The 107469-nt window shown below is 39.2% G+C and overlaps 5 protein-coding genes and 1 long non-coding RNA gene across 37 annotated transcripts in view; 3 read left to right on the forward strand and 3 right to left on the reverse strand.

The window, feature by feature from the left end:
* Window positions 1-9719, forward strand: part of tnfaip2b (tumor necrosis factor, alpha-induced protein 2b) — an 11053-nt gene extending 1334 nt beyond the window's left edge. Inside the window, exons 3-12 of the mRNA XM_028000892.1 lie at window positions 1-165; window positions 1864-1975; window positions 3042-3164; window positions 4958-5052; window positions 5134-5217; window positions 5303-5429; window positions 5517-5639; window positions 5737-5892; window positions 7673-7794; window positions 8463-9719. The exon at window positions 1-165 is cut by the window's left edge and continues 490 nt beyond it. Of these exons, the coding sequence (XP_027856693.1) occupies window positions 1-165; window positions 1864-1975; window positions 3042-3164; window positions 4958-5052; window positions 5134-5217; window positions 5303-5429; window positions 5517-5639; window positions 5737-5892; window positions 7673-7794; window positions 8463-8613 (1258 nt within the window). The 3' untranslated portion in view covers window positions 8614-9719. The remainder of the gene's footprint in view (window positions 166-1863; window positions 1976-3041; window positions 3165-4957; window positions 5053-5133; window positions 5218-5302; window positions 5430-5516; window positions 5640-5736; window positions 5893-7672; window positions 7795-8462) is intronic.
* A 4193-nt stretch (window positions 9720-13912) lies between these two features.
* Window positions 13913-24572, reverse strand: LOC114134210 (uncharacterized). The gene is made up of 11 exons (XM_028000630.1): window positions 24376-24572; window positions 21744-22059; window positions 20219-20303; window positions 19522-19623; window positions 18488-18585; window positions 18208-18318; window positions 17069-17192; window positions 16819-16962; window positions 16500-16655; window positions 16296-16417; window positions 13913-15048 (listed from the first exon to the last, which is right to left on the reverse strand). Exons 1-11 carry the CDS (start codon window positions 24461-24463, stop codon window positions 14901-14903), a joined length of 1494 nt encoding a protein of 497 aa, XP_027856431.1. The 5' UTR covers window positions 24464-24572; the 3' UTR covers window positions 13913-14900.
* Window positions 24573-28579: 4007 nt separating this feature from the next.
* On the reverse strand, window positions 28580-36760 carry vps29 (VPS29 retromer complex component). Of its 2 annotated transcripts, XM_028000631.1 has the most exons (5): window positions 36634-36749; window positions 33793-33804; window positions 32015-32206; window positions 30982-31217; window positions 28580-29092 (listed from the first exon to the last, which is right to left on the reverse strand). In XM_028000631.1, the coding sequence occupies exons 1-5, from the start codon at window positions 36634-36636 to the stop codon at window positions 28975-28977; spliced, it is 561 nt and encodes a 186-aa protein (XP_027856432.1). In that variant the 5' UTR covers window positions 36637-36749; the 3' UTR covers window positions 28580-28974. The 2 variants fall into 2 exon arrangements, with proteins under 2 accessions (XP_027856432.1, XP_027856433.1); XM_028000632.1 differs by lacking the exon at window positions 33793-33804 and having other exon boundaries at window positions 36634-36760.
* A 2637-nt stretch (window positions 36761-39397) lies between these two features.
* Window positions 39398-49110, forward strand: eif5 (eukaryotic translation initiation factor 5). 2 transcript variants are annotated; one of them, XM_028000677.1, is made up of 12 exons: window positions 39398-39519; window positions 40073-40278; window positions 42178-42457; window positions 42551-42632; window positions 43967-44139; window positions 44336-44447; window positions 44556-44686; window positions 45496-45657; window positions 45927-46088; window positions 47255-47419; window positions 47588-47731; window positions 48657-49110. In XM_028000677.1, the coding sequence occupies exons 3-12, from the start codon at window positions 42386-42388 to the stop codon at window positions 48753-48755; spliced, it is 1302 nt and encodes a 433-aa protein (XP_027856478.1). In that variant the 5' UTR covers window positions 39398-39519; window positions 40073-40278; window positions 42178-42385; the 3' UTR covers window positions 48756-49110. The 2 variants fall into 2 exon arrangements, with proteins under 2 accessions (XP_027856478.1, XP_027856479.1); XM_028000678.1 differs by lacking the exon at window positions 39398-39519 and adding an exon at window positions 39549-39771.
* A 2763-nt stretch (window positions 49111-51873) lies between these two features.
* Window positions 51874-102829, forward strand: LOC114134834 (MAP/microtubule affinity-regulating kinase 3-like). 30 transcript variants are annotated; one of them, XM_028001681.1, is made up of 21 exons: window positions 51874-52539; window positions 59436-59618; window positions 60622-60675; window positions 71240-71288; window positions 72805-72870; window positions 74988-75058; window positions 75784-75840; window positions 77693-77929; window positions 79526-79666; window positions 81183-81282; window positions 84616-84728; window positions 84825-84972; window positions 85162-85370; window positions 86532-86635; window positions 86895-87077; window positions 89862-90131; window positions 92131-92157; window positions 94966-95045; window positions 95252-95299; window positions 98227-98271; window positions 101960-102061. In XM_028001681.1, the coding sequence occupies exons 1-19, from the start codon at window positions 52486-52488 to the stop codon at window positions 95296-95298; spliced, it is 2193 nt and encodes a 730-aa protein (XP_027857482.1). In that variant the 5' UTR covers window positions 51874-52485; the 3' UTR covers window position 95299; window positions 98227-98271; window positions 101960-102061. The 30 variants fall into 30 exon arrangements, 28 of the variants coding, with proteins under 28 accessions (XP_027857482.1, XP_027857483.1, XP_027857486.1 ...); XM_028001682.1 differs by lacking the exon at window positions 101960-102061 and adding an exon at window positions 100447-100491; XM_028001669.1 differs by lacking the exon at window positions 95252-95299 and adding an exon at window positions 100447-100491 and having other exon boundaries at window positions 51875-52539; window positions 101960-102200.
* Window positions 59936-72171, reverse strand: LOC114134836 (uncharacterized). The gene is made up of 2 exons (XR_003593482.1): window positions 72102-72171; window positions 59936-59981 (listed from the first exon to the last, which is right to left on the reverse strand). It is a non-coding gene; the product is annotated as an uncharacterized LOC114134836 (long non-coding RNA).
* Window positions 102830-107469: the final 4640 nt, after the last annotated feature.

Below are 107469 nucleotides of genomic sequence, written 5' to 3' on the forward strand. Positions count from 1 at the left end.
CAACGTGCTGAAGAGCTGCTACCCACCGGAGGCAAACATCTGTCAGTTTTACGCGAGGCTGTATCACCAAAGCCTGAGCGCCAGACTCAGGAAGATTGTGGACTTTGTTCTGGATGATAAGGACTGTACTTTCATCCTGCGCTGGATCAATGAGTTTTACCCAGGGTAAGGCATCATCTCCATTTCCCTTTAAAACAGTTATTCTGCACATATACGCTGTTGCAACACTTCTTTGGGAATAGTTTAGGAGTATTTGGGCTTGAAAGCAGACCTACATTTCTAGTCAGTACTGTTGGATGACATTTCACTCTGGATAATTCTGGATCATTCAGTGACCCCTTCTGTCAGGCTTCAGTGCTGCTGTACCACCATCAGTGTGTGAATGTGTGCATGAATGACTGAATGTAGTGGGAGGCGTTTGGGGACTAGACAACTTCAGACCCTTTCGTGAAAAGTTCATTGATATCAGTGACTTTGTTCGTATGAAACACATTCCTGTTTACTGTTCAGGATCTCCACTAGCAACTCTGCCTTCATTAAAAACACACATCATGCAATAGAACTCATTCAAATATATGACAGACTTTAACAGTTCAAAATGTTGATACATGTGTAAAATATGCTATAATTAACAATTCCAGTTATACGTTCTTTGATCCTTAAAAGCTTCTTTTTAAAAACTGACTTCTGCTCAACTTTTATAAGAGTTAATGGTAGACAGATTCACTCTTTCATCTTACAGTCTAACTGCACACACCAAAGTTTTCAAGCCATTATTTCAGTTAGTTATGATGATTTCTTTCTTTCTTTTTGCTTAAAGCAAATGAAAACATGACATTTAAAAATTAATTTAGACAGCCAAAAATATGCATATTTTAATATATGAATGCAGGCTTAGCAAAAAGTATGTTTAACACCTGCTTAAAAGTTATTATTTTCTAAAGGTACTTATGATCAAACAAATGAGGCTTATTGAAATGCATGTTCCAAATGATTAAATGTAAATCATAGCTGAGTAAGTCATGTGTCAAAGGTAGGTTAAAAATAATTTTTTGTTAAATGCTGTTTTTAACTCATAATATTCCACAAAGGACTCTGTCAGACAACTGCTGAAGTTTAACATTAGGATGATTTACTGTCTTACAAAAAGAAAATCAATAATCTAAGACAAATACAAGAACACAAGGGACGTTAAACTAAGAAGACAAACACAAGGAACATAAAACCACAAACCAGACAAAAAAATGAACAGCAAACACAAATAGCATTAGTAAAAGTAATGAGGATGGATGATAATAATAAGGAACCAAAACACTGATGACAGGAATAATCCAAAGGGAAAATACAAAAATCTGTCCAAAAGAAGAAACTATGAAACTAGACTTGTACAAGGAGTAAAAGAAACTGACAGAATATGGAAAGATTTTGACTAAAATAAGACCAAAAAAAAGGGAATAAACTAACAAACCAACAGAAACAATCCAGAGAAACTATTCAGGAAGGGAACACCAGATTAAATTATAAAAAACTAAAGTGCCAATAATACCAGAAAAACTATGACACATAATGCCCAGCCCTGTTGTGTAGAGATTTGCACATCAATTCTTTGTTTACCATGCAAGTTCAACACACACACCCTGCAGTTGTTTCAGAGAGTGTGTGCAACATGGCAGTTGGCATAATCATGCAGAACTGCAGCACTGTGTGGCTGAACCAGCTCATGTCAGCTATAGTACCTGTTTGTTCTTGTTTCTGAAGGTGGGGTTGACACGGAATAAAAAAAATAGAAGTCGGACTTAATTTGATCAAAAAGTCTCGTATCCCTTTCAGTAAATTTCCCGGTGTGTTTCGTCATTGTTTCAGAATCCTTAAGAAGCCAGAGCTGGCCAGTGAAATTGATTCAGCAGCACTGGGGCAACTGCTGCCTGGAGATTTACTGGGCAGCCTGGAGGAGCAGTACCTGACCACACAGGAGGTAACGTAGTCACACAAGTAATAATAATAAAAGTAATAATAAACTGTAATGGATAGTGTACATCTGTATTCTTATTATAATTACAGATAATAGTAACAATTATCTGTAATTAATATTACAGATAATCATCTGTAGCAGATTATAGCACAAGTTAATTGCAGTTTATTGACAAGTTATAAAAATTAATAATAAGTCAAATAAATAAATTTTCTAAAAAAAAAAAAGTTTTTTAAATTAACCAGGCTGTTTGAGAATCTGTTAAATTATCATTACTTCATTTGTTGGAGCCAATTAAAGCTGCAGTATGTACGAATATTTCAGTTAATTTTATTAGTTAAGCCCTTTTCTAAAACTAGAAAAGGTCTTAAATAAAACTAGAAAAGGTCTTAAATAAAACTAGAAAAGGTCTTAAATAAAACTAGAAAAGGGCTTAAATAAAACTAGAAAAGGTCTTAAATAAAACTAGAAAAGGGCTTAAATAAAACTAGAAAAGGGCTTAAATAAAACTAGAAAAGGTCTTAAATAAAACTAGAAAAGGTCTTAAATAAAACTAGAAAAGGTCTTAAATAAAACTAGAAAAGGGCTTAAATAAAACTAGAAAAGGGCTTAAATAAAACTAGAAAAGGTCTTAAATAAAACTAGAAAAGGTCTTAAATAAAACTAGAAAAGGTCTTAAATAAAACTAGAAAAGGGCTTAAATAAAACTAGAAAAGGTCTTAAATAAAACTAGAAAAGGTCTTAAATAAAACTAGAAAAGGTCTTAAATAAAACTAGAAAAGGTCTTAAATAAAACTAGAAAAGGTCTCTTAGCGAGTGCTTTTTATTTTATTGCGTCAAAATCCTCCTCCTCAGATTTTGATATTGCTTCTTTTTTTTTTTTCTAATTTGCTAATTGTGATGCAACTGTAGTCGTGACATCATTGGTTGCCATCACTGATTCATTACCAAGTTTCAACTGTTTAATTAAAGGTTTAACACGTCACTTTTTTTGCATGTGTAACAAAAATGTCAGCTCTATGTGGAAAGCTACACATGCTAACCGTGTAACCTGCTTGTGTTTGTTCAGACTGAGCTGTCAGTTTACATGAACAACGCTCTGGAGGAAGAAAGGAAGAAATTGAGAAAAGGAGAGCAACCGCCGACAGAGGACGGCTGCTTCACCAGCCCTCTGGCCCACGACATCATTCCGGTAGCTATAGCTACTATAGTATAGTAGTTACTAAGGAAAACATTAACCAACAAGGACGTTTCACTTATTAACAGATCTAACACTAATAATTCCTTCCTCCAAATGAGACACTGACATGTAAACAATATTTTTAGATTATGATAACACCAATAAAACATTGTTCAGAGTAAATAGTAGCCAAAAGGTAGCCATGTAGCCGTTTGGTTTGTGTCATGTCAAGATGTTGCATCTGTCTTCATTGAATCGGCTGCTTTATGCTCCTCACTCCTGGTTCCATCAGGGTCAGAGTTCAGTGCCAGAAAGCTGGGCTAAAAACGGGGAAAATGAAAATCTGAATGATCTTCTGTGAAGTGCCATTGAAATGCCAAAGGACATCATCATGTGGGCAAACATCAGAGTGTTTGTTCAGCAAATAATCCAGAATAATACAGAGAAATTCTACATTCAGCTAATACAAACAGTGACGCTGGATTACTGCTGAGGTCTGGGGCCTGGAAACTGTTGCAACATTTCTTATATTTGTAGATCTGCAGCTTCAAAACTGAGTAAAGCACAAATTATTTCTGTCATTGTGGTGGTAGATGGTATATGACCAAAATGTAGTTGGAGCTTTAATGAAAAAATGAAAAGCAAAAATTTACAAAATACAGAGATACATGGAGTATAATGAGAAAAAATAACAAGAGGAACCAGCAGGGAGCGAGTGAAGGACAGCTAGTTAAATATTGGGAGAGTGAATGCTGGAACAATAGACCAGGGCTGATTGGCTGACATGCTGCAGGTGTGAGGGGAGAGAGAGAGAATGGCACAGGGGGCGAGGGAGAGTAAACAAACAGGGTAACTAGGAAAGCTAATGTAACAAAGAATAACTAAACACAATGAATTAATAATGGACATAATCCAACTAACAGCAGATTGAACTAAGTCAAACAGAATAAGGTCAATCTAATCAAAGCAAGAAATGAAGGAACACAGAACAAATGAGCACAACTACAAACCCAAAACAACCAAAGAGCCTGAGAGTTTCTGAGTTTTTACTGCTTGATTGCCCCTTAAGATGGCTGCTTGGTCACTGTCACTCTCACTAACTGTGTTTCTATTAACCATACTGTGCAACACATCAGTTTCAAAGACATTCTAATTGTTTGATAAGTTTTGCTGTTAGCATGAGGAGTTTATTCGGCCGATATATATATTTCGCTAAACTGCAACAGATACACGTTGTTTGCGTCACACGAGTCACATGATCAACAACCGGATGTTACTACTGGCAAAAACGACAAGGATGACAGGAAGTCATTTGAGGATAATGGCGCAGCCGCTTTTTTTAATGAGTATCATCACATGAATGAACTTATGCATGTGTGATTGTACTTTAAATTGCTTTTTTCCCAATGTTAGCGGAAAACTAACAAAGTTTTGCTATTTGCAGCTACTGTGAGAAGCAGCATTGAGCTTCTATGCATCACAAATCTGGAGCAAACTACAAGAAAACTGCAAAACAGATGAAACACTGAGTTCCTTTACGTCAAAGCTAAAGTCACACCGGTTTAGAGTTGCCTTTGATTAGTAGTAACTGGAACATTGACCAATATATCTGATGTGTTTTGATGATTTTGATTATGGCGTTTGACAAAAATGTAATGTTTATCGCTCGTTTCACAATAGGTGACTGTATGTTTTTGTGATAGAAAGAATTTTAAGCGTTCTTGTTGCTGAAATGTTTTCTACAAATAAACTTGACTTGACTTGACATGTGCTGATCAATGTGTTCCATCTGTTCCTGTTTTCAGATCATTAATGGCATGGTAACAGTGACAGAAACAGTCACAGGGAGCCAGCAGAAAGCCCAGAGGATAACACGCCAACTAACCGATATGCTGCAGAGGTAACGCAACGCTTTCTCTACTCCCCCCCAGCTGAAACGTTAACAATGCCAACAAAAACTCATCCGAACCGACTCCTGCAGGTTTAAAGCTTTCCAAGACGACGTCATCAAACAGAACAGCCAGCCACACGTCAAAGCTACCCTGGGCTGTGTGGAACAGTTCAGGTGTGTTTTCTGGTCCACCTGATCCTCTGAATTATCATTCAGAGCTTCATCACTCAGCTGCGGGTTTGTTTCTGTCTCTCTACAGGGACGTCCTCCAGAGGAAAAGCCATTTGTTCCCAGATGATGTGCAGGAAAACTGTTTGACTATCCTGTCCGACATGAGGCAATCCGCCCGTACCTGCTTATTAAGCTCCGTGCACAAGTCCCTCAAGGTGAGGGCTGTTTTAACAAAGACTGAAACGGCGTTTTCATTTTGTCTGCGTCACTCTATTTAAAGTCGTCTGTTTAAACCCAACCAGCCACAGTACCGGAAGCTGGGGACCGGAGACTGGCTGAAGAAGAAGAGTGTGTTTGAGAATCTGCTGAGCAGCTTGGAAAACAGCATCCAGGGCCTGGAGGGCTTGGCTCCGTCCTCTCACCAGGTAACACCCTCCTGATTCCAGCACATAGTTCATACTTGTCCATTTGTTTTTGCTTTTTGGCAATAGGAGGACCGAAATGCTCTTTTATCGTTTTTAGGGGGTGATTGGTAATCTTCACCAGGAAGTGGTACAAGAATATGTGAAGAGGCTCCTGAGAGGAGAAGTCAAGCTGAAGGACAGAGAGCATCAGCAGACGGCCTTCGACACCGTGATGGACAACGCTGAGAGTTTACACAAGCTTTTCACCAGCATGGTAAGATGCGGTCAACATCTCACACACGCACACCCACGCCCACACACCCCCCACAGTTAAGGTTGTAGCCTAAGGCTTGTACATTTTCTGAATCCTTAGAGTCTGTTGAGTATTTCGGTTGTTAGCTCTTGTGCCCCTGATGTCCCTGGGTGCCATTTGGACAAAATAAATGTATCTAGTTTAGGTGAAAAGCGTGGGAAAATGTGTGTTGGTTTTGGTTTAATGAGCTCTAGTGACCTGTGTTTGGACTCAAAACTTAGTGAAAGCCACGAGGCTCCTCTTTAAGATGATACAAAACTCTATATTGTAGACCTTTGACAAATGTCCATAGCATGAGCCTAGACTGGACATACACCTGTCTCAAAAATCAAGATTTGTCCAAAAGGGTTATTAACTTGGTCATAGCTGATGACTATGACTAAGCTAACACTATGGAAGGGCTATCATACCAACATATTGTCTGGAGATAATAATAATAATCTCTTCAAAAATTACGGTTCAGCTTTCGCATTCTGAGATGGACCAAAATGTGACATTTTGGCCTCTGACCCATAGACCAGAACATTAACATTTTCCATTGAAGAATGCCGATGAGTCAGAGCATCAAAGGAGAGGAAAGCCTGGAATGAAAAGGGTTTTTTTTGTACTGCATTTATATAATTTCAAATGAATATCACCTTAATATATAGATCTTTTTTAAAAGTTAATTTCTGCGCTACTAAAAAACATGGATGTTCTCTATGATTTCTTTTAAAAGATAGAACACACACTTCTTCTGAGTTACACACAGAGAGATCAGACAGGCAGGAAGCAGGAAGTATAAAATATTTTCCAGAGAAAAACAGGAGAGGAAAGAGTAAAGTCAGGAAAGGCAGCTGCTTACTCAGTTCTCGGAAAAACAGAGGCGAGACGTTTAACTGAACTGATATTAGCAGAGTGAGTGTAGCACGCTAGGACTTTAGCTTAAAAACACGGATTAATTATTAAATATAAGCTACCGCCAACCTTTTGACACTTATAAACTTTTTATCAATATTTTACAATGAACAGTAAGGACATATTTAGCATTACTACATTGAAATCTCAGGCCTGTGACGATGCCAAGTTCACCTTCAAAAACTTCTGATGAACTAACTGCAACAAACCTCAAAAACCGTAATGCTGAATATTCTGACTCTGAGGTCAAACTGAACGATGAACAAGGCAGGCTGCATAACTTACTGTTGCTGCGTTTGAGTTTTATAAAATCTTGTAAAACGAACAAAAACGAAGAAAAAAAACAAAGTTGTACTTATAATTAGAGCAAATACGGTGTAAATATAATCTCGCAAATTTCCCTTACTGATATCACTTTAATTATCCTGGCAATTAGGCATTTTGTCAACATAGAGGATTCAATGTAATTATCTTTATCTCATAGCAGGCTTGAGCCAATGAAGATGGTTTATCGACATGGCTCAGAATCATCTCATGTTGTTTTTGTTTTTGGAAGACATTCTGTTTCCAGAACTTATCTTGGAAAACTCATGGTTGAGTATTAAAATTATTTAAAAATTATTAAAATCATACCATAAAACTGATTGTTTTCAGACTGCTTGCTTAGGAGCATCATGTGAATGGAAAATAATAAAACCAGTGTGAAACCTGCCACTTAACTTGGAAGTATACATCAAAAAAACCAAGTAGTGTGATAAATATGCAATTTCTCACATGAATGCAGTGTAAACATGAAAGACATCACCCACAACCTCCAAATAACTTCATCTTGGTGTCTTTCCAGGGATCCCAGGAGGAATGGCTGAAGGAAATCCTGACCAACATGGCAGAAGTGCTGAAACTCCAAGACGTCCCCGCCCTGCAAATGCAAATAGTGTCACTGGGACACACTTACCCTGACCTGAGGTAAAATTCACACAAAATTCACTAATCAGAAAGGTCTATATTTAATACTCATTATTTATAAGAACATGCTCTATATTTGCTAGGTAGCTACTGTGATGTGCATACTCCACACATTGGTATAGCTCTCAAGCACTTTAAATATACAGCAGCTGGATCAACATCCAGAAAGTGGAAACCAAAACTTGAAGCACATTGATATGCTCTCCATATTTAAATTAAGGGCAATATTTTACAAATAGGATAAATATTTAAAAACCTCAAGTATTTAGTTTATTTATTTTTTTTCAGTGGGTCTGGCCTAAGAGATAAAGAAAACTATGTTGTAAACAACAGTAGAATATTGCTCATGTCAAACCACTTTTATGGGGGATAAATCTATTCTGAGAAGGACAGGAAGCGAGCTCTGGCAGACATCTCCGTATCTCAGATGTTTCCTGAGAGCAGCAGCTACGTTTGGACCCCAGAGGATGCTCGGCGCTTTTAGGCAGAATGTTAGAATAGGAAAGCATTTCTCATGCTAGCTACTATGTAGCGTGACAGCAAGTAGTCAGTTTGTCTGGAGGATTGCGGGGTCTCTGCAAGCTAAAATTTCTGGACATATACCGCTCTGATAAGTAGTCCGCCATTAAAAAAAAAATAATTAATTCCCTTCCTTTTTTCATCCGCAGTTTGAAACACGTCTCGGCTTTGCTCAAACTCAAGTCAAACCTCTCCAAGGAGGACAGGCACAAGGTCAAGGCGACCCTTTCAGACACCCGCGAAGAATCCAACGAAGGCGCCGAGTTTCGTCCTTTTTTCTCCAAAGTAGTAATCAAATAAGCTGCCCTCCTTCCTTCTGCTAGTTATTTAAGTGTTGGTGGAGAACTGTGACATACAGCATCTTTAATTTAATTAGCAATAAACTCAGTAGGAACGTTACTTTTGTGCTAGGGTCACACAGGAGGATGATAGGCATATAGGTTTAACAACTCCAAGTTTATTTTTCTTTCCCCACAAAAAAACAATAATCTAGGTAACACTAATTAGCTGAATAAAATTAAGAATAAAACTTAAATTGTCCACCCTTATAAAAAATCTAATTAATTTTAAAAAAAATAAGGGTAGGTTTTCTAAACTGTAGCTTTAAAGCTCATTTCAACAAAGAAATTACATATTCCAGTTAGTCCTTCAATATAACAATTCAGGCAGTCAGTTCAATGTGTACATAAGTTGTCAGTTTTGAAAATGTTCATGAACAAATAGTTTGTGGAATAAAAAAATTAGAAGATTGGGGGGCCATTCTTTTCCCCTTGTTGAATAAGCTTATCTGTTGTCCAAGTAAAATACCCAGCTCCAGCAGCACCAGGCCCTCCGTCTTTCCAGGTCACAAAGATGGCGGCGGGACCCTCCTGCTGCTGGAACTCCACTGGCTCGTTCAGATATCGGCCGTACAAAAAAACCAACCGGAGAAATCCCAGAACAGAATGTACATTATCCAGTCAGTTCAAAATAAACAGATTTATTTCATATTACAGCAGCTCTTGTGAGTAGTAGCTTCTCTACTTCTGCTGAAACGTGCTTAGTTTACGTAGTCCGCCATTTTTTCTTCTCCCCGCTCCTTACTCTTCTTCTCCTACCGACACAGGCGAAATGTGGGTGTAGTGCCCTCTACAGGACATCCTAAGAATTAACAAAACAAACACTTTAAACAGACAGATTAGCATAGTTTATGGGGGTTACAGTAGGTTTTGTGAAAGCTCTTTTCAGTAAGCTAGTGTGGGAGTACGTCACAAATTGGTCAGGTTGTACTCTGAAACTAAACCACTGCCAGTGTATGACTTGCTTCTTCTCTGAGTGACGTCATGAGTTTCTGAGGACAGCAAAAAATGTGTGTGTGGGCGTGTGCTTGTTTTTGTAAATAAATAAAGCAATAGTTTTATATCAAATTTGTGTTAAACATGTTTCTTCTTTTCTTTTTCAATTCAAAAACACTTTCTTTGTCCAAAAGGGAAATAAAATTTTGCTGTAAGTTATATCATCAAAGTATCTTCACAGGGTCGTCTTGGATGGTGGCGCAGTAGGCTGGAAGGATCTGCTGTAGCAGTCAGTCTTGCAATAAATCTAAAGAAGCCTCTGACTGATGACTGATGCTGTTTGACGGTGTTGTGACTGTCACCACATGCTAATGGCTAAATATCCACCCAGCACAGACGATGCTTCACAGTAACATGTCCGAGATGAAACCATCGGTTGTTAGAAAGCTCTGCTGATCCACATCATTTGATCTTGCTGCTCCTCTTTAAAGCTCTGTCCGGTTAGAAAGCCGTGCAGAGAGACGCTGGAGTAGGGGATTTGATCCATGTCCATAATGATTAATGAAAGATGGTTAGAACTTTCCAGTTCCTGCTCTGCGTCCGTGAAGATTCCCATTAAACTTCTCTGGGATTTGGGGGTCACAGTTCAGGTATTATTCGAGCTTTTGAGATGCTAATTGGCTGCGCCCAGTTGTAAAAACACACCTTGTTGCCATGGCTACACATCATAATTATCCAAAAGTAAAAAGAATGAGAGAGAGCAAAAATCCTCCCAGCCGCATAGCCTCCAAAACCATATGGAACGGTTCAAAAATGCAACGACGCAACTAACTAAATTATGAACAAAAGTTTACAAAATGAAAACAAAACAAAGATCCTTCACCATGCTCCGCCACGAGCGGCTCACCTCTAGAATCCGATGATGAGATGACCTGCTTTCATACGGTGAAAGATGTTTAACGTTGTGTCGTGGTCATAAATAAAACCATACAAAACGAAAACCAAAAAAAATTGTTTCTGCTCATTTACTCACCCTATAAAAAAGAGTATCAAAATTATCCAACCAGGGGCGCAATTTGAATCTGCCGCCCCCCCCCCCACACATATCATAACCTCGCAGTCACACATACATATCCCCCACCCCCACACAGCCATATTGTTCTGCATTTTGCACTGTCACATCATCTATCCAAATAGATGCTTGAGACACACCAGTCAGACATGCAGCCGTTGCCATCAACACCACAAACACAACTTTCATCACAAAAAAGGAAACTATGACCAAAGGCCAACACAACACCGCCGTTAGGAGGAAATGGAAAAAATAAGTCAATGACTAAGTAATAACAAGTGCAAAAACCTTTAATCATAAATGCCACATGTAAATAATGCCTCACTCACAAACATTGTTGTCAAAAACTCTATAAACCAATTCTTCAGCTAGCTGAAAACTCATGCATGCACATGCTAACCCAGGCATTTACAACATTTTCTTCTTTCAAAGCCCTCCGCTTAAAGCTGCATTGTGTAACTTTTATTAAACATTGAGCAAAATGCAAAATTCCTCATTTACTCAAACGAATTACAGCACATATGGAGTGGTGTAAAGATTTGGCCCTGCCTTTCTCAAGTGAACGATGGGAATGCAATCACAAACATCTGTGTCTGGAAAGTTTCCACACAGCATCACATGGGAGAGTCGCATTCTGTTGACTTTCTAACATCAAACAGATTGGTCATAAACCTGAGAACTGGAAGAAAAAATGGCCGCCTGCAGCGTTACTATTTGGCTGTGGGTGTACAGATAAAAAAACAAAACAAATATGTTGTATATTGTTTAAGGAGTAGCATATGGGGTAACAAATGAGGGTTATTCTGAGACCTAAGTGTGTGACACAAGCCGTACCTTTGCATTAAAGGATCTAAAACTGTTTATTACAGAAATGATATTGTCTATAACGACAAAGAAAATAACATGGACGCAATGATTATTTTGGAGAAAGATCAGATATGGCGCTGTTAAGAAAATGTTTAATTTAAGTATAAACGTGTTGAAGGTATGCTTCTCTGATTGAAGTACAATTTTGGTGGGCGTCCCTTATTTTGATTTCTGAAAGGTGGAAACATTATTTTCGCCAGCAGTGACATCCAGCCGTGGATCATGTGAGTCGTATGATGTGAACAAAGTGCTTCCGTTGCAGTTTCGAGAAATAAATCTAGTTTGATACGACTGAAAAACCACCTCATCCTAGTGCAAAAACCTTTTATCCAAAAAGTATGAGTTTCTTCAAAATTGCCTTGTTTTCATTGAGTGAATTCATTTTCACAATTTCAGTTTGTGCAATTATATGGCTTCTCATATTTATAAATTATGAGTAAGAAAATACATTTTTGAAAAAACTCACGTTTTTGTCAATAAAAGCACAAGGCTGATGTGTTTTTTCAGTCGTACCGAAATAGATGTATTATAGTTACATCCGTTGTTGCCATCATTTTTAATGACAGCATGTGAACAAGCTTACACACTGATTTAAATTTAATTTCTTATTTAATAAAAACGCAGCAGTAGCAATTGTGGGGTTTTTTTTTCTACATTTGCAGAGTAAAGACAAAGATTTGCACACATTTGTAACAAAAACACGTCTTGTCGAGCCAACATTAAGGACTTCTCTGCTGATCAAAGCAGCAGAACAATCAAACAGCAAAATCAAGAGTTAAATTGCAAGCTGCTAGCTCATCAAACAACAATAACGCATCAGACTTCCAGGTTTCCCATGAAAGTGTTGGACAAAAGAAGGTGAAATCGGCTAAACTATTCAGGGAAGTCATTGATTCTTTGTAATGGGGATTTCAGCGACCACTCACCTCACTGAGGTGTTTCAAGCCAAGAATAATCAACGCCTGCGGGCCGTTCCAGAGGATCTGGGAAGGATATGAGTGTAGAGAGGGTATTGCAGGAGATTACTGTCAACATGTCGCACTGTCTGTCACCTTCTTGATGTGGGAGGAAGTGCTCAGGAAGAGAGGGGGGGGGAGTTACATACACAAGAACAAGCTTTTCATGAAGGGAAAGCAGGAGGGAAGGATAAGCTCGTTAAGCAGCTAAAGGAAACTCCCTTTTGCCAGTAAGTTGATTCATTGGTTTAATCACACTGGAAACTCAACAGGCTTTACTGGGCCCACATGGAAGGCCTTCTCGCTGTCTGAATAAAGGCTGAGCTTTCAAGCTTTGTCTTTCATAAGACTTACCAGAGCATCCAGGTTGTGTCAGCAGCACACACATCCCTTACCTACTGCAAGGCAGTGGAGGGATAATGATTTGTGGTTTTGCTGCTCAATTATCTCAATACATTGTAAAGCTTGAGCTCACCAAGTGTTCAAGAGTCAAACATATATGTTCAGGATAATATGTTCAGCAGCTGAAGCTGGGCCCAAATTGGTCCGTACAACAGGACAACTCCATAACAGAACTGCTACAAAAAAAAAATAAAAAAATCAATCAGGTTGTTGCAAATGCCCAGTCAAAGTCCAGAACTCACTTTGATTGAAATGCCACGGTGGGACATCAGAGCAAGTTAAATCAACACTATGCCGAGTATATTTGGTCCTTATCAGAATTGGTGTTAATTTAAATCTTTTCAGAGTTATTTCAACAAGAAATCGAGTAATTTTAACACGTTATAACTACTAATAACTACTAAAGCCAATTCTGAACGGGACCAAATAGCCTCAACACTAAACCAAATAGTGTTGATTTAACTCTGCAGAATTTGTTGTGGGTGTGCAGAAACAAACAATCACGAACCTTAAACTGAAGCATTCATGTAGAAAATGACTTCACATTCCCCAAGCTGCCCAACATAGTTTCTTAAATTAAAGTAGCAAATTAACTAAAATGTTCAATCCTTACAATCTTGTTCAGGATATTTTTATTATCTTAGCATGCACTTTTCACTGGCTGAATGTATTTAAGTTCAGATGTATTTGACTGATCAACGCTTCCTCGATGTTATCCATGTGAGGCATTAAACTAGTGAAGCTAAAAGAAAGAAAACACACACACAACGCATGAGTTTCAAAGTGATTAATATATTGAGCAACTATGAAGTCGTACAGAGAGAAGTTTCTTGTTATGGAGGCATATTAGTGACATGAATCTTCTTAGGGATTTTAACATCTGTTGCAACGCTGCTTTCAGGAAGTGATGTAGTTTTTACTTGTCTCAGAACATTTCCCAAAGGAAAACAGTCATGGAGCAGGTCTCCTGTAGGGGCAGAGCGCCCTCTGGCGGTCTTTCTGATAGCACAACGAATACGCGACACGGATCATTTTGAATTCATTTTATTGACATTTGGTCAGTACAAGAAAAATTCCTCCCTGATACTCTGCAAACATGATAAGAGAAACAACATCCTTTAAAACAGTACCTTACTTTATTGACACTGAGGCAAAGAAAATGAGAAATGCAAAATAAGAACATTTACAATTCAATACAGTACAAATCTGTCCATGTTTTTATTTAGCACCTGGAAATTACGGCTGATTTATTCCCTGTCTTGTTTTGCAGGAGCCTCATTACAGAAATTTACAAGTAAATTCAGGAAATTCAAGAACCACGCAGAATAAAAGATTGTTAAAAAAAATATCTTTCATAAATAAAATTATAAAAATATTACTATACAAATATGGTATATAAAAGCTATCTAAAACAGTAAAAGAAAAAAAAAGATGTGATCAGTAAGGGAAAGAGTTTGCCTGTACTTTATTGTTGTTAAACTCTTCTGAATTTTGTAGAAATTCCTTGGTACCTCAGTTCATATGAATCATCAGAGACAAAATGTAACGCGTAACGAAACCAGGGCAATTTAACAGTACACTACTTACATTAAAAGGCTTGTTGCCGTTTCTGAAACCCTTTCTGAAGCAGAACATGTAAAGACAAGCACAAAACAAAGCGGGCGGGAAAAACTCACTGCAACAAAAGAGACAACAAAACAAAGAATGCCGATACCTGAAGGAAGAACCTGCAGATCAGACAGAGTCCACACACACAAGTTGAAGAACACTGAGTCAGACAAAAACAAAAACACAACCTGAGAATGCATGGCTCAGTTATGATAAAGGTGCAGGAAGCAGTCCCTTGAAAGTTTGCATTTTTACAAAGTGGACTTTTTTTTTTCTTCTTTTTTTTCTGAAAAATTTACACCTGAATGAAGGAGATTTACAGTAGACATGGCTTGGTCTTAATGGAATGTGTTTTATCAATACATTTACGAACTTTACATATGTCAGGCTTGTGCGGTTGCTTGCAGTTCAGGAGCAGCAGCAGCAGCGACACAAAAATAAGGGTTTAGACTTGGTTTTGGGTAGACTGCCTGGTAAAGCATCCAGAACTTCTCCGACATGCCGTTTCGAGAGACCCTTCCACTGCAGCAGTTTGGGTATGAGCTCCAGGTCCTCACTGTGGACAGTAAAAGTAAATCCAGGTCATCAGTGACATAGAAGCTGCTTTTCCATTACAAATGTGCTCAAAACGTTGTCGATATTCCGCCAGTGTCGACAAAAACTATTGAGGCGTTTCCACTGAACTAAGATCACACGTGAATAAGTTTGTTCATGAGAAAGATCATTAAAAAAAAATAGGCAGAGCTGTGATTCTCCTGTCGTCTTCTTCCTTTTGCTTTACCTCAGTGGCAACATCCAGTTGTTGATCATGTGACCCGTGTGATGCGAAAGTAGTGTTCATGAAAAAGTTTTTATCAGTTTTTCCAAACTGGTGCGTTTCTAATAAACAAATGTATTTCCGAAATGTCAAGTTGCACAATTATACGGTCAATGGGAACGCAGCTAGAGACACCGTCTTTAAAGCTCAAGTGATCATCAGTCATGATTTCCAAGTTTCTGTCTATCTTTGATTGAGCATGAGAGAGGGATTCAGTTTTCTAATTTTTTTTAATTTTATTTATTTATTTATTTATTTTGTACCCCTCCAGGAGGTCTTTTGTGGGCTCTAGTGTCCCTTATATGATAGTAGGCTGACAGGAAACGAGGAAGGAGAGGGGGGAAGACATGCGGCAAATGTCGTCGGGTCCGGGAGTTGAACCCGCGACAGCCGCATCGAGGACTCAAGGCCTCCAAATATGGGCCGCGCTAACCACTACGCCACCACGGCACGCCCGGGATTCAGTTTTAATGCAGATATTATATTGTACAGTACAGTAGGAATGGCTGGAAAGACAAGCAGTTCAGCTGTAGAGATTTAGTTGGAGGTGAGATGAGCTTTCACTCAAGTCGATATGTCAAAGAGCGAGTCAGAGGTTTAACTGTAGGTCGGACTAGTAAAAAATAATGAATTTTTGCCTTATAATGAATGGGGGGGTTGTTTGTGCTTGGGCTGTTTATAGAGCCAGTAATGAAATCCAAAGGGCAGTACAATATTTTGCAAAAAGTCAATTTACCACAGTATGTCTCTTTAAAGACGGATGAATGAAGGACTGGTACTGAAAAGGTTTCAGACTGAGATGAACTCTATTGCATAACAATCACCCAGTGTTTCTGAACTGGGAACCAGAGCTCCCGTAAACTCCAAGATTATTAGCATTTCATTTTTTTCCTACTGTTTACATATATTGAAAATAAAGGGGGAAAAAAAAAGAACAACTAATCGAATATTGAACGCTAGACTAGCGCAGTCAGAAACCGGTTTACCTCTGCTTCTCAATGTCTTCCTGTTTCAATGCGATGGTGAGCTTGAGTGAGTCGAGGTCTCTGGAGTCCGACACCTCTTGGCTCACCAGTAGCAGGCGATTCCACTGCTGGACGCCAGGAGCCTGGCACGAATTGTACATGTCAGTAATGTATGATCAGACTGAGACTGTCTGCAGTGGCTGGTCCTGAAATGTGTGGACTCACCAGATCTGAGATGGTGTCGTGAAGCTCCTCGGCATCCTCCTTGACTGCTTTACCAACATCAGAACTCCACTGCTTTTTCAGTTTTCGCTGACTTTTTTGGAGGAGATGTTTGAGGTAAGAGTGAGCAACGACCTTATAAACCTCATTCATCACAATCTGGGGGGCAGACAGGGAGAAACAGTGAGATCTTTTACCAAACATCCAGACACAAATCTATTGAAAACTGATTATTTTCTTAGTCTAAATGACATCAACAATAAGCAAGTAGCAATAATATACTTTTTTCGTCAGGAGGAACTTGACAAAAAAGATGGCTTACCGTTTGTTCATCCGAAGCGTAAGGCAGCTTGGGAAAACGTTTCCGCAAAGAGTCAAACAGCTCACAGTGTCTTTCACCACGTTGGCGGAGTGAAAAGCTCCCACATGGCCTGCTGGCCGGTCTGAAATAATCCATCAGGCAGCTCTACAGGGCAGAAAAATGTGTTTTAAATGTAAAATACTTACAGAATGTTTTCCGTGCTCCCATTTCGTTTTTGTGTAGAATAAATGTGGTCAGTGCAAACAGGTACCTCAGCAAGTTCAGCTGCAATTTCCTTTATCAGCTCCAGAGTTAGAGCCTCCAACTTTTCAAGGGTTTTCTTCGTTTCGTCAACAGAGCCTGCTTTAGCGCTTCCTTCAGCCTGGATGTGCTGCCTGGAACCAAGCAAAATAAATCATGTCAAAATCAGGGCATCCCCCTTTTCTTACACAGACCAGTGCACTTCGGCCAATTCATTCATTTTTTAATTTTTTCACTCTCTAACATTAAAATCGCATCAAGCTCGTCATTTTATTAGCCTCAGTTAGAATAACTAAACTCATTTGTAATTGCTGAATACCAGAACAATTGGGGGAGGAAAAAAGTCTTAAAGATTTTTTTTTTCCACACTTTCCAAGTGTGAAATTCTGTTAGAATTGAGATCTGGGCTTTTCCAATTGTCCTTTATCCACTTTGCCACTAATATAGCAGTATGCTGAGGGTCAGTGTTCATTTGGAAGACAGATTTGTGCCTGAGCTTTAACTTTTCCTCTCTTATGTCTTGCGATGATTTTGTCCAGTGCATCAGAAATTCGTGCACTTTTTAGTTTTGCTTGAGGAATATTCTTATGAAAGTATCTCTATTCTCACTGGAGTAAAGTGTCTGGTTACACTAACCACTGTGGGCAACTTCTCTAAAAGAAGAACCCACATGTTTCAACCAAAAGTGCAGCAGACACACAGCTACTGTTTATGTTCAAATGAGAAGTCTTGTTTGAGTAACAAGTTTTCTTATTCTGATGTTAGTTTCTATCTGCTAAAGCTGCTGAGACGTTTGCAGGTCAAACACAGCAACAAAAAGAAACAGGAATTCTTATATTTTGTCACTGTGAGAACTTTACCCTGCCCCACCATGTATATGTACTAGCTACTGTATTTAATAAGCTTTATATTGAATAAAACCTATTGGAGTACAAGTTTTGAGTACAAATGGGCCTTCATTCAACTTAAATATTGTGAATTAACCTTACGAAGCTTGTGAAGCCGTAACCTCGTTCCAAATTGTTTAGAGGCAGAGTGTTATTTTTGGAATTTTATAAATGGAAATACATTTCAGTAATCTTGGCTGTCATACAACAGGAGAAAAAAAAAAGTTTAGTTTGAAAAAAAAACAAGTCCTGAAACACCCACCTTAGCTCTTTACACGTTTTCAGAGTCTTCAGGAAAACCCAGATGGTTTCTGGGTTTTCCCTCCGTGCTTCAGCTTTTTTACGCAGTACCTCGTCTTGCTCCGAGACGTACCTACAACAAAGAAAATTATGCAGCATTGACAATTCACTCGCTTTTCAAATGATAATAACGCCATTCTGATTTCAGTGTAAACTCAGAGCATATGGTTTCTGAGGCAAACTGTTTTATTTCTAGAAGCCATTAAATTAACAATCTGTTTTAGAATTCAAAACTGTCTCACCTTTCCACAAAACTCTGCAGCTCTTGAAAGCAAACCTTCTTCACCTCGGTACTCAGTAATTGCTTCTCCTGTACTAGTTTGGGCATTGCATTAACACACTGAAAGAGAGAGAGAAGAAAAAGAAAGCCCCATTATTTGAAAGATAAATGTCACATAAATGATAAATTTCATTTACTTAGTACCTCGAAAAAGTATTCACTAGGGTTTATCGCAATGACTTCTAGGACAATTTATTGTACAGCAAGATTTATCGTGACAGGGCTTGAATTCACACCCTCCAATCATTTGTTATGGTGCAATCATAGAATCTATCTACCTACCTACCAACCAACCAACCAACCAACCAACCAACCATACATCCGTCCAGTATCTTCCTCTTAACTGAGATTGGGTCGCCAGGGCAACATCTCCAGACATCTCTCTCTCTAGTGACACCCTCCAGCTCATTTTGGGGGATCACAGACTGCTCCCAGGAGTATGAAGGAAGCTCATTTTGACTGTTTGCAACTATATCATCCTATCATTAACTATTTGTCATGAGTCAGGATGGAAAGCTGTTGATTTGACCAGCAAGTCAACAGCCTTCCTTAAAACCTAAAGACTTAGAAACTGCTCTACTTGAGACAGAGGCCAGCTCCCTCCTCAGAGGTTCCTAAATCCTCTCCGCAACCAGGCTTTGAGATCTGGTCCATGAACACCACAAACAGGATCGTGATGAGGGACAGCGCTGGGAACAAACCCCCCACTTTGTCCTGAAAAAGCACAGCTCTTTCATTTGGCATACAAAAATGAGAAAGTCCTTAAAAGCAGCCCAGACACATCATATCTTCACAATACGAAACCGTCATAAGCCTTATAAATTCATGAATCACAAAACTGGCCTGTAGAATAAAATTAAGGTTTGTGGTAATAATGTAAGATAAATTGGAAAAAGTCAATTGGAGCATGAATAGTTTTAGAAGGTACAGTAATCATGCTACCGAAAGACAAGCATTGCGACAGTTATGTCACATAAATACACAGGCTTGTCTTACCTGAATAACGTCCACATAAAGTTGAGCGTAGGTCTCTTCACTGTAATCCATTTGTGTTCGATCAGCATCCAGGATTTTTCCCAGGGAATCTCTGACTTCCACCTGCAGACGTACACAATCATGAAACTAAGTGACTAATAGAAGCTGGTGATTATGAGGTTTTGATACAGTGTAAGGACCATTTTGTGCGTGTGAACCAGTTTTCCTGTCCTTGTTGGGACCTATTTCTGTCTACATCACAGGTGTCAAACTCCAGTCCTCAAGGGCCGGTGTCCTGCAACTTTTAGTTGTGCCTTTGCTGCACCACACCTGAATGGAATAATTAGGTCATTAGCAAGGCTCTGGAGAACTGATCTACACAAGGAGGAGGTCATTTAGCCATTTCATTCCAGTGTTTTGTACCTGTGGCACTTATAAAAACTGCAGGACACCGGCCCTTGAGGACTGGAGTTTGACACCCCTGGTCTACATTGTGGGGTTGTGGGGACCACTGCTTCTTGTGGAGACAAATCGTGGTCCCCATGATGAGAAAGGCTGCTTTGGGGTTAGAGGTTAGGTATGTGATGGTTAGGGGTAGGGTAAGGGTTAGGCTGTAGAAAATGAATGGCAGTCAACACAAAGTCCCCACAAGACACAAAAACACGACTGTGTGTATGCGTGTGTGTGTGCAAGTAACATTTCGCTGATTGATTCCTACCTTTACTATTTCCAGCAGTTTGTCCTCTGCTTTTGATTCCCATTCATCCAGCAGACCAAGGTCGGAGTGATCCAGTTGATCCTTCCTACGAAAGAACCAAAACAACTGGGCTGCAACATGTGTATATCTAAAAAAAGCTTCGGAAATACATTTACATAAAAATACAACAGTGATTCACAAATCATTTATTGAAAGTGTCTATATGTTCACATAATCCTTGCTATACTGAGTGATTTCACAACTATCAGGTCAGGATCTCGTGCGGGCGTGTAAACCCGAGCCGAGTCGACACACCTTTTTGCATTCGCATGCAGCCTTTGAAGTCCTGCGCGATAAACCCGCGATTTGATCTGGGCGGAACCAGGAAAGACAAAGGTAGAAAGGAAGCCTTACAGTTACTTCTGCAAATAGTTTTGTTAACGCGCAGGTTTACATAACCAGCATGATCAAATAAACAAGATACGGTGTGTTAGTTCCTAATGACGTAGCATTTGTTGTCAGATTCAATTTGTTTGTCTATCTTTCCCATTCGCCTGATAGCGAACAAATGCTCCAGGGTGTGTGCTAGAAACAGTAGTACAGATTTGAAAAACCCCTTTAGCCATGGATTTATTTTTACTGTGGAAAATTTCCTAGTTCTATAGAAAAACTATAGTATGAAGATGGACGCCCAGCTGGTAAAGTCACAGTGAACGTTTGAATTAAGCCCCAGTCTGTTATTTCTAAAGAACAACATTGATCTTTAGATCGGACCTTTGTTTTATTAACATACAGATGAATATGAATCTCCATGAAGTCATTGTAACTGTGAAATATTGCCTTTTTCTGCACAAACGTTGTGGTCACATTTTGTTTAAGTTCTGTTTTTGAGCAAGTAAAAGATGACGGGACAGTCAGCTATGTGAGCCATGCTAGGTCACTTATTAGTGTTCAAAAGAGTCCTGGGACAAAAAAAAAAAAAGAACATAAGAAATGGTTCAAATTGTTGTCAAAACAAAAAGTGGAGAAAAAAAATCAACACAATATAAGAAGTTGAAAATATTTTTAGAAAGTATTTTTTCTCAACAACAGGTAGATTTGTTAATTTTTGGAAATTGTTTCCTGATTTTTTATTTATTTTTTTTTTACTTGAAACCATTGTCAACGCATAAATTGAAGCACAAGGTTTTATATTAAAGATGGTTTTAAACAAAGACTCTTTGTGCTGGGTGACATATATTTTGCCTGAGGAGAAAAGGGTGCGTCAGAATCCAGTGTTGTTTGAGTTTTCGGTATTTGCATTTTGATCATTTGTTTGTGTTCTGCCTTTGTCACGCTTTGTTTCCTGTTTCTGCCTCCTTTGCTCTGTTGCTGCCGTTTATCTACTTGTGTTATATGTCACCGGGTTAGTTGGTTCTTTTGTATTTAGGTTCTTCTTTATCACTGCTAGATTTGTTTACTCCCTTCCCCGCTCATCTTGAGGCACAAGTTGTTTGACACAGTTATTTTTTACAGTGTAACGGTGCATGAGCGCACGGATACGTACCTCTGTGAGACCCAGTTCGTCAGGATTGCCCAGCTCTTGGTGGTGCTGATGTCCCGGAGCAGAGCGTCAACGTGATCACGTATCTGACAGAGGAAGTCGGCTCCGGTTGTGGCGTGATTATTTTGGACTATTTCATCTACAGCTTCCAGATGCTGATCCAGATGTTTTCCCAGGTCTGCCGGAGGTTCTGGGAAGCTCAGACGCTCGGATCTCTGTGTACACCGATCACCGCTCCTCTCAGCGTGACTGTCTGAGGCGTCATCAGAGCACACTGAACGAAGCTCCTGTGAGAGCAGTCCTATCTCAGGTTCAGGACCTGAAAGTTCAGAAAAGATTCTTAAGAATGGACAATTATTGTCAGCACTACATCTCTCTCTCTCTCTCTCTCTTTCTGTGTCTTTTTGAAGTTGCCTCAGTTAAAACATCTGAAAATAATCACAACTATTAACTTTCACCCATGCCATGTTACAGTAACACAGTTCTGTGTTTTATAGCTGCGTTTTTTGCCGTTCTGTCTGAAAAACAGCGTCTTCAGTCAGAGGCTTCGTCAAATGTGCCGTAACACAGAGAGCTCATCCTAACAAAGGAGATCATTCTTGCCCACAGCCGTCGCCATCTATGATGGCTCCTTGAAGAATTTTGTATTAATATGAGTTACAGCAAAATGCAATATTCCCTTTGGATCAGTAAAGTATTTTTGAATTTGAATTTGAAAATTCCAGTGGAAAACATCAACTTTTGTGGCTGTAATGTGATGGAAAGTAAAAAAAATAACAAAAAACAACAATCCTACAGGATCTTTGAACCCAAAAACTTTAGATGATCAGATGTAACAGGAGAAACCTGTCGAAAGTTTGACAGCAATTTTAGGGAGTGTTTACATGAAGCCAGTAATCTTCTGTTTCGGGAGATCGCCGTGTCAATTCCTGTTGGAAACTAGAAACTAACGTTTTGGTTGAGTAAGACGTATTTTAAAACTAAACCTACCAGGGACATGAATACCTTTAGACTTAATTATAGTATTATAAACAACATTCTCCGTGGAATGGTTCCAAATATACCGCAGTCACTCAAGCCTAGCAGGTTTTAAAACACTTTTTTCAATGTTTACTTATCACTTCAGTCAGAGAAAGCAGAATTATTGTTGATCATGCAATAGGAATTTCATCACCACTCAGCATGAATAATAAATCCTTTATCTCCTCCAGTTTGCACATTTCACAGTGGATCTCAAGCGTTTACTCTATTTAATAGAATGTTACGGGTTTTTTTTTGTTTTTTTTCAAAAGTCATTTCAAAACCTTTTCATCACAACATGTAACATTTATCCTTCTTACTTTCACCTTTTAGCATACCACTTTTGTTCATTAATCAGGGTTTTAAATGTGTGTGTGTTGTTTTTTTAAAATATGCCAACAGTGGAACTGAGATTCAGCTAAAGAGGAAACAAATCGTTTCGAGGACAAAAAGTTGTGCCTTACACTCTGTGGGCTTGTTAAAACACGCCCGCTCTTTCTGCCAAGTTCTTCAGCTCTCTCAGACGATAAGAGAGGGGAATATTTTATTTACTGTTTGGGTGCACCGAAACCCTTCTGGCCGATCTGACTGATCTTTTGATCTGTCGACGCCGATTTTGGCCGATACCAAGTGTTTTGTCTGAAATGTTGCTCAATATAGCAAGACAGTTGTTGAGTTGGTCAACAGTGGGGTCACTGTTGTTAATTGTATATGTGCAGACATAAATCTGTCAGTGAACCCTTTCTCACCAGAGAGTAAAGGAGGACAGTGGTAGATTCTTACACATTTACCGAGCTAGATGAGACCCTTTGGATAAGATCAGCTTCATATGTAAACATCGGTCGATCACAGATCTCCCAAAATTAAGGAAATTGGCACCGATAAATCGGTGCACCCCTAATTTATTACTATTCATTTATTTCGAACATGATGGAAGTATAAAATCGACAAGGAATGCAAAAGACACATATATTTGTACCACAATAATCTTCATATATATATATGTCTACATTTGCGCAATAAGATCATTTTGATCCAAGTTATTGCCAAAGGATTCAAGAAAGTCATAAAATATCTAATCAGATTCTAATCAGATTCTCTAAATTAGCTGTTAATTTAAAATTATGCGGATTGTTGCAACTCAAGCACCTTATATCACCATGTCTCTTTACAGAATATAGATGAAACACATACATGTAGTTTTGAACAGATTTGGCAACGTCTCCTTTTACATCACAATATGCTAAGCAGTATGGTGTGTGGATAAAGATATGATATATTTTTGCCTTTTCAAGTCACTTCAATTCAGTTTATTTACGTAGCGCCAAATCACAACAAATGCCTCAGTTCAGTCACGCATACGTCACAATTGACTTTAAAACTCTAATATATGAGATATATTCAATCTGACAAATGAACACTTAAAGTTGAAGCCTGTGTGTCTCTTGCTGTTCTTCTTAAATACATTTTAGAGTACGTAACAAGTACACTTAACAAGTACACTTCTTAAGTCTACTTCCAATCAAACCCTAAAGGAGCCTAACTTGACAATCAACAATAGCTTTGACTGTGTGCAGCGTTGTTATGAACGATAATGATAATAATTCTCACTCACCGTCATAGTCGTTGTTGTTCTCCATCAACGGCTTGGTGCTGTCCATCCTTTGCACCTTTTTCGACATCTTGTCCCAAAGCTTTTTCATTTTTATTTTATTTTATTTATTTATTTTTTTTTAGGTTTAAATGGTTTCCCAGTCTCAGTCCCAGGATGACTTCCTGTGAGCTCGTGCGCCGGGTTGCTGTGAGGCGGCTCCTCTGTCAGCCTCTATAAACTCCCAGAGTGGGCGGGGATTTTTCCACTGCGGATCCCAACAGCAACCGTGTTACTTTCGCTTTCTACTCCTTTGAAGCTGTTACAGAGTGGAATAAGATCCCGGGACTGCTGTTGGTAAAGTGCCCACGAAGATTATTTCCCACTTTCCCTACTTTGTGTTTGGCGTTTCATCAGCATGCCATGACTCTACGGTATGAGACAGAGAGCACTGGGTTGCAAAAATGAATATTTTTTTTGGAATTTATCTATGTTGTTTTTTTTTTTTTAAATGAATCCACTGAATCCAAAAATGACATCAATTTTTTTCCCAATCAGGTCAGGTTCTTATTCTAATTTGATTTGGAGGAATCTGATCTTCTGACTAAATTGATAACATTTCTGTGACATTATCGGTTCATTTCCGTTCATATTTCCCATCCAAAAAAGGTTTTAGGAGGAAAAAAAAAAAAGTTTTCTAACAGAGTGTATTAATAAAACGTTACAAACTTGGATTTCTATAAATTGAATAATAAACACTAATAAGGGTAAATTCATGTGTCAGAACATTTTGTTTTCGTTGTATAAAATTCTCCGTCTCTTTTTCGTCCTGGTGGACATTGTCAGTTGTTCAGTTGTTTGCCTTAAGACATGAAAACAATATCTCCACAAATTATACCCACACACACACACACACAGCCCATAAGTAAACCCAATCTGCTCTAATCAGGCTCAAAGTGTTCACACCCTCCTCAAACCCAATCAGATTTGGTCACGGTCTCTCTGAGTCAATCATTAATTTCAGGTGTTTTCCCAAAGATAAGCTCCAGCTTACTCCATGCACCTCCTTTTACGTTAGCTCATTAAAATGGAAAGATCAGCATTTTTTACCTGATTGCGTAATAAACTTTCCCCGTGGAATAAAATAGCACGTTGTTCATCCGTTGTTTGTTTTTTTGAAAACCTCTCCCTGGGGTCAGGGCAAGCTTGTGCGGGTGAATCAAAGATTACATGCAACATTTATGATCTCTTTGGATCAAAAACACCCTGCTGGGTGAGATTGTAAGAGTAAAATTAACGAGGGATATTCCGGCCCTGCTTGTGGGAGGGAGGAATAGTCCCTTCAATTTCACCAGAACAGAAATACTTGTGTTGAGGCGGTAACCTGTTTTACAACTCGACTGCTTGAGGTAAACGTTGGTGAAGCATGAATGCTATGTGGTGGGCTTCATTTATATTCATCATTATATATTTGCAGTTTAATCATAGACAGTTTCGTGTAAGCAGAGTCTCCCAGCTACTGCTAGAAAAAAAAATCAGGAAATAGACCTGGAAAAAAATAAGAGCTCTAGAAAAACATCTTCTTCAAGGTTTATTCTTTCGACTGTTTCATTTTGAAGTTTCATTTCAGAGACAGAAGGCAACCATAACCCTGATGAAGTCACCTGATTTTTGACCAATCAGACGTTTTCTATTAAGTAGCAGTTTTGGTATCTTCAGCTCATGTTTAATAAATCATCAAAACAGATCAATGATATTACCAATAAGTTAATGCTTTATTTTAATTTGTTCCAATATACTCATTTAAGTTCAAATAAGGCATCAATATTGTGATTCTCTAAATAAAAATGTTTTAATAAGACAAACTGAGAAGATAGATCTCCATAAAAGGAAAAGAATTTGCCCTTCAGGTATTTAATAGATATAACACTAACAACTTCTATTAGAGAGACAGCGTGCTCAAATCGTGGCAGCCGCTGGCAGCTGCTATACAGCTCAGTTGTGGCAGCCGTGGATCTTAGTGGCAGGTGTAAGCGACGCTGTGTCAGCTGCCACAAAAGCCAAAACCTGACTCTGCTAAGCTGTGTCTGCTTCTGGCAGCTGCCACCAGTTCTAATCCTGGCCTGCAGCTCATATGTTCTCCCTATGGCTCTCTGCAGTTACTCAGGCTTCCTCTAACTATCCAAAAACATAGTAAGAAAACGTTATTATGAAGTTCATTGGTCTCTCTAAATAGCCCTTGTGTGTGTGGGTGTGTGTGTTTGTTTGTAATACCTTGTGGGAACCGTTTTCCTGACATATACTACGTTGTGGGGACTCACCGCCCCTTTTGGAAACCGAAGCCTGGTACCCAAAGGGGAAACACTGTTTTTTTGGGTCAGATTTAGGACTAAGGCGTAAAATGAGTTTTGGTTAGGATAAGGGTAAGGTTTAGGTTGTAGAAATTAATGGAAGTCAATGTAAAGTCCCCACAAAGATAGCCACGCAAACATGTGTGTGTGTATGTGTATGTGAGATTGTTGGTACTTTCCCTCTTTATGCTGCCCTTTGGAGTGGTGACCTGTCCACAGTCTACCTCTTGTCCAATCATTGCATGAAACACCAGGCCCCCAAAACCTTTCAAGGCTGAGCAGGTATAAAAACAGTGCAGAAGCATAATTTAATTGTCTTTATCAATTGCAACAAATATAATTAAGTGGATTGCAAAATTCTTATGAAAAATATTTAAACTCAACAGTTTAGTATGTATTGCTAACCATGGTTGAAGTAGCTCACACTTTCAATAGACCAGGTGACCTCTGGTGCAGACCCGCCTCTGTATGCTAAGCCTCATAGCACAGAGTGTAGCGGTTTAAATAACTAACAATTAAATAGCAATAAACGGCATTTGTAGCTGTTTGGAAATCCCTTCAACTCCAAATACAACTAGATTTTTTTAATAAATGCCTAAATCATAACAGTAAATTCCATTTATTGTCACAATTTTGGTAAATGCATACATGTGTTGAGCTTGCAGATTCAATATTGATCATATATGAATTTTTGAAACACACACAATAAATTCAAAACATGTGTATACTGTGAATATACGTATGTACATATGTGTGTACATATCAGCATGTTGTGTTGTACAAGTATCACAATGTATTGTAAAATGTTAGTGTAGTTTACATCGCATAGCACATAATATATTGTATATCTTACATGGTATGTAACTGATTTTTGAGACATAATGTAGGAAAAAGTCACTATTTACAAAATCTCAATTTGCAGTTGCAGCAAAGCCTGTCACAATAAGCAATTAATTGCATAAATAAAATAAAATAAGCTTGGGGCGTGCCATGGTGGTGTAGCGGTTAGCGCGACCCGTATTTGGAGGCCTTGAGTCCTCGTCGCGGGTTCGACTCCCGGACCCGACGACATTTGCCGCATGTCTTCCCCCCTCTGTTTCCTGTCAGCCTGCTGTCACATAAGGGACACTAGAGCCCACAGAAGACCCCCTGGAGGGATAAAATAAAATAAGATCAATTATCATTCTGATTAATATTTTTTTGAAGGCCAATTTAATTTACAGAGACTTCACAATCCATTGTATTTATAATTTTGGTTGTGTGTGGTTTTCTGTTGCTATTTCATTTATTGTTTGTTGGTTGGTGTGTTTTATTTTTGGAGTGTTGTGTACTTAAAGTTTATTAGTCTTTGATGGAACAAACTTGTAGTATCATGTAATTATGTTAATTGAAAATCTCCTCAAAATGACAATATTTTCTGTGACAATTCATCGTCTAGTAAAATTTGTCATTGTGAGACCTTGTGTGTGAACATGGAGTGAGAGTAAATTAGTTTCGTCTTCTTCCCGCTACTTTTATTGCTAAATGTGTTTGTTTTTGTATAGTGTTACATAAAAATGAACTGGATGACTTAAGAGAAGTTTTGTTCATTCTGTTAGCTTGTTTATTGTGTTTATTCAGTGTCTGTATGTTTTCTATGCTAGTGTTTTTTTTCCTTGCTAGGGGTAAGACCTGCATTTTATACTTTTTATATGTCTCCAAAGAAATAAAGCAATACACCAATTAACCCTAATCTAACATTTAAAAATCCTTGCGTGTTAAATCATTCAATCCCAGAAAAGAAAGCTTCAAACAAACCCTTAGAAGTCCAGAAATAATGTTTTTCATCCCCATGATAAACACAAGATTTGACGACAAATTACAAACAAAAGCACTGCTTGGGAAACACATGGAGGGAAATCCCATCTTTATTGTGGAAGTGAATGAATAAGGCAGATCACAGAAAGCTAAAGGTGTGTTGGTCACATGGACAGGATTTAATAAGGGTGAAAATAAAAATCACAAAAAAAAAGTCACCAAATTCATTTTTCATAACAAAACATGTGACATTAATGTATCCTCTAATGAAAGCTCGCTTACAAGTTAATGCGGATGACTTATAAAAAATATTATACACAAGAATTTTAGAGTTAAGTTCATGAGCAGTTTTGCTACAGCATTAACACTGCGGTGAACTGAGGGAGCTGCTGCCCCCTGGTGGACAGGAATGAAACATGACGCTGAGCCTCATTAACCTAACTCTTCTGCCATTCCTCCTTCTCCCATACGCCCTTTAGGACTTCTTATACTCAATTCTCTCCACCTTAACGTCATCTCCAATCAGCTGATAGACATACGTCACCACTGTAGACGCTTGGATGTCCATTAGTACAAAGGAGGGGATAATGTTTCTGGAACAAAGAGCACAAAATATAGAATGTTACAAGAGAATAAAGGATTAACTGAAGAACTGAAGAAAAAAAAAGGTATACGGGGTTTCCTATTGTTTTCCATTCAAAAGTTCTGGGCTTTTCCAGAATCAAATTTTCCAATACCACAATTTTCTAGATCTAAATATTTAAAGGGGCAGTTTAATGTGTTTTTCAGGCACAGAGTGCAATTTTATAGCACAATTGGGTAACTATGTTATCTTCAGTTGTTTAAAAAAAAAAGCCACATATATTTTATTATTTTGTAATTTAACGCCTTGAAATTGAGAGCCTGTCTCTTTAAAAACTCTTGCTCTATCTTAAACTCCACTTTCAGCTCCTCTATTAACCCTTTAACAGGGTTTTTACCAGCGTTGCTCTGAGAAGAAGCTCCTATAATGAACTCAGCTCAGTTCCACAAGGTGTTTGCTAAATGCTGCTGGCTAGTCTGAAGGAAGGAAGCTGCAGCTCCGAGGAGGAGCTGAACCTTGAAGGCGGGGCTACGTCCACTCAGGCATTTTCCACAGCTGAGTGGTTGCCACAGGAGATTAAAGGATTCCTCAAACATGCATGAAAGACCCAAGGCAACACTCCGGGCATGTTTTTGATGAGGGAATAACATTATAACATGAAGTAAAGCTCAAAAAAGTTGATTTTACATACTTTACATTTAAATATCAATCAATCAATCAATCAAATTTTATTTGTATAGCACATTTCAGCAGTAAGGCATTTCAAAGTGCTTTACATCATTACAAACACAGAAACACAAAGCAATATAGAATCAACAATCAAAACACGACATTAAGTCAAGTTCCATCAATAAATTTGTGATTAATTACATTTGAAATACAATTTTAAACAGGTGGGTTTTTAGTTGAGATTTAAAAGAAGTCAGTGTTTCAGCTGTTTTACAGTTTTCTGGAAGTTTGTTCCAAATTTGTGGTGCATAGATGCTAAATATAAAGTCACCTTTGAAGTCAAAGTCATAATCTGAAATATTTTTGACTTGGTTTCCTTTTTATAGTAATAAGGATAAGAATAAGTATTTTCTAAACCAGAGATTTTCATAGTATGGGCTGAAAACTTTCCACACCAAGTCAATCAAGATCCAATCCACTCCTTATTGTTACAGCACGCTTAGCGAGGGCTCACCTGACCTAGACAGCGCAACTAAAGGTGAATAATAACGACACTTGTTTTATGAAGGAAGACAATAACTCTTCCTGTAAATTCTATCCCCACGTGCTTAACTGAAACAGCACAGAAACCATGTTACAAGCCAAACTATTAAGTTATATCAAAGGAGAGAGAAAGCATGCTAAAGCTAGCCTAGCGCCTCTAAGATGTGCATTTACACAACTCTTTGTTGCTGTATGTGAACTCTTCTAGAATGGTACCCGCACTAACAGAGTTGTTGCTCTGTCTTCAGTGGACATGTTTGTCCAGGAGGAGTGAATGTTGCAAGTTTCCTTCAATAGAAAACTTTTTTTTTTTTTTTTACCAATTTTAATAATAAACTGAGCTTGACTGCCTTGTTTAAAAACTAGGATCAATATGGAATGGATGTAATTGGCCTGTAAACTTTCTGTATGATTGGACTCTTTGTAAAGTTTCTTGATATGACATGTTATGATGAAATATATTACGAATCCTTTTTACCAATAGAGTGCCTAATGACACCTCCAATGTACAATTGGGGGAAAAAATACATTTCCTAAATACTGCTAATTGAATATAGTCTCTTAATGCTACACAGGAAGTTAAGCTCAAACACGCCTACTGTGTTCTGTGCTGCAGTAAATCGGACTTTCAGTCTTTACTTCGATATTTCCTGCTTTAAAACGGACACAGGTTCTCGTCACAGCTACCTTTCCAGTGCGTTGTAGGCCCCGGTAGCAGAGCCGGGGTTGATGTAAAACTTGTTTTCGTTCTCGAAAGCCTCGAACTTGTGCGTGTGTCCCGAGATGAGGATGTCGACATCCAGCTGCCTCTGGAGCAGCGCCAGGCTGGCCATGTCGCCCCAGGGGATGACCTGGTGGCCGTGGATGAGGCCGATCTTGAACTGGCCCACTGTCACCACCTTCTGCTCGGGGTAGTTCAGGTTCTGAGAGGAGGGCAGAAAGAGTTTCGGCTTTAGTGAACACATTAGCTGGAGTGATCTGCTTTCACCAGAGAGAAAACCCTGAATGTAGAGTGAAGAGCTCCTGGTGTTTAGTGGATTGGTACACTGCCTTGCAAAAAAAATCCCTACCCTTTTTTAACTTTTCTACTCTTTAACAACAAATCTCACTATGTTTTATTGTAATGTTGTAAGACAGACTAACACTAAGTGGCACATAATGTAGAGGGGAAAGAAGTTTTTTTTCTATAAATTAATAAAAACATTACTCTGGTATGTAATGTTTCTGGTACACCTAAATTAGGGATCATCTTAATAGCAAATAGTATTTATTTGGGTGCAATTCAATTTCAGTATAAATTCTGTCTTGCTGTTAAAGCATCAGAGGTTTGAGGGGGAAACATCACATAAAGAGAAGAGTTTAAATGACCCTAAACTCAACATCCTCAGTGAGACATGGTGGTGGCAGCATAATGCTGTGGGGATTCTCTTGTAGTGCAGGGACAGAGACGTTTGTCGGATGCAAACTAAAGAAGACAGATTTTGAACCAAGTGTAGTGATTGCTTAGAATTTCCCAGACCCAAATAAATTGATAACTTCTGGTGTGTCAGTAAGTTGTAAGGTCCCACCAAAACTTAGACCAAACCTACACCCTTGGCTAGCGGTGACCGCCACTGGAAATATTGTTCCTCTTTCTCTAAATGCCATTTATTTTTCAACTTAAATACTTTTCCACTGAATGGTGTAATGATTACGGTGGATCTTAATAAGGAGCACAGACCTCGTCAAAGTCTCCCCGCACAATGTGGACATCCCCAGCGAGAGTTTTCAGGTAGTCGTAGCTCTCCTTGGTGCAAAGGTTGCCTGTGCAGAGAATGTGCTGGATCTTCCCCGGGACCAGCAGCTTCTTGAACTTGGCTGGCAACGTGTTGCACCGGTGGGGGATGTGCAGGTCACCTAACACCAAAACCAACTAATGTCGCACAAACACACACAAAAACCAGTTAGTCACCCACGGATGAAGGAAGGTGTCCGAGGACAGAGCCCTGCAGGGTGCCGTAGGTTAACCTGTAGCAGAAAACAATGGATATAAACGCCACAATAACCCTTCTCTATACCCTTATTAGTTGTTAAGATTTTTTTTTACAATAGAATTAGGCAACCTTTTTTTTGTTTCTTGTACTGAAACACCCAGTAATCTATTACAGCTGATTAACACCTCCCTCAAGCCAATCAAACCAGCAACGTTTGTAAGTACAGTTCTGAACATAAAATGTGTCTGAATTCAAACTGGCTTCTAAATGTCATTTCATGAAGAGTTTTTAAAAAGCCAAAAGTTCAAAAAGACCAACAACAACAACAAAAAAGTGAACTGATTACACACAGCTGGACTTCAGACACTCAGCGACAGACTGGAGAGAAGTCTACTGTTACGAAACACAGGAAGTGACACACAAGCATACATGACCAAACTGCATTATGAAGGGATAGTTCAGGATTTTCTCTACGTGAGGTTTGGTTAAAAAGCTTAAAAATGTAAATCTTACCTGCATTAACAGCTCTTGAGATTTTCATTGAGCATAAATCCCTATTTGTTCGTTTTAGAGGTTTGACCAAAGAGGATGTCTCCATCTACCAAGAATTGTTCAATGTCGAAGAAGATGTCAAGTATTTATGATGCTTCTCTGTGCATAACTATCCAATATGAGCATGACAGTTTGAAGCTTCATGAAATATCAAACGCAGAAAAAAATTACAAGACGTTTTTTGATAGTGGGAGTCCACTTTGACCCTGGCTCCTCTAGCCGCTGCCTTCCAGGACCAATTATCTGGCAAAGACCTCAAGAGAGTTACCTAGTACAGGTAAGGTTTTAACTGGGCGACACGTAAACAATCCTAAAATATCCCTCAATACTAACAAAATCCCTACATCCCACTGTAACTGCAACACTGCAGTGGGTAAAAATGTCTCTTCTTAGTTTAGAGCTCATGTGAGTTAAAAAAAAAAAAAAAGTGTACTTATCTACATTAAAAATCTGTTTATTTGGTTAACAGAAAATAAAATCCAGAAATGTGTCACAGGGATGAGTCGTACCATTTAACAGAAGGCTAAAAGGAAAATTTTGGAATGCACCAACAAACTCAATTTTCTAGAATCACTATTTTCTAGAAAACAAAACACACACACACAGTTGAGGATTTTTCTATGGAACTTAACTTCAAATTATTCAAATTTGTGTGAAGGTTAACTAAACGTGAGTCCTTGTCCATCAAGAAATGGATCTGAGTCATCTATACTTATATGGTCTTTCAAACACCTTCACCAGGAGTGGCAACTAATTTGTCCACATCCTTATACTTGGGATAACAACACAGATCAAGCGAATGGCAGCATAAGTTCAATTCATAGCAGCTCTTGAAATAACAGCAGCTCTGCTAAAAAGGGAAAGAAAAAAAAAACGGCAGACCTGCGTAAATTTGCAATCCCATTTTCTTGTTAGTGCCAGGCAGAAGGGTGAGCAGAAAAACAAGGATGCAGCATAAAGCGAGAACACTTACCCGGTGACCAGCCTGGTTGGTGGGAGACAGACAGGTATAAAGAGGTGAAGGGGAGGAAGAGGAGGAGGAGGAGGAGGAGGTGGAGGAGGAAGAGGTGCATGTGTACATGACACAGGATGTGTTCAGAGATTGGGGTGAAAAAAAAATACAAACAGAAAGAAGTTGGGACAAATTAAAAAGTGAATGGATTAAGTTGATTAATTAATGAATCATTCAAAAACAAATAAAGAAAATTACAACAACAACAACAAAAAAAGACAAAGTGGGCAAGACATTTGTTAATGGTTAGTGATCATGCTAATCTGAAAACAACAACGCAGGAACCCGAGTGTCAGCCAGTGCAAAATCAGGTGCCAAAGCAAATCTGACCGCTTCACTGTAATTTAGCACCAACAACAATACAGAGACATTTCAACTGATATCCTAAACCCAGAGCCGGCCCAACGCATAAGAGATTCAAGCTGTTGATGAGGGAACCGAAGCCCAAAATGGACAATGTAAAGCTCCAATTTGTAGTGACGTTTTACAACTTTTACAAATTGCTTTGAAGATGTATAAATAGTAAACCTAAAAGGACTTTTAATTCTTTTACGTGTATAATTTTTATGCAACACATAAACCCTGTTAGAGGTGGTAGTTTTGAATACATCAGCAAATTAAGGAATTACATGATTATCTCTCAGATTTATCTGATTGTTGTTAAACTCAAGAGACCATTAAAGTGCACGCTGGCGTTTGATGCACTTAGAAAAAGTTGAGATTTCTTCCTTTAAAATCAAGTCATAAACAAATTCTATACTTTTATTGATGTATATATTTTTATTGATTCCTGCTTACTATGTCATGCACCACATATTATTATTTATTAATGAATAAAGTCAACGTAATCTGAGCATGTTCCGTAAAATCCATAACACTGAACGCACAATAAGCAGAGCCACAAATCAAGTTTTGCTTAGAGTTCCATACAATCTTGGGCCAGATTTATATAGACTGACAACTACAGGGGTTGGACAATGAAACTGAAACACCTGGTTTTAGACCACAATAACTTATTAGTATGGTGTAGGGCTTCCTTTTGCGGCCAATACAGCGTCAATTCGTCTTGGGAATGACATATACAAGTCCTGCACAGTGGTCAGAGGGATTTTAAGCCATTCTTCTTGCAGGATAGTGGCCAGGTCACGACGTGATGCTGGTGGAGGAAAATGTTTCCTGACTCGCTCCTCCAAAACACCCCAAAGTGGCTCAATAATATTTAGATCTGGTGACTGTGCCGGCCATGGGAGATGTTCAACTTCACTTTCATGTTCATCAAACCAATCTTTCACCAGTCTTGCTGTGTGTATTGGTGCATTGTCATCCTGATACAATGTTTGAACCATTGGATGCACATGGTCCTCCAGAATGGTTCGGTAGTCCTTGGCCGTGACACGCCCATCTAGCACAAGTATGGGGCCAAGGGAATGCCATGATATGGCAGCCCAAACCATCACTGATCCACCCCCATGCTTCACTCTGGGCATGCAACAGTCTGGGTGGTACGCTTCTTTGGGGCTTCTCCACACTGTAACTCTCCCGGATGTGGGGAAAACAGTAAAGGTGGACTCATCAGAGAACAATACATGTTTCACATTGTCCACACCCCAAGATTTGCGCTCCTTGCACCATTGAAACCGACGTTTGGCATTGGCACGAGTGACCAAAGGTTTGGCTATAGCAGCCCGGCGTGTATATTGACCCTGTGGAGCTCCTGATGGACAGTTTTGGTGGAAAAAGGAGAGTTGAGGTGCACATTTAATTCTGCCGTGATTTGGGCAGCCGTGGTTTTATGTGTTTTGGATACAATCCGGGTTAGCACCCGAACATCCCTTTCAGACAGCTTCCTCTTGCGTCCACAGTTAATCCGGTTGGATGTGGTTCATCCTTCTTGGTGGTATGCTGACATTACCCTGGATACCGTGGCTCTTGATACATCACAAAGACTTGCTGTCTTGGTCACAGATGCACCTGCAAGAGGTGCACCAACAATTTGTCCTCTTTTGAACTCTGGTATGTCACCCATAATGTTGTGTGCATTGCAATATTTTGAGCAAAACTTGGCTGTTACCCTGCTAATTGGACCTTCACACTCTGCTCTTATTGGTTCAATATGCAGTTAATGAAGATTGGCCACCAGGCTGGTCTAATTTAGCCATGAAACCTCCCACACTAAAATGAGAGGTGTTTCAGTTTCATTGTCCAACCCCTGTATATCAACCTGAAAAATGATAAGAGACAAATGAATGAATGAATGGGATGAATAAATAACATAATGACAGCAGCTTCCCTTGGAAATGGATCTACTTTGCCAGTCTTAAAAAGAACTAATAAGCAAAGTGTAGCATGAGATGGTATCCAGGAAGCATATTTCATCAGTGCAGTACAAGAAAATGTTTTACAAGATGAAGCTGCCTTTAGCTGGCTAGCCACTGTGGCGCTAATTTGATTGGTAAGTATACAATATATTTTTTAAAAACGTGCTGTCATAACAAAATACTCCAAGAACAAGAATGGCAAACTAAGAAAGAACCGTGCAAAAAAAAAAAAAAAAAAACCCTGTTGCACAGAGGTGAGTGAAACTGTCAAGAGTGTTTTTCTTAAAAACTCAAGGATGTCATGTGATCGTCGATCCATCTTTTGGTCGAGCTAAAGTAGAAGTAACCCACGACTAAACCCTACTACGAGGCTGGGACGCAACGTCGCTTTCTTTATGTCGACAGCTACTTTGCTAATAAGCCAATCGTAGTTAAGGCTCACTACATGCAGGAAATGGTTCTCCTTTCGACATTTCAGACTCACCATCTTGTCTGTTGCTGTTTGCTGCTAGCCCAGTTGAGGAAGCGCCTGCGAACGTAACGGAAGCTAATAGGGTAGACGGAACAAGAGCGTCCAGGAAGGCGATGTGTCGGCCATATTGTGGGTGGCATCAGCACCATTAAAAAAATATATATTTTTTTTAATTTAAAAATTTTAATTTCCACTTAAATAATCTGACGTTTTCAAATTAATCACTGAAATTTTCTATTAAATAAAAAAAAACGTGGAAATGTCTGAGCTGGAAATGTCGAAACTTTTCTGGGAAAAAAAAAAAGAAAATTTTCTACTTCAACCTTTATTTCTAGAAAATTTCTTAGATTAATTTTAAAAATCCTTAGTTTTTCCAGCAATTTTTTAACATCTTAAATTTCAGAGTTTTTTCTTGCAAATGTTTGACTTCTCAAACTCAGAAATTTTCACTTTTTTTCTAGAAACTTTATTAGATATATCTCAAACTTTCTGAGTTCTTGGCAGAAATGGCGGTGATACACCGTCATATTTCGTTAAAATACAAAAAACAGGTTTTCAGGACATTATTTGAAGCGGGTCAAGCAACCCTGTGGTGTGTGAAGTCCCACTGTTAATCCAATGATATTGAGCCACGTCTACCCATACATTTTTTATTTAAATATTTAACGAGTTACGGAGACCCTAGAAGACACATTTAATTTGCAAATACAAATATTTGACTAAATTATCACCGTTATTGGTTGGAAATAGTATTTGTGCGAACCTGCCACTCATAAAATGACAGTGATACTGACGTAGCGCCTGCGAAAGTCACAGATATAACCATGTAGAAGTCGCCTTGATGGGTGCCATTCATTGGAATATAATCTGCCCACGCAGCCGCCATCTTTGTACGGGAGGCCCTCCATGTAGAACCTCAGACAATCGTAACAAAAACTCTCTATAAGAACAATCACACGCTTTCAAACGATTTTAAGTAGCTTTTTAAAATTATTATTATTTTACACACAATGCAAAAAAAAAGCAGAATAGTAAAAAACAAAAGAGCTAATCTAAAAAATAATAATGCAGCCAGTTTTTCCAATTTGAAATTAACTTGAGTATAGTATTTTCTTACATAAATAAAAAAATGCTAACAAATGCTAAGTCTTTCTAAGTAATGCAGTCCACTATATTCTCAAATATGTGTAAGTATGCATCATATTTAGTACATTCTGATTAACAATTTATATATATATATACTGTAGATAGATAGATAGATAGATAGATGTGTGTGTGTGGGGGGGGGGGGTGTATGTAAAAATATGTAATATGTATTTATTTTGGAATGTTTTTCCCCATCCTGTTGGGTCAGTACGTCTACGTTTGACGGTATTTCTCTGCTAGAAGAGCAGTTAGTTTTTTTGTACTGTACTGGTAGTCTTTTGTTGCTCCCGTTAACCCTGTATTCTTTGTTTCCTTCACATGGAAACACTCAGTCTGTAGCAGTAGATGGTTGTCCATCTTGAACCTGGTTGTGGTTTTGTTGGCACATGGTCATACAGACGCATAAAGAGCAGATAAGCTAAACTGTACCTGCACTTCAAAATAGATGGAAATTTGTTGTTACTGACAAGTGCATCTCAATAATACAAGACAAAAATGGAGATGTGAAGTCTGACATTCCTTTCAAATGAGAAACATGTATTACACTGATTCACAATCATCACATTTCTGTTAATTTTTTAAGATTATGGCTTACAGCTGGTAAAAACACAAAATCTGTTTTCTTAGTGTATTTGAATATTACCTTGACCAATAAAAAAAAACAATGCAAAAATGTCATACTAAGACCATTGTATGGCTGGCAATCATTGTAAAAACTTGGCAAAATCATCACTGACATCCTTCAAAGGAAAGCAGGCCACAAACTGTAACTGAAAAAGAAGCTGGCTGCTCGTAGGGTCTTAAAAGCATGTTCTTGACCCCTTGTAGCAACTAATTTATGGAGGAATTTGTTTTTGTAATATTGCAATATTTCTGGTTTGAATGTGTGGTGTTGTTTTAATAAAACCATTTATCATAAGCACTTTTGCACCCAGCTTTCATTTTTATAACAGATGGTAAACCAGATTGAATACTCTAACATTGATGGCCTTCTTTATGTTATTTCATGAGGGAGTAATTACTGTCTGTGACTATTTGACGAATAAAAAGGGACAATCTCGTATTATACGTTTGAGATTACTTTCGTAAGCATTTACCACCTTCTAACCTGCCATGTCTCTTAACATTTAACAATTGTGTTTTAAAAATGACAGAAACAATCCATTTCACCAGTAAAATGTTCAGAATTTATTTGCTTTTTATTTGATTTTGTGCTAATACCTATAAGCAACACATTCAGCAACGAGTTTATGGAGCTGTCACCGTTTTAGCTCCATACAAATTCTGCATCTTTCCTATGTGTCGTCCTTTTCACACTGGTCAGGATCGCAGGGAGGAGCGCTCCCTCAACACAAGATGGCGACGGCAATGACGTATGCTTTGGGTTTCAGGCGACATCTATTTCTACATGTACATATTCTAAGAAAAGAACGTCATCAAGCTAGACAATGCGTCGTTTTATCCTTTCAAAATAAAACCCATGCAAATCTAATTTGTGCAGTTCAGATTGCTAAAAGCCTCAAGTAACAAATTTCTTTATTACATTATTAACCTAGAACATGACTCTCGTTGTTTAGCAATTTTCTAACTGTCAATTTCTTTGGTGCTATCAATAAAGTACTAAATTCACCCAGTACATATTTGAGAAGACTTTTAATGTTAGACAACAGAGAGACCGGATGTTGCTAAATTTATTCAACTTTAAAGAAAAAAATCGACACGAAAAGCTGCATTTCGCAGAACATTCGAGAGGTAGGTAATAAATAACTGCATCACGGCCCTTTCTATTCGTCTTTTTTATTTTTCTACGGTGGACATAACACAGTAGAAAAACTGAAGTTAGCTACACGGTGTTGTGAACGTTGCTTAATTATAATATCGGAATGGCGTCGACTGCGTTTGGCTAACCATGTTAGCTTTAGCTGCGTGGCGTCAGTTGGCCTTACGTTTGGGAACGGGGCTTTTTTTTTCTGTAAACGTCAGCACTCTCGGACATAATTAACGGTAAAACTGTAGTTTTGTTAGCTTGTTATTAGACACATAATTTATATATTTGTGTGTTTAATTGACCATTTGTCATTAAAAACTTCGTTACCAGAACGCATAGTCATTAGCCAATCAGGTTACCCGTCTACTTTTCTCCCCTGCTCTATTAGAGGTAATTAGTACAGCGTTTTAATGAATAATGACAATGACGTGACCACAGTGTTAAAACGAACTGAACACTATCGCCTGTCGCACCTGCTGATGCTGGCATTTCAGTCCGCCGTTAATGGCTCCTTTTTTTCCCCCCTCCACTAAAAAGGTTCCCGGACATCGAGGACGATCCAGAAAGCTCTCCTCTGTCTGAACCTGGCACCGACACCATTTGGACGCCTCAGGGTGTTAAGCTTTGAGAAAACGTTTTAGACACCCTGCTGCCGCAATCGATACACCACCAGCTATCGACCACCGTTCACTGCGGCATTTGGACGATCAGCGTTGTGTTTATGTCTTTGTTTTGCAGAAACGGTAAGTTGTGGGAGCCGAATTTCAATATACATTATGTTTTGTTTTTCTTGTTAGCTACGTGTTACTTAGCTGGCTTATTCTCATGTATGCTTTGCCATTACTCTGCAGTATTCAGCAGCGCTCCCCGTCTTCTCAGCCACTGTTCAAAATGGCTTCTCCCAGTCTCATCACTCGTGTGCAGTGGCTGTATGACGCACTCTGCACCAAGCCGCTAGCTGGGCTAGTTTGTTAGCCTCCACCCGAGTAGTTCCCCCCCTCTGGTTTTCCAAAAAGGATTTTCGTGTTAGACCAACCACTTATCGTTCATTTTGTGACATTTACCGTAATAGTGACTTTGTCAGGTTATAAGCAGGTGTGATTTGTACGGATTCCATCAGTCGGACTACAGCTGACAGGCCTCATGTTTGTGACCTATTAAAAAGAGCAGGCCTTATATGTCAAAAAGCCAGAGGCCCCCCCAGCATAAGACAAAAGGCTTATACAAATCCATTATTGTGGCCACAAAGAGGGGTTTAAGCTGAATGTTAAGAGGCTTGGTTTCCTTTTTCATTTAAAATCCATGCTGGCTGTCTGGAATGCAAAATTACTTCTTTTTTTCATATTCAATGCATATGCAATGCTAGTTTGATAATTTAGAATAAAAAAAAATTCTAGCTAAATTTCTGAATACATTGGCTATTAGCTAAAAAATGTTGTACGGAGCTTCTTTGTAAAAAACTAGTCGGCATCCAATTTCTCTTTATTTTTGAAATATATATTTTATTTTGAATTTTTTTTTGTGTGCTTTTGTTACCTTTTAAAGAGATAATTTCATATATTTGTAATGAGTTTCTGAATGGTATCCATGCCTGCATTAGATAAATATCTTATTGCAGTGAATCTGTAGAGAAAGTAGATCCTCAGAACAGGGGGGATGCTATCGGCTAATCAGAAGGATTTATCGGTTTTAGCTGAGTTTGATAATTTTTTAACACTTGCATTCATTGGATTGAATGATATATTAGCAGATACTAATATTCTGTAGTTTTATAATGGAATGTGAAGGTTACTTGTTTTCAAACAGTACCTATATTATGTGTAAAAATGATATCGCTTGATGCTGAATCAGTCTGCTTTGACAGCTGTGGCTCGTCAGCCTCTGAAGATTGAGTGAAGCTGTTGAAGAGCTGAGGTGGAATTATTCAGCTTCTGCTAATGGGATGATAGCATAGTGACATGGACTTTCTGATGATTCAGATAACTGACAAACTCAACTGTGTTCTCTAAAGATTGTGAAGGGCCAGTGATCTGTAGCTCAGTTTAAAAATACTCCAATAATCCCAAACTGAGCTAACTGAAACCGTCAGCTGTAAAGCTGCTTGAGGCTCTTCAGGACCCTCCACTTTACAGTCGTCATTAATTAAAAACGATCAACGACTGAACGATGTTCAAGTAAACATCCAAATTCTCATTTTATTAATTTTTTGGTTGCATTCAATTAATATCTGCACATAATTTCCACAATAGTGACACACAAATGGTGCATTGGATTATTTTTTTAAAACCCTTTTCTCATCATTAGGTTTCTAACTACATGCCTTTTCCATAAATATGAAAGTTGAGATTTTTTTTTGATTTTCTTTAGAAAATTAAACTGAAAAATGACTGATTCTTTTTGATAAATCCATAAAATGTCAGAGTATTTTCCTAAAACTTGATTACTTTTTTATTTTTCTTAAAAGTCTAGGTCAATAGGTATAAGTTGCACGTTGCATTGTGACAGATGTAGAACACAGCCGTTTGCCTTTTCCACAGCTGCTGCTTCCTCTATGCTGTTCATCCAGAGGGGTTAGCTAGAGCAGGGGAGCGCTCGTCTTTGTTTCTGAAATATTGATGGCTATCCCTCTCCTCCTCTTTCAGAGCTGTTGCGCAGCCGTTGGAACCTGTGTGGTGGAAACCTAGCCTTCAAGCAAGGAGCTTGCGGCCACAGCGGCACGACGTTTTTCATGTCAGAGACCGAGCACGCTTGCAGTCGTTTATGTCATCCCCTCTTTTCCAGACAGAAGATCCCGAAAAATCCCCAACCAAGATCCTTTTATCTTACTGATAGTGCTAACATCCAGCCAAAATGTCTGTCAACGTCAACCGCAGCGTGTCAGACCAGTTCTATCGCTACAAAATGCCCCGTCTGATTGCCAAGGTAACCCTGGCAGGTTGAAGTTTATCCCAGCCGTTTAAAAAAAAAAAAAATCTACTACTCTGGGATTTATGGTCTTTTTTATTTTCTGTTTAGGTTGAAGGCAAAGGGAATGGAATCAAGACGGTCATTGTCAACATGGTTGATGTTGCAAAGGCTTTGAACAGGCCTCCAACATGTGAGTAAACTTTACCGTTTTACCTCAGCTTATCTAGGATGAACAATGTAAAAAGAAAAGGTTGAGACCTGCCATTTTTGTTGCTATGGAATTTTGATGCTGCCTTCAGTAATAAGTGACAAAAAAATCTCAATCTCATGCTAGCAGAAAAAAAGTGAAAAATAAAAGTTTGTTTTTCTTTTAAATTAACTTTTAGTAGCAGCATTGAACAGTGTTGACTTACTATTTCTGAGGAACATTCAATTCCACAATCTGATAGTTTAGTACAGCTTAAAAGAAATATGGAGATTTTAGAAGATTTAACATTATACTCCCAATGTGGTAGAGTTAAGTTGATATTTTATTTAGTCACTTCAATATAAAAATAAGTGGTCTACTTCTCTAGATCAAAAATTTTATAGAGCACTTTTATAATTTAGGTTTAATAGCAGTTTTATAAAGTGTGGAAAACTATTCAGTTCAATCCTTTTTCAAGTTTAGATAAGTATGAGAAATAAAACACATGTCAACACTCAACATTTCCCATATTGTAAGTGGCTTAGATGTGAATCCAGAACTGGTCTGTTTATCCAGATACCAGTGTGGAGCTTTTACCACAACGTCAAACCAGGAGCTAGCTTTAGCATTGCATTTTATAATATATGGAGCACACAGATAACTGAAGATGGTTAAATGTTATCAAATGCACAGAATAGCAGAAAAAAAATTATTAATTTGAGGTGGAAATTCTGTGGATATCTTGGAACAAAAAGTAATGAAAACTGATAAAAACCAAATTTTACAGCAACTTTCTAATGCACAAATGTACCTTCACATTAGCACAGATTTAACATCGAACATTTCAGTCCAGATTGAATCATTTTTAGAGACAATGTGTTGACTCTGAGTTTCTAAAGAACTGCCTAGTTCCATTATTTTGTAGGCTGGAATCTCAAATTCAGTGCATTCAGATTCTGTAGTGTTTTTCTCTACTTAGATGAACTATCATGTCATGTTTGTATTAATAGATGTGACATCTATTAATAAAGATGTCACATCTAACATCAGAAAGATGTAATGGGAACGTAATGACTATAGCGGAGAGCGTTGAGGGAAATGCGGGTCAAGCCTGATCAGTATCGTCTCAATACAGAATAATATTGCAAAATGTGTTTCTATAATCATGCAACTGTTATAATTATAAAAGCACAATCAGATTATAAACGCAGTGAAACCAAGCTGAAAACTAAAATTAGAATTTTATGAACATGCTTAACATAAGACATAGATATCTTAATTGTGCTATTTTTATAATTAGAGTAGTTCTAACTGTTGGCCTCGTCTCTTCTCTGCAGACCCGACCAAGTTTTTTGGTTGTGAACTCGGTGCTCAGACCCAGTTTGATACCAAAAACGATCGTTACATCGTCAACGGATCCCATGAGGCGAACAAGTTGCAGGATATGCTTGATGGGTTCATCAGAAAATTTGTGCTGTGTCCCGAGTGTGACAACCCTGAAACTGACCTGGTAAACAGTCTTCTGCTTCCTTAAAGATATTTAGCCAAGCCGTCCAATGGGAAACAGAACTCTTTATGAATTGTTTTGAAGAAACAAGAATGGCATAGTTTGTCTTGTTTGTCTTGAGAAGTTGAGCTTAAGGATCATACTTTGCGTAAAGAGGACAGAATAGTAGTATTATGTTCATTTCTGTCTTCCTCTACAGCATGTCAATCCTAAGAAACAAACAATCGGCAATTCCTGTAAGGCCTGTGGATACCGCGGCATGCTAGACACCAGACACAAACTTTGCACGTTCATTCTCAAAAACCCACCTGGTAAGAAGTGAGGGGTCACTGGCTCAACCATAAAAATGAACTTCTTCTCTTAAATTCATTCATAACATTTTTTTTATTTTTGCTTTGCTTGTTTCCTCCTGTCAACAGAGAGCAATGATAGCAGTTCTGCATCTGTCAAGAAAGAGAAGGAAAAGAAGAACCGCAAGAAGGACAAGGAAAACGGCTCTGGCAGTGGCGAGACTGGAAATCAGGACAACATTGATGCCCCTGAGGCTGTGGTGTGTTTGCTGTCATTCACATGATGGTTCAGTTTAGGAATGATCCCCACATGTAGATGGAGTCAGCTGTCATTATCAGTCAAGTTTAAGGGGGCAGTGTTCATGTAAAATGGACTTTTTCAGCTTCACGTCATGTTATAATGTTATTCCATAATCAAAAACAAACCTGGAGTGCCATGCATGTTTGAAATCCTTTACTCTCATGACAAATATTGAGCTGTGCAGAACACCTTGGGGGATCTAGCTCTGCCTTCGAGGACAAAGCTCCTCCTCAGTTGCCGTTTCTAAGTTTCTGCTTTGCAGAGCTGCTCTCCCCCTCTCAGCTCCTTCAGACTAGCCAGCACCAATTGGCAAACGTTATACGAGCTACTTCTCAGCAGCTCAGGTAAAAACGTTCTTAAAGGGTTAACAGAGGAGCCCTGTTGCGATGACTTACTGAAGGTGGAGTTTCAGAAAGAGCAGGAGTTTTTAAAGAGGCAGAGACCCAGTTTCAAAGCAATAAATTAGAAAATCAGATGTCTTAAGTCGTTTTTACAACAACTAAAGGTAACATAGTTACTTGATTGTACTATAAAATGGCACTAAAACACATAAAACTGCTTCTTTAAAATTAAAACACAATTGCAAAAATGGTTAATCACATTAATTAAACAAACCTCCAACTATCTGTACCAAAAATATCTGCTCCAGCCCTGTCGGTTCGGAAACGAAATGCATGTGCTGTTTTATCCCTAAATGTTTGTTCAAGTTTTATGATTATTTATAGAACCAGGTGCTTAATGCAGTTTCTTCTTCCTTCCCGTTCCCAGGATAGAGACGATGACGACGAGGACTGGGCAGAGGAGACGACGGAGGAGGCACAGCGGCGCCGGATGGAAGAGATCAGCAACCACGCCAAGAATCTGACCCTGAGCGAGGACCTAGAGAAACCTCTGGAGGAGAGGGTCAACCTCTTTTACAGCTTTGTGAAAGTAAGACCGCTGAGACTGAGTACGCTTCATCAAAAGATGCTGTCTGATTGGCTGACGGGGCGAAGTCAGTGTACAACTCCCAACAGGAACAGAATCAGACAAAAAATAAAACGTCGAAAGTTCATCCTTGTTTGTGTCGCTTACAGTACTATATTAAAGGAAAACCACCCAAACAGTGTCGAGTTGAGCAGTCGAGGGACCAGTTATTAGATTTAACAAGAACAAATCTTTCCCCGCAGTTGTTCACCTCTTTGTTTGTTCTTAAACAGCAAAAGAAGGAGAGCGGAACCATCGATGGCGCAGATAAGGAGATCCTGGCAGAGGCAGAGCGTCTGGACGTGAAGGCCATGGGTCCGCTCATCCTCAGCGAGCTCCTCTTCAACGAGAACATCCGGGACCAGATCAAGAAGTACAAACGCCACTTCCTGAGAGTACGTCTCTGTTATAACAGTCTGAAAATCATCAACAACAACAACTTCATTTAGAAAGAGCTTTAACACCACCCACAGCCTTTTTGTAATTTAGAAATGGATTGATGTCAGCATGCCAATTAAATCAACCTGATGTTTGCTTATTAATGGTGAACATTTGCCTTTAAAAACAAAAACAGGCATATGTTTGGGCAGCACAGTGATGTTACACATCCTGTTGTCTTTCACACAGCTACAGTGAAAAGCCTGTGAGCTCATTTAACAAACAGTAAAAACAGCGAGATTCATTATTAACCATTTATTTCCATCTTTTTAAATGAGAGTATCTAAGAACACTTCCAGAATATTAAAATTGTCTGGAAAGAGTATCAGATATTGTTTTGGACTGAGTGAGAGGATCTCTAAAGATGAGGAAATGAAAAACGGCATCAGCAGTCATTGGTATCCCTGATTAAATAACAAGAATTACTGAAGGAAAAAGAAACCCAGCTCATGAGTGCTCAGGTTTCATGTTAACACTCCAAACGTTCAGTTACAGGAATGAAAAAAAACAAACAGGTAAAATAAACAGTGGCCACATTGAACTTTAAGCATTGCCTATGTAAAAACCCTGATCTCCCGTCATCAGAATTATTTTGTACATTAAACTGAGAATGATGACAAGATGATGGAAAACTTTGTTACATTAAATATTTAGAGCAAGACATGTAATCTGAGAGTCTCATGACTTAATACTCAATTTCTAAAATATAAAATGAAGACAAATTGATAAAATACACAGCTTGAGGCTGCTTGTTTTATTGTCTTTTTCATTTATACATAAGCGGTTTTATTTCTCAGTGCAGAAGTTCTTGACTCAGTCCATCAGTAGACATGATGGCCAGGTTCAGTAACTTTATCTGAAAGCTCTGGCAATCCTGATCAATTATTGATATTACATTTGAACATAAATGCATTTCTGTGAGGACCCATGTTTATAGTTTTTAATTGTTTGAATGTATATGAAACCAGCACTTATTGCAGTTGAAGGTTCTTCCATGCACACTACTTAGAAAACATAACTTTTTCTTTTTTTCTTTTTCTGTCCCTAATGTTCAATAAAACAATTTTTCTGCTGGAAGTGACTGTAACGTATCTGCCGTATGTTATTCACATTCGTATCCCAGTTCTGTCACAACAACAAGAAAGCCCAGAAGTATCTGCTGGGAGGCTTCGAGTGCGTGGTGAAGCTCCACCAGGTGCAGCTGCTGCAGCGCGTCGCCATCATCCTCAAAGACCTGTACGACGCCGACCTGCTGGAGGAGGACGTCATCTTCGCCTGGGCTGAGAGGGTCAGTGAGCTGGCAGCCGCCGTCGGTTCAGTTCTCAGTGTCTCCAAAAAACATGAGCAAAGGCTCAAAAGTATCCCAATCGTAGCACTTTGATGTTAGTAGTTTCACGTCTTGTTTTTCTTGTATCCAATGTTTCCCCCGTCTGCTCTCGTTTCCTGTTTTCCTCAGGTTTCTAAGAAGTACGTCTCCAAGGAACTTGCCAAAGAGATCCATGCCAAGGCCGCTCCTTTTGTCAAATGGCTGAAGGAGGCGGAGGAAGAGAGCGAGGGCAGCGAGGAGGAGGAGGAGGAGGAAGACGACGAAAACGTCGAGGTACGGCTTTCCTCTTTCTTTCTCGTTTGGACAAAAGGTTCCTGGAAATGTCCTCAATGCTCCAAACTGGCAGTTGATTCTTTTGCAGTGTCATTTTTAAAGTGATAGTTCCTCTGAGAATTCATAGACACCTGTTTGGAAAATAAAATTCATGCAATTAATAAGAGAATAAAATAAAACACAACATTTTATTTACTTTAGGATTTTTGAAGGTGATCTATTGTCTTTTGTAAAAAGAAAATTCAACAAAATTGTTAAAACAAAGACAACAAAATTAAAGTCAAAGCATCCCACTTTTATCTAGCGATGAACTGATCAACGTTTTTCATTTCTGATACAGATATCTGAGATATCTGATTCTATATAGAAAATCAATCCTGAATGAACTTAAAATGTTTTTTTTTTTGTTAATACGGACACAAAAAAATAGGTTGACTACCCTGGTCAAAAATATAAAAATAAACTTCAACAAACCTTCATTGAAATGGTTCAGAAAGAGCAATTACAGATTCTAAATATGATGTCAAATGGATAATAAAGCATGATGTCGCTCATAGTTCCACTTTAAATATTAGACTGATACAGACATCTGTTTTCTATCGTTGCCGTTTTAGCCAAAAGAAATCGGTTATCGGTGGCTCAAAGATTGATCTGAATCTCGGTGGAAAATATTTCAGAAAATGCACAATTATAAGATCTGAGTATTTAACCCCATATTTAGACATTACCGGCCTTGACATGAAAATGAACTGATTATACCAGTATGTTCTGGAGGAAATGGCAGCACACGGGTTCAGACATCAGGAGGGAATGGACGCAGAAAACAGTTGCTTACAAGCGACCCTTGAACTCTGCGTTATAAACATGCTGCTTACAGGAGCCTTCTGACAGTGGGCTAAAAGTTTTTGTGCTTTTCTTCCCACAGGTTGTGTACTCGTCCTCTGCCCGCGAGCTCAAAGTGGAGACCGTGAAACCAGACACACCAGAGAAAGAAGAGGACGATATCGACATCGACGCCATCTGAGAGATTCTGGACGCTGCTGCTGCTTTTCTCCTGTGTTGTGGCTTCAACTCAGCCGGCCCTGTATGACCGATACGGCTCCGCTTTTCCCTTCTTGATTCCCCCCTCTCCTCTCCCCTCCTCTCCTACTACCCTCTATACGGCCCTCCGGCTTTACAGCATGAAAATAGTATTATAGCGCTTCACCTGCTACAAAATAACTGTATAATTCTGCTATGAGTTTATTAAATGAAGTTGATTTGTGGGATTTTAATCAAGGGTGTTATGGGATCTTTTTCACTGCACTTTTTCTTTCTTTCCTCTTGCTTTGAGGTCCCTGTATTTTTCCAGTCAATAAAGAATGTTTTGCTATCCATCATGCCTGACTGTTTGTTTTGGTTAAAGTGTTGGAAATTATAAAGACATTTACAATAATGGGCATTCTTTTGTTCGCCTAAAATTTACTGTTATATGTGCCAGCCAGAAAGGTAAATAGTTTCAGCTTCTTTTGTGATAGTATTTTTCTCTTGCTTAAACATAAAATTGCATCTCCTCATAATAGTCACTGTAGTGGAGCACGAGTTATAACATGGCCATATAATGCAGCTTTTTATGTTAATCTGTCGCTGATTGTAAAGTCAAGGTTAAAATGCTTACATTTAGCCTATGTATTTGGAATACTGGTTGCACTAGAGTTGAATGGTGTCGTGAGTGAACAAACACCTTTAAGGGAGGAATTTAACTTCAAAACATGCAACAAAAAAGGGAAGGAAAGGAAATATTGAAATATTTAAACGAACTCTGATCATTGTATGTAATAAAAGGCATACATATATCATCGAAAGCTTGTTTTTGGCTTGCTTTAATACTAGCTGAAACGGAGTTAAATGAACAGAACAGAAGTGGTCTGTGACTTTAAGAACTCTCAGAAATCCGTGCATCTAGTCGAGTCAAGAGCACGCGTTCATCTGCTGCTCTAAATGTTTAATAACTAAATTGAATAATTCAATACATTTATACATAAAAAAAAAAAATCCAACACTAAAATGTTCATCTAAAATAATTGACGACCTTGTTATTTTGTGTCTCTGCCTTCCTAACGCTGGAGAGCGAAGAGCAGCAGGACATTCTTCTTTGACGCGAACAACGCAACCATTTCCTCCGGACCGGTGACGGTCCTCGCAGTACTTTGTAGTCCGGTGGGACCGGGGTCAGTCGGTTTCCGCCCGTTCAGCTAAACATGCTTGTGAGGCTTTCAGGTCCTGTCGGACACAAAAGTGAGTGAAACAAACCTCATAAAAACAGAAGCCATTGTATGTGGGATTTAACGCTCCTTTTTAACAGCATACAACAAAACGGATCAGTTATTCTTTTGCATCTGCATATGAAAAATAACTTAAAGGGGCAGTATAAGGTAAAAAAAAATCTTTAGTTTTATATCATGTTATGTTATTCCCTCATCAAAAACGTACTGAGAGTGTTTTGATCCTTTCATGCATGTTTTAGAAATCCTTGAATCTCCCATGGCAACCATTTAAATGGGTGTAAAACACTTCCGTGCTGCAGTCCAGCCCCTTCAGACTAGCGGCAGCAGCAATTAGCAAACACCTGGCAGAACTGAGATTCTACAGAGCTCAGACAAACTATTTCTCAGCTCAGTGTTCTGACGAAAGTTTGTAAACGGCTTAATGGAGGGAGGTTGTGATGTCATGCTGAAGGTGGAGTGTCGGAAAGAGCAGAAGCTTCTTAAAGAGGCAGAGGCCCAATTTCAAGCCGTCAAATTTCTTTAAGCTCATATATGCACACGTTGGGGCCACAATGTCATGGGATAAATTAAATCTGGTTTAAGGATTAAGAATAATCCATGTGAACAGTTTCCACTGAAGAGACAGAGAACAATTTTGAGTTAATACCCACAAGAAAATGTATATTGTGATTTTACACCTCAGATTTGCATTTTACAAATAATTTGCCCAATATTTTCCACATTTCATACATCCTTTTCATCTCTAAATAGTTTAACCAGGTATTTAAAGAAAATATAAGAAGGTAATATTCCAAGGTACACTTAGTACATTTACAAAAAGAATTAAAGAAATAGTTTGTTTTTTTTTTTGCTGAAAGATATTTTAGAGACAGTAAAACTCAAACACTTAATTTTAAAAAATGTACAGATAAATATTCAATATTTACTGTAAAAGAGACGGACTAGTAGAACAAATGAGAATAGTGTCCACACTATGGCAGTTTTTAAAACTCGTTTAAATGTGACGGCCATTCCCATCTTGACAAACATTGTAAGCTACTGTAGATACAGTAGCTTTTGCTTGCTTATGAAAAACGAGTTGAAATCAGAACAATTACTCTCATTCTTTTAATTACAGGTTTGTTTGCTAAACGGTTTAATATTGTCAATGCTAGTAATTCGAAAGCAAAACAACGTAAATTATTGTGACCCATGAAATTACAAAATTCCTCCTTCCCTTAAATATCCAAAGGGGTTAAAAATCGTTTATATCTGCAACTTTCTATATTTTCTATATTTTATGCTCTTTCTTTGTTTTTGTTTGATTCTTTCTTGCTTTCTTTCTCTTTCTCTCTCTCTTCCTTCCTTCTTTCTCTCCTTCCTTCCTTTTTTCTTTCTCTAACATAACAAATGGAAAAGACCCAACATTTGTTGTTGTACTGATATAAAATGTCTGGAGGTTATTAAAGTGCCTCTTATAAGGCAGGACTTTTTTCCATCTTCATTTACATGTTTTTAATCACCTTCTCCTATCATCGGTGTTTGCTTTTATTCTGTACGGATGCAGAAAATTCAGTGAAATGTGAGAACACTGCAAGTCTTTCAGAAATATTCAGCTCATTGTTTTTATTCCTCGTGTGCTGTCATCTACCCAAATAATAACAGAACTTTTCTTCAGTGAACTTTTCTGTGAAACTTAACAGCAGAAGTACATATTCCACTGGTCAGATGTGGGTTTTTTTTTTTAAATAATTCATTTATTCATTCATTTTCCTATCAGTGCGTATAATTTTTGTAACAACAATACAGCCACAATCAATTTTAAAAATGATTAAATCTAAGATTCGCTGATATCCGGGCAAGCGAGGAGTCCGTGAATGCACCTTAATCCAGCCCAGCCGCTGAGTAGCCATTTTGGTCCCACCTAAAACAGACAGACCCGCTTCACTTCGGGCCGCTGGAGATGGGAGAAACCGAGTCTATGGCGAGCGTTTCAGTCACCCGGACCTTTTAAAACCGTCTGCCAAACACCCACCTTTACCACCGGAGGTCATGTTGTTTTTTTGAAGCGAGTCATTTTGGGGGGGGGGGGAAGAAAGAGGACTGTGGTGATTTTTGGAAGTGACGACCGACAACATCGCCTTCTCGTTAGTTTAGTTAGCTTCACTGACTGAAAGCCGAGCGGACAAACGGACTCCGGCTACCCTGACGAGTCGAACAAAGGTTACAGCAGGAGCATGTTATCTCCGCAGCTTAAACACTAAATACAAGTTGATTGTAATTTTTTTTTTTATTTTAGTATTTTTTTGTTACGCTCCGGAATTTCTCAGGTGCTTGGCTCTAACACGTCCGGTCTGGGCTGAAAATTGTCACGATACATGCTGAGCCTATTTTTCCACAGAGACCTGCAAAGCAAAGCAATAATAACCAGATTTCTTGGCTGGTGGATTTAAAACGGAGGATTATTTTTTCAGCTCAAACGGCTCCTGGTTAGGGAAGACCTAAGAAATGATGTCAACAAAAACTCCTTTGCCGACGGTCAACGAGAAGGTGACGGAAAGTGTAAGTAGAAGAGCTTGTTTATCGCATGTTTCTTTGGATTTCACTGATTTGTTTTTTTTATCGTTTGTGTGCATGATAACCCAATTGGTCCTCGGTGCGAGTTCTACTTTGATTGGAAATCGCAAACAAGTTCAACTTCTGCGTCAAATCGCGTCCAGTTCATCCTTGATGTGGATGCATCTATTTATTCTAAGCTTAATGCTTTACTTGACGCCAAATTTGTATTCTTACAGATAATAAGGTGCAGCCGGGATGTTTAGGCCTAACCACGAACAAAACTACAGTACTTTGCCTGCTGATTCTGGCAGGCAACTGTAAGTTTCTGTCTCGGCTTCCTATTGGCTGCGGCAGCTGTCACCAATGGGTTTCATCCAGTCAGCTCCCAGACTGGAGCTGCTTTGGTCTCGCCCCTTCGTGGCAGCTTGACTCCCCTCTGTGAGAAACAAAAAATTGTCAAGCCGGTAGTGATGCAACCATCTGTGCTTCCGGCCTGAAATTTTTAAAAAAATAAAGGGCCTCGGTCGGAATCATTTCAAACCGACTACTTTTAATCCTTTACGTGAACTGAAAATCATCACCAAAAAGAATAATATATGTAACATCCATATACTCTACGCTGAATCACTTTGCTTAAATAAGAATGTTAAACTAAATGTATGTTTTGTGCGGTTTTGCTAATAAAATATATAAAGCTGTGCACTCCACAAATCTGACATGATATATTGCAAGTAGAAAACTATAAGAAATTAATTTACATTTTGCAAAAAAAAAAAAAAAAAAAAAAAAAAAAGGTTAAATGTGATGAGTGCAAAATTGAACTTTTTGGTCAATATGCAAAGTTCCTTTAACTATAAGTGACAATCTGACCCACGGTCAGCATGGCGGCGGCAGCAGCATCATGCTGTGTGAATACCTGTCTTCAGGATGGATGGAGCTGGGCAGAGGTGAGAATTTCCCTTTCCAACACAACATCCACTCTGAAGATGCAGCTGGAGCTAATGAGTTCCACCAAAGCATTTTTATGTCTCACAATGGCCCGTTGTAAGAGAATCTGGGTCAAGACTTTAGAGCCGATGACCACAAATGTTCTCCATCCAGTCTGACGGAGCTGGAGCTGCTCTGGAAGGGAAGAAAGAGATGGCAAACATTTCAGTCTTTAGGTGCGCGGGGCTGGCAGACTGACACCAGAACACTTGATTTCATTGCAGATACAACAGAATGTGGTGGTTTTGTTGCCTCCAACTGTAAAAGTAACACTTTTCAGATATTTTCTGTGTAAATATGCTGGGAAAGCATGAGGATTTTCTTCTGTTTGTCAAATTCTGTTCAATTTTGCATAGAATCCCATTAAAACACGTAGAATACTGTGGTCGTAGCTTGAAATCTGTAAAAGTTTACACTGCTCTCTCTCGCCCTGCTGTGAGAGAGGACGTTACTGATGGAGCTCACATCTACACGTCCCCACTGTTGCCAACTTATGGACTTTGCCGCTTAGCAACTTTTCAGGGTAAAAGAAATTTAGTATTGGTCAGAATCGACCGGTCACAGTGATCGCCCAGAAAACTGCAATCAGTGCACCGCTAATAGAAGGTTCTGCTGCTTTTCCCACAACTAAATGAAGACAGAGGCGGCTTGCTGGTTTTTGTAACCCAGGTCATGTCGACGCGTGTGCCGTTAATAGTCCATTACAAATACGTACAAAGCTTTGTCAATATTTTGCACGTGTCGAAAAAAACAAAATTTTTCAACTGGAGTGTTTCCGTTAAATAAGAAACGCAGTAACAATCACACGTTTGTTCACACAGTAAGTCATTAAAACACACGAGCCTCAACTTCCTGCTGGCTATAATTATTTTTCATATTTTATTTCGATACGTCAGATAACCGGTTTATATTTTTTCAGATTGGTTTTATAATCTTCTTCCTTAACTACAATAATAACAAAAAAATGTTTTCTTTTTAGAAATTTTTTTTCTGTCCACTTTATCAAACCTATCGTTTTTAAAACAAGTCGCTTGTTCCCTAATGGAACGAATGTGAAAATTAGTTCAGAAAATGAAAGAAAATATGATATTTTGGGGGAATTCTCAAATGTCAGGTTTTTTTGTTGTTTTTGTTTTACTCTGCGTTTATTTTCTTATTGAAAAACACAGCTAACCACTAAAAGAGTTCCCTAGTGTCGGCCTCTTTTATTTCTTCCTCCATTCCTGCGGCTGCAAGCCCCGAACACCTGTGCGTGACCTCCTCCGTCTCATGACTCGTCACGGTGGCGACACGCACTCAGCTGGAGATGACGCGGAGCACAAACAGCTCAGAACTATTGATGAACTGCTCTGCCTCCGTTCTGTGTCAACAAGCCAACCAATAAGGAGTTTCAGATGGCACTTTTAGCTGATGTTGACACGGATAAGAAATGTAGGACTCCATGTTCCCAACGCGAGCGAAGGCGGCCTTTATTTTGAAGGCGTGTGGGGCCGGGTTCAGGTTTGGGCGTGTCGGCATTCCGCTTGACTAAACGGGAGCTTTCTCCTCCTGTGTGGTCACTGGGGCTCCGGAGTCGGGGCGAACCGGCATTGTTGGAGCGTATCAGCGGGCTGAGACATGACAGGGTCCCAGGCAGCCAGGAGACACCGCAGCCTTGTGAGTAACTTCTCCGAAAGAAACGAAGGACTTTCATCAAGGAATGTTTTTGGGGTTTTTTTCAGTCTCCCAACAGGAAGTCAGGAGCTGGAAAATGAAACAAAATGTTAGGATTAGATGTTGTTTTTTCCACAACTAGGTTCTAATATTGAGTTATTTTATTCCGCCTGCAGTCACCTTATCCTAGTTTATGATATTTTTATCTGCAGTGCTGTTTCCAGTCAGAAGCCCAAAAATATTCCTGTAGAGAATGAAAATCTGTCTGGCTGAGTTCAGGGTTAAACTGACCTTATTATGGTCTACTGATGCTTTTCACGTCTACTTCCTTCAAGCTTTGACGTTTCCAGGGTCGAGTGACTCGGACTGGAACTGCAGCCCCTCCACTGAGTTTTGTTTGATTTAATGTTGTTTTGCTTTTCATATTTGGCCCCTGTGTAAAAAGGTTGATCTGTGTGGACATTTCAACTGTAAAAGTTAAATTTCCCACTTTATGACAGACCCTGAACATCCAGCGGGGGGAGGGGGGGACCTGATCACACCCAGGTAGCGCTATAGACAGGTGGGAATGGACTCGAAAGATTTTGAGGATATTTTCTCTGCACTTTGAGACGGCCTGAGATGGTTTATCTGGCAGTCTGAGCGCAGTCTGTCCAGAGACACACTGAGATTTTGAAAATCTCCCAGTTGGAGAGAAATCAATTCTATAAAAAGAATGAAAAATTATTAAACTGATATCTTAAGAGACTAAAAAAGTTCTGTCCTTTCAATCTTGGTTTCTGTATGACATGCTGTGGATGATGTCCGGTAGTGTGAAGTCTGTCCCGATCAGTATTGAAACTTTTTGTACTCTACATTTTCTAAAATGCCGTCCTTCAGTCACGCAACTAAAGGTTTCAGTGAGGTATTAAAAAGTTGTAAATGTAGGCATCCTAACTTTGGGCTTTAAATATTCATGAATATTTGCAGATTTCCTCTCACTGATCTCAAACATTAAGGTATCTAGTAAATCTGTGCACTCTTTGCTTCTCCCATAAAAGCTTTGGTGCCGACTTTTTGTTTTTGAGAAATGCAATGGACGAAAGTCAAGACGTTTATTAGATTTTCTATCACAAGTCTAACATTTTTGTTTGTCTTAAATTTGTACATCCTTTCCTTTGTAAATGTTTCTATATTTTTATTCTATCAGTAGTGTATTTTTATTATTCCAGTTTTTCTTTAAGAACCACAATTAACAGATTTGAGAAACATTCTTCATAGCTTTTCTGCTGCCCACAGTAACTTTTAGTTTTTGCAGTATGTATTGTCTACAGTAAAACAACGTGGTTATGTGACTCCAGTAAGTAGTCCCTACCAACTGGAGCTGACTCGGTTATTGTGATTTGATCTAGAGTCATCAATAATCTGTCACGTTTCATAAGTCGGTCAGACCGAACGTGGAGCAGAGCAGAAATAATAGGATGTGAAACAGTTTTTATGCAGTTCCATAAAATAACATGGGTCAAAACTAGAACATGGCTTAAGCACTGAAATGGTTTTAAAGGTACAAAAGGAAGAGACGAAGTGACTGCAGGAAAGAATCTAAACTGAGGGTTTGGCAATTAAGAAAAAAAAACAAAACAACAACTTAAATTTCAAGAGCCAAATGAAAACTGTCAACATGCAGTACCTCCATGGTAGCACATACATGTGAGACTAAAGTGTTGAAAAGTCATTTTACCTTAAATTGGGAAGTATGTTGAGAAAAAGTAAAATAAGTTATTTCTGACATTGAAGTAGGTCTTAAATTTAAATCTTTGTCTGACAGAAATGTTCTCTCTTCACTGCATTGTCTGCTCAGTAACGGTAGGAACGCACCGTTCCACTTTTCTCACTTCCGATTCAGATGTGAGGTTTATCATCGGTCGAAACCGGTCAGAAAAACAGTGCTAACTTTACTTTGAACATTTTGTTTAAGCAGATTGAAGTCTGCTGAATTCCAAATTTATTTGCCAACTCTGCACCAGCACAGCACGCTTTTCTCTACACCTTCTTCAGAGGTAACGGCATTAGTTTGTTGGTAGTTAAGAGGAAGGGGAGGTAGAGACTCCCTGCTAATCAATACCGGACCACAGTATCTGTCTGCTCAGTTCGTTTCCTCCAGTCGTCTGGAGACAAAGGGACAAAAAAGGCTTTTCTGTGACGACACAACTTTTAAACTGCGACTGTTCTTAATTTTAGGCTGCACCATAACAAAGCTTATCGACCATCATTGCATTTCCTTTTTGTTTTTTAGCTTGACTGCATAACATAAATAGTGTGAGCGATTACATTTTTTTCTGTTCCATTTCCAGAGAAGTTTTTGTCGCAGATTTAATCAAAGTGGGACAAAAAACTGAGACTGACGCCAGAGCAGCCAGTCAGAACTTATGAAGACAACCAACAATGTTGACTAGCATTGTTAGCATATTAATTATTAGAGCCATGATGTAATGTTTTCATCTGAGGTGTGTCGGTTCTGGTTGTTGTTTAGCAAGAGTTATGCGTTAGCAGCTTGTTTACCCAGACTGATTAATTGATTGACCCTTTAGCTTTAATTCAGACACGCATGCCTTTCCGTTAAGAGAGGTTTAACTAAACGCGCCTCAGGTGCTTTTCCATAACATTTAGCAGTGTCAGTTTTACAAGTGACGTAAACATTTAACGTTTCCCCCACTCCCCATTTAGGAAACTTCAGCAAAAATTTGAAAATGAACTCGGATTATTTCATTTATTTATTTTTAATCTGCTGACAAAAAGTGGATGTAAACCAACAGATGGATTTATCCTGGATCTCTTAAACGCCGAATGATCTAATTTCAATAACTTTACCCAAACGTGATGTGTGCTAATTAAAAGAATCCTGAGCGTTCTGTCTGCGACTAAAGAAGAGATGCTGTCAGCTGCGACTTCAGGGTCGCAACAACCAACAAACTGTGTCTGTTTTAACTGTTTTGTGAGAAACGGCACATTCTATTAGTGGTGCTCCAATTGCTCTTTTCTGGCCAATCACCAATTTATTATTATTTAAATTTATAAAAATAAAAAAAAGCCTGACCTTCCAATCTTGACCAATACCAATTTTCTTTCCTTTTTTTTCCTGAAAAGTCGCTTAATATATTGACTAAGTTGGCAACAGTGGGGTGACGATTGTTGGACACTATACATTAAGGAAACTGGTGTGATTTATTGATGCACCCGTACATTTGATCTAAGACGAAAAGCTTCCACGTGTAACACAAAAGTTCTGTGAACTCAAAAGGCTTTGTGTGGTCATATATGATGTGACATGATGCATGATAACACTAGCATTAATTTCAATTAACCTTTTGAGTGCAATACTTTATGTGAAGCATGTCCAAGGACAGTCAAAAGCTGAAGCAGTTTGTAAGGATTCTGTAGTAAAGTCCTGCTTCTGGTGTCCATTCTGCAGTAAAGAGGCTGAGATGTGGAGCTTTCAGGATGAGTCAGACTCTGATACCGAAAACAGAAATCTGTTTAGATAAAAAGATAACGATAGTCATATTTCTATGGTTGTGCTGATTACTGAAGAAATGACTGATATTTCGAGCAGAACCAGTCATAATCGTGGTTTATTTCCAATCTCAAGTTGTGTTTGAAACTAATTCTTCAGTTTTCCTGCTGTAAGCAGTGACTCATTGTTTACACCTTGTGTGTAAAACAAGATTTTGCTCATTTAAAATTTAACATCACAATTTCGTTTTCTGTTTGAAGTTGTCTTTAGCATTAGCATTTGGCGTGACAAGCGTTGTTTCTCTTTGAGACACAATGCTCAATGGTAAGCCGGCTGTTAGCATTTCTCTGAGCCTTTCAGAAGGCTGCCAACATTTCATATTCAGCATGTTCCATAACAAGTTGAAACTTTGAAAGAACAGGACAGACTGTGTTAGCTGCACTTCATTCAGTCTTCCTGTTATCTGCTGAAAGCTGTCTCCTGCAGCCGGAGTAAAACAGACAAGTACCAAGTCACACCTGGTGTGTGCAAACAGAGGTGACTTACTGAATCGCTGTGGTTTAGATTGATTTAAGTCACAGCCTTGATTAAATCAGGCTTTCCGACAAAAAAAAAAAAATCAAAAATTGGTAACGGACAGAACCAGAATCGGCAGATCAGCCTTTTTAATCGGCGATCAACCAGAAAAGTGGATTTCTTTTAATCGACAGTTTACTGGTACTTGAAGCGCTGCAGCAGTTCTCTAACGTTGTTGTCCTGTCTGCAGCACACATCTCACAGCAACGGGCGCCAGGAGCTCAGCACACGCTCAGGTCGGACCGGCATGCGATCCCGCAGCTCGGACGAGTCGCAGCAACCCCATGTGGGCAACTATCGGCTGCTCAAGACCATCGGCAAAGGCAACTTCGCCAAAGTTAAACTTGCCCGGCACATCCTCACCGGCAGAGAGGTAAGCTGCGGAGATCGCTGTCTTTTACTTTCAAAAGTAAGTTCTCTAAAGTCGGCTCCTTCAGGCTAGCCAGGAGCAATTAGCAAACACCTGTTGGGACAGCACAACTGCTGAGCTCATTATAGGAGCTACTTCTCTGAGCAACGCTGGTAAAATGTTGATAAATGTCAATAGAGGAGCCATGTTGTGCTGCCTTTCTGAAGGTGGAGTTTCAGAAATAGAAGGAGCTTCTTAAAGAGGCAGAGGCCCAATTTCAAGGCGTTAAGTTACACTCAAATTTCTTATATTTGAGTTATATACAGCATTTTTATAACTACTGAAGGTAACAGTTACTTTAGTGTGATATAAAATGGCACGATGCGCCTTGAAAACACTTGATACTGCCCCTCTAAGTTACAGCTGTAGAAATGAGAAATTTAGTTATATGAAGTAATTTAAAATCAGATTAGAAGTAAGGGAATGTAATCAGAAACAAAATAAGAATTTTGCAAAATTCAGAAATAAAAATAGAATTCCACATTTAAAAATTAAAGTAGTCTTTGTTTTGATTTTAAATGTAAAGATAGCTTGTAGCAAAATATAGAAATTGGAAAAACAGACTTGAAGTTTGAAATATAAAAAATAAATAAATTACAAATGCACAAACTAAAGTAATAACATGTGAAAAGTAAATATTGTAGATTTAACTGTATAATTATAGATTGAATTTAAATTGTACGGGATCTAATTTTTGAAATGAAGACTTGAAATCGGGTTGCTGAATCTGTTGTTCAGCCAGGCTGCTGCTGCTGCTGCTGCTGAGCGTTTGATTTCAGGAATGATTGACATTCCTCTCCGTTGTGCTTTCAGACGGCCTCTAAACTCTGTGAATGGTAGCACTACAGTCACTTTGGTTTATAGAGCTCCAATTCGTGTGTTGTTTTCAATTACACAGGTGTTGGCTCCATCTTTTTTCACACTTTTCCACCTCTGGCTAAGTTATCATTTTTTTCCCTCTCCACAGGTGGCAATTAAGATAATAGACAAGACACAGCTGAACCCAAACAGCCTTCAGAAGGTAATTTGCTCTCTCCAGACTCTTCTGTATAAATTATACCTAGCAAGCAGCTTCTGCTGGGTTAGTATAGAGATGTGACTGTAACCTTGTGGCTTTTCTGGCTCGTGAAGTTGAGATGACTCGGCGTTATCATGACCTTTGCATTCGATTTGAATCTAAAAAAACATCTGATCATTCTCACTACACATAGAAGAGGTTTTTTTTTTCTCCCCAGTTTCTCCAGCGTCTTAACCTCCACGATGAATGAATGTAATTGTCGTCTTCCTGGCTGGTGGTCGTAGCTGGGTTGGTTTTCATTTGTTCTTGGCAAAAGTCTTTGTATCGCTTGAACCTTTTTTTCACATTCTGTCCTGTTCCAACCACAAACCTCAGTGTGCTCTGGTGTGTTTTTGTGCCGCGTGCCCACACAGTCACACTGTGAAGTGGAAGGAAAATCAAACTTGTCTTTGTTTTCTTTCACAAAAGTCTGAAAGGTGTGGCGTGCATTTATATTTAGACCACCTCCATTCAGTGTTGTCTTCTTTTTTTTTTTTTTTTTACAAAATATCTTCAGCTCATTCAGACTGAATAGAGACTGTCGGTTCAGGTGAATTATCAAGGCTTACCAAGGATGCTTTCCATCTGGACTTTGACTGGACCACTAGAACACATTCACACAGCAGGCAAATGTGACCCAAACCTACTTTGTTTTTGTTTTTTTCCCCAAACGTGACCTATGTGATAATATTTTTACGTTATTATTTTATTTTATTTTTCTGGGCAGTCTGGCCCCAATTCCAAACTTTTCGCCCCCCAGAAATATCTAAACTGTCTCACTAAACTAAATCAGATATGATTTTAAAGTGTCTGCAGTTTGAAGGGTCATTCTGTAAACGGAGCTCTGCATTCTTCTTCTGCAGCTTTGGGGTTATAAACTGCTCACACAGAAGTCTGTTTGTGGTTGCATGTCATTAGTAGCATTAATGACCAGACAAATAAAAATGGGATTACAGCAAAAAAAAACAAAACAGTATTTATTTCCTGTTGCCTAATTTATTCAAGGCTAGGTGCATTCTGTGAAAAAAGACAATTTTTTTTAACCTTGGCATTATAGGACTTTTTGATTCTTAATAACAAAGCAGGAGTATCTCCTAAACATTCCTACATTTATAGTTTTTTTTCTGTCTTAAATTTAATTCAAGATGGGATTAAAAAGGTCTTTAAAAAAAGTAATTTGTAATTTCTCCAACTAAAAAAATATTTTTTTTCAGTAGCAGTTTTGAGTCATGTGTAGACATCTTTATGTCCTTCTGTGACTGGAGGTTTTTGAGGCTGCCGCTAACTAGCTGCTAACATTAAACTTTTCTGTGTATCATGGGTAAGTGCAAATGTAGCTTTGAGGTTTGGTTTTCCTTCTGGCTCACTTCTGTTACCAACCCATAAATTCTTTTTGTCTTTAATTCAAGGTGCAATTTTAAAAAAGGTCTTAAAAAGTCTTAAATTTGACTTTCTGAAGCCTGCAGGAACTTTGTTTTCTGCTCTTAGATGATCAGTCTGCGAGTTAAACCTGAGCTCTGTTTCCCGTGTCTTTGACGGGGGACTTGTCCTCACTAATGAGGCAGACGAGTGTTTTGTCCCATCATGCCTCTGTGACTCCCGGCCCTGAAGTTTTCGGGGAAATGAGAGCAGCATCGACTCGTTCTTTTGAAACCGTCACACAGATGAGAGCGGCGAACGGCCGCTGCTGATGCCGGCCCCGCCTCCCGGCTCTCCTCTCTGCCCCTGGTCTCCCTCTGTGCTCGGCCAGTGGTTTTCCATCAGTTTTTCCAAAGCTCCATTGATTGTTGCCTTTGAAGCTCAGGGGCCCGGGCCCTTTGGCGTTTGCTGTGACACAAAGACACTGAGTCATGACGCCGCCGTTCACAGAAACGCAAGGCGTGAAGCCTTTGTGTCGGTTCTTGTTGTTTTTAGGTTCCTGCTTTGTCACCGCCAAGAAAAAACCCCCAAAAAAACATAGTTGTCAGATTATTCCTCGTGCCGTTCCAGAAAGAATTTGACTTCTTTTAATGTTTATTTTAAGGAAGCAGAGCACGTTGATCCTAAAAAAAAATACTTGAAGTCATGTTCATGTCATGTTTCCATTTATAGACAAACTGACTGTTTTCTCTTTTCCTTTTCTTGTTGAGATGAAGGAAATCCAGCCACGGATTGGTTCAGCCAGGCGTTAACAGAGGCTTTATCAGCATTCACCCATTCTTTTAAAACACTCTTTTACCCAACAGTTAATGAGCTAATTTACCAAACTAAAGGTACATTCCACTCCGTGCGCTTGAATGATGGAATATTTTACCGGAATTCCCAATAAAATTACAGTTTTGACCTGGAATGTCGCAAATTCCTCGTCAGTCTGGACCTCAGAATCCATAACTGTTAAAGGTAGTGATGGACTGAGGTCACATTTATACAGTTTGGCATCATAGACCATGACTAAATCACAAGAAAGGACTACAATAGCAACATAGCAGAGCTAGGATACAGGGCTAGGTACAGCCAGGCCTAAAATATTACGACATATTTTAGGCCCATCAGCAATACGTTTTATATTTTATTTGTTCAAACAAAGAAAGATTTTGCGCTGATTATAAAGCACTAAATATATGTAATGCTGGTCATCCCTTTATTCATTTAACAAATAAAGAGTAAATTTTATCTTAGTTTTGTTTTTTAAGGACGTTTCTGGCTGGGAATATACCACTTCCATGTAAAGCTGATCTCATCAACTGGTTGTCATAGCAGCAAATGTTAAATTGCCCCAGAAATTATTTCGATGAACTGTAATATTGTTGTCCTGACATCATTTCCAAGTAATAGATTGACAATGTCATAACAACGCAAGTTTGGTTAATTTTGCACAGATCACTTCACACTGGAACTGGAAGATACGTTAAATATCCAAATTAAAACATAACAACCAAAAACGGTAAATAAAAAGAAGATAAACCTGAATTCCAATCAAAACCACTAATAAAATGGATTATCAAGTCTGTAAATAAATTTCCTGTCAGTAAAGATCAAGGATTGAAATTATGGAGCCAATTTAATGATGCGATTGATTAATTGCTTATTGCGACAGCCAATATTATTTAAGAAGACTGAATGACGGGGAGTTAACAATAGTCACCTCACTGTTGTCAGCTTAGTGTCTTTTAAAGCTGACAACAGTGAGCTTGGAAATCACTAAATGTATATTTAGTGATTTTTCTGACAAAAAAAGAAATCGGTATCTGCTAAGATCAGAATCAGGAATTGAGGCTTTTTAAAGATCTCTGATCGGCCTGAAAACTACGATCGGTGCTGCCCTCCCTCTGTCCCTTCTGTGGTAATAATTCCCTTCATCTGTTGTAGAAAGTGTCTTTCCAGAAGTGCCGTTCCAGCTGATTTTGACCATTTGGTCGGGGTGATGCAGGATTGTCAGCCAGCGCTCCAGAAAAACAGCCAACCTGAATTAGACTGGTCTTTTACGTAACAGTGGAAATGGTTGAGAGGCTGATGGCTTAGTGAGGAGGGTGTTTTGTCTTTAGAACCTAAAGATGTCCGTTCAGTAATTTAATTGTTATGCATGGTTGAGATGACGCATCTGAACTCTCCAAAGCTCTGGATGGGATCGCTGTCAAAGGTCAAGGTGGGAGTTCAGCTCTTAAGTCTTGACAAAATGTAAACAGAGGAGGCTTAAAGCTAAGCCTGTTAGCATGCACACTTTTCTTATTAAATCACAACAAATCTTCACCCAAACCAAAAAAAAAAAAACCAACTTGTTTTTGTCATCTTACTGCGTTGTTTAATCAGACATCAGGTACTGCCATTAAGAAGTTTATTTTATTTTTAATTAACCAGCTGCTTTAAATCAGGATTATATAACTTCAGCCGAAGGCAGTTGTTGTTCGAAATGAATTTCCCAAGCTAAAGTTAGCATGTTGACCCATTAATGTCTGTGATGCCCCAGTATCTTCTGACGTAAGCTAACATTAGCCAATACTAGCACAACAGTGAGCCCACTGAATGTGGAGTGTAAATCTGTGCTGCTGTTTTTGACATGTATGAAAATTTTTTTCTTTTCTTCTTTTTAGGAAGAAAACAGAAGGTGGAGGTTAAAAATGTTTTTTGTTGGAAGATTTTGTTTTTCATAACTGCTTTGCTTAGGTAATATATTTGAACTCGGATCATTTTCATCCATTGTGTTGGATTAAATGCAGAGCTTAGTCATTTAAGAAAACCATCCCTTGTTTACTTCAGGTTCTCAAAGTAAAAGCTCCCCTAAGTAAGGAATAACAAAGAGTTAATTAATCTTCATCGCCTCCCTGTTCCAGCCTGTGTGGGAGGCTGAACCATTGAGGCTCATTTAAGTCGACGTGTTTTTTGGTTTTCTGACGTGAAGAGAACTGAGGACTTACTGAGCCCTGCATATGCACTCAGTACCCCTTCAATGTTTTTCAGGTCTGACCAACAGTAGCATAAGAGCAGTATTGGCACATAACATTAAAATGAAATTGATACATTGATTCCATTTTATTTATTTATTTTTTTAAAGAAAAAAATCTCTGAAGAGTGTGGTGTGCAAATATATCCAGCCTCCTCTACATCCAGAACCCCTAAATTAGATTCAGGCCCACTAACTGACTTTTACACCTTTTGGCCTACATGCATTTTTCTATTGGCAGCAAACTAAAGCCTCCGATCACACAGTGACACAGTGGTGGCAGGATCATAATGTGGGGTGGCTTTTCTTTAGCAAGCCGCCCCACATTATGATCCGCTTTGTAAAACTGGATCAACATTAACAACCAGAATATGTTTCAGGAGGGGGAGGGTAGAGTGATGGTCATGTGATATTTGTACAGTAAAGTGATGGTGATCAAGTGTTCTGAGTAGGACTGGACAATAAATCTAACTGTATGTATTGCGATAGACGTGATCAATATTAATAGGCAATATGTCTGATTAAAAAATTCAATATGTAGAATATTCACTGAACTCCGATCCAGAACCATAGAGCATTCTGGGGGTTGTAGGCAGAGGGAAGAGCATAGCTGCTCAGCCTTTCACGGCGAGCTAAAAAAAAAGTTGGTTGCATTGATTAAGTCACTCACGGTTTGGCTACCTAGCAACAACCTGTTGAGTAACTTGCGCAGCAGCAGTTTCAGGTTTCTTCACCGTGTCTTATAGCCGTTTAAAAATAAAAACCAATGGGCGTGCCGTGGTGGCGTAGCGGTTAGCGCGACCCGTATTTGGAGGCCTTGAGTCCTCGACGCGGCCGTCGCGGGTTCGACTCCCGGACCCGACGACATTTGCCGCATGTCTTCCCCCCTCTCCTTCCCTGTTTCCTGTCAGCCTACTATCATATAAGGGACACTAGAGCCCACAAAAGACCCCCTGGAGGGGTAAAAAAAATAAAAACCAATGACGTAGAGAGAAAACTGTGGATAAAACAATAGCAGGTCACATCACTAGTTTGGTAATGTTTCAGATATTTAAAACAAAAAACTATTTGATAATTTATGATATCGACTGTTGAGAAATTCTTAAATCATGATATGTTTTTCCAGCCGTATCGTCCAGCCCTAACTTATGAAGACCTTTAATTAAATCAGAAAAGCAATGTGGATGATGTGGTCTCTTCTAAAAGTGTCAAAAGTGTAAGGAAATATATATATATATATATAATATCGGTTATCGGTCATAACAGCAGTATTAATACTGGTGCATCCCAACTTTTTTTTTTTTTTTGTGGAACAGTTTAGTGCATGAGTAAACCAATCTGTTTTGATTCCCTGTTTTACGTCAGAACTTCCCACACCAGGAGCATGGCTTGTTCAGACTTTTCAGATTTCTTGCGCTGAAACGTTCTGGCTGGACGCAGACCCAGCGATTACATATTGTAGTGTCCTCATCTGTTAGTTTAAGGATTTGTTCGTTCAGGCTGATTTGTTTGTCCAGACGAGAGCTGAAGGATCCCAGTGACGGGCTGAGCTGAACAGAACCTGTTCAGAGTCCTAGCTGAGATAAACAACGTGGCTTTGCTGCAATAAACAGCAAACACACATCTTCGTCTCGGTTAAAACTCCAGAGGCTGTAATTTGTTGTTTGTGACTCATCGCTCAGCCTGTAACCGGATGGAACGGAGGCTTCCAAAAGCACACAAATAAAAATAAAACCCAGGAAGTGATCTAATGTTTAGTCCACTCAGACTTATTTATACATCCCGGATCAGTTGTAGTGGATACGGGAGCGTGTAGACTCGGTTTCTCCTTTTGGTCTTCTAGCTTGTGAAAGTCAACAGCGTCTGTGATTTTTAGCTTCGAGCTGTGTGTTGCTTCCCCTGAAGGCGCCTGATATTGATGACAAAATGGATGTAGTCAGAGCACGCCGCGCATTGTTGCAGTGGCACGTTTTTGTCCTTGACCTAGTTTATAGTGTGGTTACCTTATTTCACTCTAGCGTTCTTTTACCTAACCATTTATTTCTAGTTTTTTTTCTAGTTTAAATTTCATTCAAGCTAGTATTAAAAAGGTTTTTAAAAAGTCTTGAATTTGTCTTGCTGAAATCTGCCAATTAGGCCTGTCGCAATAAACAATAAATCAATTAATCGCATGATAAATTAAAACGAGCTCAATGATTTTCATTTGCGTGATTTATGGTTTTTCTCTCGTCTCTTAATACCAAAAACTGGTTAAGTCTTCAGAATGATGCTTTGGTTTCATCTAGGCCTTATTTTTTTGTTGAAGGACAGTTTTGTTTACAAAGATTCATGATTCATTCTATTTGGTTTTTTCTGTTATTTAATTTGGGTATTTAAGACGTCTTCCAGTTTTAAATGTTCATTAGAATTTGAAGTTTATTAATCTTTGAGAATATAGTTTTTGCATTATTTTGCGATTACCATTATTATTACTTGGAAATGGGCTCAAACAGCATTATCGTTATATCGCAATAATTTCTGGGACAATTTATCGTCTAGTAAAATCTTTTATAGTTACAAACCTTCTGCCGGTACTCTGAACAGCCAAAGAACAGATTCCCGATTCCTATTTATTTTGACCTGTAAAATTTGCTTTATTTATTGACCTGCATTAATTGTATTTCAGGCTGAATCTGTACAGTACCTGAGGTTGAAGCGATATTGCCAGACACATGCGGCATTGATCTCTACTTTCACACCGCTCAGTGCCAGCAGAAAGAACCTGCAGGTTTTTACCCGTAAAACTCTGGCACAGTAAAAGATGGGATGGCCTGCCGTCGGCTGTTTGAACATGACTGTGCAAAAAGGAAAAAAGCTTCTACTACAGTTCAGAGTAACGCGGTTAAATGCTGTTAACTTAGAGTTCGATTGAAACTAGCCTACACAGAACTGGTCAAATCTTCTCGTTGTCTTTCTTTGTTCTTTTTATTTAGAAGATTAACTGGACTTGAGCAACATTCACAACTGGCGAGTAAATTAGTTTTAACCTTTCAATATACAAGCTATTGAACAGGCGATATTTCCTAAATGATCATATGTATCTCAGTGGTGTTGAATATTCTTGAAACGAGTCCAGATGATAAACTTGGTGACATTCTGTGCTATTTTATTTTCGTACCGAACGGGAGTCGATGTACCGCCATGGGAAGCTGTTGGACTCGTTTCACCAGACTTCAGTCTGACTCACCGAGCTGCATCACCTTGTAACATGAAAGATTTGTCCTGACTATTCACTTTCAGATCACCTTTGATGAAATGATAAGCTTGTTGTTTTGCTGGTCAGAACCCGCCATGCCTGGAAAATCAGCAGCTCCGTGTCTCAGACCGTTTTAAAGCTTCAGGTCTGATTGAAGCTTTAAAACGGTCCAGTTTTAAAGACAAAAGTTTGGAGTCCAGTTTGAACTGGACTCCAAACACACTCTAGAGCAGGGGTGGGCAACTCCAGGCCTTGAGGGCCGGTGTCCAGCAACTTTTAGATGCATCTCCACTTCAACACACCTGAGTCAAATAATGAGGTCATTAGCAGGACTCTGGAGAACTTGACTGCACTTAGGAGGTGATTCAGCTGTTGGATTCAAGTGTGTTGGACCAGGGAGACGTCTAAGAGTTGCAGGACACCGGCCCTCGAGGACCAGGATTGCCCACCCCTACACTAGAGTGTGTTTGTGACTCCAAACACACTCTAGTGTCTTACTGATATGAATCAGCAGTTTATCTACTGGGGGTCGCTGTGAAGTGATTACATCTAGAATCAAAGATTGCTTTATTTCCCAAAAGAAACGTGGGTCAGACGTGTGTGGGCGTGTGTGTGCGTGTGTGCTCCAAGGCGACCCAATGGTCGAAGCCTCACTGAATTTGAAAACGGCCCCCGCTGTTTATCACCATCTGTTAGCCTTTTAGGCAGAGCAGAGCAGTGCAGGGTTCTGGGCAGAAAGTGTCCCAGTACATCTACCAGCCTGAATCTGTCCACACACCTCTGCCTGTTGCTCACACACTCTGCCTGCTGCGGTGTCTTTAGTTATACCGCTGGGCCAGGGCGAGCCGTTTCATGCATTCAGTTTTTTGTCTCTAAATGACATTCACAATGGGAAATGATTATTTTTTGTGGATGCTAATGAAAAGAATCCCAACCCGTGTGCAACGCTCCGCAACAAACGTTTTCTTTCTCCCCACGGGGTTTATTTCCATGTAGTAAGTAGAACCAATAAATTCTAACTTAATGAAAAATGGATTTTTGACATATTTCTCTTACTCATGATTTTGTAGGCTATTAAAAACCATCTTTGTTGAAAATACAATTTTTTTTCTATATATTTTCTTATTGTAATTTTCAGAGCTAAATTTTGAGTTTTAACTAGAATTTTTCAAATGAACAGCTGAAACATGACTACGCAATGAACACGGCTGCAGTTGACAAGTTTAGTGATCAATTATTCTGTTGATTGATCGATAATAAAATTGGCACATTCTGTAGCTTTTTCTGAAGCTTATTTTTCACAATGTTAAAAATGCACAACAAATAAATTAAAGTATTTATGTGCGTAGGAAAATAAATATTTGACTCTACTGTTGGCTATTTTTTTGTTTTTTTGAATAACCACTTAATAAAACGTACTTACTAGGACTTTTTTTTTTTCTTCATACTTTGAACCAGGTGAAGCTAAAACTGAGACTTGAAGAGTAGAACATATCCAAACACCTAGAAGGTTTTTCATCTTGGTTGCAAAATGTGTATATTTTTGTGCAGTTTAGGCTTAATTGCTCTAGAATCTCTGTACTCCAGGTAACCATTAATTGATTACTAAATTAGTTGATTATTTCAGTAATCGATTGTTCAGCCTTAGCAGTGAATATACAAGTTCCACTTTTTAAAATAAAATGACTAAACCCCCCACTGAGGCCTGTTAGTGATGTAATGGTGGCGAGTCCGTCTGCGTTTAGTTTGTAGGAATTAACATGATGTATTAATGCAAGTTTTTCACTAAACAAAATTTGTTTGATACGTTGCAAGTATTCAGAGTCGCTATGACACAATTATTGTGGTAAAGCTGATAGTTTTTTTTAGCTACACTATTTTCTTTCATTAAAAAAACATTCGCTAAACAATCCAGTGATGTATTTTTACAGTACAGACTCTGAGTCATACAATCAAGTGTTTATCACTGGACCAGAATATGCTAATAAAATCAATTTCAAATCACTTTTAAAAAACCCCCCACAAATGACAATATTTGATAACTCCCAGAAAAAGTTGTTGGTTTTGTTTGTAATATTCCCCTCTGTGAAGACAATGCAGCAGAACTTCTGTCGCATCATTTTGCTCGGTCGCAAAAAGGAAGTGGTGGTTTGTTTTTGTGTTCCAGTTTCATCTGCAGCGTTCGGTTCATCAGCACGCCTGACCACGTCATGGCGCCCCCCCCCTCCACGCCCCCAACTCATGAAAGATTGAATCCTTTTTAGCTTTTTATGGGATGGAAGAGCATGTCGTAGTGAACAGCTGGTTAATAATGCATCCTTCTATGTGCTTCTCTGGATGTGCAGCCAAATGGTGCAGCGGTTCTGGCTGCCGCTCCTCTGATTGAATTTAGTGAAATTGTTCCTGGTCAGACTGGTTGACCCTCCCAGTTTGGCAGCTTTTTTGAAATTATATCAACCAGAAAGGCAGACATGAATGAATAAATTAAGGGTTTTTGCAACTTTTAGAAAACAAATTGAGCAGTTTAATCTGGGGACAAAGAAAATAATTTGGGTGTGGTTTATTTGGGGGTTAGAGAAAATAAAATACTTTGGGCTTCGTAGATCTGTTTACTCTGGCGTAATATTTTATCATAAGTTGGGGTTTTTTTGGCAGGAAATCAGTAAAATTTCTGTATAAGATTTCTTTGTGAATAATAATATTAATAATAAACTTCAGTCATTGTAGAAACCATACAATAAAATTACATGGATTATAACGATTGGGTTATAAATGGCACAAATTATAGATTTGGTGTTTTATTGTGTTTCAGCCTCATTTTTCACAAAGATATGAGAGTATTTAATCTAACTCTGTTTGTCTGTCATTTACAGCTTTTCAGAGAAGTTAGAATAATGAAGATCTTAAATCATCCCAATATTGGTAAGTGCATCTTTCATAACTTTCACACAGAGAGACGGCAACATCACACTGAAAGGGTTTAGGATGCGAGACGCTTGTGTCCACATGTGAAAAGCTAAAAATATGATTTTGAAAGTTAAGATCGTTGCTCAAATTAAGGTCTGGTAACTTTGTATGTTTCGAACACACACATTGTCAGACATTTAATTAAACATTTCATAAGGTATTCCTGGAAAAGCGACACCACTCTTTTAAGTTAGTCTTTGTTTCAGCCTCTCGCCTCGCTTTCCAAAGGCTCAGCTGACCAATCATGGCTGAGAACCAAACAGAGCTTCTAGCAATCTAGTCCTAGTCAAAGAAAGGAGGTTGATTTTATGATGGGAAATAAAAGATGAAGGATTATGCTAAGATTTTAGTTTAAAGGGGCGATATTATGTAAAATCCCTTTTTTTTTTTTTTTTTTACCTTTACATCATGTTATGCTATTCTCTTTGACCTCACAGAGCAGCCTTCCCCCACTCAGCTCCTTCAGACTAGCCAGCAGCAATTAGCAAACAGCTGGTGGATCTGCTGAGCTCATTATAGAAGCTACTTCTCTGATCAACGCTGGTAAAAACGATAAAGGATAATAGAGGAGCCATGTTGTGATGACTTCCTGAATGCAGAGCTTCAGACAGAGCAGAGGTTTTTAAAGAGACAGAGACCCAATTTCAAGGCATTAAGTTACAAAGTAACATTTCTTTTACGTCATATTTGGTATATGCAGCATTTTTCTAACTTCTGAAGTTAATATAGTTACTGCACTTGACTGTGCTATAAAATGTCATTTTTTACCTGGAAAACACCTAATACTGCCCCTTTAAGTAATAAGCCTTTATAGGTGTATTATATGCATATGGGACGTTAAAAAGCACATTATTCCTTATAACCTAATAGGAATGTTTTCTTTTTTTTATTAAACATTTGTTGATTAGATTAGTTTTATATCTTGCTTCCAAAATAAAAACATTTTTAGTCCTTTCTTTTTGTCCTTTCAATATACAATATTTAACTTGATATTAAGCATCCACATTTTTTTCCTCCTTCGTTTTTGACAAATCACTTAACCTGCTGTATTGTGCGGCGTAGTCACAGCTTTTAACATTTAACAAGATTTGACGATGATTTAATTTTTCATTTCCTTGCTTCTCGCCCCATAATTTCCTCTGCAGGAAACGTGATCAGAATAATAAGAGAGATCCCTCTCTTCATCTCTGTTTACTCTCCCACCTTTTCCACATGTAGCAGAACGGGTCTCAGCTGGTATCGGCAATCAGAAACAAACAAACAAAAAAACACTCCATTTTTTGTGCGGCACTTATTGAGGTTTGATTTGCCTCACCATGCAATGCTTGCATTACCCCCTCACACACACACAGGTCCATTTTTATTCCACGTGGCTCTTGTTCGTGTCCATGAATTAGTTTCTTTCCTCCCCTCCCGGTTTTTCAATATAATTGAATTCATGGTTTTCCCTCTCTGTCCTTCCTTTCCGCAGTCAAGCTGTTTGAGGTGATTGAGACGGAGAGGACCCTCTACCTTGTGATGGAGTACGCCAGTGGAGGTGAGCTGAAATGATTACATCTCATGTTGTTACATAAAACCCCTCCCTACCTTCCTCTCGCTCCGCCACATTTCACCAATATTTTCTTAGTTAGATCGAGGGATAACATGAAAGCCGCATAGTTTTACACCCAACGGCAAAGCGAAAGTTTTTCTGACGGTGTTGAAGCAAAACTGTTGAGAAGTAGGAGTGCACTGATACGTTGGTCAGCCGATAAATTGGTCCCGATTTCCTTAATTTTCTGAGATCTGCGATTTGCTGATACCTTTAAGTGAAACTGATCTTATCTGTCTCCACAAAGATCTAAAAATCCACTTTTCAGGGAAAATCCGCAGTAATCTAGAAAACTGCAGTCTTTGTACCCCAAAAGAAAACTGCTTAGCTGTTTGTGCTTTTTCTCGCCCCACTAAAAATCAGTTGTAGCTGCTGCTGCTTTACAGGCCACATTCTTTAGTCTAAAAGGAAAACTATAGCGCTCACACAAAAGGGGGGGGGATCAGATTTACACAGTGTTAAATGTAAAAATAAGGTAGCAAAACTTGAATTTAGGGACACGTGCATGCAGTGTTACGAACTTTTAACATCTGAAGTATAATTCCTTAACTCTCATCAAATGTTATGAATTGTAATAGGAAAACATTCAGTCTGCAACAACATATGTGAAACCTGGGCCGGTTGAAGGGGAGGAAGAACATGACAATTTTATATCATGCTGTCATTTTGTTGCTTAGATATTAGGATAAAAAAAAAAGAAGTATTTCTCTGCAATCAATCTGTATTTATTACAGTTGTACTCCTTTTCTGTGTCTGCAGTTGGGAGGCTGAAGGTTTTGTAAAGTCTCAACTTTTTCACATCTTCAGGCTTTCTTTCTATGTTTTTTTTAATCAAATGAATTAGATTAGTTTTAGCTTTACAGATGTTTTAAAATGTAAATAAATTAAATAAAAGGTTTTTTTAATTGTGTGGTCGTAAAACCCGATTCAGATTTTGGGAGCTTTAATTCTTCCCAGATTATATGTGAATTTAAACATCTTCCAGTTTTCTGAACTTCTTGTACTGATCCAGCAACATTTCCAAATGAAGTTGAAATAAACTTTTCTATAATCCAGTTGGCTTCACACAATGCTCCCACAAGCAGCATCATCAGCATTTTTGATGAGCTTATATGGAAGATTAGATATGTTATCAATATGCAGAGCATAAATTTGAGGCGCTAGAAAATTATATTCTACCATTGCAATAATAATAACCACACATATAAACAGTTCAATAAACCGTTTAGCCTGTAGCAACAAATCCTGTACGTTTAAATCAGGACCCCTGGTTTAAATGATACACTAGCATTTTTCCTACATTTAGGTGATATTTATTACCTTGCACCTTAAATTACCACCTGAAAATCATAGTTCCAGATTTCTGTTCAGCTCAAACTCCAGTCCCAGATCTAACGGAGTGTTACACTTTAGTTTTTTTCTTATCTAACTTGCTAACTTTTTTGTCCTTGAATGTTTTCCCGTGTTCAGAGCTCAGCTGGCCTGCTTTTTGGGTGTCAGCTCACTCTCTCCATCTCTTTCTCTCATTGGCTCCTGAGTCTGAGCTCACAGATGATTAAGCTTTCACATCCAAACACACACACACGCACGCACACCCCCTCACACACTGTGCTGGCCTCTGCAGGTAATCTTTGGGTGAGGAGTGGGCCTTCATTCATGTTTTCAGGATGCACAGAGAAAGGCTTTTTGCTGGTTTTGTCTTTTTTTTTTCTCAACTTTACGCAGCTGTTCCCAGCCAGCCTGATTCAGAACACAACCGGCTGTAGCTTTCCCCGGTTAGACGTGCTAACCGGGGAAGCGTCTGCTCCTGGAACTCTGCAGCAGCTTTGTGCCTCTAGGAGGGGCTCAGTTTGGAGTTAGAGCACATCAGTGTGCTCAAGAAATGCCCTCAAACCATACACATGGGGGGCGTAGCGCGCCAGCTGCATGAGAATGTTATTTTTATCTGCTGAGCTTTAGAAGTCATGAATCGCTCGGTTTCTGCACGTCTCTCTCCCACTTGGAGTCCCGACCTTTCCCTGGCCGCCATCAGGCGCTTTCTCACTCCCTGTCTGTATTTGCAGGTGAGGTGTTCGACTACCTGGTTGCACACGGAAGAATGAAGGAAAAGGAGGCCAGGGCTAAATTTAGACAGGTACCTAACTTTCTCCCCCTGCAGTGTTCTGGTTTCACACCTCTGCTCCTGACTCCGCCTCCTTCTGCTGCCTGTCTGAAGACTGAACAGAGAAGTTTAATCAGTTCTCCGTACCAATAATACTAACTAAATAGCAATGCATCACTTGTTTTTTGTTTTTTTTCCCTCTCTGTCTCTTAATTGTGTAAAACACTTTAAACTGCCCTGATGGTGAAATATGCTTTCCAAATAAAGTTGCCTTTCCTGGTCATTGCAAAGGACAGCCATAAGAAGTCTTGAGGTTTTCATGATCCATGTAAATTATACAGCAAACATGTAGAAGGAGGTTCTCTGGTCAGACCAAAATTTAGATTCAAAACACAACTTCATGCAACTTTTCAAAGGATTTGTGTGTTAATAAAACCTGAAAGCCATTCATACTTGCAGGACTATTTCGTCTTTACCTCATAAAAGTTTGCTTTTGTAATGAGCCATTAAAAGCTGAAGGGGTTTGAATAAGTGTTATAAGGCGCAGCAGGACTCGGCCTTTGTTGGTGAAAAGCCTCTGCCTGTACTTTCTCACCTCTCTTCTGTCTTTAGCGCCACCTCCACAGAGTATTATCTTTCCTGTTGGCGCCGACCGCATCGCGCTCTCCACCACATCCTTTATCACAGTTTGACAAGCCAACGGCAGACACTGTGCTGAACTCTTTCTCGTCTCTCCCTCCCTCCCCCCTACCGTACAGATCGTATCGGCGGTGCAGTACTGCCACCAGAAGCACATTGTTCACAGAGACCTCAAGGTGAGTCCAGCAACGTCGTCACAAACCTGAAAACACACGCAGGAAGTTTTCACACTTCTCAATACAAAGTTAAAGTATTGAATACTGGAAATCAACAGTTGGGCTTAGAGATCAAACTTTACATACTCTGGAAAAATTGGAGATATTTTTCTTTTTTACTACAACTAAACAAAAAATCTGTTTATTCACTTGATTTAATACATTTTATTAATTTACATTTCCTTACCACACTTACTATACATGAGTGAAAGGGGAGTTGGAAGAAGAATCATTTTTGCATTAATCTGTCACTTTCTCAATAATTACAGAATAAATTTTCAGGGCTTTATTCATCAAGATAACAATACAAGTTCCAAACCATAAATTACTCTCCTTATAAAAGTGTCTGATCTAATCCTTTTTTTTTTTCTAAAGTGTTTTGAATTGATTTTTAGTAGAGCATTTCTTTAACTTCTCCTCCAAACTATTCCATAATTTTACTCTGTGCACCAAAGTGCACAATGTTTTAAAGTAGTACGCACAGTTTTACTTTTGAAAATATTAATTTCAATAATAGCAGGGCTTAATGCTACCCCCACCTGGAAGGCCAATCATGTCTGGTTTATTTGGTAGAAAAGGTCAGACCCTCGTTTCCTAACTCGGCCTCACCATGCCGTCGTACCAGAAAGCCGCCTGCTGACGACACTCGTCTTGAGCTGGATCACTGCGTCCCACTGGAGTGTGTCTGTAAACACACGCCCACGACTCGGACCGTTCTCACGTGGCTCCTGCTACATCCGCTGCCGTGCCGCTCCCTTTGTGCTTTCCTTGCGTAAATATTCATGTTTCCGTGATTTTTTTTTTTTTTTTTTTTAAGCCGTAGAGCAGAGAACGTCGTTCAGCCAAGAGGAGCTGCTGAGTGGTTTCCTCTGCGGATCATCAATGATCCATGAAGAGGCTAATGAGACAGGAGCTCAGAGCAGCCTCCTCTGCCTGCTCTACATGTGCAGTCATGTAGCAACATTAGCAACTTCTGCTAATGATTCAGTTCTTTAAAAAAAAAAAAAAAAACTGTTCGCAAAGTAACCTCTACTGGAAAAAAATTAATTGACTTTAGGTAAACACCGAAAAACATAATCTCTTTAGTCAACAGAAGATCAGCAAAAATATGTTTAACTCTGGATAAAGGACAACCGACACCTTGGCCTTGTGTGTCGGTTTAATGCTTTGGTTACTGGACAAATAAACATTTTCTCAGAATTCTCATTTGTCTTCTAAACATCATGTCACCAGCATTGCTCACTTTAAAATTCTAGAGGCTTTTTTTGGGTTTTTTTTTGATAACCTGCTGTCAGAACTTTGCCACTCGTCTACCGTTTTTGTAATACTCTGACCTGCCAGCACAGCTTTTCCAGATTCCCATTTCTTTTTGAAAACCTACAACATATACATCTCCTCATTAATCTGACATAAAACATTTTCTGTTGTAGGTTGAGAATGCAGAGATTAATATTGGTTTGTAAGTGATTTATTACGGATCAGAGATATCACAGAGTTGGTCCTTTTCAGTAGCTTAACCACAACCTGAGTGAGAGTTTTGCCTTCGTAGGCTGAAAGAACACTGGGCTGATGGGGTGAAAGTAGCAAACATAATGGTAATAACCAATAATAACCAAATCCATACCATTTGGTTATTACTAAATGGTATGGATCGTTCAGTCTTGATTTGTTGTTTGGTGGTATGTGATGGGTGCAGTACCACTGGTTACAGGAGCAATCCTGTTTCACTTTGGGTACATGTACAACACATAATGTGCATCTTAAACAAACGGATGTACTTTATGTAATGTTTTCCCCTTTCTTTTATTCAAAGGCGGAGAACTTGTTACTAGACGCGGACATGAACATAAAGATTGCCGATTTCGGCTTCAGCAACGAGTTCACTTTAGGCAACAAGCTGGATACGTTCTGCGGCTCTCCGCCGTACGCGGCCCCGGAGCTTTTCCAGGGGAAGAAGTACGACGGGCCGGAGGTGGACGTCTGGAGTCTGGGGGTCATCCTGTACACGCTGGTCAGTGGCTCCCTGCCCTTTGATGGGCAGAACCTGAAGGTAGGATCATAGTGTGTGTGAATTCATGCTCCAATTACTGGCTAGGTTTTAATAAGTTTCTGACTTGTTCACATGAGCATTTTCTCTTATAGTCTCTCTGCACAGTTCTGAGGTATTCTAGCATTTTGTAATTACAGATGATGAAGTGAGAGAGCAGTTTAATGTAAAACCTTTCAAAATCTACGTTGATATAGATTATAATCCATGTCTTCTGTTTTAATTAATGGGGTGTAATTCAAATGTGCCAGCCTGTTGGGAATATTGATGCCTAGTTACTTGATGTTCTCAGTGTGTAAACAGATGGTTGGCTGAATGAGATGGCAGTGGATTTTGATTTGTTCTTATTAACGATTTGAAAGAAATAACAGCAGATCATCGTCAGCATATACATACATTTTTGGGTGATTTATTGGCTGCTTCAATTCAATAAGTATTTTTCTTTTGCTGAGTCGCAGTTGCCAGTGGTCTCATTAGAAAAATATTAAACTGATTAATAATCGAGAAATAAATATCAAGCCTGGAAACTTGATATCGTAACGGACTGAATGTTATGTTATTAACGTAAGCTTTGCTCGTCTTGCGGGGCGCAGGCGGTTGTCACGGTAACAAGTGTGCTTAAACTACAAAGAGAGAGAGAGAGTAAAAAGGTAGGAGTGGTTTTGAGTTGATCACCTGTTCAGGTTATTTTACCTTTGTTTCCCTTTGCTGTGGCTCATTACAGCCGCTGTAGTTTCTAAACGTTGGACTAATTACCTCGTGTTTGTGAGTTTACGTCATTCACAACAAACATCAAATAGAACAAATATATTTCATAAAATTTTAACAAACAAATGGCTTCTACCGCAGTAATTATGTGAAATTAAATTAATTATATCCCAACTTCAGAAGATTTGCCTTTACCTTTACAGAGCTCTTTGGTTCCTCCTATCAGTCTGTAGCTTCTCATATTGACGTCATCAAGCCAAATTTCAGATCTACCATAACTGACTGACACCTGCTGGCCTCAGGTTTGCAACCAGCTTGTTACTGAGAAACCAGTAACCTCCTCCCAGATGATGACATGAACTTGTTAGTTCCTCTGTCCATTGTAGTAGCTGATATATTGTGAAAATCCGGTAGAAATGATGCACTAATCGAGTCACATTTACATAGAAACAACGCGCTGCGAGGCTTTGCTTGTGAGACTTGCGGTCACGTGGGTCGGGTTTGGGCGGAGCTTGGTAAGGTCCATTGGTGAAGGCAGAGGAGCTGTTTTTTTTGTTGTTTTTTTCACAGATTTTCTGTCTCATGCTGTTCTGTCACAACATAATTTTAACAAATGTAAAAACATTTTAACATGCCGCAGCTTTAATGAGAAAAATAAATTTGGAGAACTCTTTGCAAATATTTCTAAATTTTAATTGCAAGAAATCCTGGAGGGACTGATTTGCTGAGTCTTCTGGTGTTATATATAGCATATCTATTTTTAATATATCCAGTCTGGTCTGGGTGCAAAATGAGTGTGGTTTTTTTTTCCTAGTGTCTTGCATAATGACTTTAAGATCTGCATTCTTTTCTTTCTTTCTTTTTTTAACATCCTCCCTTTATTCTCTGCAGGAGTTGCGCGAACGCGTTCTAAGAGGAAAGTACCGCATTCCTTTCTATATGTCCACGGACTGCGAGAACCTCCTGAAACGCTTCCTGGTCCTGAACCCGGCCAAGCGTGGTACTCTCGAGGTGAGGGAGGACACCGAAAATGTAAATATGCTGCTTGGTTCTTAATCCCCTCCTTGTAGCACGTTGGAGAATGACCCTCTCCTCACTCCCCCCTCTGCTCATGCATCATCTCCTCTAACGCCCACAGTGTCCTGTTTTCTGTGTGTATCTGGCCCACACTCCTCCTCCTCCTTTTTGATGTTGTAACTATGAATAATACATTTGAGCTGTTTTTCTCTTTGTGTTTTTTTTTTTTTAACCAAATTTTAGTGCAGTCAGCTCTCTCCCTTCATATCAAACTGATGAAAGAATAGATTTATTCTGTAAACCGAGTACAAACAATTGTTAAATTACTTGGTTTTATTTACAATCAGTTGTTAGCTATAATACCAAATATACCTCCATGTGCATTATTACACACCTTGGGGAAAACATTTTCGCAGAAGCGAACCTTGGCCTTCTTTATCTCTACACTTGAGGGTTCAGCCAATCAGCGCCATGGAAGATAAATGGCGCTCCAGGATTGGCTGTTTTACAAACACCAAGTAGCGTTGCACCAGAATGGATCTTGTTTTTTCTGAATATTTTAGATATTCTATATGAAAAAAGTCACCAGACAGGTGAATTTTGTTTGCGAATAATTGCAAAATACGTAACTTTCATTCTTGATCTGGATAAAATTTTGTTTTTAATCTATTGTTGTTGCACAGTATCTGAAAGGCAGCAGAGTGATCCCAGGCAGTCCTTCAGCCTGATCATCTGTCAAAAGAAACTACAGATAGTTTTGAAATACAGGGTATGACATTTTTCTTGCTAGCTTTTAAAAAAAGAAGCTAAAATTATAATTTTGGGTTATTTCTAGCACATTTTTTGTGGGTTTTGAGGGAGTTGCATGCTAAAACTACAAAGCATATTAGAGTCATTATAGACAGAAATAGAGAAAATTTCCACCAAAAAACTGAGATTTTGAGATTATTTTCAGAAATGTTCGACTTTATAAATGCAGAAGAAAAAAAATTAATTCCGCAAATCTTTGACACAAAACAGTGTAAAAGAATGCATAATGGATTATAGTTCTGAAAGTAAAATGATATATGACCATAAACCTATGTTTCTGGTGTAAAATGTAAATAAAAAAACCTTGTAAACAAACTCATATCTTCACTGATTTGTTAAAAAAAATAAAAACCAGTCTAACAGAAGCATACGATGCTGGTCGGTCTGCTGTAGATGTGACACTGTTGACCTAAAACTGTGACGGTTACATCAGAGCTGTGGTAATTAGTTTGGACAGGCCCTCATCAAAACCCCACACAGCCATTGATCTGCTGCAAATTAAAAGCAACACTTCCTCCAGATGGGATGCAGCTGAGTTCAGTATGGATGTTGACGGATCTAATCTAAATGTGATTGGTTCACATGCAATCTGTAATTCCTGCAACACTTTTACAGCTGTTTACCTGTGTGTAAAAAGAACAAAATCAGACAAAAAAAAAGAAGTTGATTTTATACATATGGTATGAATGAGGCTTAAATTGTCATTTTGCTTTCTTTTTAGCAAATCATGAAGGATCGGTGGATCAATTCGGGATTCGAGGAGGACGAGCTGAAGCCTTACACCGAACCAGAACTGGACATCACGGATCAGAAGAGAATAGGTAACCCACAACGACGGCCGTCCTCAGAACTGCTCGGCTCGTTTGCTCTTGTTTCCGGTCCGGCGTGAAGATGTGTGAATTTTGAATGTGCTAAATGTTGGAACAGTTACAGCTCCGTAATGCCGGAGCAGAGTCATTCTGTCGGAGCCGAGGAGCTTAGGAAGGAGGAAACGTGCCGATGAATAAATGAACACGAGTCGTGCGGCTGCATGCTCAGAACGGCAGAAGCCTTCCCCATTACACGAGCTGGAAATAGAAAGGGGAGCTGTTGCATAACAGCAGCTGAGGTTGGCTGTATGTGAACATGTGTCGGTGTGAACTCACCATCACTCAGAGGAGAAAGCTAAGATTTAAGGAATGTCCAAATTCTGATCATAAATCCAACTTTTACAGGTAGAAAATGCCAGCTTTATTCTTTGGTCATGCTAAGATCACAATTGTTGTTATACATTTCACAATGACCCTCTAAAATAAAAATATATTTAACAATACGGACTTGACTTGAACCCTGTCAGAGGGCTGCTGGAGTTCGTTGTGGGGGCATTAGGAGGCGTGAGGAACTGTTCGTCTCAATGTTTGGGCCGTTGGAGCTCGATGATCCAAACAAGTCCCAAAAGATGCCACGCGAGTTGTTTTGGTCACATTTATCCACTGCTGAAAAATGACTGAGGAGACGAGTCCAGGCTGCAGAGTAGGTGTTAGAAAGATGAAATCTGAGGCCGTTTCCTCCGTTTAATGTTGGATCGAAGACTTCTTTCACTCCTCACTCAAATTACCCGTCTTCTCTGTCTGTACATATTTCTGTCATTTACGAATATATTGAAGGGTTTTTTTTAACTCCAATATATTTTCAAAGTGCTACAATTATCTAACAATAACTGTGCAACTGTTCCTCTTGTAAAAGTGTCATTCACCACAGAAAAAAAAAAATTAAAGTAAATTCTTATTCATGTTTATATCAGTTTACTATTTAGAAATGTAATCTTTCAAAAACCAACCAGTTATGACCGCCATTTTTGGTGGGGGAAAAAAATCCTCAGTTTACATAAGGTTTTCCCACTTTTATTTAAGTACAGTTCTTTTTTTTAAGTCTGAACAAGTTAACTTCACTTAGCAGAAAGTAAACTGCGTCGAACTTCACCTTAGTTAAAAGGTGAAGAAGAGCAAAGTTTGAGTAAAATACATTGTTGCCTCACATCCAACAAAAAGGGATAAATTAAGCCGACTTGTCTGCACAGCATATTTTTTGGGAAAAATTTTTTTTTAAAGCATTTTACATGAACCAACGGAGAGTCATTTTGTTAAATTAAAGCCGCTTCACCTATGACTAAAGTCTACTCTAATAACACTAACGTGCATGACTTTATCGTTCACTATTAAATGACTGTGGTAAATGATTACAGAGTAATCTTTTAATAAGGAGCAGTTGACAGTTTTTCAAACTTTAAAGCTGCCAGGAGCACCGGCCTCACTGAGACGATGCTTTGTATTAGAAGCAGGGTGGTCACTGTTGATCCAGTTGCGCTGTCTAAATTAGTCTTTCACTTAAAAAATAAGAACAGGAAAATCTCTACCAGAGGCTGAAATACAAAGTTTTTTAAACTGACCATTCAACATTGGAAAGAACACTTGTGTCTGTTCAAATCTATTCCAAGCAACGAGAGGCATTTACGTAAACCACCCAATGTCTTCGCCGGTTTCCGACTTTAGCATAAACGTACGGCATCTGCTGGCTGACTTATTCTACTCTTCAAAAATCATGTCCATTCGTTAGTCCTACCAAATTTGTTGAATAGTTTTCACAAGCATCTTTTCTTTTGGAAGTCAGCAATTCCCAGTTCTACGGCGGAGCTGAACTGTGAAGCTGAGAAAGAAGCTGAAGTGTTAGAGGAGCTGCAGGATGAAAGTGAGAAAGATGAGATCAGGCTGAGGAAGATGACGGCTCCAGTTCTGCCTGGCTAGAGAAGCACAGCTTGTTTGTTTCTTCTTCTCTCTGGTGCACAGGAAGTCAGACATTGCTGAGAGAAACTCTGGTTTGTCTCCAGGTGGAGTTCACCTCCGCTTTTAACATTTAATACCAGAGTGTTAATATGATATCACTGCTGAACGCGAGCTGCCTGCCCTGACGGGGTGAACATCGGCAGGACGTCTGAACACATCAGGTTCTCATTTTACCACCAGCAGCTACTCTTACTGAAGACGTTTTCCACTTTATCTTGCAATACAACTACAAACTTCAACACATTTTAATGCTTTATGTTTGCCAGAAAGCATTTATTGGACACAACAAACATGTGCCAGAAGGAGTTCAGATCAGATGGGAACTGAGTTGATACTGTAGGTTAACCATTATCCAAACCCAGACTCTAAGCCATTTCGCTTAACTCACAGCCTCTGGTTTTGTCCAAAACTTTCAAACCATTTTGAGGGTTTGACACCAACATCTAACATTTAATGGAAATCCAATTTGTTTGTCTAGAAAGCCTGGTTCATTTGGGGAAGGTGTGAATGCATAAACAAACTCTGATGCGGACCAAAAAAGCAAATTCTAGTTAGTCTACAAATCTCAATCTGGGTTTGGTGGAAGTGACCTCTGGTGCGGTTCGAATGCATATGAGAATGTCAAGCAGACCGAAGACTGCTCAGAAAGCAGGAAGTGGACTGCAGTGCAGGGCACTCTGGGTAAATGCAACCAACACAAATGTCCAACGCTAATGGGAGAAATAGCTTGTGGTCTTTTACCAACAACAAAAGAGAAATCCTCCAATGGCTAAAATTTGATGCCACTCCATTTTTGTTTCTATTTTGTGAAGAAGGATGTGGCTCTCAATGTCTACTTCAGGTTTTATTTTTGTTGTTTCCTTCAGTGGTTCTTGGTGGAGCGCCACCACAGGTGAGTGGGAGGACAGGCTGCTCAAAGGCTTCGGTTGGTTTGACAGTGCAGCTGAAAATGGAACAAATGCTGCAACTTTGGTCCCTAATCAAACAGAGTCTATCAGACTATTAGGTGTGAAAACACCCTTTGCGTTTCCTGTATTCTTCATAAAATAAAAGTTTTATCATTTTATTTAAAGCAGTGTATACTTACTAATGTTCTTTAAAATATTAGGGGAAACATGCATGTTTTATGCTAATTCAACCAGCATGAACTCTACACACATCTCCTCATTTTTGGCCCAAGTCAACAAGTGCATAAAAAATAAATTTGATTATTTAATTAATTTCCAATTAATTTCCAGATGTGTGTATTTTCTTTTTCAAACTTCTTTAAGCCCTTCGTCCTCTGGGTGCATGTGTTCAGCTTAAATGAGCTCCTTGATGTTGTTCATGCAGATGTGATGGTGGGTATGGGCTACAACCTGGAGGAGATCCAGGACTCCCTGGCCAAGATGAAGTATGATGAGATCACAGCCACCTACTTGTTGCTGGGCAGGAAAGCCTCTGAGGTACAGAGAATGTCACACACCGCTCCACTTCTCTTGTTGTCCAAAAATATTTTCTGTCCTGCGTGTTTTGACTTATCATGCATATTTCCATGTCAGCTGGAGCCCAGCGACTCTGCCTCCAGCAGCAATCTGTCTCTGGCCAAACCCAGACCAAACAGTGAGCTCAACGGCCAGTCGCCATCCCACCTCAAAGTGCATCGGAGCGTCTCCTCCAACCACAAACAAAGGCGCTACAGTGAGCAAGGTGAGCAGCCTGCAGGTCGTTCACTTTATGGCTGCTATAGTTTTTCTACGGCCAAATTAAGGAAATTGGGGCAGGTTTACCGTTGCACCCGTGATTGTAACCTAAAGATTTGATGGTTAATGCGTTTGAGTGGTTGTTCAAGGTAGCTTAAATGAAACCATTTAAAATGATATTGTTGCTGTTCGTTAGTCGGTCAGAACGCTCCTCCAGGGATGGCTCATCCAAAGAGAAGCCAGACCACCACAGCAGACAACAGTGCGAAGGACGAAAGCGGAGCTCAGCTCCGGAAACCCGGCAGCCGAGGCGGTCTGCCTTCCAGCCCCCTGCTGGGCAACGCCAACAACCCCAACAAGGCTGACATCCCTGAGCGGAAGAAAGGAGCCACCACCGGCCCGAGCGTGAGTAACCCACAGACCCAGTCTGAAGAGCCGAGTTTATAAAGGGCTGTCTACTCCTGAGATCAGCTTCCTGTGTTGGATTCTTCTCCAAAGATGTTTTTTTTTTGCAGTTGTCTTCCGGTCACATCTTTTAGTGACAGTCCCTTTCTTCCTCTTAAAAAGAAACTGCAGTAATTTTCTTCCTCATGCCATATTAGAAGAATGAATCTGATTGAGAAGGAAATCGTTTCAGTCCACTGTTTTATTTGTACGGTGATTTAAAATCAGCTGCACAACAGAACTGGAACAACAAGAACATACTGTTAAAGTTTCCAGTATTGTTTCCAGTCTGGAGATGAGGAAATGTTTTCACCTCTGGATGTTTTTCATGCCCTTTCGGTGACGTAGAAAGCATCAGCCCAACTGTAACTTTATTGAATGTATGTTTCTTTTGTTAGAGAAATTCATTATCAATGACATTACTGGAACTGAGCCCTTAAGTTTAAAATAAATTAGACTCAGCTATGTACAGTGCAAAAGTGCAAGTTACCCCTACATAAATTATTCACAGTTCATAAATGTTGTTGTGACAGGTCTATTTAATCTCAGATCCTAGGATTTTTGTCAGGCAAAAGTTTGAGTCGTGCGCAGGCATCTTCACTCTCTGAGCTCTGTGACTCAAAGAGGTTAGGGCTACTGATAGCACCCTGCTAATACTTGTAAGCTGGCTAGCAAACAAACAAGCCACTAGTAGCTATCATGTAGCTCTTTAGAGGCTAGAATATGTTTGTTTGTTTGTTTATTGAATATGTTAGTTTGTCATGCGCAAATATCTTCACTCAAGCTGGTCTGTGACTCAAAGTAGCTGAGGCTAATGGTTACAAGCTACTTGCTAGCTAGCTAACTAGCCTCAAGGTCATATGCCAGGTGAGAAGCTCAAAGCTGCTGCCAAAAGCCCAGAAGTGTCACAGTTTTGATCCCCTGCATGTCTTTTGTACATCACTGTTGTGATATTACTCATAAATTTTATTTATAATAGTCTTAAACAGGTCTTTAAAAGTCTTAAATTTGACTTGATGCAATCTGCATAAACTCTGTATGTGCACGCTTCTACCTAAAACTTGAGATCTTGAATGATCAAGTTTTGACCTGGAGCCTCTGTCCCCCATTTTTGCTTTGCAGAATAACTCTGCTTCAGCAGGCATGACCAGGAGGAACACGTATGTCTGCAGCGACAGGAACAACGCGGACCGCCTCTCGGTCATCCCCAACGGGAAGGAGAACAGGTGAGAGCTAGAACTTAATCAGCCGTGATCTCGCATCTTGGCCGGAACAGCAAAGTTTCAGTTTGAACCGCTCATTAGGAATGTCCAATTTGTACCTTGATTATTTTTTGTTTGTTTGTTTTTCTTCTTCTGTTCCTCCTTTTATTTCCACCTTGTCTCATGTTGTTTTTTTTTGTTTGTTTTTGTTTTTTTCCCCCCTCCGCCTGTTTGTGATGTGGGGTGTGTATTTTTTTCCCCTTCCTCGTTTCGGCATGCCCAGCATGACTGAGATGGCTTGTGCCATTAGCCCCTCTTCTTCTTCTGCCTTTGGTGCCGTCGTTTTCGGCGCCTCGTCCACTTCGGTACAGCAGAGGTATCATACCGTCAGCCCTCTGTACGCTTGTCAGGCAGACTGGGCCACCCTGCCCCAGTCCTACTACGCTCTGGACCACTGCTCGGCCAAGTAAGACAGCAGGGCTTCCAGTCCACACCCCCACCCTCCCCCGTCTGTCTCCTGTTATGTATCGGCCCCGTTTTGCCCTGCTAACCCACACATGCAGCTCCATGCTGTAACCCTGCAACTAAAGCACGGAATACATTTACAAAAACGTATTCCGTGCTTCCGTGAAAAAGATCTTCAACATGTCAGCACGTTTGAGGATAATTTACACTTTTCAGCCTACAAACGACTTTCAGTTAGTTGGTCCATTCTCACTGCTGGTAAAAGTGGTTCTAATTCAACTCTGTTGCCCATATGACCCATGTCTTTTTGGCCCGTGGATTTGTGGTTTTATATCAGACATGGACCAGACCCCTTTTTTTCCCCCAAAATTTACTCCTTCTCGTGTTACAGACGCTCCGTTTTCCACCAAGGAAAACAGAAAGAGGCCAATTGAATGTAAATAGTGTTTGAAACAATCATTGCTTCTCTATTTAAAGGGACATTATTTTGTAAAATTGACTTTTTTGAGCTTTACATCATGCTAGTTATTCCCAAAAACATGGCACCCAAAAAAAACCCACCACTGATCCGAGTTACAGGTATCCGCTTTGTCTCTTTTAGACTCCATTGCCTCAAGCTAACCACATTGACATGTCGCTTCCTGTTACTAGTCATCATTTTGTTGCTCAGCTTCAGAACTGATCAACACATAACAACATGTGCAGCATCAGTCTTGACCTTGGTGAACAGAGTGTGCTGTGTGAGGAGGGGCCTCCCTGGTCGCCATAGACTGTCCAGCCCGGAGTCTGATGGCGGCAGCGTTCAGAACGTGAACAGCCATGCAGAAACAGTCAGATCTCAGCAAAAACTATCTGAAGGAAAAAAGATTGGCTGACTGAAATTAGCCAGACCAGTGACTGGATAATTTCAGCCAGTGAGTGGTCAGCTGGAAGCTTAAAATCCAATCCAGCATTAGTGAACATAGCACATAAAAGCTACAGTATGTAACTTTAAAAAAGTCATTGACACAGAAATAATTGAATTTAAAATTTAAAAAAAAAAATTTCCCTTTAGGACTAATAAAGTATTTTTCAATTGAAGTGAATATAGCCTTAATGAAAAGTATGTTTAATAGCTGACAGTATTAAACTGGTTGTTAATTTTCAAAAGCTACTTCTAATATGACAAATGAGCTACATTGGAACGCATATTTTACTTTATTAAATATGACTATCGTTGGGTCAAAAATCAGTTGCTGGAAACAAGCAATTCTGATCAGTGAATCTCTGGGATTCAGCAAAGAATATTGTAATATTCCATATTTCCATCCTTCCCCTGATGATCCCCTGCTGCTGCAGCGAACGTCAACAAACTGCTCCTGATCTCACCTCAGTTTTCTGCTGTGAACTCTGACCCTGGACTCCTCATCTGCTCACCTCCTATTGGACGTCAGAGGTCCTCTGCTCATCGTCTGTCCTCTGTTTCTGTTCAAACTGTAATCTCTCCCTTCACTCTGCACCTCTATGCATTCATGTCCGGGGTGGAAAGCTGTTCTGGGTTTTATTTTTCTGTTGCAGTTTGAAGTGAAGTGAATTTACGTGAGACAGGTTTTCCTAAGTTTATGGATGTCTGGCTTTGACTTGCTGATTTACAATTGAAACTGGGTTAATTCTAGTAATTCATGCTGTTGAAGGAGATTAGAAAGAACTCTAGTTCTAGAAGTTCATAATTTTAACAGATAAATGATCAAAAAATTTCATTTCTTACTGGGGCTGGGTGATACGTTTATTGTAACAATTCATCAAATTTTTGGCTTCTGATAATTCAATTTCTGGGAAATCTGAAATTTTTTTTTGCACTTTTTAGATTCCATAGTTCAAAGTGACGTCAAATTTTGGTTGCCGTCTCGTTTGGAAAGCCTGCTTTACAGTTTTAATTTATTTGGACATTGAATTCAGCTCTATGACTAAGTATTAAGGCCAGGCTTAAAAGTATTATTTTATTTATCACAAGAATAAAGTCGTACAACAATAGAATCAAAATAATACAACAATAAAGTAATAATACAACCAGAATTAGGTCATGTAAGTATAATAAAGGAGTCATTTTAAAAGAGCTCCTATACAAAAAATAAATATTTCAACTAAGGTAATACTTCATCTTTTAACACATCATCATCAAATTGTCATCAGAACTTTGAAACAAACAACTGAAAGAACCACACAGACTGAGTTTGTCGCATCAAATCATGATAACTTTCTACATGCAAACCTCCTGCTTCTGGTTAAATTGTGTCTTTTTTGCTAATATTATAACTATATTCTTTTAATTAAACAATAATACCTGCAGCCTGGCCCGATACTCCATTGCAGAACTCAGAAAAGACCGACTGAAATAAAAGCCAAATTTTGAACACATTTTCTGTCTTTTTGTCAAGAAATAAAAAAAAAAAAAAAGATTATAATTGGATCTGGTGTGAAAAATATTGCCCAGCCCTATGTTTTCATATTTGTGTTTCAGATTTCTTTGGTTTTCCAGCCGTGTGCTGAAAGATGTCATTGTTTTAAATCCACCTGCAAATACAAATACAATTCTCTCTGTTTATGTCTGACGTCTCAAATCCAAATTCAGTCGCAATTTTCGTTTCAAAACTGGAGCTGGTTAAAAATCTTGTGCACACAGATAAAATTATTTTAGATCTATTCAATATTTTGCATGTCATCTGACTACACTTAAACAACTGGAATGCAGGTTAAACGTGAGGCGTCGTCAGACCGTGACCTCTCCCTCCTTCCGCCTCGACAGTGTTGCCGTGTCGCCCGGCGGCCAGAGGAACCCGGTGGCGTCCACCCACAGCATCAGCAACGCCACCACGCCCGACCGCCTCCGCTTCCCCCGCGGCACGGCCAGCCGCAGCACCTTCCACGGCGGCCAGCTGAGAGACCGCCGCACCGCCACGTACAACGGGCCGCCGGCGTCCCCCACCCTGTCCCACGACGCCACGCCCCTGTCCCAAACCCGCAGCCGCGGAACCAGCAACCTGTTCTCTAAGCTCACGTCCAAACTCACCCGCAGGTAGGTGTCCGTGCTCCTCAGCAGGTCCGTCAGGCTGGGCTGGAGTTCAGCTCCCACCTGTTCTGAAACATGTCGCTTATTACCGACTTGAACGTTCAGGACGATCCCAGCCCTTTGCAGACGATGACCTCATGTGGTCATCGAATACTGAGCCGTATTCTGTGTCCATGCTAGGGGGACAGCCATGGTGGATAGGAATAAAAGAGGAGTAAATTTCCGCCAAAAACCTTTCTGTGATGTCTGAGTTTGAAAGTTGAAAATTTGTAAGAAAGAAATCTAATTTTTTATTTATTTTATTTTTTTTGGTGGAAACTTGCTAACTTTTTTCTTTCTGTAATAGCCCTAATACGCCAATGGGAGCTCTTCAGGCTTTTGATTATGATTTTTATCATTTTTATTAGTATGATTAAATCTTAGTTCATGTCGCTGACTGGTTGGCTGCTGAGAAACTCTCTGAAGGAGCTTCAGATGGAATAATTGGACTCCAGCTGTAGGAACAGGAAACTATGAAAAATGAGGATCAGGGCAGATAAATATTCAATAAAACAATACACAGCAGTGTTTTGGTAGCAGTTGTTTTTGATGTAACGTACAGTGTTTTGCAAATGTATTCACACCTCTTGACATTTCTCAAATCACAGTCATCAATGTATTTTATTGAGATTTCATACTATAGAACTTTTTTTTTGTGAGCATCAATTTTCAAGTCGTCCTACATGTTTTCGAAAGGAGCTAGGTCTGGACTTGAACTGGACCGTTTTATAGCAAAGAAATGCTTTGATCCAAACCTTTCCGTTGTATCTCTGGCTGTATGTTTGAGTTCATGCTGCTCCTCCATAAAGTTCTCATTTTGGCCTCTTGGCTGAATAACTGGCTCTGTTTTGGTGGATGAACCAGCAGCTGATTCTCTGTTTTCAGATGGATTCACTGCAGTGACATACAGACAAAGCTTAGGATTCCTTTAAACTCCAGAACTTTCTCCCTGACCGGTCTGCTTCGTGATTCCACTTATTCTGTAACTGAAGCTATTAGTTGTATTAATCATGATGAATCAATTATTGAGACAACCGTCAACTAATTCAGTAATTGATCAATTGTTATACAGACAGCCAAAACTGTACAAAAATATTGAAATCTTTTTCTGTAAATATCTTTTACCCAGAATTCCCCATAGTTTTAGCTTCACCAGATTAAAATTTCTTATTTAAAATTAATTGAACTATTTCTTTTTCTTTTTTTTTGTACAAAAAGGACTTATTCACTAAATGAAAACGTTGGAGAATATGCCAATTTAATTATACAATTAATCGATTAATCGTCAGAATAATTGGTATTTTGACAATAACACAGAGTAGATGTGAAGAATGCAGCTAAATCTTCTTAATCATCAGAATAATTATCTGCATTAATAATTTACTAACACCAGGGGAGTTCTGAAGGGTTTGTTGTAGCTATATATTTTTTAGAGGCCTTATGCAGTAAGATGTATTTTTCTTCCACTGACACAGTTATGCTCTACTCTTAGTCACATGAAATCCAAATAAAATCTACTGAAGTTATCTTTTTACTATGAGAATGTGACGAGCCTAAAAGGGGTTGTTAATATTTTGCACACTGCCACACACTCCAACTAGTTTCTGCTCCTTTTTTCCTTCAGTCTTTAAGACAGAAACTCATTTCTGAAAGCAAAGCCCAACATTAGCTTAACTTTTAGCTTCCTCATTGGTGTGTTGGGACCCCGTGTGCATTAAAAACCCAGCCGACATGTGTGTGTGAAGCAGCAGCAGCCAGGTCAGCGACATCCAACGACGACTGACCTAAAAACCAAGAGTCGTAATCATTTCATGACGAATCAGAGAAGGAGAAACGACGATTCCGACCACCGCCGTTTTTTTGTTCATGCACTCATCCCCCTCAGGCCCCTCCCCACGCCCTTCCCTTATTCCTGCCACTTTCTCTTTCACCATTCTCACTGTTTCTTTGTCTGCCTCTGTTGTAGAAACATGTCATTCAGGTTTACCAAAAGGTAGGACTCCTGCTCTGTTCTCCGCTCTGTACCAACTATAACCAGATGGGCCTCACTGAGAAGCTGCGACTTGGTTTTTGAGCCGAGTGGGGCTGCTGGCACCGAACTAACACCCTGCTCTGTTTGGGGGCATCTACACACACAGCTTCCAAGCAGACAAATGTTGCTAAGCCTTCCAAACGGATGGTGTTAAAAGTTGCTTTAGCGCTGATGTAATGAAGTAAAACCTCTGTCCTCCGTTTTGCTCAGAGAGAAGCCGTGTGTGTAAATGCTCTCCGTGTGGCTGCGGTTGGTCTGAGTGGCTGAAAGCTGATTGGTTGAGCCGACCAATCAGCCGATAAACCAACAGCAACTACGAAGCAGCTTGTCACTAATCAGTCGTCAGCACATGCATGGGGTCGCTTCTTCCAGCCGCCATTGATTGTGGGTCATTTTCGCCCCACAGCCGCCGTCCTGCGTAACACAGCCGCCATTCGACAGTGCCTTAGACATTATTCTCCTGCATTATTATTATTCTAGGTGCGCAGATGTACGCTAGTCCTGGTTTGCGTTCTTGATTTTGACTGATGAATAATAAGACCAAACGACAGACTAGTTCGCTCCTTCTTAAACACATTTTCTGATTAAACACAACCTGTTTTTTTTTTTTTGTCCCTTTCCTGTAAAAGCTCGTTGGGCGTTTCATTACCGTGTTCGTCTTACATTCTTCAGTCCTTTCTGCCGATAAACGCCACACTGTGTTAAATACATCGTACAGTTATCCTTGACCAGAAAGCTCGGTGCCATCAGATGACGACATAAAGTTTAGATTGTTACTAACAAGTTGCCACAAATCCTTGAGTCTCCAATACATTTTGACTGCAGAAATACTGTATCAGCCAAAACATCAGATTGTATTTGGTTAAAATGTTACCATGAGGGCCGGATTTACAAGGATGCGGCCCCTGGGTTGAAGCCCATTTTGATGCCTCGTACACTTAAAATAAATCTTTCATTATTGCAAATGACAGTATATTTATACATAAAGCTGTATATCAGCATGTATGAATTGATGCGTTGTAGGTTTAATAATTCATAAAAATCCCCAAATTTTAATTAATTTCTTCTGATATGGGCATTTATCATATCATTTATTGTGATAAATATCTTAAGAACTTTGACTTATTGTTATGATAAATTCCAATTAATGTTGTTTAAAATCTCCAAACTTGTCTGTGTTGTCAAGATTGTTAGTTTTACAGTTTTCTCTTTGTTCAATGAGTCATGCTGTCAGTCGTACAGTTACCTAAAAAACGTAATAGATTTTATCGTTACTTCTGTAGTTATCACAGTAGTATATTGCTCACCTCTAAAGTACAATATTTTTGAAACGCATTCATAAATAAAAAAGAAGTCCAAGTTTTTGTGGGCCCCAAGCAATCGGTGCCCTGGGCTACTGCCCTTTAAGCCTCTGAGCCCAAGTTTGAAAAGTCAAAAATGTTCAACTTTTCAAACTTTCCATGTTTTTTCTGGAACATTTCAGAGATTAATCTCAAAATTTGAGCCGCAATACAAATAAAGACATTTAATTCAATTAAATAAGCTCATAAAATATAAGCTAAAAATTAGCGCAAGTTTCATAAGAAGTGTGCTTAAATGTAATTTCATCAATCAAAGCAAAGCAGAAATTCACACAAAATCAACAGATCCCAGTGCTTTATTGCGGTAATGCGTGATTGTGAGTTTGTCGCAAATATTCCACAAAAACACTCAAGAACATCGGATTGAAGTGATGCCAACTCCCAGCTGCAGGTGGCAGCATTTGTTTCTTCTACTGCCCTTCTGCATCAGCCTTACTTGATAAGTTCTCGTCCACGATTGAAAGTCACATTTTCCCGTCATACTGAAGCGCAAATGTCACAATTTTTATATATATATATATATATATATATATATATGCAAATATTTTTAAAGTAGCACCACAAAATCAGTGATTTTGATTGATTGGGACTGACTTTGTATTTAATTTTAAGAAGGGATGCAGAGAGAGCTATTGCTATTTACAGTTTAATCTGTTTTATCAATACATTCTCAGCTTTTTGGGAACATTCAGGATCTTGATATAGCCCAAAATGAAAGAGTTGACACCCCTGCTGTAGAGGCGAGTAAACCCCTCCACCCTTCTGTAAAGGTTTTAAACGTTATCTGTCGAGACTTAAAAGAACGGACAGGTTCCTTCAGTAGACATAAAAGACGAGGTGTTGACTTCACGAGACGTAACGGAAGCTTTGGGTTGATTAAAAACAGTTATGGATCTTTTCCTGGATCGTTCTGTAGACTGTGGCATGTTTAGCACCAAGTGTAGCACAGCCGCTGGTGAGCTCTTGGAGTGCTGACCTGAGGTCGACAGCGGCCTCCGGTGGCTGCTCTGGGAACCTCCATCTCCATGACGATGCAGGGCTTCCTGTCGCTCTGTTCCAGTCTCACTCAAACACCTTTCACTTTTTTCTGTTCTCATGTCTGCAGAGGTGAAAAAATGTAGTAAAAGGTGTGTTGCTGTTTATCCCCCCTCCATAGTTTTTGACCTGTCTGATAACCTTTTACTAAATTTTGTCAGCTCTGAGTCTCCATACTTCTCTTCACATCTTGGGACTTGATCAGTGAGTTTTCATCTTTTTTTTTGTTTTTTTTTCTTCTTTTTTTTCCCTCCTCAGGACATTTTAGGCCGAGTCACCTCCTCTCCTGTCCTCACAGCTTCTGTGTTTTTTGTCTTTCTTACCTTCTCGTGTCCTTAACTTTTCCCTCTTGCTGCTCTTCCTCTCTGCCCAGGGTCAGTATTGACCCGGCCAAACGGCAGATAGCCAAAACAGGGCCTGCCAACCCTTCTACCCAGGGAGGAAAGACCCTTAGTAAGTCTTCTGCCCTTTGCTTTCTTTCTCTCCTCATTTCTTTTCTCTTTTTATTTCCACCTTCCTTTTTCATCATCCTGCCATGCTTTTTTCCCCCCTTTTATTTATTTTTTTGCCCCGTCCTCATGCCATTCATTTGAATATTCTTCCCTTTGTTTTTTTTGCCGCTTTTTCAGTTTCCTCAGATTCCGATCTCTTTCTTTCAGATTCTCGAGCAGAAGATATAGAGAGTTGTAGGAAGATGAAGATCTAGAGTAAGGGTTGTTTCAATCTCCTAATTTCTCCCTGAGGAAGTCTCTAAAGGAACAGTCTGGTTTTCAGACGTTGCTCCTCCTTCTGTAGTGTTTCTTTGTTGTTGTTGTTGTTGTTTTCGGCGCCATTTTGGCTAACCTTGGACCTGCTGTCAGTCCCGTCTGTTCTTGTCCTCTTGTCCTCTTTTAGATGTTAGAATGTGGATTCCACACGTTTTGTCTGTTTCCTCTGCGCTGCAGTGCATGATGGGAGCCTGTCCAGAACACCCGTCCTGTCAGAGGAGTTTTTAATGTTACATTATTTAGATGTTCTTTCTGTATCTAAACGCTTTTAGCGACGTGAGCGCCATCAGAAAGATGTTTTTGATCAACTTTCAGTAGACGTCTGTCAAATTATTTCTGAGTTCATTATTCATTTAGGTTGCCAAGGTGACATCACACTGCTGTGAGAGACTCTGTAAAATATGATTTTTACTGTGTTAAAGGCAAAATGATTTGAACTTGACGGGGGGTTTTTTTTTAGCTGTTTTAGCGTGTTGGACGTTTAGGGTTGCAGCAAAGATTTCTAAGATTTACGTTAGAAAACGTAAATCATTATTTCACCTCAGATTTTTAGGAGGCTGCCAAGTATTTTCAAATCCGCCATGTTTAATGACGGCCGGAGGTTAACAGCTCAAAATCGTACAATAGAGAAACGGCTAGAATTAATGGTGAACCGATAAATCAGCCCAGGTTTCCTTCGTCTGCAATCGGCCGATACACGCGAAGCCGATCTTATCTCCCTCGGAGAAGGTCAGAAGGTCAGCCACTGTCCTCTTTTACTTTGCTGTGAGAGGTTTGATGCAGATGTAACACACCAGGTTACATCTGTATGTGTGCGGTTAACAGTCAGCCCACTGTTGCAAACTGAGCAACTTTGTCAACAATTTTTCAGTAAAAAAAAAATAAAAAAATCAAGTTGGTCCAAAGTCGAAATTGGCCGGTCAAGCTTTTTAAAGACCGGTGATCTGCCTGAAAACTGGAGTCGGTTCACATCTGTCTGTGATGAGCAGCCTTCCTGTTATCTGCTGAAGTCAGCTCGCCTCTCTGCCGGTACAACCAGCCACACTAAAGCAGAACACGACCTGATCTCCTGTAACAGACTGGGAAGTTGTGTACGAATCATCAAAGACGTAACGAACACACACCAGCGTGAAGCATCTGGAATAAAAATAGTCTCCTTTTTTATTAAATGCCCTCTGACATATTCTGTGCTTGAAAATAGCTGCAGTTGAACGTGGATACCGCAGGGTGGCTCCTGTCTGTCAGTGGAGCTGAAAATCAGCAGCAGCACTGATTTCTTGGCGTGTCTTTAGTAAATATGGAGAAAAACAAAAACAGTTGGAGAAAATAGTTGAAGGGAAGAAAAACTGTATTTCTCAGCGTCTCTTCACACAAGCAGATAAAATCATCTCGCATTAAATCAACTAATATTTCAGTAAAGCAGGCCGGCTCATTCCTGGACAGATTTGACTGGAGATGCACCGATCCCATATTAATATATGGATCGGTCCTGATGTTGAAAAAAAATTCTACATCAGAAATCGGTGACGATGTTCCCGATCCATAAGGGCGGATCTATTCAGTGTAATTCTACACTGAGCAACGTCATGCATTATTTATTTCTACATTCGATTTAGAATTCCTAATTTAACTTTTTGTAACATGTGAAAGGTTTGTTTATTTTTTGTCAATTTCCTTATTTATTTTCCATCGGCTGTTCTACTGCTAGTTACACTGAGAACAAATGAAAGTTGTTTTTCCATGTTTAACCAGCTATATTGGTGAATTTCAGTGAGCTGTCCTGGTGCAAAGTTAGGAAATAAATTTGTAATTCAGTACATTTATGTCTGTTTAAAACAAAAAAGAAAATAATAATTATTTTAGGCCAGTTCCGCTGATACTAAAGCTCAGATTTCAGTATCAGTAGTGAGAAAGTGGATCAGTGCATCCCTAGATTTAACGATGTTGTTCGTTTTTTGTTTTTTATAGTTTTTTTTTTTAATATACATGTGTAGATGTACGTTTCGATCTTGCAGTCAGTCTGCACACAGTTATTTTTTAATTCTGCAAAGTAGACGCTTACAAGCTGCTGGTGTTTGACGTGACTCTCGCGGGGATGTTTTTAGTTTTTGTAAGTCCAGCGTGTAATTCTCAAGTTGTTCAATCAGAAACTGAGCTCATTCTAAACATCCCCTTTAAGACACACGAGTTGGGACCCGATGATGAAGCCCAGGACGTCTTCCTCACCTCCTGGTGGACTAGATGTTGGGTCATTAGCGTTCTGCAGTCACAATCACACGTCGACTGGACTGTGAACTTCACGCCTCGCTGACTGCAAACTCGGCCGCTTCATCTGCTCGCTGACGTTTCCTTACTTAGCGAATGAAAACCGATTGATCTCTTTCCAAATTGTCCCGATAAGATTTAGTAATTGACACACGAGATTTTCAGTCTTAACCTCTTCAATCAGGCGTCGACTTGATCTTTTGAGAACTTTTTCGCAGCTTCTCCGTCTTCCTTTTCTCATCCCACCTGCTTGGTTGCTGCTGTTTTGGGTTGAAACACCGCCGCCGTGTTTTTCTGTTTTCTGTCGTTGCTCCCAGACGAACGACCCTCACCGTTTTGGTTTCTTTCATCTCTTCTTCTTCACTGACATTAATGGAAGCCAGCTCTTCCATCTTTCTTTGTGTTTCTAATTTATTTTTGTTGGTGGTGGTGGTGGCTCACACCGTCGCTCACGTATTCCGTCACACACTTCTTTTTTTTTTCTTTTCTCTTCCATTCACTGAAATTGATGAGAAATGATTTGTGTTGTGCACAATCCACAATCTGTTTTGTTGTTTTCTTCTCCTCTGACTCCCCGTGTGAATTTTCTCACGGCGCCTCAGAGTCTCAACCGAGTTTGAGAGAAACGGGAGACTTGAGGGCTCAAGGTGAGCTTATACCTGCTGCCCCCCAACACACACACACACACACACACACACACCGCTTCCCATGTAGCGTCAGGCCCGCGCTGCTTTGCCCTGAGTGTGTAGGAGTTGCAGCAGTGTGTTGTTGCAGCTTTGTTGCTGCGGTTGCATGGCTGTGTGACGTGCTGCTCTGCTAACGCTGCATGCTAGCTGAAGATTCAAAGTCTGCTTTCATTCTGCTGAAATGATAGATTTATTTCAAATAAAACTAATATACATTAGAATACTGAAGTTACAGAAAGATTTTATACTGTTATGTAAAATACATGTTTTGAAGGAATCCCTTTGATCTTATAAATTAGTAAGAAGACGTGGAGCTTCTGCTACATGAGGAAACATGGAAAGAGCTAATCAGGAATAAAAATAGATTTAAAAAAGTTTGACTGCTTTAAAGTCAGTCAATATTTTTTTAATTGATTATTGAGGAATGTTATAAGTAGTTTAGTTACTTTGAAATTCTTACATTATCTTTTGAGATGTTGTTGTCATTTCCTATCAGAAATAAGTTTTTAATCTCCAATTGTCAGGTATGAAGATGTTTATGTTTCAAACATCTTATCGACAGTTAAAGAACTTTTTAAAAATGTATTTATGTACAGTGAATCAAATCTTAATGTTGCAGTGATATTCTGGGTTTTTCAGAGATGGCTTCAGTCTGTTTTACTTTCTTTTACTTCCCCTTTCTCAGTTTGGAAGTCACAGACAAAATGTAGTAAAAGTAACGAGAGAGTAAATATGGTAATAGATTATTTACAACTGTTTTTTATTATTATTAAAACAAGATTTAACTTTACCGTTAAACTGGAATAAAAAAATGTTGGTTTCACAATAAAAGAAAATTGTGCATATTTTTCAAATCAAGCAAAAAAGAACTGAATAACCTTTGGTTCTTTGTTTATTAATTTTGCCATAGAAAAAAAACAGCAAACCTATATTTGTCCATGGACAAACTCCTCAACAGTCACCTGGCAAAAAAGTGGGAAGGAGGCTCTGTGGGAGGAGAGCAAAGCGCTTACTGGCGAGTGAAAGCAAGCATCTGAATTTATTACGTCTCTATATGGCGATTAACATAAATGTACAATCCTTAAAAAAAAAAATTAAAAAATTTTTTGTATTCCATTCATCCATTTCTATCTAAGGGGAACACACTCACACCTAGGGACAATTTGGAGTGACCAATTTCTTACCTTGTTGTCATGTTTTTGGAATGTGGGAGGAAACCCGGAGGAAACCCACGCATGCACAGGGAGAACATGCAAACTCCTGCAGTAGTTCTGGGAAGCGAACCCACAACCTTCCGACTGCAAGGCAACAACCTTACGGACTGAGCCACTGTGCAGCCCGCTATAGAATGGCGCTACTATTAATATATCTCTTAGCATTTTGACGTCACCGGCGTTCTCGACTGATTACGTAAGAGAAGCATCCGGGGTCTTTCGTCGCCGGGTGATTGTCACCCGGGCCTTTTCACGTCACTTCCGTTGAAAACAACACCACGTGCGTTGCCCATGAACGCAGTAGCTGTCACTTCCAGCGGGATTAAAAGCGGCATTTATTTAACGTAGAAATGCAGACTGGTTGAAGCTAGTTTGAACCAAAAAAGTCAAGCTTCGGAGAAGGTAGGGGTTGAGTTTGTAGCGGCTATTTTGCTTGCCAAACGGAACCACCGGTCAAGGAAACCGGTGTCGCTTGAATTAGCTCATGTCCTCAAATCTCCAAACACGTTCGACGTTCACCTTTGAAGGGTTTTGTGAAAATAGCTCATGCTAGCAAACGCTTTGCACCTCGTTATGCTCCTGAAGTAATTTGTGAAATGCAATTAAATAACATTACATTGTAAGAAAGTGAGACTTGGAAGCTAACGTTAACTTGAGGCAGCAAACGCTGACTGCAAACCCGGCCGCTTCATCTGCTCAGTGACGTGAGCAGTGAGCTCACTGCTCACGTCACTGAGCAGTGGTGTTGGTGGTGGCTCACACCGTCGCTAACGTATTCCGTCACACACTTTATTTCTCTTTTCTTTTCTCTTCCATTCACTGAAATTGATGAGAAATGATTTGTGTTGTGCACAATCCACAATCTGTTTTGTTGTTTTCTTCTCCTCTGACTCCCCGTGTGAATTTTCTCACGGCGCCTCAGAGTCTCAACCGAGTTTGAGAGAAACGGGAGACTTGAGGGCTCAAGGTGAGCTTATACCTGCTGCCCCCCAACACACACACACACACACACACACACACCGCTTCCCATGTAGCGTCAGGCCCGCGCTGCTTTGCCCTGAGTGTGTAGGAGTTGCAGCAGTGTGTTGTTGCAGCTTTGTTGCTGCGGTTGCATGGCTGTGTGACGTGCCGCTCTGCTAACGCTGCATGCTAGCTGAAGATTCAAAGTCTGCTTTAATTCTGCTGAAATGTCTCCGGTTTCTGTTGAGATTCTCCAAAAATATTCCTTTACATGATCTATGAAAAACCCAGAAAGCGGTGGAGGTTTTTAGTAAAAACTATTTTAAAATGTCACATTTTGGTAATTTAAAAGAAAAATGCATATGAAAAGTAGAAATGTTGTTTTTTGTTTTTTTTGCTTGTTTCTTCTCTGGTTTGTAAAGCCAGAGAAGAAGAAACGACCAGAATTTCTTTGTGTTATTTACTAAATAAATAGATTTAAATGTTAAGCCAATAATTACTGGGGTTTTAAATCAAAAGGACACAAAAGACAAACAAAATAGATTTATTTCAAATAAAACTAATATACATTAGAATACTGAAGTTACAAAAAGATTTTATACTGTTATGTAAAATACATGTTTTGAAGGAATCCCTTTGATCTTATAAATTAGTAAGAAGACGTGGAGCTTCTGCTACATGAGGAAACATGGAAAGAGCTAATCAGGAATAAAAATAGATTTAAAAAAGTTTGACTGCTTTAAAGTCAGTCAATATTTTTTTAATTGATTATTGAGGAATGTTATAAGTAGTTTAGTTACTTTGAAATTCTTACATTATCTTTTGAGATGTTGTTGTCATTTCCTATCAGAAATAAGTTTTTAATCTCCAATTGTCAGGTATGAAGATGTTTATGTTTCAAACATCTTATCGACAGTTAAAGAACTTTTTTAAAATGTATTTATGTACAGTGAATCAAATCTTAATGTTGCAGTGATATTCTGGGTTTTTCAGAGATGGCTTCAGTCTGTTTTACTTTCTTTTACTTCCCCTTTCTCAGTTTGGAAGTCACAGACAAAATGTAGTAAAAGTAACAAGAGAGTAAATATGCTAATAGATTATTTAAAACCGTTTTTTATTATTATTAAAACAAGATTTAACTTTACCGTTAAGCTGGAATAAAAGAAAAGTTGGTTTCACAAGCAAAAAATAAAAAAAGCTGTAATGATTGTTGACTACATTTTGTCTAGTTAAAGGCTCCACAGCTTTGTGCTGCAACCTAAATGTGACATAAAGATAAACTGAGCTCAGAGCGGCTCAGGTCACAGTAAGAAAAACTTCAGCTTTATTAGACTTTATAGTTTCATTCACTGCCGCCCCTAAAAGAAACAAAAAGTCACTTCTGTGAAAGATTTGTTGTAAACAATCCCAGCAGGATTTTAATTTCTTCTTAGCCAATCTAAGCCAAGCTCTCCTCCGTGTCTTTCTCCCCACAGTCGCCATGTACCTGGGGATCAGAAAGGGGAAATTAAAGACGGTAAGCCCCGCTCCCTCAGATTCACTTGGAATATGAGAACCACCAGCTCCATGGAGCCCTGCGACATCATGAGGGAGATCCGCAAGGTGCTCGACGCCAACAACTGCGACTACGAACAGCAAGAGAGTTTCCTGCTCCTCTGCGTCCATGGCGACGGGCGGGCCGAGAACCTGGTCCAGTGGGAGATGGAGGTCTGCAAGCTCCCCCGTCTCTCCCTGAACGGCGTCCGCTTCAAAAGGATATCCGGGTCGTCCATCGCTTTCAAGAACATTGCTTCCAAAATAGCCAACGACTTAAAACTATGAACAAAAGGACTTAAAAGATAAGTTAAAAAAAATCTAAATCAAATCTATATTCAGAGGTATTGAAGCTGTACAATCATCCAAGTAGCAGTTTCCAAATGTCTGCTTTTTTTTTTTTTTTAAACAAAACACAGTATGTATTGAACATTATAATGTATAGATACAGGCTTTTGGCAATAATTACTGAATTATCTACTAATGTCTGTTTTGACCACCAGGGGTCGCCATTAACAAGTTGACAATGATTTGTCATGCTGTGAATGTGGAGGAAAAAAAGCATTTCTGGTCTTATTTATTTCACCTTTTATTTTTATTTTTCTCTCGGTAAAAAAAAAAAAAGAGATGTAGCTTTTTGTTTTTTCTTGTGTAAATAATGTATCTTGCTTTCAAGATGGCTTCACTGCTACACTTTTTAATTTTTTTTTCTTTTGTATTTTGTTAAAAGTTAGAGATAATGGGAAGTCAATGTTAACGCCCACATGGTTAAGGTTCACTCATGTCTCCATTAAAGCGTCTGTCAACCTGAACATCCCGTCTCGTCACTGGACCAGAACCAGCAGAACTAGTTACTTTTAAAGTTCAGACATTTTGGGATTAAAAAATGTCTGATTAAAATGGGATGAAATGCTCACATTCATATGAATATGTTTCCTCCTCTTTAAAACCAAACTTGAAATCAGTTTATGTATCTATTGTACAATGCTGTGGAGAAAAGAATAAGTTAATTCTTGACTGTATGGCCCAAAAGTATTCATACACCTGGCATGTTTTAGATATCGAGTCCCCCTTAACAAAAAAAAACAAAACATGGTTCCACGTCCAGATGCCTCTCCTCTGCTGCATCAGCTGCCACTTCCCTGAAACGAACCGCCAGACACATAATGAACCACATTTTACCAGCCAGCTCCACCTGCTGTGCAGCCGACACCTTCAGCAACAACTACATCATTACCACGGTGAACAAAAACTGGATTGAAATCTCTGTTTCCGAATCCCAGCTGACCAGATCAGTTCTTGTGCCTCCTATGAGGTCATTCAGTGCAAAGCAGAACGAGCTGATTTTTTAAAAATTGGTAATTAAAAAAATTCTATTGTCAGGTAATTGACAGGTAATTTGCAATTTGCAAACACTCCAACGGGTGTTTGCTAATTGCTGCTGCCGCTAGTCTGAGTGGGTCGGTCTTAGGAGAAAGGCTGCTAAATGAGGCAGAGGCTCAGCTTGGAGACCATAGCTCCCAGGAGGAGCTCTGTGGAAAAGGTGGTGCTTGGCGAGAGTAAGCGCTTTGCCTTGTAGGCGGAGCTAGGTCCTTCTAGCTTAATGGTTGCCACAGGAGATCAAAGAATTTCTGCAAGGTGTGCTGTGGTGGCACAGGGGAAAAGCACAACCCATGTAAGGAGGTCTCATTCCTCGCAGGCTTGAATCCTGGTCTGGTGACATTTGCCATATGGTTTCCCACTTTCCTGTCTGACCCCTTTCAAATAAAGGCCACTAGAGCCATTAAAACTAAAAAAAAAAGGGGGGGATTTATCAAATCATATATATTGTTCAAATCAAGCAAAAAAGAACTGAACATTTGCTTCTTTGTTTATGAATTTTGCCGTAGAAAAAAAACAGCAAACCTCCATTTGTCCATGGACAAACTCCTTAACAGTCACCCGGCAAAAAAGTGGGAAGGAGGCTCTGTGGGAGGAGAGCAAAGCGCTTACTGGCGAGTCAAAGCATCTGAATTTATTAGGTCTCTATATGGCGATTAACATAAATTTTTTATTTTTTCCATTTATCCATTTCTATCTAAGGGGAACACACCTAGGGACAATTTCGAGTGACCAATGAACTCTTACCTTGTTGTCATGTTTTTGGAATGTGGGAGGAAACCGGAGTACCCGGAGGAAACCCACACATGCACAGGGAGAACATGCAACTCCTACAGGAAGGCTGGGAAGTGAACCCACAACCTTCTGACTGCAAGGCAACAACCTTACGGACTGAGCCACTGTGCAGCCCAATGTATTATGGCGTTCATATTAATATATCTTTGACCATTTTTTTTTTTTTTTTTTTTACCCCTCCACGGGGCCTTTTTGTGGGCTCTAGTGTCCCTTCTACGAAAGTAGGCTGACAGGTATGGGGAAGGAGAGGAGGGAAGACATGCGGCAAATGTCGCCGGGTCCGGGAGTCGAACCCGCGACGGCCGCGTCGAGGACTCAAGGCCTCCAAATATGGGTCGCGCTAACCCCTATGCCACCACGGCACGCCCATCTTTGACCATTTTGATGTCACCGCCATCCTCGACTGATTATGTTAGAGAAGCATCCGGGGTCTGTCGTCGCCGGGTGATCATCATCCGGGCCTTTTCACGTCACTTCCGATGAAAACACCACGTGCGTTGCCCATGAATTTTAAACTTTAAATTGGAAAAACAGCAGGAAGGAGAGTCAGGAGTTCACCTTTCTACAGCGATTCACTGTCGACTCAAATTACTCAGGAAACCAGCTGAATTCAAACACAAAGTTTACTATTTCAAAGCCTCTTTGCAAGATCCTTGCAAGATGCTAAAATTGGGCAATTTTTGTCATATAATGATTTATAAATCTGTAAGAATGTTTCACATGTCACATTCACATCCTTCACATAAACCCCACTCCGGTTTGACATGCTTGATGTCATGTTAGACATAACATGCAGTAAAGTTAAACGTTTTTGTACTTTACTGCAATGAACCATAAATAAAGGCAAATGATCACTTATATCACTTATTAGGATCCCACTGCACATAACCTTTCCCATTTTGTTTTTAAAAAATAAAAAAATAATGGGACCACCTTTTTTTTAACCATGAAAATGCCCAATTTCTTCATATTATTCCCTTTTCACGATGAATATGAGGTCATATGTCAATATCATGTAATTTTTTAAGAAATAACTGCATACTAAAGTAAACCTGTAGCTATGAATCAAGACATCTTAGACAAGTATATATGTACACAAAACAACAATTTATTTACTTCTGTTTGAAACCGTTGAGAACCAGAAGCAACTTTTAGCATCTGAGCATGACACCATACAGATTTGTCCAAAATTAAGCCCAGACAATAAACGTGTCAAAACCAGCTGTGTAGAAACTGGTTTAATACCATCAGTGCCAGTCCAGAGAGGGGAAACAGAACCTGAGGTAAAACCTCAGCGACTGGTCCTTCACGTTGTTTCAGGAGAGACTGTGAACCCTCTGAGTCTCCTTAATGTCTTCAGGGATGGTTAGAACACACACACATTTTGGCATTGGTGGTTTGTATAGGGGTCTTCATATATATGACAGTAACCACAGGTGAAGGTGCTGTGGGTGCTGATGCTCAGGTGGGGAGTTTTCCTTCTCCAGTGCTGAAGGTGATGAGGTCTCTGGCTGTTCTGATGTGTTGCTCCATTCATTCCTCATCTGAGCTTCACTGGACCACTGGCCTCCAACGAAATGTAAAAATTAATAAAACAAAGCTCCTATGATCTTTACATTTTATGTACACACACACACACACACACACACAGCAGAGTCCTATTTTTACATTAGTATGTAATTGACCAGAATGACTCTGACCTGCTAAATAAAGCAGCATAATGTGACGTTGTTTGGTGACTATCCAGTGTCAGGCTAAAAAAAAACCCACTTCAGTTGATAAAACTATGATTCTCTTGGCAATGAAAAGAAAAATCACGCAGTGTTAACAGTAACAGGTCAATTTATATTTTTCAGCTGGAAGAATGTGATCATAATAGCAGCTCACACATCTGCACGCACTCCAGGCATGGAGGGAGGGGGGAGAAATGGCCGTTTTATTATAACGGTCCTCAACTTTAATTTTGACTGAATAAACAGCTGCCGTCTGTTTTGCCCTCCATTAAAAAAAATAGCCGGTTCAAGTAAAGTTCAAGTAGTGAAGCATTGAACCATCAAACCCACACTAATTTGTTTTGGGAGCTTTAGGACTCAAGATAAAGATAAAGCCTTCAAACTGTAAAATCTGTACTTGGTCCAGGCTGAAAAACGTTGAATACCATTGCTGTAGCATCTAAATACTGTATTTTATTGTAAACTCCAAAAGATTGTGGCATCATTTTCTCGTACGACAGGTATTCTTCTTTGCTTTAGTTTTTTTCACATTCAGATCATATTTTTGCTCTGGAGAAAAGGCTGTAAAAGCAAAACAGAGAATGACTCTTAGCTTTTAAACCACATTAGATTAATAAAAGTTATGGTTGGTGCTCTTTTTGTTTTCCACGACCTCAGTCAAATTTATCTTTCTAGTGAGAGAAGAAGAGTGCAGCAGTTACCGGATATTCTAAAGACTTTAAACTATATGACAATAAAATAGGCATTTTAAAGTCGTAACTTTTCAAAATCTTGACTTGTACATCATATCACTTCCTTCCTGTATCTGTTTGTGATGCTGTTCAATTGCTCCCATTTCCAAGGCTAGAGTCTAATCCAACATTTGTGTTGTGGTTTTGCATGTTTACCAGGGGTTTACCATGCATGGATAGCCAAACCATCACAGTTTATTGATCGTTTGATTTATTGGTCTATTGATTCCTGCTTGTTTGTCTTTGATTTTACAATTCTGCATCTTAGCGTGATAAAAACCCGCGAACTCTTGTTATGTCTTTTCCAGAATGCTCGAAGGTGAGGAAATAAATCTACCTTAACAATACATACTCAGTTATAAGACGGAAGAAAAGTCAAGGTTTGCAACCGCAAAACTAAACAAACATTTTCATATCTGCATGTTGGTCTTCGTCCCTGCATGACATGGCAACTGAGCCTCTTCTCTCACCCAAAAAAAGATCTTTCCCTCAAAATGGCGCCTTCAGTTCTGAACCTGGGTTGGAAGTGTCACGGTCAAAAGCTGCAGCTGCAGTTAAGGTCATTATTGCGGCCAACATTTTAAGTTTTACCCTGACTCAACCGACAGGGGGCGAAAAATACCATCGTTTGGGTAGAAAACCCCCCAACAATTTTCAGACACTTGGGGCGCCAAATATCTTACTGGGTATGCAGTGTGTGATCATAATTTGTTTTCTCGCTGTTGCCTGTCTCATGTTTTTTTTTTTTTTTAAATGAAATGAAATTTATTCGAACATGATACAAATATAAAAATAAAATAGTGCACAGTAACA

Source organism: Xiphophorus couchianus, chromosome 19 (assembly GCF_001444195.1).
Source record: "Xiphophorus couchianus chromosome 19, X_couchianus-1.0, whole genome shotgun sequence".
In the NCBI taxonomy this organism is placed as follows: Eukaryota; Metazoa; Chordata; class Actinopteri; order Cyprinodontiformes; family Poeciliidae; genus Xiphophorus; species Xiphophorus couchianus.

Excerpts from the sequence above, each read along its gene's own strand:
- LOC114134210 (XM_028000630.1), bottom strand. The coding sequence starts at position 24,463 with ATGAAAAAGCTTTGGGACAAGATGTCGAAAAAGGTGCAAAGGATGGAC. Across the intron at positions 19,624-20,218 it reads AACTGCTGGAAATAGTAAAG|GTGGAAGTCAGAGATTCCCT; the intron begins GTAGGAATCAAT and ends GTACGTCTGCAG. Across the intron at positions 18,586-19,521 it reads TTTATGTGGACGTTATTCAG|TGTGTTAATGCAATGCCCAA; the intron begins GTAAGACAAGCC and ends TCTCTCTTTCAG.
- vps29 (XM_028000631.1), bottom strand. Across the intron at positions 31,218-32,014 it reads TGCGGGGAGACTTTGACGAG|AACCTGAACTACCCCGAGCA; the intron begins GTCTGTGCTCCT and ends CCCTCCTCTCAG. Across the intron at positions 29,093-30,981 it reads GCCTACAACGCACTGGAAAG|AAACATTATCCCCTCCTTTG; the intron begins GTAGCTGTGACG and ends TCTTTGTTCCAG.
- LOC114134834 (XM_028001658.1), top strand. The coding sequence starts at position 52,486 with ATGATGTCAACAAAAACTCCTTTGCCGACGGTCAACGAGAAGGTGACG. Across the intron at positions 84,973-85,161 it reads AAGGCGCTACAGTGAGCAAG|TCGGTCAGAACGCTCCTCCA; the intron begins GTGAGCAGCCTG and ends GCTGTTCGTTAG. Across the intron at positions 100,492-101,959 it reads GGGAGACTTGAGGGCTCAAG|TCGCCATGTACCTGGGGATC; the intron begins GTGAGCTTATAC and ends TTCTCCCCACAG.
- eif5 (XM_028000677.1), top strand. The coding sequence starts at position 42,386 with ATGTCTGTCAACGTCAACCGCAGCGTGTCAGACCAGTTCTATCGCTAC. Across the intron at positions 44,687-45,495 it reads TTGATGCCCCTGAGGCTGTG|GATAGAGACGATGACGACGA; the intron begins GTGTGTTTGCTG and ends TCCCGTTCCCAG. Across the intron at positions 47,732-48,656 it reads AAGACGACGAAAACGTCGAG|GTTGTGTACTCGTCCTCTGC; the intron begins GTACGGCTTTCC and ends TTCTTCCCACAG.